Source organism: Leucopleurus acutus (assembly GCF_964270905.1).
Source record: "Leucopleurus acutus genome assembly, chromosome: 15".
NCBI classification, from domain to species: domain Eukaryota; kingdom Metazoa; phylum Chordata; class Mammalia; order Artiodactyla; family Delphinidae; genus Leucopleurus; species Leucopleurus acutus.
The window spans coordinates 76,483,226-76,627,404 of record NC_139157.1 but is presented as its reverse complement, the minus strand read 5'-3'; the positions used below and the strand labels follow the sequence as shown (position 1 = coordinate 76,627,404).

The following is a 144,179-nucleotide window of genomic DNA, read 5'->3' as shown; positions in this document are numbered from 1 at the left end:
AACAAAGTTAACAGATTAGGGACATGCTAAGAATAAACACATGCCGTGTCTATTACTGACAAAGAAACATTATCTGAAATATACCTGAGTGCCTACAAATCAACCAGAAAGAGAAACAAAATTCCATAATAAATCAACACAGTATGAATTTACAGGAGGTAGTTCAAATGCCTGACTGGTCTTCAAATTCATTAATGATTGAAACATAAAACCAAGATAGTAAGTTACCTATTTATACTCATGTTTGGCAAAAGTTAAGATGCCAGATGTTGTCATGTATTGGTAGAGATATAATGATATAAGATCTCCATCATTCCGGTTTTCCTTTTGAGAATATTCTAATAATTATTCACATTAAAATTATATATATTCTAGGGCCCAGTAATCCAACTGTTGAAAAATATTTCAGTCATATCTGTTAAGAGGATATATTTAAGAATATACATTGCAGCAGTCTTTGTGTTAACTCCAAGCTGAAGGTAAGACAGGAATCCATCAGAAAAATGCAGAGGAGCCATGCCGTGAACACTTGGAACTCTGAAAAGCAGCAGATTCAATATATGCAATACAGCGTGAATGTAAATTTTTTTAAATACAGTGCTTAGAGGAAAAAGGAAGGAACCTTTTAAATACGCGTGTTTTATCTTATATTTCGTTTGGAATGATAATATAAAGAAAAAAATGTCACAGATACCTGAGAATGTCACCTATGGATAAGGGGAGGAGAAGGGGACTGGGAAAATGATGATGGTTTACCTTAAACTAAAGAGTATTATTAGCACAATCCTTTGTATCTGAGTGTCAATAAGAAAAAAAAAATATTCTGTTAAAAGTAAAGAAATAAATGCAATCTACAATGGAAGAAAATAATAATTATAGTAAAATATGTAAAAGAAAAAGCTCTACAGAAGCATAGCTAAGAGAGACTACCTATAAGGAAGCCAAAATAAAGCTTTCTGAGGATAAAGGCTGTTAATTGGGTGTTGAAGGTTGAGTTCACTAGGATGAAATGTAGAGGGAGAACATTCAGGATGAGGGAAGAGAATATTAAAAGGCTCAAAATGTGAAAGAATGGTATATTTTTAATTAGCTGAGATGAAATAGCATATTTGTTACTTTTTTAATACATAACATTTTTCTCAGAATATTGTAAAGTAAAATTTAGATGAAGTTATTTTTCATTTATCTTAACAAATTTTGGCCAATATTTTATATAAGAAAATACATAGATTCATACATAATTAGTTTAATTCCAACATTCAATTCTAAAGTCATTATTCTTTGTAAAATAGAAATCAAATTATCACTCCACTAATTTTTCACAATGAAACTTTTCTTTCACATCTCAGTGATGCCATCTTACATAGCAGTTGCTTTCAAAGACTGAAAAATATCACCACCTGTGAATCACCATTTTCCACCTCATCCATTCACTTAACAAATTCAAACCACAAAGTTTTCAGATAAATAAAAGTGCCTTGCATTTGCTTCCCTGGCATATGAATCTCTTAATATTTCCCAACATGCTTGTTCCTGTTTTTTTTTTTTAACTTTATACCCTAACCCCTTATACTACTTCCCTAGACCCTTTCTTTGTACCTCTTCTGACTTTCAAATCCGTACATCCATCCAGAGCTCTCCTCTGACCCTCAGATCCCAGGTCTCCTCTGTGTATATTCACCTATCAAAGGTCTGAACCTCTCATTATAATTGCAAGGATTATATATTACTCCTCAACCTTCCCTAATTGTATTTTCTATTGCAGATAATTTTAACTGGTCCTCTAAGCCAAAAACCTTGGAGTCCTCTTTCATTCTTTTTGTCTCACACTTCTCAATCAGTCAACACCTCCTGTTTACTTCGGCTGCTAATTACTTCTTGATTCATTCCCTTTCGCTCAGTCTTTATTGCCCCTCTCTCCAGATCAAACCCTCATTATCTATCACTTGGAGAGAGGAACTAAGTGTTCACCCTGCTTTTCACGGTCTCCCTCAGACCTGTCCTCCAGTGAGTCTTCAGAATGAGCTCTCAGAGAAATGGTCTGACCTTATCATTCCCATACTTAAATCTCTTCGTCTCGTTTTCAACTCCTGAGAAATGCCATCCAAGGTCATTCAAATAATTCAAGTCTTTGAACTACAGAATAATACAGTTGATTAAAGCAATGATCTTCAAACTTTTATGTTACATAGCCCTAGTAGTAAATATTTTAAAATTTATTTATAATTATATGCACATAATTGCTAATATGTTATTCATATTACAGAATAGTCACCAAAATTTGAGATTAAAATGAACACAAATAGAAGCTCCAGTATTTTTCTGACGCTGGCCTTCATAGGTCATATTGTGTACTCCTGAGGAGTTTGTGAACCCACTTTGGTGATCTCTGGACTAAATAGTGTTGTTAATAAAGTCAGGGTCACAGTTTTGATAGTTCTTTCTGCCAGTTAATACCTTTTTATATATAGCAACAGACTATGCCCTTCATCTAAGTCAGGCATGTTCAAAATGTACAATTGAATCAGAATACCTTGGGATTTGAAAGGATTTTAATGGTCTAACCATATAACCTTCAAGATGTAGTATGGAATAGCACAGGATCAGTGTAAATTTATCTCCACAGGTGAAAAACAGATAAAGTACAGTGCCTCAGAAATGCATGCATTGTCTTCATACATGAATCATTACGCAGTGGTTCAAAGTTAACTTTAAGCCTTTATCTCTTACTTTAAAAACCCTCCCCTCTAGCTAGCTATTTGACTTACCTTTTACAAACATATCATAAGCTTTTTTTCTGGCTTCAAACTTCCCCTTGAGCCAATAACCTACCTGGAAATTTCCCCTCTTACTTTTCTGACTACAAGAGCACTGATATAGCATTAGAATTCTCACTCTTCCCTGATTACTTCATTAGTCCTCTTTCTTTCACTTTTCTTCTGAGTTTCAGTATTGTGTCTCCAGTTCTCTATTGGACAATGTCACCTCATCGTAGCTCAGGCTGCCATGAAAAATACCATCAACTGTGTAACTTAACAGCAGAAATTTATTTCCTCACAGTTCTAGAGGCTGGAAATACAAATCAGGGTTCCAGCAGAGTTGAACATGGCAATGGCTCTCTTTCCTGGTCAACTTTTCACTGTGTCCTCACATGACAGAGCGAAAGTGCTCAAGTTCTCTGGAGTCACTTCTTCTAATGGCACTAAGGCCAAATTGGGAGGCAGGGCTTCAACATGCAAATTTTGAGGAAACACAATTCAGTCCAAGGCATTCCACCTCTGGCTCACCAAAATTCATGTCTTTTTCACATGCAAGATACAATCATTTCTTCCCAACAGCCCCAAGAGTCTTAACTTGTCCCAGCGTTGTCCCAGCATTGTCCCATCTAAATAGGATATGGGTGAAACTCAAGGTATGATTTATCCTGAGGCAAAATTCTTCTCCAGCTATGAACCTGAGAAACCAGGCAAGTTATGTTCTTCCAAACTGCAAGGGTGGAACAGACACCAAAAGGGTGGAACAGACATCTTTCCCATTCCAAAGGGGAGAAATCATAAGGAAAAAGGGATGATGGGTCCTGAGAAAGCCCACAATTTAGCAAGACAAATTCCACTGGATCTTAGGACTCAAGAATAATCCTCTTTGCCTCCATGTCCCACGGGGGCATAAGTGTCACCCTCAAGTCTCTGCCTGGAAGTCCTGACCCCACAGCTCTGCAGGAAGGTCCCACATGTCTTCAATTAATTGAATGAGGCCCACCCACATTAGGGAGGGCAATCTGCTTTTCTCAGCTGACAAATTAAAATGTTAATCTCATCCCCAAACACCCTCACAGACGCACCTAGAATAAAGTTTGACCAAACGTCTAATGTCTAGGTACCCGATGACCCAGTCAAGTTGACACATAAATTTAACTATCACATACCTGATGTCCCAAGTGACTGCTGACTGGATACAGTTGCATGTTAGAAAGTCACAGTTTCTGTTGAAGATAGATGAGAAAATCCAGAACAGGAGGCTCTTAACGTCCTTCCCAATCCACCCTGGATTACAGTAATATCCTTCACTGAGCCGTATGACACTCATCATTAGTTCAAATTCTAACGTTTCTCATCGCATCATTCTCAACCTCATCCTTCAGAAGCTCAGCTTTGGCTTTGCCCCCCTCTCTGTTCCCCTGGCAGGCCTAGACCTGGCATCTGGTAAGATTCATGTTGGCCCTTCCTTGATAACACTTCTGCTTCTTAAGTACTGGCCCCTTGGTGGTCACACGATGACCTCACCTGCCCACCTGCAAGAAAGGTTGAAGAGTATTGCATTGTTAGAAGATTTAGCTGTTTAACTGATCTGTTACTTTTTCTTCCCAGGATTTTAGAGGTTATCATATTTTATGCATTTCCCCATCAACTATATTATAATGCTGTGGTCTACAAAATGCCAAATAGTCATGTCTGATTTTACATCCCAAGTATTTTTCAGTGTGTACCTTATTTGCCACCCTTTCCACCACTAATATAGCTCAGTCTTTTAATATCTGGGAAGCTGCCTCTGAAGGAACACCTCAGGTGGATCGTTATTTCCAAGCTTTCGCTCTCAGTTGTGAATGACCAGAAGTTCTGTTTTATCAAGGACTGAGAATCAATCAGTCTCTCTCAGATAAATTCAAGCTAAGCAAGCTCAAGGGACAGATGTACAAAATTGGAATTAAAATGTATTCATTTATAATTAAAGAAACCTCTTTCAAGTAGACTAAATGTCTACATTTCATAGTTAGCATGGTCTCTCCCTGTGGAACAGCTACATCGGTAGTCAAATTAAAATCTGAAGATGGCTGGATTATTACAATATCAGAACACCAGGAAACAGACCATCTAGCAGTGTCTTCAGCAAAGATAATTAGAGGTTTTCTCTCCTGCTCTGGTGATAGATCTTCCCTGGGGGGCAAATATTCATATTTTTGAGGGAGAATATTCTTTCCATGGATAATAACATGGCAGAATGACCAAATAGCCTCTCAGAAATTTCTTTCATTCTGTATATACTCTTTTGCTCACATATTTGATTTTTTAAGGTTAATACAATAAGTTTGACTGCAATATATTTTTAATTAATTGAATGAGACTTCATTTTATAGTAACCTTTTTATTGCCAAAGTTGAAATATCACTAGAAATAGAAGATCCGGTGTTTTAAGTGATAATGGTGAAAATCACAGTGAGACAAAAATCTCTGGACCATCTCTTGTTTTATAGGTGGGATTATATATAGTTTAGTTTGTTTTTAATTTATATACAAAACTTACTTTAACAGCTTGGGTTTATATTCTCTAGCAATATATAATTTTTGATTAACTATTAAAGGAAGGAAAATATACTTTAAAAACCAGATCAGAGAACAGTAAGTTTATATTCTTTTAAAAATTTTTTTGCTCACATGAGTGTCTCACTTGAAAGAATAGGCAGAAGTCTTCATAAAGAAGGCTGTAGATATCCCTACAGATAGAACCAGTACTTTCCTTTGACAACTGGTCTTCCTCTGCTCCAGGATATAAAGCATGAATGATTAAGCCCCCAAAGTTCTACAGACATAGAGTATGGAAGTATTGCTTTACTTTTAGAATATTTTCATATATATATATATATATATATATATATATATATATATATATGGCAGTTCAATGACATAAGTTAAACATTTCCCACAAAATAAGCAAGCTTAATAAATAGTTTCCCTGTGAGTATACCTGAAAAAATATCTGTCGTGAAATATGTTCCTCAATTATATTCGATACTCTAAACTAATTTAATTTTAGAAGACATCTCCCAAAATGATATTTTAAATGAGGTTGACCTTGAGCCATTCTTTCTGAAGTTAGAAAACAGGCCAAATTATCTATTGAACTGGCTCCCATGTTTGACAACCAGTGTAAACAACAGTAACCTATTTCTGTTTTCTAAGAGGTGGAGAGAAAAAGGTCAGAGAGTTGAGATTTGGGAAGGATGGAGGGAGAAGAGGCATCCACCCAAATCATATGCAAGAGGTTTCAGGCTTTTAAGAACCTGTTAAAAGGAAGAGGATCCAGAGCAAAATTCTATTCTCAGGACATGAAATAATCATCTGATCTGTCAAGGCTTTTTGACAAAGCTTGACTTTGAATTCATTTAGGAGGAATCTAACCCAAAGAGGTAACAAAGACAAACTAATTGCCTGGGAGTGAATCGTCCATGAAAAAACAGTGCTTACATTTTCATAATGGCAAAGAAACTTATATAGGAGATTAACTTAATTTGATTAATTTCGTTTAATTGAACTAAATTAAGTAGACCTTTCTGGGCAAAATACCAAAGGATTGCCAGACTAAAGTACACAAGATATTTAGTCTTCAATTATTACCTCTCATGTAAACAGAAATTCACTTGTAATAGACACTTTCCTCATCTTGAACATAAGGAAAGGGATATACAATTATTATTGATAGGAAATCACTTTTTATCCTGGCACAGAGGAAGTAAATTTTTTAACAAAAAGAAAAACTGAATATTGGTTAAATTAGGTACCATTTTTTATTTTATTTTATTTATTTATTCTTAACATCTTTATTGGGGTATAATTGCTTTACAATGGTGTGTTAGTTTCTGCTTTATAACAAAGTGAATCAGTTATGCATATACATATGTTCCCATATCTCTTCCCTCTTGCGTCTCCCTCCCTCCCACCCTCCCTATCCCACCCCTCCAGGCGGTCACAAAGTACTAAGCTGATCTCCCTGTGCTATGCGGCTGCTTCCCACTAGCTATCTACCTTACGTTTGGTAGTGTATACATGTCCATGCCTCTCTCTCACTTTGTCACAGCTTACCCTTCCCCCTCCCCATATCCTTAAGTCCATTCTCTAGTAGGTCTGTGTCTTTATTCCTGTCTTACCCCTAGGTTCTTCATGACATTTTTTTTTCTTAAATTCCATATATATGTGTTAGCATATGGTATTTGTCTTTCTCTTTCTGACTTACTTCACTCTGTATGACAGACTCTAGGTCTATCCACCTCATTACAAATAGCTCAATTTCGTTTCTTTTTATGGCTGAGTAATATTCCATTGTATATATGTGCCACATCTTCTTTATCCATTCAACTGATGATGGACACTTAGGTTGTTTCCATCTCCGGGCTATTGTAAATAGAGCTGCAATGAACAGTTTGGTACATGACTCTTTTTGAATTATGGTTTTCTCAGGGTATATGCCCAGTAGTGGGATTGCTGGGTCATATGGTAGTTCTGTTTGTAGTTTTTTAAGGAACCTCCATACTGTTCTCCATAGTGGCTGTATCAATTTACATTCCCACCAGCAGTGCAAGAGTGTTCCCTTTTCTCCACACCCTCTCCAGCATTTACTGTTTCTAGATTTTTTGATGATGGCCATTCTGACCGGTGTGAGATGGTATCTCATTGTAGTTTTGATTTGCATTTCTCTAATGATTAATGATGTTGAGGATCCTTTCATGTGTTTGTTGGCAGTCTGTATATCTTCTTTGGAGAAATGTCTATTTTTTAGCCACCTGCTGGGCTTACATATATTACTATGGCCCTTCACAGTGGGGTCACATTCACTAAACAAGGAAAGAACAAAGCTACAGCTTGCTATAACCCATTAATAGGAAATTACAGGAGAACTTCTCTCTTAAGGCATGTGAGGTGGAGTTTCACAAGCTCTTCATGCCACAGCATGTCATGAACAGAATCTTTAAATTGTTTCCTGTTCTTTAAACTATAGCTCACATATTTATTGTCATGAAGATCAAACTAGCTCTTTTTAAAGAATTTATCCCTCCTCTCCACCCTCCCTCTCCCCTGCCTCCACCAGTAATGTCTAAGAATTTCCCTCGTTACTGCATCACAGGTGCTGGAGACGAATATTTCGGCCCTTCTTCTCTGCTTTCATTCCTTGCCATTGCAGTGCTGGTACTGCTTCTCTGTCTACTGTCATGGCCACCACTGCCTCTATTGATGTCAACTCCTGATGTGCTACTCCTGCTTCCTCCTGAGCACCCCCCTGCCCCTGAGGCTGGAGTTCCTCATTGCCACCCCTAATTGAGCTGCTCAAGGAATTGGCTGCTTATTGGAATACTAGTGTTTGTCATTGCAGTTGCAAACCTTTGGAAAGTGGATGCTTGGGGAGGTGTGTGGTCTACACCTGCATTCTTCTGAAAAGGTACAACTCTTCCCTCTAATGACATCACCGCAGTCTCTGAGTCTCTGCCCACATCCCCCTAGTTCCCAAAGAGAAGGAAGCCCAACCTCATGCAACGCCAAATTTCCCATTGTTCCTGTCCCAGCATAAACTGCTTATCAGGACAGATACAATGGTTGCTTATGATACAATGGTTGCAATTAAAAATTCATAATGTGATGTAGTTACTACATTCTTTTTATGAAGCCTTGGCTATTCGAAGTGCATGCTCAGAGTTGTTCATATGTGAAGACCCACTGTGATGTTTTAAGATGGGAGTTAAGTATATTCTGCAGTAATTCATAAACTTTGTATTTCATGAATTAGCATGTAAATAGAGGGCCTCACAGAATACACTTATGTATATGCTGCCATGGGAGAATGGCACATTGAAAAGTATTTTTTGGTATATTTCAGCAACTTCAATCCCACCTTCATTGGCCCTTTGATCTTGATGTCCAAGAATACAGAGATAATCTTCTCCAACATGCGAAACTAAGAGTAAATAAATAATGAGTCTATTGAAGTTCAATTAAACAGATAATTAATCAAACAGTGTGTGTTTTGTTAAGAAGTATCCAACTTCTTAGGGAACCATATCAAGAATGCTTTGTTGTTGTAAGAATGTGATAGCAGTCCCCTGGAGGACTGCAGTCAGAGTGGTTAGCCTGATGCCAATATTTTTCTTATGCCGTAACTTATGGCATTATATTTGCTTTCATAATTGGAGGGCGGAAAAGCTTTAAGATCTTGAATTTAGGATGTTTTCAAATTTCATATCTTTTGGAATACATAAATTTAAAACCTAAGGAAAGCTCTCTCTTGTTCTAAGAGAATAAACTTACTATTGAGGCATTACTGATTACTCTGTAGTTTGGTGTTGGCAAAAAATGCAATTGCTAAGTGGCTCAACTTGATCAAATCTAGCTTAGTTGCATCAATATAAGTATGTAAGAATATATGAAGTTAATTGGTAATGATTTTGAGCCATCTACTGGATTTCTACACCCAGTCACCTGCAGGGCTCACCCTTGCACCTGCCAGATGTGACTCCCTCTGCATGGCTACAGAGAAGTTAAAGTTGGGCCATGACAGTAGCTTAAAGATCCAGTTGCTCATCCAGAGCAAACCATGATGAGAATCATTCCTTAAGTATCAGTTGAAGTGTGGTTATTCAAGATGGACAGGGGAGGAATGGTTTTAATTTTTAGATTGAGCTTCCAAAGGGTGGATATGTGGGGCTATAATAAGTGAAGTATTAGTTCAGTGAGGACTCATCATCGTCATGGCCTCAGCCCTACCATTCGATCAAGACATCCTTCAACAAATCTGATCTTCAGAAAGAAGCATCATTTACTGTGATGGAAGGATGAAAGGGAGAGGACATGAAGGGTAGAAGACAGTTTCCTAGTTGGGCGTATGTGATACACCCATATCTTTGTGGAATGCCATTTTCCTCTTTCAACCACCTCTCTTGCTTCTCCCCTGCACCCCACTATTTGTAGCGGTAAGAAACTAAGGCTGGACATTCCTTCGGTTTAGCAGACATTCATTATGCGCCTACTGTGTGTTATCTCAGATGGAAAATACATAGCAGTGCACTTAATGTTTCAGTTTTGCTTTACTGACACCTGCTCAATTCTTGGTGAAGAATTCAGGAGCCACAATATGGTTGTGTGTACATTTCTATCTTGAAGCAATTTATTGCTATGACTCTATATATTTTTAGTATTTCTTTTTAAAAAGAGCGAATAGACGTTAGAAGCAATTTGTAGGAAGGCTGCTTTCCATTTCACCTTGTATCCCTTAAAGAAACAAAGGCATGAAATCATTATTCTGTGATTTTCTTTAAATATGTTCTCTTTTAGGTTTTTAATTTTTCAGTTTTGATACGTGACACTTAGTCCCAACGTGATTGTGAATATGTCGCATGACAACAAGAAGTTTGCTTATTTATTCATTTACGTATGTTAAATAAGATCAAAAAATGAAGCTTGAATGACTTTATGGAAATTTCTAGGCCATGTATGAGTGTGTGTATGGAAGTAGGATAGGGAAAGCCTCATATCCTTTTCAAGGGCCTAAAAGTTTAGATTCTCTGTCGTTCTTTATGTTAAAAAAACATATTTTGTTTATTTCTTTGAAGCAAACTTGTATTGCTATGCTTAACTTATACATGCCTCATTACCTTAGCAGCACCTTATAAATTATAACAAACTATGAGAAGAGAGACCTACAGCCTGACCTGACCTCAACAGAAGATAATAACTATGGAACCCTTTGTATGGTTCCCACAGTTTGATTACACAACAGTGGGACGGTAGTCACTTTGGATTAAAAAATTTTTTCAAGTAAAACTCCCCCATTACAGAACTAATTGCAAAAATATTTTAAGTTGGTAATCTAGACAATTACACAACTTCTTAGCTTTAATTTGTAGTCGTGGCCTTGGCAAATTTACAAGATAAACAGAAAAACGTTAAAAATTTGGCATAACACGCTTATTAAAACTTACTTTTCCTTAACAGTAATATGCTGGGCCTCAATTTTCATTTATTCTTTGTCTTCAAAAAACTAGCACACAAAGACCTCATAAAGTGATAAGAACAAGGCAAAAAATAAAAGGTATAACTAATGGATAAGATTCTTAGCACATCCAATTTCCTCTCACTGCCTCTCTGCACTAGCCATCTGAGTACAAGAGTTGCTATATTTAATAATCACAGTTTGGGAAAGATGATGGTGGTTGTGCTGTCATTCTTTTAAAATCTTGAACCCATGAGTCATTCAAAAATTAAAGGATAATTTGAATACTTGAGGGAATTTAGGTAGTTGGGAAATGGATGATATTAAGCAGATTGATGAGGGGAAGTACATCATTTAAGTCATTGACTGAGATCATTTTAACTTTCTAAACTGAAAGCTGTATAGAAGAGCTCTGTACTTATCCACTCAGAAAGGTAACGTTGACATGAATACACCTAAAACAACCCACAGGGAACTAAACAGTAACTACATAAAAGCCTTAGTTAGCAGGTCCTTTTTACAGTAGTACATTTTTTTAAAACTTTTTATTTTATATTGGAATATAGCTGATTAACAATGTTGTGTTAGTTTCAGGAGTACAGCAGATTGATTCAGTTATACATATACATGTATCTCTTCTTTATCAAATTCTTTTCCCACTTAAGTTGTTACACAATATTGAGCAGAGTTTCCTGTGCTATACAGTAGGTCCTTGTTTGTTATCCATTTTAAATATAGAAGTGTGTACATGTCAATCCCAAACTCCCAATTTATCCCTTCCCCCCACCCTTCTCCCCTGGTAATCGTAAGTTTGTTCGCTAAGTCTTTGAGTCTGTTTCTGTAGTACTGTACAGTTCCTGGTGTTACTGGGAAACTATTTCTTTTTAAAAATAAGGAACTAGAGTTCATTCTACCCTACTGGCCCCAGTCAGTAAATCAATTGAGCTATCAACTGCTGGACTCCGTTCCAAGCTAAACTATATTTAAAAATTAAAACAGAATAAAAGAAGAGAAAGAAAATTGCCATTCTCACACTTCCAGAGCATATTAGAAAAATATATTACTCCATGATTCTCCAAATACTGTACTTCTTTGTGTATTATTTTGTGACAAGTAGTTCAGTTTGCCTTGGTCAGTTGGTGTTTAATGGGCACCGATGCCCCTTGTGGCACATTACTGTTTAGGGGTTGGAAGACCTAATTCAAAAGCCTCATCCACACTTCTCCTGAAATTACACTAAAATATTGTTACTGAAAACTGAGTCACCATAGAAATACACAAATATCAGAGAGAAGGAGAAAGGGAGAGAGAAATAGGAGAGGATTTAGAAACAAGACAATAAAGGCTATAATGTTGAGCCCACAGGCTATGTTTCCTAGGGAAGGGTGATGTTGCTGAAAAGCTGAATTTATGAAAAAAGGCACAGCTTAGTATTTCCCCTACACTCTCTTCCTTCTTTCTTGTAGGTTAAATACAAAGATAGATAAAAGACAGTCTATCTGAATTTTTGTTTGTTTTTTCTTTTGGTTTGTTTTGGTCAAACATGACAAATCCCTGCTTTTCTAAGCAGTATTCTATAGATTCTCCAACTTAAGTAGCAGGTACACAGTAGACACATGGAAATAAAGAAAGACAAATAATCCTCTGCAGTGACCAAGGAGTTCTCATGTCAAAGCATTAAAAAAATACATTCCCGACTAACATACTAGTCCCCCCTGCCATTGTTCGTAGACCAAATGAGACACTGGCCTAACACTATCCTAAACTAGTTAAGCCTTCAGACTCCCCAAGTTGGACATCTTGATAATAGTGCAATAAACCAGAAGCCTAAGTAGAAGCTGGAGATGGCAATTCTATCCCTTCGAACAGATCGTCGTGAAGGGCCCACACGGCATTGCTTAAGTCAGTGGTTCTCAAAGTGTGATCTCTGGACTGAGAGTATCAGTATCGGTTGGAACTTGTTAGACATGCAAATTCTCATGTCCCAACCCAGCTCTACTGAACCAGAACCTCTGAGTTTTAACAAGCCTCCATGTGGTTTTGATGCAGGTTCAAGTGTGAGAACCACTGGCCTAAATCACGCAAGGTTGATAATAAATGACTTGTTATTATACAAAAGACGGCTGTGCTTATGTGCTCAAAAACTGCCTTTGAATACAGTCTCAAAAGAGAAATGTTTTAAATGACGTGAGCAATGAGGAAATTGAGGACTAGGTGGTGGAGATTTAGTCTGATGTACAAATGTCAAAGAGAGGTCCTCAGAGGAGAAATGGGAGAAGTTAGATGGCAATGGAGAACGCTAACAGGGAGAAATGAAAAATAAGAAGGTAAAAATGAGTATTGATTTTCCTTCCTTCCTGATTAAATCCTTCAAGTGGAGAGTTTACCTGTGCCTGTGGACACTCTTCAGTTGGGAGACCTCACCTGAGACACATTTGAGGGTTTGCCTTTCTGCCTCTGAGGTGCTTTGTGTGTTATGTGGCCGGGCTAGCTAGTCCTACTATGGGTTAAGGCCTTGAAAAAAATTTTCAGAAGACATAAGCCATGTGCCCCAAATGAAAGGCAAGTGTATTCCATAGGCTTACTGGCCAGACCAAGCTGAATTGAGCACACTGGTTGCAAGTGAGGTGAAAAAGCTTTTGAACACGGCGGCCCCTAAGGAACAGTCATTGCCTATATGCAAGCCACAAAGTGCTGAATAAGTGTGTTTGATAGTATTCTCTTAACTAAACATTTTAACATGAAGCCAGGGTGAATAAGTCCCCCAAATATACAGTCTTTCTGGAAGAAGTTGTAAAAGAGAATACATGAACTTCACAAAATTATCCGAAAATCATCGCTTGTAGAAAAGTTATATAAAATATATAGGTGGTTAAAAATTTCGTAAAAATAAAAATAGTGTGACTACCTCAACATATACAATAGTTATTTGAACGTATGTGCTTTGGTATGTTCGTTGCATAGTTACTCCAATTCTTTACCTCTCTCTACAGGTTCTCTAGTTCGCAGACTCTTTTTTTCTGACAAATGAGCTTTTGTGCACTGATTTCTTTTTTTTTTTTTTTAACATCTTTATTGGGGTATAATTGCTTTACAATGGTGTGTTAGTTTCTGCTTTATAACAAAGTGAATCAGTCATACATAAACATATGTTCCCATATGTCTTCCCTGTTGCATCTCCCTCCCTCCCACCCTCCCTATCCCACCCCTCCGGGCTGTCACAAAGCACCGAGCCAATATCCCTGTGCCATGCGGCTGCTTCCCACTAGCTATCTACCTTACTACGTTTGTTAGTGTGTATATGCCCATGACTCTCTCTCGCCCAGTCACAGCTCACCCTTCCCCCTCCCCATAACCTCAAGTCCGTTCTCTAGGAGGTCTGCGTCTTTATTCCTGCTTTACCCCTAGGTTCTTCATGACATTTTTTTTCTTAAATTCCATATATATGTGTTAGCATACGGTATTTGTCTTTTTCTTTCTGACTTACTTCACTCTGTATGACAGACTCTAGGTCTATCCACCTCATTACAAATAGCTCAATTTCATTTCTTTTTATGGCTGAGTAATATTCCATTGTATATATGTGCCACATCTTCTTTATCCATTCATCCGATGACGGGCACTTAGGTTGTTTCCATCTCCGGGCTATTGTAAATAGAGCTGCAATGAACATTTTGGTACATGACTCTTTTTGAATTTTGGTTTTCTCAGGGTGTATGCCCAGTAGTGGGATTGCTGGGTCATATGGTAGTTCTATTTGTAGTTTTTTAAGGAACCTCCATACTGTTCTCCATAGTGGCTGAACCAATTCACATTCCCACCAGCAGTGCAAGAGTGTTCCCTTTTCTCCACACCCTCTCCAGCATTTATTGTTTCTAGATTTTTTGATGATGGCCATTCTGACTGGTGTGAGATGATATCTCATTGTAGTTTTGATTTGCATTTCTCTAATGATTAATGATGTTGAGCATTCTTTCATGTGTTTGTTGGCAGTCTGTATATCTTCTTTGGAGAAATGTCTATTTAGGTCTTCTGCCCATTTTTGGATTGGGTTGTTTGTTTTCTTGTTATTGAGCTGCATGAGCTGCTTGTAAATTTTGGAGATTAATCCTTTGTCGGTTGCTTCATTTGCAAATATTTTCTCCCATTCTGAGGGTTGTCTTTTGGTCCTGTTTATGGTTTCCTTTGCTGTGCAAAAGCTTTGAAGTTTCATTAGGTCCCATTTGTTTATTTTTGTTTTTATTTCCATTACTCTAGGAGGTGGGTCAGAAAGGATCTTGCTGTGATTTATGTCATAGAGTGTTCTGCCTATGTTTTCCTCTAAGAGTTTGATAGTTTCTGGCCTTACATTTAGGTCTTTAATCCATTTTGAGCTTATTTTTGTGTATGGTGTTAGGGAGTGATCTAATCTCATACTTTTACATGTACCTGTCCAGTTTTCCCAGCACCACTTATTGAAGAGGCTGTCCTTTCTCCATTGTACATTCCTGCCACCTTTATCAAAGATAAGGTGTCCATATGTGCATGGGTTTATCTCTGGGCTTTCTATCCTGTTCCATTGATCTATCTTTCTGTTTTTGTGCCAGTACCATACCGTCTTGATAACTGTAGCTTTGTAGTATAGTCTGAAGTCAGGGAGCCTGATTCCTCCAGTTCCTTCTTTCGTTCTCAAGATTGCTTTGGCTATTCGGGGTCTTTTGTGTTTCCATACAAATTGTGAAATTTTTTGTTCTAGTTCTGTGAAAAATGCCAGTGGTAGTTTGATAGGGATTGCATTGAATCTATAGATTGCTTTGGGTAGTAGAGTCATTTTCACAATGTTGATTCTTCCAATCCAAGAACATGGTATATCTCTCCATCTATTTGTATCATCTTTAATTTCTTTCATCAGTGTCTTATAATTTTCTGCATACAGGTCTTTTGTCTCCTTAGGTAGGTTTATTCCTAGATATTTTATTCTTTTTGTTGCAATGGTAAATGGGAGTGTTTTCTTGATTTCACTTTCAGATTTTTCATCATTAGTATATAGGAATGCCAGAGATTTCTGTGCATTAATTTTGTATCCTGCCACTTTACCAAATTCATTGATTAGCTCTAGTAGTTTTCTGGTAGCATCTTTAGGATTCTCTATGTATAGGATCATGTCATCTGCAAACAGTGACAGCTTTACTTCTTCTTTTCCGATTTGGATTCCTTTTATTTCCTTTTCTTCTCTGATTGCTGTGGCTAAAACTTCCAAAACAATGTTGAATAATAGTGGTGAGAGTGGGCAACCTTGTCTTGTTCCTGATCTTAGTGGAAATGCTTTCAGTTTTTCACCATTGAGGATGATGTTTGCTGTGGGCTTGTCATATATGGCCTTTATTATGCTGAGGAAAGTTCCCTCTATGCCTACTTTCTGCAGGGTTTTTATCATAAATGGGTGTTGAATTTTGTCAAAAGCTTTCTCTGCATCTATTGAGATGATCATATGGTTTTTCTCCTTCAATTTGTTAATATGGTTTATCACATTGATAGATTTGCGTATATTGAAGAATCCTTGCATTCCTGGAATAAACCCCACTTGATCATGGTGTATGATCCTTTTAATGTGCTGTTGGATTCTGTTTGCTAGTATTTTGTTGAGGATTTTTGCATCTATATTCATCAGTGATATTGGCCTGTAGTTTTCTTTCTTTGTGACATCCTTGTCTGGTTTTGGTATCAAGGTGATGGTGGCCTCGTAGAAGGAGTTTGGGAGTGTTCCTCCCTCTGCTATATTTTGGAAGAGTTTGAGAAGGATAGGTGTTAGCTCTTCTCTAAATGTTTGATAGAATTCGCCTGTAAAGCCATCTGGTCCTGGGCTTTTCTTTGTTGGAAGGTTTTTAATCACAGTTTCAATTTCAGTGCTTGTGATTGGTCTGTTCATATTTTCTATTTCTTCCTGATTCAGTCTTGGCAGGTTGTGCATTTCTAAGAATTTGTCCATTTCTTCCAGATTGTCCATTTTATTGGCATAGAGTTGCTTGTAGTAATCTCTCATGATCTCTTTTATCTCTGCAGTGTCAGTTGTTACCTCTCCTTTTTCCTTTCTAATTCTATTGATTTGAGTCTTCTCCCTTTTTTTCTTGATGAGTCTGGCTAGTGGTTTATCTATTTTGTTTATCTTCTCAAAGAACCAGCTTTTAGTTTTATTGATCTTTGCTATTGTTTCCTTCATTTCTATTTCATTTATTTCTGATCTGATCTTTATGATTTCTTTCCTTCTGCTAGCTTTGGGGTTTTTTTGTTCTTCTTTCTCTAATTGCTTGAGGTGCAAGGTTAGGTTGTTTATTCGAGATGTTTCCTGCTTCTTAAGGTGGGCTTGTATTGCTATAAACTTCCCCCTTAGAACTGCTTTTGCTGCATCCCACAGGTTTTGGGTCGTTGTGTCTCCATTGTCATTTGTTTCTAGGTATTTTTTGATTTCCTCTTTGATTTCTTCAGTGATATCTTCATTATTAAGTAGTGTATTGTTTAGCCTCCATGTGTTTGTATTTTTAAAGATCTTTTCCTGTAGTTGATATCTAGTCTCATGGCGTTGTGGTCAGAAAAGATACTTGATACAATTTCAATTTTCTTAAATTTACCAAGGCTTGATTTGTGACCTAAGATATGATCTATCCTGGAGAATGTTCCATGAGCACTTGAGAAAAATGTGTATTCTGTTGTTTTTGGATGGAGTGTCCTATAAATATCAATTAAGTCCATCTTGTTTAATGTATCATTTAAAGCTTGTGTTTCCTTATTTATTTTCATTTTGGATGATCTGTCCATGGGTGAAAGTGGGGTGTTTAAGTCCCCTACTATGAATGTGTTACTGTCTATTTCCCCTTTTATGGCTGTTAGTATTTGCCTTATGTATTGAGGTGCTCCTATGTTGGGTGCATAAATATTTACAATTGTTATATCTTCTTCTTGGATCGATCCCTTGATCATTATGTAGTGTCCTTCTTTGTCTCTTTTAATAGTCCTTATTTTAAAGTCTATTTTGTCTGATATGAGAATTGCTACTCCAGCTTTCTTTTGGTTTCCATTTGCATGGAATATCTTTTTCCATCCCCTTACTTTCAGTCTGTATGTGTCTCTAGGTCTGAAGTGGGTCTCTTGTAGACAGCATATATAAGGGTCTTGTTTTTGTATCCATTCAGCTAATCTGTGTCTTTTGGTGGGAGCATTTAGTCCATTTACATTTAAGGTAATTATCGATATGTATGTTCCTATTCCCATTTTCTAAATTGTTTTGGGTTCGTTATTATAGGTCTTTTCCTTCTCTTGTGTTTCTTGCCTAAAAAAGATCCTTTAGCATTTGTTGTAAAGCTGGTTTGGTGGTGCTGAACTCTCTCAGCTTTTGCTTGTCTGTAAAGGATTTAATTTCTCCATCAAATCTGAATGAGATCCTTGCTGGGTAGAGTAGTCTTGGCTGCATGTTTTTCTCCTTCATCACTTTCAGTATGTCCTGCCACTCCCTTCTGGCTTGTAGGGTTTCTGCTGAGAGATCAGCTGTTAACCTTATGGGGATTCCCTTATGTGTTATTTGTTGTTTTTCCCTTGCTGCTTTTAATATGCTTTCTTTGTATTTAATTTTTGACAGTTTGATTAATATGTGTCTTGGCGTATTTCTCCTTGTATTTATCTTGTATGGGACTCTCTGTGCTTCCTGGACTTGATTAACTATTTCTTTTCCCATGTTAGGGAAGTTTTCAACTATAATCTCTTCAAATATTTTCTCAGTCCCTTTCTTTTTCTCTTCTTCTTCTGGAACCCCTATAATTCGAATGTTGGTGCGTTTAATGTTGTCCCAGAGGTCTCTGAGACTGTCCTCAGTTCTTTTCATTCTTTTTTCTTTATTCTGCTCTGCAGTAGTTATTTCCACTATTTTATCTTCCAGGTCACTTATCCGTTCTTCTGCCTCAGTTATTCTGCTATTGATCCCATCTAGAGTACTTTTAATTTCATTTATTGTGTTGTTCATCGTTGCTTGTTTCATCTTTAGTTCTTCTAGGTCCTTGTTAACTGATTCTTGCATTTTGTCCAATCTATTGTCCATTCTATCTCCAAGATTTCGGATCAACCTTACTATCATTATTCTGAATTCTCTTTCAGGTAGACTGCCTATTTCCTCTTCATTTGTTAGGTCTGGTGCATTTTTATCTTGCTCCTTTATCTGCTGTGTGTTTTTCTGTCTTCTCATTTTGCTTATCTTACTGTGTTTGGGGTCTCCTTTTTGCAGGCTGCAGGTTCGTAGTTCCTCCTGTTTTTGATGTCTGTCTCCAGTGGCTAGGGTTGGTTCAGTGGGTTGTGTAGGCTTCCTGGTGGAGGGGACTAGTGCCTGTGTTGTGGTGGATGAGGCTGGATCTTGTCTCTCTAGTGGGCAGGTTCACGTCTGGTGGTGTGTTTGGGGGTGTCTGTGGCCTTATTATGATTTTAGGCAGCCTCTCTGCTAATGGGTGAGGTTGTGTTCCTGTTTTGCTAGTTGTTTGGCATAGGTTTTCCAGCACTGTGGCTTGCTGGTCGTTGAGTGAAGCTGGGTGCTGGTGTTAAGATGGAGGTCTCTGGGAGATTTTTGCCGTTTGATATTATGTGGAGCTGGGAGGTCTCTTGTTGATCAGTGTCCTGAAGTTGGCTCTCCTACCTCAGAGGCAGAGCCCTGCCTCCTGGCTGGAGCACCAAAAGCTTTTCATCCACACGGCTCAGGATAAAAGGGAGAAAAAGTAGAGGGAATTAGTAGAAGTATGAGGAAAGAAAGAAAGAAAGGAGGGTAGGAAGGAAGGAAGAAAGAAAGAAAGAAGCAAAGAAGGAAAGAAGGCAAGAAGGAAAGAAAGGAGGGAGGGAGGGAGGGAGGAAGGAAGGAAGGAGGGAAAGAAGGAAAAAAGACAGAAAGAAAGAAGATACAGTAAAAGTAAAATAAAGTATAATAAAGTTATTGAATTAAAAAATTCTTATTTAAAAAAAAAAAAAAAAGGGACGGAAAGAACCTTAGGACAAATGTTGGCAGCAAAGCTATACAGACAAAATCTTACACAGAAGCATACACATACACCCTCACTAAAAGAGGTAAATGGGGAAAAATCCTAAATCTTGCTGTCAGAGACCACCTCCTCAATTTGGGGTGATTTGTTGTCTAAAGGAGGGAAGGAAGGACGGAAAGAAAGAAAGAAAGAACGAAGGTAAAGTATAATATTGTTATTAAAATTAATTATTAAGAAAAAAAATTAAAAAAAAACATGGACGGATAGAACCCTAGGACAAATGGTGGAAGCAAGACTATACAGACAAGATCTCACACAGAAGCATACACATACACACTCACAAAAAGAGGAAAGGGGAAAAAATCATAGATCTTGCTCCTAAAGTCCACCTCCTTAATTTGGGATGATTGGTTGTCTATTCAGGTATTCCATAGATGCAGGGTATATCAAGTTGATTGTGGAGCTTTAATCCGCTGCTTCTGAGGCTGCTGGGAGAGATTTCCCTTTCTCTTCTTTGTTCTCACAGCTCCCAGGGCTAAGCTTTGGATTTGGCCCTGCCACTGCGTGTAGATCGCTGGAGGGCGTCTGTTTTTTGCTCAGACAGGATGGGGTTAAAAGAGCCGCTGATTGGGGGCTCTGGCGCACTCAGGCCTGGGGGAGGGAGGGGCACGGCGTGCGGGGCGGGCCTGCGGTGGCAAAGGCCGGCGTGACTTTGCACCAGCCTGAGGCGCGCTGTGCGCTGTCCCGGGGAAGTTGTCCCTGGATCCCGGGAACCTGGCAGTGGCGGGCTGCACAGGCTCCGCGGAAGAGGGGTGTGGAGAGTGACCTGTGCTCGCACACAGGCCCCTTGGTGGTGGCAGCAGCAGCCTTAGCGTCTCCCGCCCGTCTCTGGGGTTCGCGCTTTTAGCCGCGGCTCGCGCCCGTCTCTGGAGCTCCTTTAAGCAGCGTTCTTAAACCCCTCTCCTCACGCCCCAGGAAACAAAGGGGGAAGGAAAAGTCTCCTGCCTCTTCGGCAGGTGCAGGCTTTTCCCCGGACTCCCTCCCGGCTAGCTGTGGTGCACTAACCCCTTCAGGCTATGTTCAAGCCGCCAACCCCAGTCCTCTCCCTGCGCTCCGGCCTCAGCTCGCAGCCCCGCCCGCCCCGGCGGGTGAGCAGACAAGCCTCTCGGGCTGGTGAGTGCCGGTCGGCACCGATCCTCTGTGCGGGAATCTCCCCGCTTTGCCCTCCGCACCCGTTGCTGTGCAGTCCTCCGCAGCTTCGAAGCTCCCCCCTCCGCCTCCCGCAGTCTCCGCCCGCGAAGGGGCTTCCTAGTGTGTGGAAACTTTTCCTCCTTCACAGCTCCCTCCCACTGGTGCAGGTGCCGTCCCTATTCTTTTGTCTCTGTTTTTTCTTTTGCCCTACCCATGTACGTGGGGAGTTTCTTGCCTTTTGGGAGGTCTGAGGTCTTCTGCCAGCCTTCAGTAGGTGTTCTGTAGGAGTTGTTCCACGTGTATATGTATTTCTGGTGTATCTGTGGGGAGGAAGGTGATCTCCGCGTCTTACTCTTCCGCCATCTTCCGCCTTCCCCGGGTCACTTCTATCGTTTAGAATGGTGTGTAGACCTGGAGGATGGCCAGGGGCCTCCTCAGGGGCAGCTCAACATCCAGGACAGCTCTGTGAGTGTGGAGCCAGTGAAGGGGCATCTTACTAGGAATGGGAGAAAATGTGACCTCCCTGATTTCTTTTTTGAAAAATTCTCCTTTTACTCGAAAAGGAGAGAAGACTTCTGAAAATTAATGAGGTCCTGATTAAGAAAAATTTAAAAAAAATGAAAACGTTAACAAATAAAACAGGAACCAAAAACTATATGATGGATTTCCAATGCCCAAAGGTTAAAACGTTGCAGGTTTAAGAAAAACGGGCAAAAAAGATTACGCTAAGATTGGTACTTGGTTAATGAACTGTGAAGACTCCCTTAGCAGAGAAAATTGACGAACTAATGGTGTTAAAAGTGTTCCTAGGGCTTCCCTGGTGGCGCAGTGGTTGAGAGTCCGCCTGCCGATGCAGGGGACACGGGTTCGTGCCCCGGTCCGGGAAGATCCCACATGCCGCGGAGCGGCTGGGCCCGTGATCCATGGCCGCTGAGCCTGTGCGTCCAGAGCCTGTGCTCCGCAACGGGAGAGGCCACAACAGTGAGAGGCCCGCGTACCGCAAAACAAAAAAACAAAAACAAAAACAAAAGTGTTCCTAGAGGCCTGACAGGTGGGCTTCAAGCAGTGGTTAATTGCCAGGCTCCAGAGGGAAGTAAAACAGGCAGCTCAAGTGGCTGCTAGAAAGAAGAGCAGTTGGCTTCTTGCCTTCAGAAAATGTGAAGTTGGCAAAAAGCCCCACAAAAACAAAAACAAAAATATTTCACCTTTCCCTTGGAATTGTGTTGTACAGAGAGTCACTATCTTAGATATACAGGTCAGAATCTTTATACATCATAATAAAATCAGGACCAGGTAATGCATCAGAAGATCTTTGACTCCAATTCTTTATCAACCTCTTAGTGGTGGTTGTAGTCTGCTATCTAATCCAAGGCCCACTCCCAGATACATATGTACCTTCCTGTGCTAAGACATACAGGACCCAATGAGCCTCAGGTCCTGAAGTCACTCAGTCAGTGGAGATTTACTGAGTATCTAATGTGAGTTAGGCACTGGGCTAGGTCATGAGAGATCACAAATGAACACCAATATGTACTACAAATCTGGAAGAGACAATGACTGTCTTTGCTGGAGCTTGAGACTATAATGGTAACCAGGAAGGTTTCATGGAGGAAAGGAAGTATGTGGTGAGTCTCGAAGGATAGGTTTTCTTTGGGCAGAAGGGCAAACATTGGTAAAGTGGGGCAGTTTGGGGAGGAGCTTCCTACCTAAATTTCTCACACTGAATCCCATATAAATAGGATGACTATGCACCTTGGTTTGCCTAGGACAATCCAAGATTATCTCTATCCTAATGAGATTATAATTGTGTCCTTTAATCTCAAAAGGGCTTTATTTGAACAGGAAACTTTATGGTCACTTTTTCTGTCAAATATCAGGCCCCTTTTTGAGAGTGACACTCCTTTACACCAAAGTGTAAATGAGGACATAACGATCAACTGCTTACTGATAAATGTAACAATCAAATGCACGTACAAAGCACGTTTTTATTTATTTTTAAATTTTTTTATTGGAGTACAATTGCTTTACAATGTTGTATTAGTTTCTGCTGTAGAGCAAAGTGAATCAGCTATATGTATACATATATCCCCATATCCCCTCCCTCTTGCGTCTCCCTCCCTCTCCCCCCCACCCCACCCAGCTAAGTCATCACAGAGCACTGAGCTGATCTCCCTGTGCTATACAGCAGCTTCCCACTAGCTATCTATTTTACACATGGTAGTGTATATATGTCGATGCTACTCTCTCAGTTTGTCCCACCCTCCCCTCCCCCACTGTGTCCACAAGTCCATTCTCTCTGTCTGCATCTCTTTTCCTGCCCTGCAGATAAGCTCATCAGTACTATTTTTCTAGATTCCATATACATGCGTTAATATACAATATTTGTTTTTCTCTTTCTGACTTACTTCACTCTGTATGATAGTCTCTAGATCTATCCACGTCTCTACAAATGACCCAATTTCTTTCCTTTTTATGGCTGAGTAATATTCCATTGTGTGTGTGTGTGTGTATATATATATATATATATATATATATATATATATATATATATACCACATCTTCTTTATCCAGTCATCTGTAGATGGGCATTTAGGGTGCTTCCATGTCCTGCCTATTGTAAACAGTGCTGCAATGAACACTGGGGTACATGTATCTTTTTGAATTATGTTTTTCTCAGGGTATATGCCCAGTAGTGGGATTGCTGGATCATATGGTAACTCTATTTTTAGTTTTTGAAGGAACCTCCATACTGTGCTCCACAGTGGCTGTATCAATTTACATTCCCACCAACAGTGCAAGAGGGTTCCCTTTTCTCCACACTCTCTCCAGCATTTATTGTTTGTAGGTTTTTAATGATAGCCATTCTGATTGATGTGAGGTGATACCTTATTGTGGTTTTGATTTGCATTTCTCTAATAATTGGTGATGTTGAGCATCTTTTCATGTGTTTGTTGGCACAAAGCAGGTTTTTAGACTCCCATTCACATGGCAGAGGAAGTGACCTAGAACTAAATATGTGTGTGTGCATGCACTTACATGTTACATGTTGATGAGTACACATATCATGTCTTGCGGTGTTCAGTGTGATGAAAACAGTGAAAGAACCTGAAGAGGACACAGAATGACAGCTAAGGGAATGAGTGCTATTTTATATATGGTGGTCAGGGAAGGCCTTGCTCAAAAGGTACCATTTAACAAGAAACCTGGAAGACAGGGGAATGTCTAGGGGAGTCACTGTGAGTAAATCTGGGTGTACTTTTGAGAGATATGGGGATCCACTGGAGGACTTCTGAGCAGTGGGATGGCAAACTCTGACATGGATTTCAGAGGACGCACTCTAGCTGACTAAAGTGAGAGGGGGATGGGAACGCTTAGAATGCACAAGCATTTTGATTGTTTATTCACTCGGAAGTTCAGCTTAGAATCATTCTTCATTATTTTCTTTGATGGCATTGTTTTATTTCAATATACTCTTCATTAAAAAAGTGTTTGCTAATTCTAGTATAACTTATGTCCTGCCTCTCCAGGGGCATAAACTAGCAATAGAACTTCTACGTTTTCATATTCTAGCATCAGGGTGTCTGCACATAATAAGCTCTACCATGTCCTCATGGTAAGGAATTAAAACACATTAGATTATTAACTTAAGAAAATAAAAATGGGTCATCGTTTCATGCACCCTCCCTCCATCCCTTTCAGAGTAAACATTTCTGCTTCAAATTCTTACCCTTGAGTTTTCAATATCTCTCACTTTCTATACATTTTCTATATCCAGGGAAACCCATTGAGAACCTATCTCATTAGACTGCCCTATATTCCAAAACTTGCTTCACCTCCCATTACAGTGAGTCTCCTTTATGGCCTGACAAGACTGAGAAGGTCTGTGATATTATCCTTGCAAGCTAACAAGTTAGCCTGCCTCAGTTTCATGGATGTTGATAGAAAATATGAGACTACCGGGCCGGACAAAAAGACTTTATTACAGCACAGGCATAAGTTTAATGGTTACATCAGATTCTTTTGACCCTCAAGTCACATGGAGATGACACATGGCAGCCTGGGCGGATGCTGTGCACACGGTAGGGTTTTGTTGAGAAACTCCAAGCTGAAGAAACCTCAGTCTTTTCCAATTGGCTGCAAGTAAACTTACCTGACCTCTGCTCTGATGGAATACATCATCTTTATTATACTGGAGAGAAAGCAAGAAAGACCCATCTTCCAAGGCAGTTTACTATACAAACTTCCTTGAAAAGATTGTCCAGAACAAAAGCCAGTCAGTACCTTTAATTTCAAGACATGCAGAAATGTAAGAGACCTGTGGATGGTTATTTCTCAACCTGGCCTGAAGAGTCCAGCTAGATGAATGCAGTTAATGATATGGCCAATGTTAGGATGTTAATGGATAATTATTGGTTAGTACCAGGGACACCTATATCTTAACAAGGGGTTCCTAGACCTCTAATGGAATAGAATAAATCTCTGGTGCTGGGAATCCTGAATGAAAGTGGTAAGGGGAAAGAGAGAAAGAGGTTTTTTCAATGTACTTTGGAAAGATTTAAATGGTCATCTTGTTAGTCAAAAACTGCTAAGAAATGATGCCTTTTACTAAGAAGCTCATTATATGAAAATACCTCATTGATGTCCAGGAAGCAAAAGAGTTTTCCTAATGTTATTCATATTAGATGAATGATTATTATGGCAGTTAACTGGTATATAATCCAATAGCAGTTTTCCTCAAATTGTAAATACTTATATCGCACATTTTTAATGAAAATCACTTCCTAGTATATATTTATTTGAAAATGCTTAAATATTGGCTCTGTGTTGCTTACCTGCTGTAGTGTGTTTCATTTTACTTAATATTTACAAATAGTTCTTGTCTGACACACACATTTTTCTGGTTTATTTGTAGGTAACTCATTTTCATGTAATGGTTGTTTTAAAGAAAATCAAAGCTCAGTGGCAATAATTTATTGCTCTTAAAAAATCACTGGAATAAAAGATGCTATTCACAAGCTGATTGAGGTAAGTTCTGAGATATTCTCATTATACTGTGATTTTATAGGTGGTGCAGATCAGTAACTAGATATCAAAGAGATTGAAAGGAGTCTCTTAGGATTCCATTTATGGAGACTGGTTGGTATCACCATATTCTCTAAGTAATGACCTACCAAAAAAGCAAAATTTGGAAATATTCTGTTATTTAAAGTGTCAAGTTTCAAAAATTATCATTAATTAACACTTTTTTACTTCACTCTTCTGTCATATGCCATAAACTCTCAAAAATGCACATCAAGACATTAAAATGAAGAAAAAATTAAAATATCATATTATTTATTGTACTGTACATGCTTGCCATGTGCTATATTTATAAATAAAATTTTAATGCAGTATCTCATTTGATCTTTCAAATAAACCTGAAAAATTATCTAGATAATCAAAAAATTATCTATTTATGATTAAGGAAACTCACAGTCAGAAAGTTGCTGTTTCTTTCTCAAGGAAAAATGCAAGTAGTTAGTCAGAGAGCTTGGATCCAAACCTTTGCTTTTCTATATGATCAAGCTTGATAAGCTAACCGTCCTTCTAATTTATAAGGTCACAACAAAGGAAGCCAGGACTTATATTGCCCTACATTTCCTGGGATCTATTTGATAATCCTTACTTTCAAATCCCTGGTTTTCTCTTTCCTGTTAACAGGCAAAAAATGTAGGCATGCATTTGCATTAAGATATAAAAAGAGAAGAGAGAGGAGTTTTCTTTTCCTTCTTTTCTTCATTAAAATTCAGAGCAGAGCCTGGCACCTCAGATTAAAGATAGTCATCTCCTGTCAAGGTTAATTGGATACTCTGTATCTGGTTCTCAAAATACATCAATTAGAAACAATTAAGACAGCATTAACAGAGATTAGAAATAGTTACATATTTGGGGACAGTTCTATGTAAAAACGTCCTTTTAATTCCACAACAATGAAAGATAGATGGATATGTAATTGAGTGCAGTGGCACATCCAAGTTCAAAAAACCCATATGGATCTTAGATGGTTGGCAGAGTTAGAGGGCTTCTATTTTTAATATGAAGTAGTAAGCATAATGAGTTTTATGCCAAAAGAGGCTGGTCTATTATCAATGAAAACAAAACCACACAGACTTTGTCGTCATGAGGCCATATGGAGATAATAATACTGATAGTTAAACCTCCGCTGAAGGAGGTTAGTATAATCGTTCACTCCCTCTTTAACACAGAAATGAAAGGAGCAATAAAATTGTTTACAACCAAGGAGAGAATTAAAGCTTCTCTTAGCCAAACTTCAGAGGTTCTTTCAACTGGGACACCTCACATCACTTCAGGTGGATTGCAATAGCCCACGCATGTGACTGGAAATCCCATTTCTTAGTTCTCTCTTAGGACTAGACAATACACAGTGTTCATAGAAGTCTAAATTTGTTTTTCTCCATGTTGAGAGAGAGAGAGAAGGAGAGACAAAGACAGAGAGACAGAGAAAAAGAGACACAGAGACAGATAAACAGAGAGATAGACAGCTGGGGAGGGCAGGGGCCTTCTCTCATTAACACATTAAAGTAGATGAACTGACACAGTAAAAGTCAAAATGATCTGTGATGGGGAGAGTGTGGCACTCAGAATTGAGGTTTATGATGGCCACACTTCATTTTGTAGCATGTTCTCATCACTGGTCCATACACCATTCCTCAATGTATTTTATTTTCTCTCTCTTATTACCAAGCCCTCCTCTCTGTACCTGTAAGGAACCATCTAAAAGCTGGAAATTTCCTTAAGTATGCATATATCTTTATATAATAAGTAGCACTGTTTTGTTTTGAATGGTATTATACTACAAATCTCATTCTTTCCTTTTTCACTTATAACTAGAAATCTCATCATGCTGTTGTATGCACACTCAGTGTGTTGTTGATGTGTTGATTCTAACTACGGCAAAGCATACTATAGAATAGTGACTACATTTTACTTATCCCTTCCTCATGTGAAAGACACCTAGTTTGCCTCAACACCACCCTGAACATGAGCATTCTTGTTTATGTTCCTTACAACCTGTATGTGAATGAATTCGTTCATATAGCCAGAAGTGCTACCGTAGGGACCTGGATTACATACATTCTTAATTCTGCTAAATAGTGCCAGATTGATTTCCAAAAAATCATTTCCCCCCAAAAAAAGAATGTGATTTGTATCAGCTCACATTCTTACAAGTTGGGCATGCGAATTCTCTCTCCTAAAGTTCTTTGCCAATTGTCATCGTTCCCCTTCTATTTTTTATGATTCTGATAGGTGTGCACGTTATCTTATTTCAGTTTGAATTTCTCAAATTTACTACTGAGTTTTACAACTACATACGCTTTTTATGCGTAGGTTTCCCCATTCACAAATTGCCTCTATAATCTTCTTAACTTTTGACCATTTTTCTATTAGATAGCCTTCCTTATTTTTCCTTGTTTTTTGGAGAATTCTGTTATAAAATAAATATATAAATTCCATTGTGGTTTTGCAAATTGCAAATATCTTTTCCTAAATAATCACCTATTAATTTTGTCTATCCAGTCCTTCACTGACCTGAAAGCTTTCAACTTGATATTAACAAATCAGTTTATTACCTTATGATTTATGCTTTTTGAATCTTTAAAAAAAATCTCTCCCCACTCTTAAGTCATAAAGATACTCTCACAAATTTTCTTTCACTAGCTTTATACTTTTACTTATTACATTTAAAACTCTTATATATGATACAAGGTAAGGACCTCAACTTCATTTTCTTCATATCTGAGCCAATTTCCCAAACTTTGTTCAATTTTAGTGGTATTAGTTTTACCAACAATCAATTTCCTATATTTATGTAGTTCTCTTTCTGAGATCACTGTTCTGCTCTACTTTTCTATTTTTCTGTTCTTGCCTCAATCCATTCTGTGTTATTGTCATAGATTTTTGAGTACGTTATTTTATCTGGTTGGGCAATTCCTCATTCTTTGCTTTCTTTTTGTTAGTTGACTTATGTATTTGTTGTACATTATTCTTTCATATAAATTTTAGAATATGTTTGTCTAAATTATCTAGTTGGGATTTTGATTGAGATTCCTTTAGAGTTTTGAGTGAGAGTGGATATCCCTATATTAAGTGTGCTCATCAATAATAATGATACGTGTCTCTAGGTATTCTGATTTTAGGTCCTGTAGTGGTTTTTCATACTAGTATAAATGTTATCTTGCTTTCATTATATTGACTATTGATTTTCTCCTTGTATAGAGGAATAATACAACCAAGCCTCATTAAAATCCTGCTTTAGGATGAATCATTTGTCTCCTCTAACATATATTAACACCCATGTTGCCTTAGAGTACATAATTCTCAGAAAATATTTTACTATACTGAAATATTATATTGATTATCTTTACCTTTGTCTGTGTGAAGGAAGGATTAGAGAGGTAAAATTATTTAGAAGATTTAGAAGAGCAAACTAGTTTACTTATGAAGAAGTTTTACCAGGGAGTTCAGGCTTTAGAAGAAGTTGAAATGCAAATTTAAAAGGAAGAAAGTAAGGAAGGAAGGAAAGAAGGAAGGAAGGAAGGAAGAAGAAAGAAAAGGAAAGAAGGAAGGAAGAAAGAAAAAATTAAAGAAAAAGATCCCCATAAAATAACGAAGGTTACCTTACAGTTAGCCAACTGATGGTAGGAAATTAGCAGTTTTCTTCAAATATATATGCTATTTGCAAAGACTTTTCTATATTTTCACATCAGCAATGTGAAAGTCAGGGATAAAATTGTTTATTAAGAAGTCAGTAACTTTCAAGAAAGTCTCAAAGATTAATTTATTCTGGGGACTAGAACTACACAGAGTTAACTGTCTTTTCAGTTTATTTCAGTTTGAAAAGCTTCTTTTTCACCCTATAACTGTGTATGTGATGTGCACACTGACTTATAATAGAGGCAAGGGGCGATATCAGATTTGCTTTCATACAGAAAGGCACAAACTCAATGAATAGACAATCCATCTTAAACAAGTCATTCTTAATTACTGGTTTTTCTGAAACCTGACTAGTTCTTTTTTATTTCCAAAGTAGCAACAGTTTTATATTTTTCTGATTATAAAATGATGTATTTTTCAGAGCTTTCCTTAAGTACCTTGAAATAGATTACCTGATTTAAGTCAGGTGGACCTCTTCATTGAATCGCTCATGATATAAAGACCTATGATATTTAATTTCTTTGTTCACTTGGTATCCTCTAAGACTTCGTATGAGACCATATTGACATCTGAGAACAGACTGAGAAATTATGCTCAGAGAAAACACAAGTCTATATTTTGAAATAAATAGCCAGTATCTGTGTCATCCTATAATCATCAATCGTTATGTCTGTATAGGTCCTCCCAACTCCAAGGATTTCTCCCATTGATGGTTTGCTTCTCTGGCTAAAATCTTTCCTTATTCATAGACCCAATCAATCTGTACCTCAGGCTGTCCGCTTTCTATGCCTTCTCCACTGGTGAAATAGAATCAATCATGAAACCATAAATTCCCCCCACATTAACCAATGGGATTAACATGTTGTAGCAAAGCATAGGTCCACCAGTTCAGGAACAATTATTTTTTCTTTATTAGTGAAGTATAGTTGATTTACAGTATCATATTAGTTTCAGGTGTACAGCACAGTGATTCATATATATATATATATATATATATATATATATATATATATATATATATATACACCTTTTCAGATTCTTTGCCCTTATAGGTTATTATTGGGCACAATTATTGACATAGAAACTTATTTGATCTTAAGTCCCAAAGGCAATTGTACGCCTCTACGTAGACTAATAATGTCTTGTTACATTTCTCAATGACTAAATTCAGAGCAAAGGCCAGGTTCTTAACTTTTAACCTGTATAGATTGGTTACAGATATAGATTTAAAGCTGGCAATGCTCAGAAGTCTTCTAATTTTTCTTTCATTTGTGAGAAAGTAAAGCTTTATGTTGTATTTATGTTATTTTACTCAACTATACAGTTCTAACAACACTCACTAATTATTCTGTGGCTTTAAAAGATCTCCTCAACTGGGAACCAGTAACTCAATGCAGTTTGAAATATGGGGTAATAATAATGATTTCTGTTAATTGACTTGTGGTACAAGTTTTGAATAACTTTTCCATCTTAACCTCAAAAAAATGTTACCAGAGAGTAGGTTCTTGTCTTGTTGCAGAAAGAATTCAGAGACAAGACAGGGAGGTCAAGAAAGCAAAGTGAGGCTTTATTAAGTGATAGTATGCTCTCAAGGGGAGAGCAGGTAGACTCTGGTGAGTAGCTGCTCGGAGATTTTTTAGCAAGCTGGTTATATGGGGTGTAGAAATGAAGGGACAGAATATTCATTAGGGAGGTAAGGGTTTGCGGGTCATATTCCCTGATTTTCATCTCAGCTCCATCTTCCTTGGTAGAGGAGGAATTTTTGTCCTTATTTGGTCTTGATCAAAAGTGTCATGGCCCCATGGCATCAGTCCGTGATGGGACCTTCTCATCTGCAAGCCTAATTTTATTGTAATGAGAGCATAATGAGCAAAAGGTTACATTAGGACGCTGGCGATTCCCGCCCTTTCCCACCTTCCTTTGTCTGCTTCCAGGACACTTACGACCCCCAAATGTGGTTTCCTGGCAATTTGGAGGTTCCTGCTTTTCTTTGTCTGCCCAAGGACCCCCTGCTGTTTACAAGCTGTGTGGTTTCCTGCCATCTGGCCCGTGCCCCCCTTTCTCTGCTCATATTCAGTTATCTGCCTACTCTAACGTTCCCCCTCAAGGAGTCTGCACTCTTAAAAATCTTTTAAGGGGCAAAGGGTTGATGCTCTGTCTTCTGTAACTGCTTCAAGCTGAGCATGGTTGTTGCCCCTACCTGGGGGTCCAGATCTCCTTGTTGTCTGTCAGAGATAGGGGTCGTGGGGTTGTGTAGAGTGGCAGAGAAGGAGAGTGCGGAGTAGAAGGAAGCAACCTTGCCCAGCGGGTGTTGATGTTTCTCATCTTCAGGTGGGATGGGTTGAAATCTCTGGTGTAGCATCATCTGAAGCTGGAATGTTGTGTTCTAGAGAATAGAAATTTAACTAGGTAGATAAAAATACAAGGACCAAAAAGAAAGAGGAGAAATAGAGTGGCTCTGGAACCTAGAAATGGCAGAAGCCAAGTATATCCTGGAAACCAACCCTTCAGGGTCTCCGTCCATTCTTGCTTCCCTTGATTATATCTGTGGAGCCAGGAAGCCTGTTCATGGATTTTTTTCACATTTACTTCTGCTTCTCCCATGACATTAGTATATGTGCAGTGTGTTTTATTTATGACAGCAAAAATCCCTCCTTAGCTTGCTAGGAGATAGTCTAGGGCTTGGTGGTTGTCAAAGGCCTCCCCTGCCAGGGCATCTAGGGATTTTTGTAAGAGTGTGAGAATGTCTCCAGTTTTCTTTAGTGCGCTATCCAGGGAAGAGGTTGCCTCATGGTAGGCAAATCCTCCCCAAGGGGCAGCTGCAGCTAGAGTTCCCATAATTCCTCCTAGCACCAGACCAAAGTTCCTTTATTTGTCTCACATGGGTTACAATGAAGACGGTTATTTGGGTTGGGGCCACAGTACCCAAGGTGCAGTTTCCATAAGAAGTGTGTTGTCTGGACGTGAGAGAGCAATGGCTTTGGTCATTGTGAGGTAGTTCTCAGAGGTCCCACATAGCCATAATGATCCAGGTGGTGCTGGTAAAGCAGTATGATTGGTTTGGTTATACAGCTGCAGAAAAGTTCCGTGAGGTGGAATACAGTTGCGGTGGGGTCCCATCTATATTCTGGATTTGGTCTCTGGTTTAGAGTGTCAGGAGGGACGGCCTTCTTAAAGCCGAATCAGGTAAAATTAAATAAGTTGAGTATTTTTCCCAAGTTCATACAGGTAGCCTGTGTTTAAGTCAGAACCTGAAACGAAGTTCCTGATTTTAAACAGCATGATCTTGAACAAGACTTTGGAGATTTTACTGGCCCAAAAAGTATTTAGAATATAAATACTGTGTTAATTGCAGGTCACAATTCTTGACAAAAAGTTGCCATAATTAAATTCACGAAACTTTTGGGTAGGGGAAAATTAATGAATAACAGGAAAATTTCACATCTTCCAAAATTATAGGTCAGCCTATTATATAGTCTTTTAGAGTTCTGTGGCAGTTTTATGCTCAAGAAATTTTGGAATTTAGTTACCCAAGTTGATATCTAAGATGGAAAGTTGTGTATCAGTTATGATCACGTCACAGATCTGGTTGCCTATTTGTATCTAGTCTTTTATGAAACTTTCATCTATTTCTAATGACAGAAGATAGAACAATACCCACATTTTTAAGCAAATGCTCTAACTGACTTCTTATCATTTCCCCAAACCCTTGGGCCAGAAGAATAAGAGAGTGGGTCTCTGGTGGAGGGCATCTCTCACACTTTCATGCAGTAGTCAGTACACACAGGGGGGGAGGGGATGTAGCAGCTCATCCCAGCAGTCTGTGACTCCAATATGATGCTAAATCAGCACCTTCCATTCACCATTTCTGACCCAGCAGGGCTTGCATGGCTGAAAAATGGAAATCATTACAGAGAGCTGTAAAAAAAAAAGGAGTCTCAAGATGTCCATTCTTTTATGAGGTGGAAAACAACTGGGATTACTAGCAGTCACTCAGGTGCTACCATCTGCTCATTTAGTTCACATATCCAACTTAACCAAACAAACCACTCAACTCCGCCAATTCAGAATTTAGACCAACATTTACATCAACATAATAATGGATGAGGGAGGAAACTCCAAATGTTTCTACCAGTTTACTCAATGGTGTAATGATCAATTCTAGCAAGTCACAGAATAGGAGGATTAAATCTGAGGAAGCCAGAAGAGGATTCTCCCAGGGTTTCTTCCTTCTCGGGCCTCTACCACTGTACTAACCCGAAAACCACCTAAAGGCAGGTAATGAGTCCTTATATCTATATTCACCAAACTGCATCAATCACTGTGTTACTCTCATTGCCTTTACTCTGAAATATGCCGAAGGACATATATTCATGTAAGTTACACATCAACAAATAAAATCAACATGTAAATTTAAGAACACAAATGTACAAATACCACAAAAACACACTCTTTTCGAGCTCATAAAAGAGGGAGTAGAGACTGTGTCATCACGTCATTGGAGCCAGTTGATAAGAGGTGAGCCACATTGTACATATGGATTCCTCCACGGGCCACCAATGTGTCTTTAGGCTTTTATCAGAATTCCAGCTTTCACAAGACTGTGTTCACATTTTGCATAGTCATTTAGTTCTTGCTATAAGAGTTATATTCAAAACAAATGGAATGCTATTGATTTTAAAGTGACTTTTTAGAGCTACACCTGCACCAAAAGGCAGAAAATACAGAGTAATCGTTTATTCAACAAATTTTTACTGAGTGCATATTATCTAGGCACTGGAGACACAGAAATGTACAAGTTAGGTGTAGACTTTCTTTTAATGAAGCATACGGTCTGTTTGTGTGTGGGGTGGAGGGGCTTAAGTTTACAAAATAACTCACTAAATAAATAAGCAATATTATTTAGGATAATATGAAGAAGTGCTATGAGACGGTGTGCTAGGGAGTGCATAGGACCACTTTAGATGTGGAAAGAAAGCCTCTGTAAGAACTGATTGACCAGAGGAAATGTCCGTGGGAAGATCTAGAGGCAGACCTGAAGCAGATCATTCCAGGCAGAGAGAAAAGTCCTAGAAGATCCTGATGCAGGAAGGGAGTTGGTGTGATGTGTCAACAAAAGGCGGCCAGGTGGCTGGAGAAATGAGCTGTGGCGATCGGTTGAAATCAAGTCGGTGGGAAGGTCAACAATGACTGTGACGTGAGAGGAGATGAGAAATGATGATTTGAGTCTCCTGAACACATACCCAGGAGCTGGTAGCTCGCTTGCAGCGCTTTGTATCCGTGGGCACCGGCTTGCTCTGAGGCAGGGCTGCATCACTCCGCTTCTGCTGAACTGCCTAGCTGCAGAGCGTGCTGTTCTCTGAAAACATCACCTTCATTTCGACTGCACTGCGAGTAGGCGGCAGTGCCATTATGTCAGCCTTTATGAAAAGAAATTATCACCAAAAGGTACAGAGTGCAGGATCTGGGAAATTCCTGCTTTAACTGCCCAGCAGGACTGAAACAAGGAGCCCGGGCCATTTCTGCTTCCTGGTAAGGCTCAGATATGCTCTAAAGCCCAGCGCTCTAACCCCTTCCATTCTGGTGAGGCCCTGAGAATGCAGGAGTCCTGAAGAATCCAGATTCTTCTCAGTGGCAGACCAAGACACTAGCAACACAAATCTCTGTTCAGAAATGAGGCATCACAGCGCTCATGTTCAAGGTGCAAATAATCTGCCTTTTTAGCTGCAGAAGCCAAAATGTTTCTTTGGTTAGCATTTGGGGAAAGAGATGGGAACGAAATTGTGAGTGCAAACATTGAAGTGTTACAGAAAACGTCTTCCAAAACGGGATTTTTTTTCTCCTGCCCAAGTTCGTAAGACAGTGACAGAGGTAGAGGCAGACTTTTTCTGCATAAATGTTTCCCCTAACCAACGCCTCACGTGTATAGCACACAATACTCTTCAAACAGCATACACGGTAGAGTGAAGCCACAAGGAAAAAATATATTCTTTATTTCTACAGATGTCTTTTACTCTCTGTCACCTGATGTTTACATAAGAACTAAACAGTTTGAAGAGAATTATTTCTCATTTTGAAAAGAATATCACAGAACACATTTTGTGTGTTTGCCATCAGAAGTCTGATTTCCCCTTTTTAGTTTTTCTAATAAGGTAATCACACTGCTGGAATCAAATGATTGTGACTCAGGCTAGATCACACACACACAATACCCAAATTCAACAGAAGCAGGGAAGAGCTTTCAGATGTATCTCTTCCACTGCACAGATGCTGGGAGTCTACAATTCAAGAAGCTGAAGAGAGGATGACCCAAAGCAAAAGATATAAATATGCTCCATTACTGAAGGGACTTGGCTGAAAAACACAAAAGTTCTACCCCCACTGCAATCAGCTCACATCCTTTTTATACTTTCCTCCTCCGAGACCTCCTCAGCCTAATGCGCGGTTATTGAACTCATCACAGTGGAGCTCTCCATTAGTTTCCAGGGTAATTGTTCTTTATCTAAAATAAAACTTTACAAATTATAAAAAGCATACAGAGTTCACAGATATTATTCAGTATAACTTATGAGTTATAAAGTACTTTATAATTGCTTTTTTGTTAATTATGAGATTAACTTTTTCAAATAAAAGAACAAAGGCAAAATAGCCTGGATGACACTTGACAAATACCAAAAGTGTAAAGCTATTTAGAGGATTTTAACATTCAGGAGAAGGTAATTACCTAGAGATCTGTAATATTAAGGATCAAATATGATGGACATTTACCTTCTGACCAGCAAGAATCTTCAAGCTATTTACTTTTTATTCTGATTATAACATATTATAAATTTGGTTTCTTTAAATTGGAAATGCTGCAAAAGAGAAAGTCAAATCATAAATTTGATTTCTCTTTCTGCTACAGTAAATTCCCATTAATGTGCTACAATAAAGATAGCAAAATAAGTAATGTATTAGTGTACTATCTGGGGAAACAGAGGTAGACGCTGCATCGTCCTTTCATCTACCTGAACCCCTCAATAAAAACAGACAGAGAAACTAAACCAAAAAAGCCAGAAACCAAAGGACCATATCTATAGTGATACTAGGTTCAAGGGAAAAAAAGAAGCTATTAGTTTATTTTAATTTCGATCATCAAAGTGAACCAATAGATAATAACTGTAAAAGAACTAAGAGTATTTTAAGGGGACTGGACTACCATAAAAATAACCGTTGTAAAAAGAAATACAGCCCTTCTTTTAAAAAAGCAAAAACAATTGTAGAAAGCAAATAAAAATAGAAAACTTAGGGAAAGAGGAAAGACTGATAAGATAATATGTATCCAAGAAGTGATTAAAAATATGTATATTTCTGAATTATATACTAATATTAAAAATGAAAGGATAAACCATAACATGTTTTAATGGTTATCTGTAGAGGAATTCAGAGATTAGATTAGAAAAGACCTTGGTAGCAGCTACGCGTCATTATTTATTGTTATTTTTTTAAAAAAATTTACCTATAAACATGTATGGATACATATAAAACAAAATTAAAAAGACATCCCTAAAATTTTAAAATAAAACAAATCAACCCAAATATTTCTCTAGTTTATAGCATAACCACACAGAAATCACCTTTTCCAAGAGCCTTTATAACAAAGTAATTTGATGTCATCTCTAGAGAGACATATCCTAAAGACAAAAGAGGTAGTAAAAATTACCTGTTTTAATTATCATATGATTGCTGGTAACACTGGCGTTTTATTCTGAGAAAATCGTGTATGTAGTATGTGATAAAGTAAATGAGTATGTGATATTCAAATTTCCCAGAGTGGCTGTCAGGTTTCTTGTGGGAGAAAGGAGAAACAGATGTAAAATAGAAGGAACTAAGTAAAAATTCTATAGTGTCGTTTTAATTGTAGTTATCAATATTTATCCTTTAGTATTTTATCTTTAAAAATACAAACATTCAATTCCCTTCCTCTGTCCATCCACTGAAGAGGCCCAGAAATCGTTATGAACTAATAGCAATGAGCACCCCTGGTGTGTAGATTAGATTTTTTAAACATCATTTCCCACTGGAAGAAGCAAGGGTTCTTTGGAATAAGGGCTAATTTCATCACTGAGACATAAAATACACATGGGGAGGGGGGAAGGGTAAGCTGGAACGAAGTGAGAGAGTGGCATGGATATATATACACTACCAAATGTAAAATAGATAGTGGGAAGCAGCCGCATAACACAGGGAGACCAGCTCGGTGCTTTGTGACCACCTAGAGGGGTGAGATAGGGAGGGTGGGAGGGAGGGAGACACAGAGGGAGGAGATGTGGAGATATATGTATACGTATAGCTTATTCACTTTTTTATATAGCAGAAACTAACACACCATTGTAAAGCAATTATACTCCAATAAAGATGTTTTTTTTTTTTCAAAAAAAAGAAAGTATATTGAGAGATTGTGTTGAAACATTTTAGATGTTTAGTGTATGTTTTCTCTCATTATCACTTACAGTTAGAGCCATCAGCCTAGGGCAGAGAAACTCAAATTTGTCATGCATACTTAAGCATAGAAATTATAAGAAAACTGGAAAGATGAAAGTTCACATTACAGATTAGATATATTTACTGCATATGATTAAAATTGTTAAAGAATGACCATATCTAATTTCAAGTGTTGCCCATCATTCTGCAGTGCTAAAATTCCATCATTCATTCATTTATTGATTTATCCATGAACTGGTGAACATATATGTACTTTCCTATGTATCGAGAGAGTGATTTCAGTGTTAGAGTTTCAGTAATTAATAAGGCATACACTTTACTTTGAATACTGAACAAGAGAGTACTAACAAATAAGCAAATAATTTAAAACAATGTGGTAAATTTATGATAGAGATATGCAGTTTATCAGAAAATAATAGAAAAACATAAATATAACCACTCAGCAAGTGAAGGGAAAACTATGAGGTGTTCCAGGTTTAGAAATATAATCAAGAAAAGGTCTGGGGTGGACATTACGTAGGATAGGGAGAGGGACAGGGATAATGATATGACAACACACAACTCTTTTGTCATCAAAATCGAAATATAGTATAAGTAATTTTATTCAATCTGCTGGGTCATTGTATCAGGGTTGAAAATTTAGATCATTTTCACTAGTCTGTAAATTCTCCATGAGGATAAGTACTGCCTTGGCTTTGCTCATCATGATATGCCCAGCATCTAACACATTTTCCAGCCCATAATATGTGATCAATGAAAAGTTTTTGAATAGAGGTACGGCTGGAGAGAGAGATGAATGAATAAATGTCTAGTTATTTTCAGAAAGACTGCAGTCAGCATTTACAGGCATTAAAATTTGTCCTTCTCTTGGATTATTCCTTACCATAAGGCCCTGGAAGTGACATTTGTTCAGAGAGTTTAAATATTGGGCTGGCTTTTGAAACATTCACAGACATTTTAAGAAATAACCAAGGGGTATCAGCTGCAAACAAGCAGCTGAGGCTGAGGAGATGGGCTTCAGGAATCGTCAGCAAGGCCTGCCTCTGCAGAGCCCTGACCTTGTTAGCAGACAAACTCTCCAGGGAAACTTTGATACATGCGTTCATTCATTCATTCAACAAACGTCCACCCAGTGCCTACAATGTGCTGGCACCATATAAACACTGGAGATGCAGAAACAGACTTTCACACACACGTGCACGCATACACCTGCCCCTACAGAACATATATTCAAGTCAGAGGAGACAGATAATTAGTGAAACGTATAGTATTTCATCTAGTGATACGTGCTGTGGAGAAAAATAAAGGAGAGAAGAGGCAACTAGAGTAATGGTGAACTGTGGCCTCACTGTCTATGGAGGAAGACATAATCTGGGTGTCCAGTGCATCTTGAATACTGATATAACCGGGACATAAGGGCATGAGGTTAGACCTGTTGCCTCCAGAAAGTTAGTGATGGGGCTATGAGGGTTTGATCTGGGTGGAGGGAGGTAAGGGTGGAGAAAGGGGGTTGCTTGGACTGTGCATTGCTCACTCGTGCTGGGGTGAGAGGTAGTCTCATCTGGAGCACTGCCAGTTCCTGGGCCACCTCCTGACTCCTTCCAGGCCGATGTGGAGGGCTGGGCCAGCTGGTTATCTCCAGACACGTCCAATGAAGACGTTATATTTACCATAAAACTTAGAGATGTCAGAGAGTCTAAGGACTCATGTACCTCAAGTTAATTAACTATTAGGGCTTTCGGATAATAAAAATAAAATCAGGGCTGTAAGCGTTCAATCAACATAACTAATGCATTGGTCCTTAGATTGGTCTACTTAATAATTATAGCGCTCAATATTCTCATCACATCTCCATCCTCAAATCTGTTATATGACTTATCTATATATCCAAAGAAATACTGTTAGAAAGAACTGTGTTGAGATGCACTAACGTGGACCAGTCTCTTTCAGACCAATGAATTAATTTTATTGATTGAAAGCTTAATGCCCCAATTTTATTTTTATTACTCCAAAGCCCTAATAGTTAACTTGACATTCATGATTCCTGCTGATTCTCTAACATTCCTTTATGAGTTTTAGGATAAATATAACATCTTTATTGGAAGAAGACACAGACCTGTGATTCGCGCCTATGGTCAATGCAGGACCGAATGACTTGGCAGGTTTCCCAATGGTGCCAGGATTCCAGGAGACATCAGCTTTTCTATGGATACTGTGGAAACTCATTAAGCAACAAATCAGAGTGCGTGTCCAATCCTCCATGACCCTTTGCCACGTAGACAATAAAAATGGGGTTTATAAACAAAACTTGGACAAAATAGAGTAATAATCATCTGCTTCAAAAATAACAAATGCTAAGAAACTTCTTTTGTGTAAGGCAGAGTAGGGCCCAAATAACTACTTTCCAGATTGGAAGACAAAATTGCACTGTATGGCAAAGTTGGTAGCATCGCAAAACCATTTCAGACCTGCCCCCTTAATGTAGTACGTGATAGACAGGTGCGAAATGAGAAATACAGGCAACTCAGGTAACAGCTGACAAATGAAGAAGGGCCCAGCTGGGCTTGAGATTTTTAGAGTTGGTTTGGGAAGAGCTTAAATCTTTGAAAACTGGATAGATGGAGAGAAATGGAGAGGGAATTCCAAATAGGGTGAACATTGTGAGAAGAAACAGGGAGGTGGAAAAGTAAACTGCTTTTCCCAAATTTATTCGTTAAGGGATGGGCGGATTTCAGCAAGACGGCAGTGGGATGGGTGCATGGCATTAGATTCGTGTACAGACAACTACAGAACTCCATGACCTTAAAAAACATGGTAGGGAAACATTCCATCCCCAAAATAGGTTTGCTTCTTTCTTTCTTTTATTTTTTTTCTTTTTGCAACATAACCAAATCAAACTTTAGAGCAAGTAAGAGAAAGAACGTTCTCTGCAAGGTTTTGAAAACCCAATTCCCTTTGCGTTCCTTATATCTTTAAATAAAACCAGAGGGAACTGCCATTCTCTCGGATATTGCTAACAAGCCAGTTTAGAAGCTTTCTAAAAAATCTAGAAACAATAAATGCTGGAGAGGGTGTGGAGAAAAGGGAACACTTTTGCACTGCTGGTGGGAATGTGAATTGGTACAGCCACTATGGAGAACAGTATGGAGGTTCCTTAAAAAACTACAAATAGATCTACCATACGACCCAGCAATCCCACTACTGGGCATATACCCCGAGAAAACCATAATTCAAAAAGAGTCATGTACCAAAATGTTCATTGCAGCTCTATTTACAATAGCCCGGAGATGGAAACAACCTAAGTGCCCATCATCGCATGAATGGATAAAGAAGATGTGGCACATATATACAATGGAATATTACTCAGCCATAAAAAGAAATGAAATTGAGCTATTTGTAATGAGGTGGATAGACCTAGAGTCTGTCATACAGAGTGAAGTAAGTCAGAAAAAGAAAGACAAATACCGTATGCTAACACATATATATGGAATTTAAGAAAAAAAAATGTCTTGAAGAACCTAGGGGTAAGACAGGAATAAAGACACAGACCTACTAGAGAACGGACTTGAGGATATGGGGAGGGGGAAGGGTAAGCTGTGACAAAGCGAGAGAGAGGCATGGACATATATACACTACCAAACGTAAGGTAGATAGCTAGTGGGAAGCAGCCGCATAGCACAGGGAGATCAGCTCGTCTGCAGGGGTGGGATAGGGAGGTGGGAGGGAGGGAGATGCAGGAGGGAAGAGATGTGGCAGCATGTGTGTATGTGTAATTGATTCACTTTGTTGTAGAGCAGGAGCTCACACACCATTGTAAAGCAATTGTACTCCAATAAAGATGTGAAAAAATAAATAAATAAAAGCAAACAAAATGAAAAAAAAAAAAAAAGAAGCTTTCTAGACAGAATGTTTTCTTTGGGGAGCTTCAGAGCTGCCGCGCTTATGAAGTGTTCAAAACCACTTCCTCCCCCCAGCATTGTGCTTCTGAACGAGGGGCTCAGTATGACTCTCATGCTGGACTTGTTTTCCCCCTCCCAAGAGAGAAAGGAAGGTCTTACAGAACATTTAAACACGTAGAACTCAGTCATTCCTCCAGGAAAATGAGAAACTGCAAACAGTACTCTGACGTACGAAGAAATGTTTTGAAGACTGTAAATGTCTCTGAGGGGGAAGTTGATGAACGGGAACTCGGGTATTATTCACAGTTCTCCTTTGTTCAGGTTTTATGTAACAACTAAAAGCACCCACGAAATTGTAGACACATCTTGTGCAAGGTTTATTTTCAGTGAACATAATGAAAGTCATACTTGGGACTATTGGGAAATCAGAAAACTTCCACTTGTTTTGGTAATTAAAAGACGTGTATCAGAAATTGCAAGAATTGTGCCTGAGTGGGTGAGAGTTTACTGAGCAGGCAGTGGTTAGGCTAGTTCATAAAAGACAACAAAGCAACAACAATACTAATACGAGCACTTACTATGTACTAAGAGTTTGTATACACTATCCCACTTCAAGGTCATACCACCTACTCTTTGAAGGAAGGATTATTATAGGGAAGGTGAGGCTTAAAGAGGCTTAACCAACTTGCCCAAGGATATCAGGGCTAAACAGTGGCAGAGGCAGAATTCAAACCTAAGTGTCTTACTCCAGACTTGGCATGCTTCCGCACTAAGCCCCACCACCTCCCTGCCCACTGATAGTTCTGAAATGAGCAGGGAAGTTCCTAATTCCCTTAATTTCTTGTCTTTTTTGCTTTCTGCATTCTCTTGTCAAGTGACATTGATGTCTACATGCTTGAGATAACTGAATGGAGTCTAGAAATTGGTCACCATAAAAGGTCATGGAAGCAACCCCTGGAGGTAATGCAAGGAGTTCTTTCTGGAGATGTCAACATGTGGGGCTGGATAGCTTCTTCCTCAGGACCTGCCCAACACATGAGAGGGTACCCTCTGATGGCGTCCATGTGGCATCCAGTAGAGACCTTTAAAATATCAGGAAGATGTTTCTGAGGCTGCTCCAGGGTTAAATAACTTGGAAGCAGGGACCATAGGCAAGGCTCTCATAGAATTGATGGGCCTGAGCAGAGACTCAGAAACTTTCACTAATGCTTAGTAGAACAGCATTCATCCTGAACAAACAATTTTATCTCTCCCGCTGCCCAAATAGACCTTCAATAATAAAAAGGACACAGCGCTGTTCCCTGTTCTTGATACAGGAATCTTTAGAGATAATCTTCATGTAATCAGAAGAACTGAAAATACAACAGTGAAAAAATTTTAAGGGACTCTTAGAAGTACTTTTAATTATTTTTTTTACCATATTAATAATGTTAATATTCAGATATAAAACTAAATAGAGAAAAAATGGAGTGGTAGGAAAAGGTTGTTGATTCTTCAAGTCTATATTTATTGAGCACCTACTGGACGACGGCTGTTATAATCTGTATCATAGAAGATAGGAAAGCAGTATATCCATAGACTATTTTGACTTAAAAGAATTGAAGATGCATGTATAACATGATATTTTTCAAGGGAAATAGTTACATATTGTCCATACTCTCCACTTTGGCGATTTGGAAACCGCACAGAATCTGACATCCAAATAGCATAAGGACCATATTGCAATTTCTACCCCTTCTTCATAAACTTTTAGTTTCCTTCCTTTAGTGGGTTAATACCAGGCTAACTACACTGAAAGCAATGACTCACCTTGCCTTAGGTTACGCACTAGTGTTTATAAATCTCTGAAGGAGTTATATGTTTTAGATAATGGATTTCTGTTCCTTCTGCCTTGTTTTGTATGATCACTTCTGCTATCTCAGCATGATGAATCTTTCCATCTTGTTAGATTTATCAGACAGTGAAGAAACTGGACAGTCTGATGACTCTTTTCGTTCTCCTTTCTCAAGGTTCTCCCTTGAAATGTAATGAATCTGTAATTAAAGCAGCTGCATTTCATAAATAATCCTTTAAGGCTAAAACACAACCATTGTGAGTTGAGTAGTTACTATTGTCCAGAGAGACACTCTACGTAGCACTAAATATTTTAAATTAATATTAATAAATGTGTCTCAGCAATCACAAACTCAGTCCCAAGACTGGTCAAATATGCAGACTGAATAGGCAACTGCTTGCCCTGCAGTGACAGAGGGGCCGGCAAGTACCTGGTGGGTCCATCAAGACACCCATATTTGCTCTCCCTTATGTGAAAATCAAACAGGGAAAATTCTTTTTCTTTTTTCTTTTGTCTTGGGTTTATATGTTCATCCCTACCGAAAGTGTAAACATTGATGATGTGTATACATTTAATATAAGTTGGAAATGCTTTCTTCAAAGCATATTTTAGATTCAGGAACTATAAAGTGAAAATGAAAGGATGGACCATAAGGGAAATGGACACCTAATGTAAGTGGAAAGAGAATTCTTCAAGGGGCTCAACTGCATTGGAGGCCAGTGCAAGCTTTGGCTACTTCAGAGACATGCTCGGAGCTAACTGCAGTAAAACGAAAAGTAAAATAAATTCTGAATAATAATATCCTATCACAGGACTAGACTCTTCATCCGCATACTCTAGTGAATGACTTACGCCCCAATGCCCCATGACTTAATAGTTTCCCAAAATTTTACTCATTTATTCAAGAAACATTTAAGTGTCTAAAATGTATCTTCCAATAGTCTAAGTGCTAGGGTAACAGCTGTGAACAAGATGGACAAAATTCACTCAGGAGATTTACATCCAGCTTTAAAATACCTCCTTTAAATCGAATCTCATTACACCATTTCTTATCATCTAGATCTATCATAGATCTATCCAAAAGCCACAGGGCAGTTTTGCTTACAGATTACAAGTGATCCCTTTCTATGGGCTATTTTCACAAGTAGTGAAATAAATAAAATATTTTATCATTTACAAATATATCTTTGCTCTGAATGAATAAGTGAACTCATTTCTCTGTCCCAGGGCATCGACTTCTCTTGTTAAGAAAGAACAGTCCAATCTCTCTGCACAATTCTACCTCCCATAATAAACATTTAATGCCTTTAAGCAAAGAATGTTATTCTCATTCTGGACTCTAGAAATTAAACAGAAACATTAATGTTATTCCTCTCATTTTCTCTCTGATGTCCTGTGTTGTATCCAAAGCACATTAGTTTGTTGAAAGGGTCAGAACTGAGACACAGGTGTCAGTGTGAATGGGAGGTAAAGAAGAACCTGCAGAATAGCTCTTCATATCAGTTTGAGGTAGGAACCTTGGTTCCATCCACAGTTGTGAAAATGAAATGCTAGGCAGGCAGGCGTTCCTATTCAGGGTAGTTTATTAACAAGAAATAGAGGCTAAGGTCAAGTTCTGTATTTCTACCTGCTAGGCGTATGCCCTAGTGCAATTTGCTTAATATCTCTAAGCCTTAGTTTCCTCACCTGTAAAATGGACACAGTATGTATACTTACTTGTTACGGATTTCAGAAGAAGCATTGTTCTATCCTTATGTTACCAATTTTGCTTGGTCCCTGTAGCCCTAAGAGAAGGCAGTCTTGAATATTTCTACCTCTTCTCTAACACTTTTTCCTTTGCTAATCAATGTACAAAGAAGAATAACATGTCAGTTGAACATGGGGGAAACCTGATATATACTGTCATATCAACCCTGAGCAGTGTCATTGCATTAAAAGAAAAAAAGTAAGTGGTCCGGGCCTCACCTCCCTTCTGCTATCCTAATCACTAAGGAAGGCTTTTATCTTGTTGGCCCAGATAGCAAAACAGACCTTCTAAAGACCTAGCTGGAGGCTTACCTCGTTCTGTACCTTTCTTCCTTTCTCTCTGAAACTATCCATCCTTTAGGAGACTGTATATTTGATGAAGCCATGTGGATTCTTCATGTATAAAGGTCATCTCTGTATGCTCACTTTCTGGACAAATGCCTCAAGATCTAGCTTTGGGGAAAGAGGGAAGCCTCCTTTTTAATGAAACCATAGCCACAGTCTCCAAAGCAACTTTACGCAAAATAGAACCGATGCTGTACTTTGCTTTCATCTGGCACTATGCATCAACGTCTCACCTTGTTAAAGAACACAGAGGACAAAAGATTCGTAAATTTCCAAGGAAGAGTGTATAAAGTGTATGTATATGAGTTCAAATTCAAGAATCTAGTCCCTACAAGAACTGGTGAGAGTAGGTGGACCATCAAATTGCAAAGGCAGAAAGCCAGGAAGAGAAAGTCTTGTTACTTAAATGGAGCTGCAAGCTGTGGTCTTGGCACCAGAAACAATGCAAGATCCTAGTTCTTGGGACTTGGGATGGAAAGGAAGAGCAGAATTAGCTGTAAGATTGAGATGTTGGATGAGAGCCCATTTTGAGGAAAGATAACACTAGGCCCAGATACTGAAGAAGCACTGAAAGTCTTAGTGAGGGATTGTTTGACACTTGCTGTAGCCATTTAGAGGACAGGAAAAGACCATAAATTTGACAGGGAATTAATTAACACTGATCCAAATTGATTTCAATGTAAAATCCTTCTTACTCAATTAAAATAATCTAGAAAGATTTCATTCAGTGCAGTAGCTTCATTTAAGTAGCCATTAATATCCTATAAAAATATCCCCTTGGGTAGATCAGTGTTAGGATGTCACGTACCTCAAGGGGCCAACCATGAGATGCAATTGGACAAAAGCAGTCAGATGCAGGGAATCTAATAAAGAGCGTTGGGTGAAGAGAAGGGGAGAACTGTAGATCACAGAGCAGCTGCCAGTTGGACAGCAACAAGAGCCTCTTCAGGGTGTGGTTTCTCAAGAAGATCCAAAAACCCAGGTTCTGAGAGTTTTTTAAGTATGGCATTAAACAAGTGTTAATATTGGCAACTAAGTCTCATTTTATAAATTCATGTTAGTGGGAATATCAGTGGTTTCAGCGTGAAGCCGTGGGTTTGTTATAGGACTGAGGAACCATTTTTTTTAAATTCATGGTTCACTAGTGAGTTAGGGTGGAAATCAAATATACTTGGCTTGCCCTTTTCTATCTGACAGAATTTTACCTAAATGACTTCATTAGCTTGTTTTTTTTTTTTAATGCGTTACGCGGGCCTCTCACTGTTGTGGTCTCTCCCGTTGTGGAGCGCAGGCTCCGGACGCGCAGGCTCAGCAGCCATGGCTCACGGGCCCAGCCGCTCCGTGGCATGTGGGATCTTCCCGGACCGGGGCACGAACCCGCGTCCCCTGCATCGGCAGGCGGACTCTTAACCACTGTGCCACCAGGGAAGCCCTTCATTAGCTTTTTAATTAACAAGAATGGATATACCACTTAATCAAGGAATTTGAAATATGCTTTGTACCTTATATTATGATCTGTTATTAAAGTTATAACTAGTAAGAGGGAGAAGTTTGAGTGGGAGAGTGAGCAGAGGAAGCAGGTTTGAAGATAAATGAAAAAAGAAGAAAGAGAGAAGCAAGGAGAGAGTGAAAAGGCAGAGCAGACAAATGGTGCTGGAAAGAAACACATCCTGGAAGAGAGAAGCCATTCACACACTGGGAGAGCATATAGAGAGTAGTTAGAGAAATTCTGAATTGATAGCAATTGAGAATTTCACTTTGCTATGTACCTCATTTATTCACTCCCCCATTAATTCAAGTTAATAAAGATAATATTGACTCTCTTTGGATGCCAAACACGGTGTAGCTGAAACAGATGCAGCAGTGAAGAAAAGCAGGCCCACGAGTGCATGGAGTTTACATTTTCATGGGGAAACGGAAATGAGAAGATCAAGACATTAATATCTAATCTGTCAACTGGTAGGAAATGTTATAGAAGGAAAATACCAGGGAAGGACAGGGAGAACTCATAGTTAAGAGATTGCCTCTTTGGGTAGGTGGTCAAGGAAGGCCCCATTTTAGCAGACATCTTAAGGATGTAAAGGAGCTGCCCATGAAGTTAACACTACATACTTTAAGCCACCTCCATGAGGGCAGACACTGCATCTGCTTTGTTCACCTCTGACTTCTCATCACTCAGCACACAATGATTACTCTGGGAGGGATAGCCAAAATAGCCTTACGCGGTAGGTATTAGTCTCTGGACAGCCATAGCAGGAGATATAGCACATTCCCCCAAACCTGGAAGAGTTCAAGGTCATCATATTCGTCTGTTAGGCTGCTATAGCCACATACCTCAGACTGGGTGGCTTAAACAACAGAAATTTGTTTTCTCACAGTTCTGGAAGACAGAAGTCCAAGATCAAGGTGCTGTCAGGGTTGGTTTCTAGTGAGATCTCTCTTTCTGGCACGTAGACAGCCACCTTCTCACTGTGCCCTCACATGGCCTTCCCTCTATGTGTATTCAGAGAGAGGTCTCTGGTGTCTCTTCTTTTTTTTTTAAAATTTTATTTATTTATTTATTTATGGCTGTGTTGGGTCTTCGTTTCTGTGCGAGGGCTTTCTCTAGTTGTGGCACGCAGGGGCCACTCTTCATCGCGGTGCACGGGCCTCTCACTATCGCGGCCTCTCTTGTTGCAGAGCACAGGCTCCAGACGCGCAGGCTCAGTAGTTGTGGCTCACAGGCCCGGTTTCTCCGTGGCATGTGGGATCTTCCCAGACCAGGGCTTGAACCCGTGTCCCCTGCATTGGCAGGCAGACTCTCAACCACTGCGCCACCAGGGAAGCCCCTCTTCTTCTTATAAAGACATTGCTTCTATCAGATTATGACTCTATTCTTATGACCTCATTCAACCTCAAATGAGGTTTTCCCTCCCTAAAAAACCTACCTCCAAATACAGTCTCATTGGGGGTTAGGGCTTCAATATATTGACATTGGGGGACTACAATTCCGTTCATAATAGCCATTGTATCCAGGGAGTTTCATTAGGCTTCTTTAATCACAAGCAACAGGTAGTGACCGTGATTAATTTAGACAAAATGGAGTGTGCTGAGTGGATGTTAGGGACAAAGCTGCCTTTACTTCAGCCTGGTACCGCTGGTACCCAACTATAGTTGGGCAGTGAATAACCTGTACGATCATAATTCATGGCCTTATTCAAGAGCCTTGGAGAATTGAAGGAAATGAAAAACCAGACTTTGGAAGAACAAAAATCAGAGAATTTCCAGACTTCAAAAGCTGGAAGTAATAGAGTCTCTTCAGTGTGCCGTCTTGAATGACGCCAGTCATTTCAGTCTCTTTAGACCTCCCATCAAGATAAAAGTTTGGAGGCTCTCAAGTCATGCACATCTCTCTTCGTAAAGAGAGGTCAAGAAACTTGATAAACAGTTCTACTGAGGCTTTCTTCATTGGGTCTGGGATGGTGCCCAAAGATAAATCAAGAAACAGGAGGGGGCTTCCCTGGTGGCGCAGTGGTTGAGAGTCCGCCTGCCGATGCAGGGGACACGGGTTCGTGCCCCGGTCCGGGAGGATCCCACATGCCGCGGAGCGGCTGGGCCCGTGAGCCATGGCCGCTGAGCCTGCGCGTCCGGAGCCTGTGCTCCACAACGGGAGAGGCCACGGAGGTGAGAGGCCCATGTACCGCAAAAAAAAAAAAAAAAAAAAAAAAGAAACAGGAGGAATGGACTCTTGGCAGACAAAGTTGTGACAGCTAAAACTCCTATTCCAGAGGAAAATGAGCCCTGGCGCCAGTGTGTGGGGATTGGAGTTCAAACTCTGCCATGTTCACTGGCTCTGTGACTTTTGTCAAGTTACTTAACTGATCTGTGCCTCATATTCCTCATCTGTAGATGAAAGAAAATTCTAGAATTATCTCATAAAAATGTTGATTTAATTCATAAAAACTTAGAGCAGTGCCTGACAGTCTGTAAGTACTCAAAAAACATTAGCTAATATTATTTTATCTGAGACTTAATGTCCTTATTCATGATCTACTGTATATTCTGCTTTAGAAAGTAATTTCTAAATCATTTGATTACCTGATTATTATTAAACAAATTTGGATTTAAACTGACTGAATTTCTCTCTCTTTCTCTCTCTCTCTCTCTCTCTCTCTCTCTCACACACACACACACACACACACACACACACACACACACGTACGTGCGCATGCACATGCTCTGATGTACGTCTCCTAAGTTTCTTCCTAAATATATTATTGGGAAATATGCTTATGAAATTGCTCTTCATGAAATTATAGTTGTGAATATTCAAACTCACTCAAAGGCCAGAGATCAAAGCATATGATAAATGCAGTATTTAACAGGCTGTGAGGAGGCGGCCAGAGAGTGAAGGTGGGTGTTAGTAATGGTTGTGTAAAATTATTTCTATTCAACATCAGGCAGAGGGAATAAATACAAAGTTAATGAAATATTTACATGACACAAAATTGGGAGGCACTGCAGATGTTGGAAAAGCCTACGAACCAATAGCAATGTAGCCATAAAAAGGAAAATAAAACAAATGAAATTCAACTAAACAACAGTGGAATATTATGATGAAATGAAATTAAATTGAGACAGTAGACTCCTAAATTATAACACTTACTACACTTTGCAAAACTTTTTACATCGTCATCTCCACTGCTCAGCCCAAAGCACTAAGAGACATTAACTCATTTAATTAAAAAATTAGTGAGTATGGACTGTGTAGCAGATACAGTGTTGTTCAGGGAGATGCACCAATGAACAGGTCCACATCCTAGCTAGTGATTGCTCAGAGTCTATTTCACCCATCTTTGTACCCCCTAAGGCACAAACCCGGAGAATAGGAGAAGAAAGGAACCAGAGGCCATTTTTCAAGTGATACCTAACTAACAAAGGAATACTCAAAGTCAAAAGTATCTGAAAGGAAAACTAATAATAACACGTATTCATTCCAACCAGACCCTGCTTTCAGTCCTTGGGTTGCATTCTCACTTCATCCTCAAAGATGCTGGCACCTTGCCTTGCACTATAGTTAAGGAAGCTAAAGGTGAGTAACTCTTCCAAGAGTACCTAGATTGCTATAGTTAGCAGTGGTGCTGAGATTCAAACCAGGTCTGTCTGATTTGGTCCTTTTAAATCCTCATAGATCATTTTAATTTCTAGGAGGTAGGACACATCTAAGAGGAGCTTTATTTAAATCTGTGAATCTCATGCATTTTTACTGAGCACACAGAATTTTCATGCTTGAATTCTTGACTCTTTTAGTTGAAAAAACTGTAAAAAAATTTTCAACTGGCCATCAGCATTAGTGATTATTTCATTGTTAACATTTCTTATTAAGATTTGAGTTAGAATATATCAAACATGCTCACTGCTTCTTTATTCTGAGCTAAACTCTCCTTTGTGAAATATTTATATACATTATCTCAGTTGATGCTTACAGCAACTTTGTAAGGTAGGTAGTGGATAGGGAGGGAGAAGCATTTCCTTATCCTTCTTCTATACTGTTTGTAAACTAAGATTTAAGATTTATCCAAGGGCATATGAGGAAACTTTTTTTTTTTTTTTTGGAATCACCATCCCCACCCCAGCTTACCTGATACATTTTCCTAATCTTGTTTGAGCCCAAAATCACTCCTTCCAGAGAGGTTTGTTTTACCTTCCCGTAACTTGTTCATATCTATTTGTAAAAGACAAAGAACTACTTCAAAGACACTGTAAGGCTTTCCTGAAGGGTGTATATAAGAATTTGAAGCTAAGTTGTGAAGTACTCCATAAATGCTGAAAAGAACAAACAAGAATAGACCTCAGGAAAATAATCTGAAATCAATGAGCAGAATCGCTCTAGAAATCAATATCACCAAAGGAGACAAATGGCTGAAAACTGAGGACAAATTAGAATTGCACACACAGTGTAACACAGTACGCAAACAGGCAGTGATTCTCAAAGCTGTGTATAAAGAAACATTTGATCATATGTTAGGAAAGTAATAGCCTTTTTCTGCAAAGCTCTGGGGACACCGTATCTGATAGTAGTGTCTCAGGTAATATAACCCTAGCAAGAGTGCACTAGACAGGCAAAAGAAATGATTGGGGAGAAGAAATATTAATTTCCAAGTTAGGCTAAGGAGCTTAATGTGTGTAGGTTGGTGATGTAATGTCAAAGAGACCCATGATTCTGAGCAATAATATCACTTCTCCAAAGAAAAACAGATGTTATTTAGTCTAATTTATGTGGGCTCATGAAAACAAACCAGCGGACCGCTGAGGACTTAAAAGAAACTAAAGCCAGATCTGTGCCTCTAAAAAGAGTGTTCAAAATATTCAGAAAATGAAAGTGTATCTTAATTTTTAAATTGGCCTAGTGGCAAAGATTTTTGTTGATTCATTCTTTCAGTGAATTCTTACTGGATAATTGCTATGTGCTAGGCAGTGTATTAGGGGCTGAGGTAGGAAAATGAAGAAACTTTACCCTAAAGAGCTCATTTTTAATTCAAAATGCAATTGCATTAGAGGGTAAAAAAATTGTTGGTTGTAGACAAGGGCAGAAATCTAGAAATTCAGGGAGGCACCGGGTAAGAAATGAGGTTATGCTCAGCGTTGGTGCTGTCATAGCACCTGTCTCCACTCGGCAAAGTCACAGCTAAAGTCCAAATCTGTCAAAAATATGAAGTCAAGAATTTTCCCCATAGGATTCTGTTTCATTCTTTTACCTACTAGTTTCTTTTTATAAAACGTATCTAGAGAACTTGAGACAACATGTTCGTTAATGATAAGATGTAGTTCTTTCTGATAAGCTCAGCCCTGGCATATCCATTTATGAGAAACCAAAGTGACTTTTTCAACTTCGATTACTGTGAGATGACCACATCAAAGAAAAAAAAATGCAATTGCAAACAAATGCTTTATTAAAAGGTGTTATGTGTCTTAAAATGCACTTATCTGTATTGGGATGAGAACAGGCGCTTAGAGGAAGGGCAAATTTTTTAATGGGGTGGGAAAAAAAGAAATAACACTGTAAAACGAATTTCATGTTTTCTTTCATTTGGCTTTATAACATAAAGTTCCCATGTTATTATACGCTTTTCACGAACATTTTAATGGCTGCAGATCACGTCCTGGAGTGCAAGTGATCACACTCTCCCAGCAGAAAGGGTATGGAATAGACATCATGCCAGGCTGGTGCTGCAGTAAGCCAGGTCACTTTATGTGTGGGCGCCTCCAGAATGTCAACCCCACCAGTGAGCAAAGTCACACTTTCCATAGCCCAGATTTGAACTCTGCTCACCAAATCCACACTTTGACTTCCATTGGAAGAAAATCAAGACTTGTCTCTATGTCATGCACTAGGGGTACCTGGTAGCTTCTGTAGCCTGGCTTTGGGCCAGCGACTCATCTGTACTAAAGCTGAAGCAGGTACTCAGGAGGAGTGGCCATGGCAAGTGGGTACCATCCACACTGCGCTGGCACTAGTGGCATCATCCCACCATATCCTTCAGACCTGGAGGGGCAGTGTCTCCACTGTCTATAAGCCCTGTGGGTTGCCATAATCCTTGCCACACTCATCCTAAAAAGGATAACCATATCCATTATCTCTTTAATTGTAATAGTAAGTAACACATATGGCAGGCCCTGTTCTATCTTGCATGCACTAATTCACTTCAACCTTGGACTAACTTTAGGAGGGAAGTGTGATTGTTTCCCATTTTATAGGGAAGGAAACTTAAGGTTTAAGAATAGTTGAGATTTCTAGGAGAAGCTGCTCCAGGTCACTCAGCAGGGCTGTGAGAGAGCCAATATGGGAATCCAGGCAGTCTAGATATGGAGCCTACCTGCTTTACCATGGTGTTACCTGCACATCAGGGCTTCACCTGTTTAATTAATCCAGTGAGTGGCCAGATCTCCAGTAACAGAGTATATACGATATTGGAGCCCAAAGTCCTCTTTCAGTACCAGTTCATTGAACCAACAACCCGTGCTCTTATTAAGAAAGCTCTGACAAGGCCAACATAGCTTCAGATGAGAAACGGACAGAAGAAATGTTTGAAACAATAATGACTGAGAATTTTCTCACACTGAAGTCAGTCACCGGACCACAGTTCCAGAGAGCTGAGAGAACACCAAGACGAATGCCCAAAAACTACATCTAGGAGTATGGTCTTCAAAGTACAGAAATCCAAAGATAAACTCCTGAAAGAAGCCGGGAAAAAACAATTGTGTGTTGAGAAATAAACATAAGATTACATTCAGCTTCTCCTCAGAAACTATTCAATCAAGAAGACAGTGGAATAAAATATTTAAACTATTCAAAGACTGTAAGCATCTCTTACAACCAAGCTCCATGAAGCAAAGTGTAAACACCATATGTACTTATTGGTGTTTACACTTTTTTTCTCTTTTACTTATTGAGAACTGTCGGTTCTCAGTAAGTTCTCAGCAGACAAATAAAACTCTAAAAAGAACTAACTGGAAGTTTTAAAAAGAAAACATATTAGCTGAAATAGGAAATTCAATAAACAGGCTTAATAATAGAATGGTGGTGACAGGGAAAAAATCATTGATTTTGAAGGTAGAGCAATAGAAATTATCTAATTCAAGGAATAATAGTTAAAATGCTTTAAAACATCTCAAAGGCTTGAGACAAGTTCAGTAACAAAAGTCTTATCATTCATATTATTGGGATCCTAGAAGGAGAGGAGAAAAGATTGGTGTGGGAAAGAAATATTTAAATAATATCTGAAAACTTCCCACATTTGTTAAAAGGTACTAATTTAGAGATTTCAGAAGTTCATTAAACCTAAATAGGATAAACTCAAAGAATGCCATGCCCAGACACATCACAGTTAAGCCATGGAAATCATAGGCAATGAAAAAATTTAATTTACTACATGTGAAGGAAAACAGGATGTGACTGAGATAATTGTGACTTTCTTGCCACAGACAGTGGAGGCTAGAAGACGTTGGAACAGCATCTTTAAAACACTGAAGGAATAGAAACAGGTAACCCAGAATTCTTTATCCATCAAAATGTTTTCCAGCAATGAAGGTGAAATAAATACATTATAGATAAAGCAAAACTAAGAATTTGTTGTCAGCAGAACTGCTCTAAAAAATACGTTAAAGGAAGTTCTTCAAGATGAAGGGCAATTATACCAAAGGTAAACTTTTTGAGCTTTAGGAATGAAAAAAGGGCAAGTAATATAGTAAACACAAAGGAAAATATAAAGAAATATATTTAAAGAAATACATTTAAAATACAAAGAAAATATTTTCTTTCATTTTATTTAAAATATGTATTGTGGATGAAAGGAAAATTATATGACATAGATGTAATTTTCTATGTGTATAGATGAATACATATAAAAACTATAACATGAGAGTAAAGGAAGCTGAAAACAAGAGTGTGCTTTTTATAACCACAGTACTGTTACCAATTCAGAAAAATTAACTTCGATAAAATGCTTTTATCTAACTTACAGTCCACGTTCTAATTTTCATAATGATATATTTTATATCACTTTCCCTAGAGTACAAGATCAGTTTAAGATCACATGTTACGTTTAGTCACATCTCTTTAATCTCCTGTAATCCGGAAGAATTTATCTTTTCTTTGTATTTCATAACATTAAAGGTTTAAAGTATACAGTACAATTATTTTATAAAATGTGCTTTGATTTCACTCTATAGCTTCATGATCGAGATTTAAAGTACACATTCCCAGCTGCTGGAATACTACATAAATTATACTGGGACCTTTAGAGGATGCCCCATTTGAAGGCACCTGTTGTCTGTCTGCTCTTTATTGGGTATGTTAAATTTGATCATCTAATCAGAGCGTCCTCTAATTTTCCCACTGAATAGTTATTATTTCTGTTTTCTGATAAGCGATGTATAGGAAGACCTTTTGAGATCAGGCAGCTGTTCTGATCTTCATCAAACTTTGTCCCTGTTTTTTTAACGTTCAAGTGATTTATTGTAAACAGGATTACCCTAGCACTCCACCATACTGGCTGGCCCCCTAGACTTAATACTCATTCATGATTCTTGAAACCTTTGGAATTATAATTTCAAAATAATAACTTTCCAACTCTGCCACTTCCTCCACATTTACCCATCGGCATTCTATTGTAAAAAGAGACATTTGTCTAAACTAACCAGCTAACTAGTTTCTACTGCAGACTCGTAGATTTCTATTTTACTTTTTAAAAAATCTGCTTATTTTCTGGCATAACAAAAAATTCTAGGGTCATCTTGGACCTTCCCCACCCCAGGCCTGGAATTAGCCATTTCTTCAGGAATATCTGGTTCCCGAGGATGGGATATGGTACTTATAAATCAACATTCAGGTGCTAGATACACTCTTTGCTATTAGGGCATCATTATTTCTAGGTCATTTCAGTGGACAGAGGTAAGGTATATTTACAGGGATTTTGTTTTGCTTTGTTTCTCTAACCTGAGTTTATTTAGCCGAAGCATTGTGTTCAATAGTTACTTGAATTAGTTCCCCCCTCTACGCATTCAATGTGGCTATGTTACTCATTTATAATATAGTTGGATTTACTTGCCCCTGTTTGCATTCCATCTTAGAATTCCTTCTATCTTTCTAAATTTAATTTTGAATGTTTAGAATATGAACAATGATTCCCAAATTATTCAAAAATTATACTCAGAAAAGTGTTACTTCCTCTGTTTTCTCTTTCTTTTCTCCTTAACCTAATAACATAGGTAACAAATCTTGCAGGGTTCTAGTTATCCATTTTGTGCTATTTTTTACAAAAATAAGTAGATTCACTCTGTATGACAGACTCTAGGTCCATCCACAAGTAAAGAGAAAAACAAATACCATATGTTAACAAATACAGTATATACGCAATCTAAAATAAAAATGGTTTTGATGAACATAGGGGCAGGACAGGAATAAAGACACATAGAGAATGGCCTTGAGGACACGGGGAGGGGGAAGGGTAAGCTGGGACGAAGTGAGAGAGTGGCATGGACATATATACACTACCAAATGTAAAATAGATAGCCAGTGGGAAGCAGCTGCATAGCACAGGGAGATCAGCTCCGTGCTTTGCGACCACCTAGAGGGGTGTGATAAAAAGGGTAGGAGCGAGACGCAAGAGGGAAGCGATATGGGGATATATGTACGCATATAGTGATTCACTTTGTTAGACAGCAGAAACTAACACAACACTGTAAAGCAATTATACTCCAATAAAGATGTTAAAAAACAAAAAATGTAGATTCATGTATGTTATATTTCTCCCTCTTTTGTACACAAATGGAAAAATGCTATATATAAATGTGCACTTTACTTTTTTTAATATATTACATATTACAAAATGTATAAAGAACATAAAGAATAAACAATTTCCCTATAATTATGGTTATTACAATGTATTTTGTAAATCAGTTTTTACTCAATTTTTTTCACAGCTGAACAGAACCTTTTGTTCATTCAACAATTCCACTATATTTGGACATTTAAGTGGTTTATAATATTCTGCAGTCGCAAATAATGCTTTAATGAATAACCTTGAGCAAAGCCATTTTTGTTGGAGGTGTATCTTTAGAGTTAATTTCTAGAAAAGAGATTGCTGAGTCAAAAGGCAAATGCATACATTGACTTTTAGACATTCCCTTTCATAGTGGTTGTACATTCTTTGAGCAATATATGAGTGACTATTTCATAGAGTGACCACAGCTTCGCCAGCATTGCCAACAGGATATATTGTCAAGCTTTCAAATTTTGTTCAATATTTCACTTATAAGTAAAGATGAACATCTCTTCATGTATTTAAATATTTAAAGAATCCGTATGTATGTGTGTGTGTCTATATATGATTTCCCATTTTCTTTAGGTTTTTTCTCACGTTTATTAAAATTTCTTCATATACTGAGTATATTACTTTGTATCAGTGATGTATGCTGCAAATGTTCTTCCAGTCTGTCATTTGCCTTTAGATTTTCTTTCTGATGTGCATTTTTCCTATGCAAATTTTAATAAATCTGTTTATTATGAATATTTATATGAATTTACATATTTATATATATCATATGAACATGAATCTCTATAAAGTCTAAAATAATCTTATTTTATTGAATATTAATTTTTACATATATTTAGAAAGTTTCCCTACATTCATAAAGGAATTCATGAAGGTTATTTTTTTAATACTTGGACAGTTTTATATTTCACAGTTAGAACTATGATTCATTTAGAGTTTCCTCTGTGTATGTTTTGAGAAAATAGTCTGTTTTATTTTTCAAAATATCTATTAAACTATTCCAACACCATTTACTTAAAAGCCCATCTTTGCTGCGGTGATTTGAGATATTTCTTTGTTATTTGTACTTGGGTTTATATCTGAACTTTCTATTCTATTCCATACATCTATTTGTTTATTCATGGGCCAGTGACACAAACTCTAATCATAGAGGCTTTGTTGTATGTTTCACATAGTGTAAAAAACTACTTCCTCCTCCTAACTATTCCTTTTCAGTGGCGTCCTAGCCATCTTTACATGTTTATTTTTCCCATTAACTCAACTAGCTCCAGAGAAAACTCTATGATTCTTTTACTTTTATCACATTGTTTATAAATTAACTTAGGGAGAATTTATATCTTGATGCTGTTGAAATGTTCTAAAGAGCTACTTTTGTTCAATTCTACTTTTTGAAATTTCAGGGCTTTTTTTTCCCCCGTTTTTTTTTTTTTTGCGGTTCACGGGCCTCTCACTGTTTTGGCCTCTCCCGTTGCGGAGCACAGGCTCCAGACGCGCAGGCTCAGCGGCCATGGCTCACGGGCCCAGCCGCTCCGCGGCATGTGGGATCTTCCCAGACCGGGGCACGAACCCGTGTTCCCTGCATCGGCAGGCGGACTCTCAACCACTGAGCCACCAGGGAAGCCCCCAGGGCATTTTATATCTTTCACATATGTTCAGGGATTTTTTAAAAATAAATTTATTTTATTTTGGGCTGCGTTGGGTCTTTGTTGCTGCACATGGGCTTTCTTTAGTTGCAGTGAGCGGGGGCTACTCTTCGTTGCGGTGCGCTGGTTTCTCATTGCAGTGGCTTCTCGTTGCAGAGCACGAGCTCTAGGCGCAGGGGCTTCAGTGGTTGCAGCACACGGCCTCAGTAGTTGTGGCTTGTGGGCTCTAGAGCGCAGGCTCAGTAATTGTGGCGCACGGGCTTAGTTGCTCCGTAGCATGTGCGATTCTCCAGGACCAGGGCTCGAACCCATGCCCCCTGCATTGGAGGGCGGATTCTTAACCACTGTGCCGCCAGGGAAGCCCTGATCAGGTGTTTTATGTTAAATGTATTTCTAAGTATTTTTATTATCATAAAAGAGGCTTTCCCTTTTATTATATAGTCTCAGATTTTATTTGGTTTTGATGACTTTGAGGAGTATTGGTTGGATGTTTTTAGGATGCACCTCTATTAGAACGGGTTTAATGTTTTTCTCATATTTAGACTCAGATTGTTGGTTTTAGGGAGGAAGATTGAGAGATCAAGTATCTTTTTAATCTCTCCACACCATATCGTATCAACATGAATTACCATTGTAATTCATGATCTCCAGGCTGAGGTACTACAGGTCAGATTTTTCCACTGTCAGTTACTCTTTGGCCCCCTTTCTATAGAATTTTTTCCCTCTTCCCATAGCATACTCTTTGAAAGACAATTATTTAAGAAGCAGGGATTTACACTCCCCCTCCTTGAGCATAGAGTGTCAACATAGATTATTTAGAATTCTTCTGCACACAAGACATGTCTATTCCCTCCCAGTTATTTATTTACTCAATAATTTATACATATAAGTATGGGGTTATGGATATTTATTTTATACCTTGGGTTATTCTTTTGTTCAATTACCTTTTGCTCAAATTGTTCCACCATTGGGAGCTATTTCATTTGGCTCCTATGTACCTCTGACATACCCATTATTGTGGGTTTCATTTTTTAGCATTCTGTACTTTCTGGCAGTACAAGATGCTCCAGTCCCAGAATCATCCACTTTTCTAAGCCAATTTCCTGATTTTTTTTTTTTTTTTTTTTGGGGCAGGACACTGCTAGAAACCAGGATCTCTCCCTTAGAAACTAGGTGTGTTTATTGCTTTTGGGGTGTCATTGTTTCTTTGTCTGAGTTGACAGACTAAGGAAATCTATAGGCGTGATTCAATTTTTTATTAAGATTTTTTTAGAGCAGTTTAAGATTCACAGCAAAATTAAAAGTAAAGTACAGAGAGTTCCCATATAGCCCTCACCCCTACACATGCACAGCCTTACCCATGATCAACAACCCTCACCAAAGTGGTATTACGTTTGATGAATGTACATTACAATTGACCAGCCTATATTGACACATGATAATCACCTAAAAACCATAGTTTACATTAGGATTCACTCTTGGTGTTGTACATTCTGTCAGTTTAGAAAAATGTATAATGACATGTATGCATGGCTATGGTATCACACAGAGTATCTTCCCTGCCCTAAAAACCCTCTGTGCTCTGCCTACTCATCCCTGCCCACACCCCACCCCCTGGCAACCACTGACATTTTTACTGTCTCCACAGTTTTGTTTTCTCCAGAATGTCATATAGTTGTTATCATACAGTATGTAGACTTTTCAGATTGACTCTTTTCACTTAGTAATATTTATTTAAGATTCTTCTATGTGTTTTCTTGACTTGATAGCTCATTTCATAGTGTAGAATAATATTCCATTGTCTTAATGTACCACAGTTTATCTACACACTCACCTACTGAGGACATCTCAGGTGTTTTAAAGTTTTGGCAATTATGAATAAAGCTTCTATAAATATCCTAGTGCAGGTTTAGAGTGGCCATAAGTTTTCAATTCCTCTGGGTAAATACCAAGGTGTACAATTTCTGTTGTGTTGCATGGTAAGAGTATGATTAGCTCTGTAAGAAATCTCCAAACTCTTCCAAAATGGCTCTACCATTTCCCATTATCACCAGTGATGAATGAGAGTTCCTGTTATCTCACATCCTCGTCAGCACTTGGGGCTGTCTGTCTTCCGTTTAGGCCATTCTAATAGGTGTGTGGTGATATCCCATTGGTGTCTAATTTTGCATTGTTTCTGATGACATATGATGTGGAACATCTTTTTGTATGCTATTTGTCATTTGTATGTCTTCTTTGTGAGGTGTCAAAGTCTTTGGCCCATCTTTTGTTTTGTTTTGTTTTTCTTGAGAGGTGAGAGGCATGAAGTTTATTTTTTAATTGAGTAATTCCACCATATAATTAAACAACAAATTCTAGAGGGTTGGCCCATCTTTTAATTGAGTTATTTATTTCCTTATTATTAAGTTTTAAGAGTTCTTTGTATATTCTGGATAACAGTCCTCTTTAAGATGTGTTTTTTGCAAATATTTTCTCCCAGTCTGTGGCTTGTGTTCTAATTCTATTGACATTATCTTTTGCAGTGGAAATTTTTAATTTTAATAAAGTTCAACTTACCAATTATTTCTTTCATAGATTGTGCTTTTGGTGTTATATCTAAAAGGCATATCCAAGGTGATCTCATTTTTCTCCTATGTTATCTTTTAGACTTTTTTTTTTAAATTTTGTTTTACATTTAGATCTGTGATCCATCTTGAGTTAATATTTGTGAAGGGTGTAAGGTCTGTGTCTAGATTCATATTTTGGCATGTGGATGTCCAGTTGCTTCAGCACCATTTGTTGAAAAGACTGTCTTAGTCCCACTGTTTTGCTTTTGCTCCTTTATCAATCTGCAATTAAATTTTGAAAGAAAAATTTGATCTTAGGTCACTTTGTGTAAATAATACCCTGAGATAGTAAGGTATCCTATTTTAATTTTTTTTCCACTTGTGAAAATAAACCCTGGGTAAATCAGTATTTTCCTAATTTTATTCACCCCTCTTCCCCCAAAATGTAGAATGTAACTATGTAACTAATAAGATTCTGAAATTATCATCCATAACCATGCATTTTTAAATGGCTGGACTGATTAAATCATTCTTGCTGATACCACAATTTATCTAAAAGAAGTAATTCTCCTGAAATTGAACTTAGAAAATAAATGAATACAAATACCAATCCATTTATAACTTTTCATTAATTACACTTTGCAGAAGATTTTATTTGACGAAGGGTATGATAATAAAATGTTTGATAACACACATGATTAAAAAAATATCTTAAGCTATTTTGGACTCACAACAGATCTCTTTTAAAACTTTACATTGTTTATATCTCTTTTCTCCTGGGACACCACTGAACCTCTAAAGCTGTAATTACGGCAGATTTAACTGGTTAGATGTACTGCATATGAATGTGATCTAAACAATTTCCTTAATTTTTATGTGGAACTAAACCAGAATTCTTGTGAAATTTGAAATATATCATTTGTATTTTTTTTCTGTCATCTACTGGTCTTGTTACTCAATTTGATTGAATATTGAAGAAAAGTCCCCAATCTATACATTTTAGACAATAGTCTTGGAAGGAAACCAGTTTCTTAAAAACGGTTTCATAGTAGGAGATAAATATCAACAAATCTCTTTTTTTTTCCTTCTTAATATGAACTGGGACAAATTTTACTATTGTTTTTGCAAACAAGAATAATAATATTTCTGAAATAAAAAGGCACATCTTCCTGTTAACCTCTCTGGATAGGTACATTACTATATAGTAATCTACATTAGCAGGCTCAAGGTATGGAAGAATATGACTCCTTGGAAACACTTCATTCCGTGAAGATGTTCAGCATTTGGGTTCCTAACTTAACAGCATCCCTGAAGTGTAAAGGACAGCACAAAAAGGACCCTAGGAGATTTTTAAAACAAAGAAAAATTTTAGCCTGCCCCTATTTCATAGTCTTTGGGGAAACCTGGAATGGAGAAGAATCAGTGACAAAGTCAGAGCAAGGAAAAGTTGGACATGGTAAATTACAGACACTGACACCACTGAAACCGAGTCCCCCTAAAACTGAGTTCCTCTGCTGAGTTTATGATTAACCTCACTATCCAAAATTTTATTCTGTTTCTTTTCCTGAACGTGTCCCCACCAAGATTGAGAGGTATCAAAGGAAAGGGGGGATTGAAACCATATACCAGCCCCTGTGTCCCTGTCCTTTGAAGTAAAAGGCTTTTTCTGTAGTTGTCCAGGCATCTCTTGAGTCTCAAAAGGCTGACTCAACAGTTAATGATTAGGAAACCTGAAGATGTAGAAACAAAGAACAGCTCTTGGGCTGGGGAACTGGTAACAATTTAGACTATAAATCCACCACATAGCAGAATCACCTAACTCACAGTTCAATGAAAGAGATAGATAAAGGCCTGGCACACATTCCTAAGTTGTTTTTACAGGAAGCAGTCCCCACCAGATGAAAACAGCTGACCGCAAGAGCATAGACCCTAGACTGGTTGAAAGCAGAATGTTGATGATGCTTGAAATTTCACGTTGATGCCAACCAATCCAAGAATTGCGCACGAGCCAGTCATGCACCCTGCAGCCCCCTCCCTCACACTGCCTGTAAAACCCCTTCCCTGAAAGTCATCTGGGTGTTTGGGTCTTTTGAACATGAGCTACCCATTCTCCTTGCTTGGCAACTTGCTATAAATGCTGCACTTTCCTTCACCACAATCCCGTATCAGTATGTTGGCTTCACTGCGTGCAGGTGACTGGACACAAGTTTGGTTCGGTAACGCCAACACCAAAATTTTCCCCTCCAATGGAGATGTGTTTTCTTGGTTCTTCATCTTGCTTCATACTTCTATCTTTCTCCCTAAAAACCAACAGAAACCACCACTGTCTGTTGTCCCTGATATCTATCTTTCTCTTCTTCCTGTCTCTAAGAAATGAAGGAAAAATGGAAGTGACATCTCATTTTCCAGCAGAAGTAGACAGTCCTTCCAGACTGCTGCTTTGAAACAGAAAGCCCCTCAGATGTTATTTCTGCTTTCTAAGTGGCATTTGGAAAATGAAAGTGAGGATATGAATCGAGGTATTTTCAGACTCTCCTTAATGTGTTCAGGTTCCCAAAGGATTCTGACTCACCTGGATCCCGTGAGCATGTTTTTCTTGATTCAGGAGATGTGTAGCCACACTTATTAAAAAGCTTCCCCATTATCCTTGTCAAGTAGTTTTTCTCCTCTGCTATCAGTTTAGGGACATGGAATTTCTTGTCCCCAAAGACTATGTTTTAGGGACATCAAACATTTCCCTTTGTTTCTTACAATTACCCCTTTGATGAAGTGTCTTCAGCACAGCAAAAGCAGTCTTCTGGTTATGGTATTAGAGAAGGTTTACCTTTGATATGTGGAGATCTGTGTTTACAAACAATGACTAATAAGAAAATTAAACACATAATTCCCTAACTGAATGGATATCACATGTATTTACTTCCTACCAATAATATGCATAGTGATCTAGTCAGCTGTCACAGACCTCCATTTTTTTCCTTCTAACCCCAAAGCCATTTCAGGCTGTCTATACTCTGTAGAATTTTCTTCCCCCTTTTTCCTATTCTTTTTTCTCTTCCTCTTTATTATCCTGTTTCAGAGGAAGCAAGATCATATCTGGCCTGTTTCCCAAGTGTCACCTTCCTGATATGAAGCCAAATTTCCTTTTTGTCTTGTTCAGGAGGATATGAAATGTATAGAATGAATTAAAGTTTTGCCAAAAGCATATATATTATGTAAAATATCATATTTGTTAGCAGAAGATTCTCAGATTATATATAACTTTTTTTAAGTATAAAAATATTTTAAAATATAACTTTTAGATTATAAATAATGCAACTAAAATTAAAATATAGAGAGCTGATGAGAAAAAGGAGTGGAATTAATTATATTGCCCAAGTACTATATTGCCCAAGTACTAACCAAAAGTTAGTTGCATTGGGCAAAATATAATCAAAGGAAAAGCTATTTACAGAAACTCACAGACATATATTAATAAAAAAAAAGAAATGTGTGATATGAAATATGCACTCTATATTTTTTAGACCACAAAGGAAATCTTCACATTTTTTTGAAAATCAATATCATAGGTCCCATGTTCACTGACTAGAATTCACTGAAGTTAGAACTCAAAACAAAATGTTGATTAAAATATATTTGGAAGCTAAAAATTGAATTTAAAATAATATATAACCTAAGGTGGATATCAGAAAGAAATTTAAAAATATGTAGGCCTGAAATAAAAGTACAATATATCAAATCTCTTGAGTGTAACAAAATTATATATGGAAAAAATTAAATACTAAATGCTTTCAACGAACAAAGTTTTAAATTCTAGAAATTAGACCTATAATCAGCAATAAATTTTATCCATATCATCACAGTAAGGAAATAATTATGATTTAAATTAGTTATTAAAATATAAATAAATAAAAACAAGTTAGTTTACTCTCCCCCTGCAATTTTTCAGTGGGTTGAAAAATCTATTACTATAAAACTCCTGGCAAGTCTGATTAAGAAGAATCAATAGGGCTTCCCTGGTGGCGCAGTGGTTGAGTCCGCCTGCTGACGCAGGGGACTTGGGTTCGTGCCCCGGTCCGGGAAGATCCCACATGCCGCGGAGCGGCTGGGCCCGTGAGCCATGGCCGCTGAGCCTGCGCGTCTGGAACCTGTGCTCCGCAACGGGAGAGGCCACAACAGTGAGAGGCCCGTGTACCGCAAAAAAAAAAAAAAAAAAAAAGAAGAATCAATGCATTTGACTTTATAGAACCTACATTCTAAGGGAAGTAAATAAAGTATTTATGTAGTAAGCAAGTCCTTGGTTTACCTGTACTCCCCCTCACTCTAACTGTAGCCAGTGCCATTGGAGGAGCACAGGGAGAATAGAAGAGCAAAGCAATTGTCTTTGTTTCTTATCAGTTTAGTCTGAAGTTTATTGGACATTATTTTACAGCAAGTAATTCTGTTGAAAGATGATTGCATCTTTAATTCTTTCTATCTATATTTCAGAAGGCAGGGTTGGCACTCAGTGCTATGACACATTAAATCACTACTAACCCTGCAGTTCTTTACTGGAATAACTAATCTCTAGAAAGTGCCCAAATCATTCCACTCCCACCCTTCAAATAAAGGATACTGGGCCAGGTGTTTGGGCAGCACAACTCAATGTGTGTTGTGCAACTGTGCCCTCCAGGAAGCTCTTGTTACCGGGTTGCAACAAAGGAGGGAATGCTTAGAGCCATTCTTATAGTTATCTTACAGAGTAATTGTAGGTTGTGGAAACTCAAAATGTAACAGAGAACAAACCTGACTCCATATTGGATCTATTCCTTTAGCTCTAACCTCTGTGCTCTGTTGCCTGTGCTTAGCCATGCTGGCTCTGCACCTTTGTAAAGGAATGTTGCCTATCGCCTGGAATATACATGATCGCCCATTCTCAAGGCTCTGCCTCTCAGGCTTTACCTTTAAATGTATAGCACTTTTACATTCTTACAGAGATAAAGTTGCAGAACGGAAAATAACATCTGTCTTGTTGGAGGTTTGCAGGAACATCGTGACCAGACCTACACTGACAGCTGTAAGAACAGAGGATTATCACACACCTGCCGGGGTCTAGCTGGCAACAAGAAGTTTGCAACAAGGAGCACTTTTCCTTGCCCCAAAGCCTCATGTTTTGATTTACTGGCCTGTCGTGAAGCGAGAAGTACGAACTCGGATTCGGTAACAATAATTCTTCAAATGGCCTTGTATTTTGTGTGTCCTCTTTTGCCTTTTTCCTTGCTCTATTAATTCATTTTTACTATATTTTGCTAAAGCATTGGTCTGCAACTGAATGCGAATAAAAAACCAAACAAAACTGGTCGTTCACCACAGGTAGTTTGAGAAATACTGCTTCAGTACATCAGATGGCTTTTCTAGCCATGTTTGTAGCTACTTTTAAAAACCCAGAGGGAGCAGCTGCCTAGCAGCTACTAAGTGAAACATCAGCTTCAACTGCAGACACTGTGATGTCAGGTGTGTTTGGGGGCACCTGGAACTCCCTTTGCACTCTCAGTGACATTTCTCAGCCTTCATCCTGCATAAGTGCCTTTATTCAAACAACGAATCAGCTGCTGCAGGCATCACGCTGGTCACCAGAGTTCTGCGGTGAGCAAGGGCAGGTGTGGCCTTGACCTCAGAGACTTGACTTTAGTGGAGATATTATCCCTTTACCACCACTGCCCTTAGAGTTTCCTTCTCCACCTAGTTTGCAAAATTTCCTCTCAGAAAAGAAGCTGATACTGATCTTAGTGTTAAAAATAAGCAAAGTGTTACTCTCCTCAAGGGCAGCTCATGTGAATTATTACTTCTAACTATGGGATGAAAAGTTCAAGTGTTAGGTTAGTGAGGTTCAGGATGAGGTAGGGAGAGTGTTTTGCTCAAGGGAAATTACAGCACACATGCAACGCTGATTTATCTGGACTAAGCCCAGGGTCACTCCCTTCTCCCCTAAATTGTGTCTCTCGGCATTCACCTCAAACTCAAAGGACCACGGCCTTAACCCGGAATGGCTTTTCTCCATCAGTTAATAGTTAAGTAAGTATTTGCCCTTTCTGAGATCTATCAGGCCATGCCCTTAGAACACTTTAACTCGAAACTGCAGCTACAGTATCAAAAACAGCAATCACAAAATTTCTCATTCACTCCTTTTAATTGCAGAGGAAAAGTCATGTTTGTTCCCAATCATTGTCACTTTCTTCTTAACTAGCTAGGAAGACATTTTGCTAATAACATGCCAGGAAATGTACCTCCCAGGAGAGATGTGTTCTTTAGTGGCCACTGAAGGACCTCTCAGCAAAGAAAATAAAGTGGATGACTAAGTGCAAAACATTCATTAAAGTGTTCCCCAAACATGTTTTATATGAAAAGAAAAATGATTTGGCTACAGAGAATGATTGGTATGTCAAAAATTTCATTTCAGGCAACAATTTTGTTATTAGAACAAGCCTCAGTTGTCTACACCTTGGTTTTGTTCAGAAGATGTAACGCCAAGATAAGTTTAGAAAAAACTTCCAATGCTGTTATCTGCCCTGCGGTACTTCTATTGTAAGTACAGAAGATAACTGTTCTGATATTTTTTTTCATTTCCTTGGGTACCAAATCTCTCTCTCACTGCACACGATGCCCTTCACGCTGCAGCTGTCTGCTGTGGCAGCTGCTACTCCCGCTGCTAAGGAGACCCGAACAAATAATCAAGGGGTTTGTCTCTTGGGAGGAGGAAATATACTCTTATCTTTAAACTCTTGTATGTCTTACAAGGAGCAACTGAAATGATTCTTATAGTCTAAGGTACCTCAAGAATGAAAGTCACTAAATATAGAGGCATTTTACACTGTGACCAATTCCCTGAATAGGTGATTACTTTATAAGAAGTGGGTTTATAGGAGTAGCTAAATCCATACATGCACCCAGCACACTGCTGTCCCCTGCTAGAGAGGCCAGAGCTTGACTTCATACGATGCTCCTACAGCCCCGTAAGGTAAGTGTCACTTCTGCCTTCAGATTATTCCTGTTTCACAGAAGGATTTCTTGTTCTCCTTGCATTAATGGTTGCCAAGTATCACTTTAAAATATGTCCCAGCATTTGAAATACAGAATATCCATGATAAAGGAGACTTACCATGTGGCCGCATGATGTTGTAAAAATGTGTCCAATTCAAAGGTGAGAAGACCAGAATGTTGGCTATCACTTTGCTTGGGTCTCTCAGGTTTCTTAACTATAAAGCAGGTTTAGAAACTGCCCCCCCAGAAGTGTTATAAAGATACAAGGAGCGGATATGGGGAAGTGCACCTTGAAAAGCATGGAGTGCTCTACCTCAGTGGTTCTCAAACTTTAGCATCAGGATTTGTTACAACACCTACTGCAGGCTCCTCTCCCTGGTGTCTGACTCAGCTCCTACCGGGTGGGGCTGGAGAACGTGAGGCTGATGCTGCAAGTCTGCATAGCACACTTTGAGAATAACTAACTGAGAAAAATCAATTTATTTGAAACTACATTCAAGGCTTCAGTCTCACCCTTTTTCCTTGTCTATCTCTGCTTTCAACAGAGCAGTTGGGCATGTTTTATTTTTATTTTTTGAATTTAGTGTATAAATACTCCAGTTCTGTTCTCTTTTTTTTTTTTTTTTTTGGCAGTATTGGGTCTTCGTTTCTGTGCGAGGGCTTTCTCTAGTTGTGGCGAGCGGGGGACACTCTTCATCGCGGTGCGCGGGCCTCTCACTATCACGGCCTCTCTTGTTGCGGAGCACAGGCTCCAGATGCGCAGGCTCAGTAATTGTGGCTCATGGGCCTAGTTGCCCCATGGCATGTGGGATCTTCCCAGACCAGGGCTCGAACCCGTGTCCCCTGCATCGGCAGGCAGATTCTTAACCACTGCGCCACAAGGGAAGCCCCCATGTTTTATTTTTATATCTTTGCCAGTATTTTCAACTTTTGGAAAGCAATTTTTTTCAGCTTTATGAGATATAATTGACAAAACTGTAAGATATTTAGGGTCCAATGTGATGATTTGATACCTGCGTACATTGTAAAATTGTTTCCCCTCATCATTAATTAATGCATCTATCACTGCACATATTTACTTTTTCCTTTTTTCTTTTTGGTTAGAACACTTAAATTCCACTCTCTTAGCAAATTGCAATTTTACAATGCAGTGGTATCAACTATAGTCACCATGCTATACATTAGATCATCATACCTTATTCACTTTATAGTTTAATACAGTATTACCAGCCTCTCCCTATTTCCAGCCCCTGGCAACCACTTTTCTACTATTACTATAAGTTTGACTTTTTTTAATTCCACATATAAATGATATCATGCAGTATTTGGCTTTTTCTGTCTGGCTTATTTCACTTAGCATAAAGCCCTCCAAGTTTGTGGAAGGCAAATATTGTCACAAATGACAGGATTTTTTTCTTTTTTTAAGGCTAAATAACATGCCAGTCTATATATAACCACATTTTCTTTATTCATTCATTCATCGATGGGCACTTAAGATTGTTTCCATACTATGGCTATTTTGAATAATACTTCAATGAACATGAGAGTGCAGATATCTCTTCAAGATAATGCTTTCATTCCATTTGGATATATACCCAAAAGTGGGATTGTCAGATCGTATGGTGGTTCATTTTTAAATTTCTTCAGGAAACTCCATACTGTTTTCCATAGTGGCTGTACTAATTTACATTCCCACCAACAGTGCACAAGGGTTCCTTTTCCTTCACATTCTCACCAGCATTTATCTCTTGACTTTTTAGTAATAGGCATTCTAACAGATTTGAGATGACATCTCATTATGGTTTCGATCTGCATTTCCCTGATAATGAGTGATGATGTGCATTTTTTCATGTACCTCTTGTTCATTTGTATGTCTTTTTGGGAAATTTCGGAACCCCTGCCCAGTTTTTAATCAATTGTTTGAGGTTTTCTTGCTATTGAGTTGTGTGAGTTCTTATATATTTTGATTTGCAAATATTTTCTCCTATGCGGTAGGTTGCTTTCCATTTCATTGATAGTTTTCTTTGCTGTGCAGAAGCTTTTAAGTTTGAGGTAGTCTCACTTGTTTATTTCTACTTTTGCTCTATTTGCTTTTGGTGTCAAATCCCAAGAAATCATTGCAAAGACCGATGCTGATGAGCTTATTCCTTTTTTTTTCCTTCTAGGAGTTTAATGGTTTAAGATCTTATGTCCAAGCTTTAATCCATTTTGAGTTGACTTTTGTGTATAGTGTAAGTGTGGGTCCAATTTTACTCTTTTGCCTATGGTTATCCAGTTTTTCCGACACCATTTATTTATGAGACTATTCATTTCCCATTGTATATTCACAACTCCTTTGTCAAAAATTAGCTGACCATATAAGCATGGGTTTATTTCTGATCTCTTAATTCTGTTCCACTGGTCTATGTGTCTGCTTTTATGCCAATATTATACTATTTTTATTACAATAGCTTTGTAGTATGTACAATATATTATAGTTTAAAATAAGAAAGTATGGTACCTCCAGCTTTATTTTTTTTTCTCAAGAATACTTTGCCTATCCAGGCTCTTTTGTGGTTCCATACAAATTTTAGGATTGTTTTTTCTATTGCTGTGAAAAATACCATTGGAATTTTTACAGGATTTGCATTGAATTCATAGTTTGCTTTGGGTAGTATGGGCACTTTAACAATATTAATTATGCCAATTTATGAACATAGAATATCTCTTCAGTTATTTCTGTCATCTTCAATTTCCTTTATTAATGTCTTATATTTTTCAGTATATCAGATTTTCTCCTCCTTGTTAAATTTATTCTTAAGTATTTTACTGTTTTTGATGCTACTGTAAATGGAATTGTGTTCTTAATTTCTCTTTCTGATAGTTCATGTTAGTGTATAGAAATAAAGTTAGTTTTGTATGCTGATTTTTTATCCTGCCACTTTACTGAATACATTTATTAGCTCTAACAGTTTTTTTAGTGGAATCTTTAGAATTTTCTATATTTATTAAGTCATCCACAAACAGAAACAACTTTACTTCTTCCTTTCTGGTTTTGATGCCTTTTATTTCTTTTTCTTGTCTAATTACTCTAGCTAGGACTTCCAGTAGTATATTGAATAAAATTGGCAAGAGTGGTCATCCTTGTCTTGTTCCTGATTTAGAGTCACTGAGTGTAATTCTGGATGTGGGTTTATCACATTATGGTCTTTGTAAGGTTGAGATATGTTTCCATTCTAATTATCAGCATATAAATGAAGTTGAAATTTTCTACTTTCATCTATTGGAATTTCCCTTTGTGTAAATAGTCTGCTTTTTCCCATTTGTTTATTGAGATTGCAGTTTTCTCATTTATTCATAAAAGCTTTATGTATATGAATAAACTTAACCCATTTTCAGTCACATGCATTTGTACTTATTGCTTTGCAAACTGTTCTTTGGTATTAATTTTTGTTGTATTTTAATTTATAGAATGTGTGTGTATTAAATTGATCTATATTTCTTATTAAAATTTTTCCATTGCTCTTATAACTACTCTTTTCTTGTGCAATTTTTAAATCTTATCATTCAGTTTTTCAGTAATTCTGCAGTCAGTATAAAAAAGAAATAAAATAAATGCAGGCAAAATCATCTCCATGGAAAAGTAACAATAACAACAACTTATTAGGTCCCTTAGAGGTGCCAAACATTATTCTAGAGCTGGGGTTGTAGAACAGAATCTGATATAATCTGTCCCCAGGCAACTTAAATTCTAAAGGACAAAAGAACAAAGAACATCATATTACCAAAGTGAGTTAAGTTCATTACTAACTTTAGTACAGTTTTGTTGAATCTTCAGTTGAATATTTTTATATTACACTTTCAAACATGTTATTTAATAAGATCCATTTTTGTACACAAATGATTCCCATTATTCATTCAGTAGTTATATTGTATAAATTCACCACAAACACTGAATTAGCAAATACTGAATAATTGCTCCCAGGGGAAATACAGGGTAAGGTTCCTGAAAGTCTCTGGTCACGACATTTTTGTCAACCATCAACACTTAGCCTTGTTTTATTTGTCTCTGTTTAAAGACACTTTATTTAACATATATTATTGATTCACTAATATTGAATTCACAGCTAATAGCACTAATAACTCATGCCTGAATAAAGCTTATCTAGCATATGTATTTTCTCCATAAGACACTTCACAGTCTTCTTGTACTTAAGAACATTAGGCAACAGCTCTGCATTATGCTTCAGAATAATTTTAAACAGTGAAAAGACAGTTAATCAAAGAAAAGTACAAAAATGCCCCAAAAATGACACTAAATAGATGACAAAAAGGACACATTTACAGTTTGAGAACTGAAACAAAAAGGCAGAGTATCAGCTTGTTGAACCTCAGCTGGGAATGTGCATGTTGGATGACTCAAATTTTTTGCCACTCTTTGCATATCCACGAATGACCACAAAAACATGGCATTTACTGATTTGAGATTACAAAAAAAAATCTTATGGAGTAGATGAATTCACAAATGCTGAAACCATGAATAATGAAAACCAATTGTTCACTTTTTACCCAGTCATTTTATTGAATACTCATATTAATTAATCACCAACATTTTCCAACTGATAATCTGATTTTCTATGTACATTGTCATGTATAGTAGAAATAATGATAATTTTTTCTCATTCTTCCCATTGACATTTGAAATGAAGTTTCATTCCTTATTTAAGGAAATAAATTTCATCACTATTATTTCACTCTTGTCAACTATATATTTTTAACTCTATTATCTTTTTTAGACAACCTCAATAAGAGTCTGCGTTTCTCTGTTATTGACTTATTGCTTTAACTGATAGGCTCCTAACCAAATAATACAATCTACTCCAAGTGCACAAAAGCCCATTTCATACATACCAAAGCTGCTACCCTATGCCTATGTTTGGAGATTCATCATCTGAACATTCTTCTTTCATTCACTTTCTCACTTGATAAGCAAAATCTAATATACGGAATAACAGGCCTGATTTAAGTAATGAAATAAAAACAAAATAAAATTTTATTTATTAATTCTTTATCAGTTATTGCCAGAGATAATACAAAACACATTGCCCACCCCCAGTTTCAGTTATCAATATCTATTATTGTAGCTGACCTATATTTAAGCTATTGGGAGACTTTAAACTTCATTTCAGATTAAACTGTTCACAGAATAGTAAAAGCATGGCATATATGTTTAATCTCCACCACCAACCTGATTTGCTTTCCACCGCATTTCACCTTATCTTTTTGTTGTTTAATTCTGTATTATTACTGCACTAGTATAAGGCCCAGTGTTTTCAGTGGCTCAACACAGTGAACGCTGCAGATATTTATTAGATAGCAAATCTTTTAAAATTGAAAAGTAGAGGCCCTGTAATAAAAGGCATGCTAGCTACTGTACAATGACTTATGGATGATGTGGACATAATGAGAAAATAGGGATAATTTCAGATTTAGGGTAAGGAGAGCTACTCTTTTCCCAGGCTTAGCTGAGTCTATAGTGTAATCTTTGCCAACCTAAGACAGGCACACTTCATAACCCATAGCAAAATATTCTTAAATTCTATTCACTGTGTATTAACTGTGTTCTGTTTTAACTTCAAATTCAAAGGGTATGTTCAGGTATTAAAGAAAAAAAATGCAAAGAAAAGAATTGATCAGTTTTAATAAGAAAAAATTTTAAATTCTGAGTAGTCAAAAAAAATTGAGCAACTTATATAAATGGACAATTAAATCAGGCAATTTCAGACAAAAAATAGTAGAAAGTATATTAAAATATAATTAAAATACCCAAATTCCTAAATAATCAGAGAAATGTAAATTGATATAAGAACATAAAACACAAAAGTGGAGGGATTCCCTGGTGGCGCAGTGGTTGAGAGTCCGCCTGCTGATGCAGGGGACATGGGTTCGTGCCCCAGTCCGGGAAGATCCCACATGCCGCGGAGCGGCTGGGCCTGTGAGCCATGGCCACTGAGCCTGTACGTCCGGAGCCTGTGCTCCGCAACGGAAGAGATCACAACAGTGAGAGGCTCACATACCGCAAAAAAAAAAAAAAAAAAAAAAAAATAATAATAATAATACACAAAAGTGGAAATGAAGAAAACACTTTATCCAATGCTGGTAAGGATGCAAGAAATCAGTCTCTTGATGACTAGAAGGAGTACAAGCAGTTATAAACAAACTTAAGAGCAATTTGGCAATTTTAAAAAATAGACTGAAAATGTAGATTTTTGGCTTATAAATCTTATTTACAGTAAATTATCTTGAGGAAATAATCAATGTGAACATATTTAGTTAGCTTCAAAGATGTTCATGATGGTTCTCGTTAGAATAGTGAAAAATGTCCCAAGAGAGCTGAATGGTTTAATGAACAATATAAATTTATACAATATAATGATACATAGTCATTAAATATGTTGTTGTAGGAGATTATGTGGTGACATGGAAATCTTCAGGATATATTTTTAAGTGAAAAATACACATTATAGAGCTCCAAACGAAAAGAGCTTAAAAGTTACCACTCCTGTCCTTACAGCAAGAAAATGCTGAACAACTGAAAATCAATGATTTTTGTTCGTACCCATCAGGGAACTGTGGTCATAAGACACACTGGTAACTTAAATTTGGAGATTTGGGTGCATATAGAGAGATACAGCACTGGAGATCTGGAAAAGAAGCTTCTGGGACCACAAACTGTTTAGAATTACATGATAATTTTTATTAATTTCTGGATGTTGAATGTTGATTATGTTTGAGAGTGAGAAACTCCTAGGGCCACTGTCTTAGGGGACCCCACCACACTTTTGTGAATTTTCCTTCAAGAACTCCACCAGGTCCTCACAGTGAGAATATGATAAGATCTTCTCTTGGCTCTGACATAGGAAGAGTGGAAAATAACCATTGTGAAATAAGCCAAGAGTCTTTTCAATAATGAAGGCTCACTCTCCACAGTAAAGGACTTTGTCAAAGCTCAATTCTGAAACTCTATCCCATCAGGAAGAGGGAATCCCTCTCCATTCCAACCCCTCACCTAAGAGAGGAACAAAAAAATAGTCAACAGGGATCAGGGCTTCAAGGAAATAGATTGAGAACATTGCAACTAGGGAAGGGGATAGGAGGAAGGGGAGATAAAATCTACATTACTAGACTTATGAAGGTCCCAACAGATGGGCCCCCTAAAAGCCTGAAATTTAATCAGAAGATTATAGAACACTACCTCTTCCATATACCCTACCACCATACCAACAGGATTCCAAGATAACAACAGTGTTTTACAGCCAAAGAAGTTATAAAACATAGACTTTCTGAGTAGGAGTACCTAGGGAAGCCAAAAGCCAAGAGGGGACCCAATAACAAAGACAATTGAGGAATATAAGCCAATGATACCTGTAGCTACATTAAACATTAAACACAGCCCAACTCCTAGCCAGATTAACATCAATCCTCACACAATGCCTATTACCCCAGTTCCTACTACCCGAAACAACAGGTCCAGCCAAGACATGTCAAAAGGCAAGAAAAAACACTTCGAGGAGAAAATGCAATCATCAGACCTAGACTCAGATATGACACAGATGGTGGAATAATCAGAGAATTTAAAGTGATATTCTAATGGAAAAAGTAGATAATATGAAAAAACCTGATGAATAATATGAGTAAAGAGGTACAAACTCTAAGTCAAAAGGAGATAATAGAAATCAAAACTCAGTAACAGGAATGAGGAATGCTGTCAATGGGCTCATCAGGAGACTCGACATGGCTGAGGAAAGGATCAATGAACTTAAAGACAGGTCAATAGAAAGTTCTCAAACTGAAACGCAAAAAGAAAAGAAAGAAAAAGAAAAATGCACGTTAATCATGAGCCACGGTGTGATTCTAGATTGGTGTGTGTCAATGAGTTAACAATAATTATTTCTAAATTGGCAGTGGTATTATTTGTGATTTTTCTATCTTCATGCCTATCTGCAGCTTCTTCAAGGAACATAACTGCCTTTGACAATAATAAATATACAAATTGTTATAGATAGAATTTCATTATAGTTGCTCATTGGTAATTGGATTCAGTGTTATGACATTTAATATTATTTTTGTTAAAAGATACTAATTTGGCTACAGAAGCTGAGTGTATAGACAGACACACACACACACACACACACACACACACACACACGCACACACTGATATGTAGAGAAGTTTTTGTCTGAGAAGGAGAGGGAGAAAGGTTTTGTGGAAGAGAATCTACAAAGAGAGAAGATGAGGAGAATGGAGTATCTGATCTTCCTATGGCCTCTGGGACTGTGTTTGATCTCCTATGAGTAAGGAATAAGGGGGGAGAAGACATCAAAACTGTTCACTTTGTGAAACTGTATATATGCTTGCTACTTTTAGGGTTTATGACACAAAATGCAGCAGCATGAGCTGGAGAGGAGGCCTCTCAGTCATGGAACATAACCCAGGTTTGGCTGAGAACTGGAAACTTGGCAAGCACTTGTAGTCTGCAGCCCGTAAAAGGGAGCGTCACAGCTATTTCAAGCTACTCCTTTTGCCATATATGTGAATATGCAGCACATGGAACTGTATAAGCACATGTTTGCTGTGGAGTTTCAGGAACAGAATCAGCTCTAGGGGCAGCCTACCTGGGTTGAAAAATGGCTAAGAAACCTGGGATCCCATAGTGCTTCAGATTTCTCACCTGTCAAATGAGGGAGTTAATAGTACCCATGGTATGTGGTTGTTGTGAGGATACAATTAAATTACCATACTAAGCATGGCATAACTCCTCACACATAATAACTGCTCAACAGATTATCATCTACAGTGGCTAGCTGACAAAATGGCCTTGAATACAGAAGTTCTAGCCCTTTCGGAGCATCATAAAGTAGCTGCAGGAGGGTGAGGCTGAGGTCCTGCTTTTTGTAATCAGCAACTGCAAACCGGTAGATATTTTATCTACTGGGTTATCTTTTAAGAGGAAAAAATTCGTTAACCACAAAAATCTCAAGGTTGAGTAATTCAAAAAAGTTGTCTAAATTTTTAGTTCAAAGATCTTGTTAAATCTCAATGTTTTCACTTCTTTTTCCCCATAATGTTTATCCTTCAAAATGGTATGTACAGAATAAGAGTGAAGATTAGCTATAAATCTGGATGATGTAAACAGAAGGAGCTCCAGAATGGAAGTCAGGAAGTGTAGATTCTAGTCTTCATTCTGTAGTCATCCTTGGGGTAAGTCATTTTACAACTCTAAGGCTCAGTTATTTTAGCTGAAGAATAAGAATACTGGAATATATCTTCTTGTATAATGAAGACTGTTATATGGTGAAAACCTCTGGCCTGGCTTTCAGAAGGAGCCAGTCTGAATCTTAGGTTTATACTTTCTGGCTCCATGATCTTGAGGAGGTCACGTCACTTCTTGATCATTTCACTCCATGGATGCACTTCACCTCTCTGCCTGCAGACTGTCAGAATATTGAGAATATCTGAAGTAGAATGCCTTCATATTTTTTGATGACAAAGTAAAACATGGTATAAACAGAGGTAATCAAACAGTCATGAAGCAGAATTTTTATCTTTGACTGAATTTACCATGTTGAATAAAGCTACTTTAACTCTTTGCTTCAGTTCCTATATTGCAGATGAGAAAGTTTTAAGAGATTATCTTCATCAAACCTACTATTTTACATATAAGAAAACTAACCTCAGAAGGTGAGGTCGAGTTTGGGGGAATTGTATTCTTTTTCATCTCAGTTGTATCTAATATGGTTAAGTTCATCTCTTCAAGACCAATCTATGCTATGTAGCATAAATTAATTCTTCAAAAGAACTGTTACTAATTTGAAAAAGATACTCAAATTTACGTTTCACATATTCTTTACTCTTTATTCTTATAACTCAGAGAAAGTCTTACCCATTTTCAGAAACCTCAATAAGTCAGTGTGAAAGGACACATTTTCCTTTTTATAGGTCAAAAAATGTAGAAGTAAATACCTGTACCTATATTGCAAGATTAAGTCAGTAAGAGAAGTATTTTCACAGAATCTAACACAGGTATAAAGAAAAAAACAAAATTGTTCTTAAATAATTACATATGATTCTAAGAGTTGGAGGCTTCTTAAACGAGTCAGCCTACCACCAAAAAGGTTTCTTTTGTTGTTGTTGCGGTACACGGGCCTCTCACTGTTGTGGCCTCTCCCCTTGCGGAGCACAGGCTCCGGACGCGCAGGCTCAGCGGCCATGGCTCACGGGTCCAGCCGCTCCGCGGCATGTGGGATCCTCCCGGACCAGGGCATGAACCCGTGTCCCCTGCATCGGCAGGCGGACCCTCAACCACTGCGCCACCAGGGAAGCCCAAAAAGTTTTAAATTAGCACAGGACTCTCACCAGTCTTTCCTATCTTCACAAGTCAGGACTTGAATATATCTGATGATCAAATGATCAGGACAACCCTTTGATAAATAAAAAATACTATACAAGATTTTACAACCTTATCATATTTTATATGAGAAGTATGGCTAAGATAGCAAAGTTAGCATAATTTCCCCTAAATGTGGTGAGTTTCTGTTGGGTGTGAGAATTATCTACATTTTTAAAGTGATGAAGCTGCTGAGTTTATAATGACTTATTTCTCATTTCAAAAGTACATCCCCCCAATTCTGAGGTTTATGTAGCCTTGCTCTCCTAACCTTTTAATCATCTCTCTGTTCCACCATTATCTTTATATAGGAGCAGCAGGCCTACATTTCTGAGTGTGTAGGAACTGGAGGCCCACATCAAGCTGTGTGACATGCCTGAATGACAAAATAATGGAATGATCCTGGGACTCTGGAGTCATGGCAGAGATATTTTATTGCTTAGCAACCCAGACTGATATCAAGAGTTTTGCTAAATGCAGGTGGTGAGTAGGACTGTTGAAAATCAAAATTGCTTTGCCATAATTTTTTAAAATAGTTCTCAGCAAGAAATATTAATTAACTTACCCATTTATTTGTTTGATTGATTGCTATAACAGCTTTCTGGCCAAGCACTAAAGTGGCAATTACAGTTAGCTAAAGGGCTGTAGAAACAAAAAACAGGAGATAAAAACACCTGCAACTTCTTCTGGAGGATAAACATCTGCTTTTCTGAATTGATACTCAAGTGCATTTCTCTCATCATTGTTGCTATTCAGTCTAGGAAAGTGAAATGGTCTTTGAAAGCACATTAAAAATAATGGTATATTACTTAAAAGCTGTATTTATCAAGAGTATACTTTCAGTCCAGACATCATAGTTATTCCATGCTTGGGCCTCTGTTTGCAGGAAAAGTGAATAAATGATTGTGCTAAGTAGAGTTTCACAGGTTCTTGAATTAATTTCAAATATGCCATGGGGAGCCAAGTATAAAATATTAATCATTTGTTTAAATCAGAAGTATATGTCCAGTTTATGTCACAATAAAAATCACACCTGCTGCTACAAGGAATGACTACTGTGAAGACATACTTTATCAGTTTTCATATACCTGTAAACCACTGTAAAAACTGAAAAGAAGAGCTTATTGTTGATATCTTGGATATCACATTTTAAGGATAAGCTACCTTAAAATGAAAGACTCCAGTATGAGGGTGGTATTCTTTTCCCAGTCATAAACCTGGGCATGTTTTCTATTTTCCAGTTAGCAGATGACATTAGGAAAACAATAGACAGTGCTTTGAGTAGTTATCAATATGGTGCAGGCCAGCAATAAAGGGAGACGTTTTATCTCAAAAATTAGCTGGACACAAACAAACCAGAATACTCAGTTAACAAAGATGACCTCTTTAAAAAGTTGGACACAACAAGTTTAGGAAAATAAGCAAATGAACAGAAAAGAAGACCACATTTTCCGTGTATTTTTTCTGCCTTTCTTTTTCTTTCTTCCTTTTTCCTTTCTTTTTCTTTCTTTCTTTCTCTTTCTTTCTTTTTTCTTTTTCTTTCTCTCTTTCTTTTCTTTCTTTCTTCCTTCTTTTATTTCCTTTCAGTTTGTTTAATCATGATTTCAATTTCTTCTTCAGTCAGTTTCAGTTCTTTGAGTGTCTTTCTAGGAATTTGTTCCTTTAATTTATCTAATTGGTTAACATACGATTATTCTAATATTCCTTTATAATCTTTGTTTTTTAATGTCTGTAATACCAGTAGTAATATTCCCTCTTTTCATTTCTGGTTTTACTAATTTGAGTCCTTTCTCTTATTCTTGGTCATTCTAGCTAAAGGTTTGTTAATTTAATTGATCTTTCAAAGAACCAACTCATGGTTTCATTGATTTTCTCTATTGTTTATTTATTTCATTTATTTTCACACTAGTATTCATTTTTCCTTCTTTCTGTATGTTTTAGGCTCAGTTTTCTTTTTCTAATGTCTGATGGTAGAAGGTTGTGGAATTAACATCTTTTTTCTTTTATAATTTAAGCATTTGTAGCTACAAATTTCCCTACAAGCACTATTTTATCTGCACTCCACAAATTTCAATATGTTGTATTTACATTTCCATTTATCTCAGAGTATTCTCTAACTTCCCTTGTGATTTCTTCTCTGACCTATTATTTAGGAGTATGTTGTTTAATTTTCGCATATTTGTGGATTTCTGAATTTCCTTCTGTTACTGAGTTCCAATTTCATTCCATCATATCAGTGAAAATACTTTGTATTACTTCAATCCTTTTACATTTATTGAGATATGGTCTATTCTGGAGAATATTCTATGTGCACTTGAGAAGAATGTGTATTCTGTTGTTGGATAGAATGTTCCATAGATATCTGCTAGGTCTAGTTCATGTACAGTGTTGTTCAGGACTTCTATTTCTTTGTTGGCCTTTTGTCTAGTTGTTTTATCCCTTATTGAAAATGGGGTATTAGAGTCTCCAATTATTATTGTTGAATGGTCCAGTTCCCTCTTCAATTCTGTCAGTTTTGCTTCATATACCTCAGGCTCTGATGTTATATGTTTTAGTTGTTTTCCTTCTTGATGGGTTGCCATTTCGCCATTATAAAAATGTTCTTCTTTGTCGCTAGTAACAATTTTTGTCTTAGAGTGTAATTTGTCTGCTATTAGTATAGCCATTCCAGCTCCTTTTTGGTTAATGTTTGTGGAGTATGTATATTTTCATTCTTATTTTTACATATTTGTGTCTGAATCTAAAATGGTGTCTCTTGTACACAACATAACGTTGGATGATTTTTTAAAATATCTACTATGCCAGTCTCTTCTTCTCAGTTGTAATATTTAATCCATTTTCACTTCATGTAATTACAAATAAGATAGGATTTAACTCTGCCATTTTGTTATTTATTTCTTTACTGTTTTTCTATTCCTCCAATACCACCTTTTTTTAGGGTTAAGTGGGTATTTTCTAGTGTACAATTTTTTTTCCTTGTTTTTTCTTTTACTATATATTTGTAATCATTTTCTTAGTGGTTGTCCTGGGAATTAAAATTAACATTTTAACTTATAAAAATCTAGTTCAGATTAATGCCAACTTAATTACAATATTATACAAAGACTTCACTTCTATACAATCCATTTGCTTCCCCCTCCTTTGTGCTCATATACAAATTACATCTTTATATATTACTATCAATACAGATTTACAATTTTTGCTCTATGCAGTTTTATTTTAAATTGGTTATGAAAGAAAAATCCCAACAAAAATACATTCACACTTTTTACAAATATTTACCTATGTAGTTACCCCTACCAGTTCTCTTTATTTCATCATTTGGATTTGAATTACTATCTAGTGTCCTTTCATTTGATACTGAAGGATTCCCTTTATGGTCTCTTATGGGGAGGTCTGCTAGCAATGAATACTCTCAGTATGGTTTATCTACGAATGTCTTAATTTCTCCTCTATCTTTGAAGGATAGTTTTGCTAGAAATAGAATTATTGTTTAACAGTCTTTTTCTTTCAGCACCTTGAATATATTCTCATATTGCCTGTGGCATCCATTGTTTCTGATGAAAAATTGGTTATTAATCTTATTAGGAATCTCTTGCACCTGATGAGTTGCTTCTCTCTTGATATTCTCTGTGTTCTCTCTTAGTCTTTGGCTTTTGACAGTTTGATCATGATGTGTCTAGGTATGGATCTCTTTGAGCTTCTTGGATGTGTCAATGAATCTTTTTCATCAAATTTGAAAAGTTTTTATCCACAATTTCTTCAAATATTCTTTCTGCCCTTTTCTCTCTGCTACATCTAGGAATGCCATTATACATATGTTAATGTGCTTGATGGTGTCCCACAAGTCTGAGGCTCTTTTTATTTTACTTCATTCTTTTGCTTTTCTGTTCCTAAGACTGGATAATCTCAATTGGTTTACTTTCAAATTTGCTGATTGTTTCTTCTGCTGGCTCAAATCTGCTGTTGAGCTTCTCTAGTGAATTTTTTTATTTCATCTATTGTACATTTCAATTCCAGATGTTCTATTTTATTCTTTCTTAAAATAAGTTCTACCTTCTTACTGATATTCTCTACTGAGACATCATTCTCAAACTTTTCATTAATTCTTTAGAAAAGCTTTCTTTAGTTATTTAAGCATTTTTTTTAAAGCTGATTTAAAGTTTTTGTCTAGTGAGTTAAACATCTATGCTTCCACAAGGACCACTCTATTGAATTTTTTCCAGTGTATGGGCCATAGTTTCATATTTCTTTGCATATCTCATAGCATTTGTTTTGAAACCTGGACATTTTAAACAATATATTATGCAACTCAGGAGATCAGATTCTCCTCTGTCCCTGATCTTTGCTGTTGTGTCTATTTGTTGTGGTTGTTTATTATTGACTTTTTGGAACTAGTCTGTAAAGTGTGTGTTCTTTGTCATGTCACTGAAGTTTCTGCTCAGTTATCTTAGTAGTCAGCTACTAATTGAGCAGAGATTTCCTTAAATGCATGGAAATATTAAGTTTCCCAATCTTTGCTGAAGGGCTATGTGTATTTGGTGCTAAGAGGCTATGTGTGTATTCAACACTCAAAAGGTAACTGACAATTCTATCCTTGCCTTTACTTCCTGCTCACAGAGAACCTATGGTCTAAAGGTTTGTGTATCCCCCAAATTTACATGTTGAAATCCTAACCTCCCAAGTGATGTTATTAAGATGTGAGGCTTTGGGGAGGTGATTAGGTCATGAGGACAGAGCCCTTGTGAATGGTATTAGTGCCCTTATAAAGAAGGCCTAAAAGAGATCCCTTGCCCCTTCCACCATGTGAGGACATGGCAAGAAGGTGTCATCTATGAGGAAGTAGGCCTTCATCAGAAAAATCTGATGCCATGATCTTGGACTTCCAAGCTTCTAGAACTGTGAGAAATAAATGTTTGTTGTTTATAAGCCATTCAGTTTATGGTATTTTTGTTATAATAGCCCAAACGAACTGATATAAGGGTTTAGATCCTTCTCAGGTTTTTTCTTAACATGTATACAGCCCTGGGCATATGAAAAACCCTATGTATTCATGCAGCCTTCTAGATCCTCAGAAATATGTCAGCCTTAGGGTCAGCTCATTCCCCAGATTTTCCTAAATGTTTTGGTTAGCTTGTTGTTTGCTCCAACCTTTAACCACCGTCTCAGGCAAACAGAATATTTAACAATTGCCTCTGACTGTTTTTGGATGCCCCCAGAGAAAAGGCTATTCTCACTAGATGAACTCCAAGTCAGGTCAAGTAAAAACAGCCCTGCCAGCAAGAACCATCAGACAAACCAATGACAGTCCTCTGAGGATGGGTCTTCGGAGCTGCTCCAGCACCACTGTGCACTTCCAAATGCTGCCACGCTTCTGGTTTTCACCATGATTATGGGCTATTTGTTTTTAAAGCTACCACTGAGCTTGGCAGGAGGGCATGGGAATAGGGAAAGTTAAAATGCCACAACACTTACTTCTTTTACTGAAATTCAGCTGTTTTTACAGATTCTGTAAAGCTTTTGGTTAATTTATAGAGTTCTGAAAAAAAATCTGACAATTTTTGCATTGTTCATTTTTATGGAGGGGAGAATATTCAGAGGTCCTCATTCTACTATGTTTGCTAACATTTTTTATTTAGTTTAGATTTGTTTTGTTTTATAACGTTTTTATGCACAACATCAAATTACACAAACTTCAGCTTACTCTGTTGCTGGGATCTACTCCACAACTAAAAACTAAGAACAATAGTAATTACCACAATAGCTAATATTTATCAAGGTCTTAGTATGTACCATTCATAGTTGTAAACATTTTTATATATAAGGAGTCTTTTTAAAAAAATTTTATTGGATTACAATTGATTTATAATGTTGTGTTAGTTTCAGGTGTACAGCAAAGTGAATCAGTTATACATATATATAATGAGTCTTTTAAAAGAGCGATTCAACAGGTTAAGTTATTCTCAGTATCCTTTTTTACAAATGTAGAAACCAAAACATAGGTAACTTGCCCATCACCACACAATCAGTGGTAGTCAGGAATTGAACCCAAGAAAGCCTTTACTCTCAAGTACAAATTCTTATGCATGCCACACTAAAACTAAAAATTGAAACTTGGTAAAAAAAAATATATCTAAATAAAGTTATCTGGCTTCCTTATATAGAATAACTTCCTAGAATATAAAGGGAAAAGGGAGAGGAGATAATTATTTTTGATGTAGAAGTTGATTTGGACAGCTACTCTCAAATATATCTATAAAAGGAGATTTCCAGACTACCTTTAAGGAAATAATGCATTAGTAGGACAGGCTGAGCATTGAGTTAGGGCCTCTTTTGTTACCAGGGCAGTGTGTCCCACCACTTTGTCTGCTAATGCACCAATATTTGGAAGTAGCTACAGAAGAAGGCAAATAAAACCACTCACTTTGGATGCTGCTTACTGTTTACTCTTAGATTTTTAATTTGATTCTTTGAACAACCTATGAGATATTATCTATTCTTTCAGGTAATGAAACAGAAACTCTAAGAGGTTAGGTAAATTCTTGAATATAAAGCATTTTGTTTTTACTGTGTGACAGGCAATGTTCTATGTACCTTACATTCATTGACATTTTTCCCTTCACAACAATCCTGTGAGATAGGGATTATTAGTGTCATTCCCATTTTACAGATGAGCAAACTGAGGCAGAGAGAAGTTAAATAACTCGTCCAAGGTCAAGTGGTAGAGCTGAGATTTGAACCCTAGAGAATCTAGCTATAGAGACTGAATTTTTACCACTACAATAAACTGTATAGGATTGCAAGGCCACTTCTGTGGGACCACAAAATGCCACATTAAAAATGTCAAGATATTAAACTATAAAATAAAAATTTCAATCCAATAAAATTAGTTTTATGTCAGTATAACTCTTAATCCTGTCTTGATTGAATGATACACTTTATACTGAAAATTTTAAAATACTATATAAAGACTTCAAAGCCCTCTCAAATCCTCCATTATCCTGGGATTATTTCTACAAAGGACATGAGTTTTGGTCATTTTCTATAATTCAGGAACAAAATTTTCTATGCGTCAGAGAGAAGAAACTCAGGCCTGAAGAGGGTAGGGGACCTTCCCAAGGTCACCTGGAAAACCTGGGAATAGATCTGAATTGCACGATAAGTTCTCCACCTAGTTCCTCCCACACATTACTGCCATAGTAACTCACTTCATAAACAGTTCCAATGGGCAGAGTACTGCCACCACTGAGCTGACTTATGCTGAATGCTAGAGCTTTCTCACAGTAGTAAGAAATGCAAGCCAAATGCATGCCACTGATGAAATCATCTAAAATTAAGCACAGATTTCCCAAAACAAAAGAATGAATGATTCATTTTCAGTTAACCAGAATGTAGAAGACTGCTCTTCTCTTCCTGGTAACCCCATTTCCTTAAATACAGACTTCTTGTAAGTTTCACTTCCGTTAACTGTTTTGGCTTTAAAATTAGGGCAGTTTCCCACTCCCCAGACTGATTATATATTTGAAACATCCTATTCCCTTTCTGTGGCCATTTTGACCTTTCCTTGAAATTATGAACTATTTCAAGCTCACCTGAAGTTTTGATATCCTTTTGGTCTTTTGGAAACCCTGCGTTTAGAAGACTTTCATCATTATATCATTATTTAATCATTACTATATTATATCATTATATATCATTGTATCATCATTACTTTCATCATTATATCATTATATCTACCAAACTCTCACCTCCATTTAACCCTTAAGTTCTGGGTTAACTAAACAATATTATTTCTAGGCTGACTTCATCAGTGATTTTAATCATTTTATTAAGTTTCTTCTGAATTGTATTTTGATTCCCTAATGCCTTTGCATATTGACTTCTTTGAATAGAATGTTCTTCTAACAGTTGTTCTACACAGTAAATCAGTCAACCTCTGACTTTCAACAGAGAAGATGCTCCCTCTGTGGATACATTCTTGACCTTCCAGCCTCTGGACATCACTGAACTTTGCATGCCGCATCATAATTGCATTTATTGCACTGCTACTTAGCTGTATCTCCCAATCCACATGAGAACTCCTCTGAAGGAAAGGACTGAGATCCACTAGGCAGATATGCACAGCATCTGGTGAACACGAAGAGCCCAATATCTACTTTAGAATTAATGAAATCAATTTAAAAACTCATCGATTTGGAATAATGGAGTTATTGCCAAGTTTGACTTTGTAAAAATTCTTTGTTATAGAATATTTTATAAAACAGCAACCACACTTAAGTAAATAGTCCTATTAGTGCCAAATACAGTAAATAAGATAAAACTAAAAGCTAATTAACCAGTAATATGTGGGCAAATTAATTTCTAACAAGTCACAGTTCATATACATTGTAAACCAGATCATTAATGCAAAATCTGTTTTATATACAAAAATAATGTTGCTGATCTTTAATGGGAGATACACAGGGATAAAATCCCTGATTTCCTGGGCATGTGGCTTAAAAAACTGTTTATTTCACTTGCATTCCAAAACCTTAATGATTGTTGAGGAAGTAACTATTTAATTTTCAATCGGTGTTATTATTTTGACAAAAAGAATCATATATATCCCAAAAGAAAAGTTCCATGTAAAAGGAATTCTCTTACAATTATTTTTCATTATTTCATGTTCCAATGCTGTGTTCTGTACGAGAGCACTTATAAAACGAGAGAAAAGCAAAAGTTAGATAGACATAAGCACATTTGACCCCATAAAGAATTTCTGAATTTTTTAGTGTCGACTACAGATCTGTTTGAAGTGTCTAGGTCTTTAAGACAATACCAGTAAGTGATTAAAGAAAAAGATAAAAAGAAGGAAAGCAAAGGCAAAATGTATGAGAATCTATTGCTGTCATTAATTTAAGGCTCGTCAAGTCACTGGCGAAGTTGTCCAAGCATGTGAAGAGTTTCAACCTCACAAGTAAACCTATGTCGTTCTGAAATAAACTGTCATCCCATATGCACTTAATTTGTTCTCTTAAGGTGTCTGAATATTGTTATTCAGGGCACTGAGAGAATAAACATACTTAAAGCTGCTTGGAAGAGATAATTTACCTCACCTACGTGAATATTTTATTTCAAACAATAGTTTTTTCATCGTTTCACTAAAAAAACAATTTAGTTACTATATCTGCTGCTTTACTTTTTTTTTTAGTAGGTGATTATCAACACATGAAAAAGATATGGTATTATCACATTCTATTTATATGCTCAAAATAACCTATTGGAATACCTCTAAGTATATTTTTAAAAGAAAAATACAAAATCACCTGTACAGGGAGAAAGAGCTTAGGTTTTTCTTCCTTGGGAAGAGTAAAAGCTTAAGTAATATGCTTTAAAAATTATATACGATCAGCCACCAACCAATCTGGTTTTCTTAGTACCTTTGGGCATTTAGCTCTTTTTTTTTTTGCGGTACGCGGGGCTCTCACTGTTGTGGCCTCTCCCGTTGTGGAGCACAGGCTCCAGACGCACAGGCTCAGCGGCCATGGCTCACGGGCCCAGCCACTCCGTGGCATGTAGTATCCTCCCGGACCGGGGCACGAACCTGCGTTCCCTTCATGGGCAGGCGGACCCTCAACCACTGCACCACCTGGGAAGCCCTAGCATATTTTTGTCTTCTCATATTTGTTGTGCCTCATTGCATTTATACTTTAATCTATAATTATAATTAGTGTTTTTTACTTTTATATTATTTATGTGCCTACAAGATGTTGCAATAGGTATATATTAAGAAGTCAGATGAATAAATAAAATATAACTCTTACTTCTGCTGCTTTTACTGAACTTACTCCCTGCAATCACAACTGCTGTTATTACTACTAATAATAATTGCTTTCTCCCTCACTACAAAAAAGCAATAATAATATGAATGCTGTATCATATTTTCAAAAATCCAGAAACAGAGTTGAAATAAGTGAACAATTCAAATATTATTCTGATGAATCTTTCCTCAATGTCTAGAAGCTCTTTGGAAATAAGAATGAGTTATGTGTCAATTATGAAACAATCATTTTCAGTTTTTTCCTTATTCTCCAGAATTTTTGGATATAAATCCAAATCCTTCTCTTTGTTTGCTGTTCTGAAGATATAATTATCTTCACACACAAGGAACATGGCAATAGTATGCTATATTTGTAACTCATTGCACATTATTAAACTCTGCTCCAATTCCACCCTTCACATGGAATCTTTCCATTTTAAAACCTCATTGCTCATTTATATAACTCTAGCAATTTATTTGTATAATACTAGTAATAGTTTAGCCTATATATGCTTATATGCATATGCTTATATTACTTATGCTTATATTGCGTATGCTTATATTGCATATGCTTAGATTTTATTAGAACTTGGTGTTAAGGGCATGAAGAATCTTTCATACCTCTGATATTTATATCTTTCTTAAAAATAGCTCCCATGAATTCTATTTATGTATTTATGATTTCTTAACATAGAGCCATAGATTCTTTACAAATAATTAGAACACTTCTAGGACTTTAACTTTTTTTGTTCTTCCTCTGACTCACCTAGAAGGCAGAAACAATACCTAACGTTTCCTTAATAACTAAGCATCTCCCTAACCCTACCTGGGAGCTGATTAATCTGAGCTGCCTACCTGGAGATGTTTATCTGACTTGATAGGAGAGTTTCCATAGCAGAGCAGCTTCACTGCTGTTGCATCAGAAATGCTGCCATTTGGGCAGGTGGGAGTGACGAGCAGTGGAACCACTGAAATGGTTGGTGACAAATATCAGCTGCTGCTGGTGAAGGAGCCGTAAGGTAAATACTCAGGTGCCTTCAGCCAGACAACAGCTGAAGGGGAGAGCGGTTATGACAACCGATTCTCCCCAATGCCAGTCATTATTTTTTCAGCTTCCCTCAAAACATGTATAAAATAATCCCTATTTTCAAATCTGTATTTCAAACCATATAAAAAAATCAGTTATATCACTACTCCCTCACAATTCAAATACTTCTGTAATGTAAACATTAGTTTAAATATCCATGTGCATAATAATAATCTTAGTAAAGTTCTGCAGCATAGTAAGCCGTATTTAACAGTATGTTCTTTCTTAATTTCCATCCTTAAAAATGGTAATTGTTGGGCTTCCCTGGTGGCGCAGTGGTTGAGAGTCCACCTGCCGATGCAGGGGACACGGGTTCGTGCCCCGGTCCGGGAAGATCCCACATGCCGCGGAGCAGCTGGGCCCGTGAGCCATGGCTGCTGAGCCTGCGCGTCCGGAGCCTGTGCTCTGCAACGGGAGAGGCCACAACAGTGAGAGGCCCGCGTACCGCAAAAAAAAAAAAAAAAAAAAAAAAAAAATGGTAATTGTTCAATTGATGTTGAAGACAACCGCTGTACGCTTCAGACCGCAGAAGTTCTCAGAGGCCAGCCACATGTACAGTGGATGGCAGCTTTGAGAAGTCACATTGCAAAGGAGATTTGTCACAAGTCAATATTTAAGGTGACCATACAGAGACATAGAACAGTGGCATCCAAACATTTACCCCCTAGGAAGGATGAATCTGAGGCATGTTCTCTGGAATTTTTAAACTGCAGGTGGTCACAGTGTAATAGAAAGTGGCTTAGGACTGAAAATAGGAATTGACAGCCTATAAATCTGTCAAACACTCAAGACTTCCTCACGTATCTCACAAGCAGAATTCTAACAACCAGGAGTTAAGGACTTAGCCAGAATATCAGATGTTTCCCCGTTGGAGAAAGGAAATAAGAACAGTGAAAAGATCTCCATGTATCTGGTCATGTCTATGTAAATGAAATCTTGTCACAGGGCTTCACCCAGGTGCCTGATCCCTTTCTTAGTGTCTCACATTTAAACATAAGAAACAGTAAGAGTAACCCTTTTTTGAGAGATCCTGAAAAACATTTTTCAGCAAATTCATGAATAAATCAAGAAAGGGAAAGATGGGATTTTAACTCAAGAAAATGTCTAAAATAATGAAAGAACAAATAAAAGTAAAGGAGGGAACAAAAGAAAACTGCTATTAGTATCCTCAGAGAAGGGTGAGAAAGATATTCCATCCACAAAACAAGAACAAGTTGTTACGTTTCTATTGTTGTGTAATAAATTACATGATTTATTGTGCTTAAAGCACCACAAATTTATTATTTCACAGCATCTCTGTTCAGAGTCTTATATGACTGCAGTCACCCTCATCTGAGGCTCAAGGTCCTCTTTCAAGCCAACTTGTTTTGGTGAAAGAGTTCAATTCTTTCTTGGTTAGAGGACTGAGATCCTACTTTTTGCTAGCTGTAACCCAGTACTCTCGTTTCCTAGAGACCACCTATCAGTTCCTTGCCAGAGTGGCCCCCAGAAGCATGAATGTTACTTGCCTGCAGCAAAGAGTACAACTCTCTGACTTCTTCTATCACTGTCCATTGAGCCCCCATTTGAAGAGCTCAACTAATTTATCTCAAGACCACCCACTATAATCCCCCTTTCAATTAACTCAAAGTCTACTGATTAGTGACCTTAATCACATTCGCAAAATCCTTTCTTTTACATGATGTGATATAGTCAAGGAAACAATATACCATCATATTTATAGTTTCCTCCCACACTCAAGAAAAGGTGTGTATATGAGAGGCCAAGAAGCTTGGAAACCATCTTAGAAACCTGCCTACCACCCACTGGAAAAGAAAAAAAAATCAGAAAACAGGAAATAATTATTTATAACATAAAATATAATTGCTGAACAAATTACAATAGAAGTTTTGAAAGATAATGATATGGAAATAGAATCTGCAGAGAGAGAAAGAAACAGAGATGAGAGAAAGAGAGAGAGCAAACAAAACCATGAGTAAAAAATCAAGAAACTTGGGGAAATTGTCTAGAAAATTCAGCATTCAACAAATTGGAGTTCTATAAGGAATAGAAAAAATTCAGAGGAAGAAAGTTAAAGAAAGTAAACGAGAATTTTCCTGAAATAAAGTATATACATTTCTAATAGAATAGGTGTACAGTACCCAGCCAAAGAACAAAAACAGATCTACAGCAGAGCACATCATTGTACGATTTTAGTAGAGGAAATAGAGAGAAAATCCTAAAGTCTCTAGAGATTTAAAAGAAACAAGTCATGAATAAAGAAACAAGACCGATATTTCTCACCAGCAGCACCAACTGTTAAAAGCCATTGGAGTAAGTACTTTAAAAGTCTGAGGGAAAATGCTTTTCAAACTAAAACTTCACCCAGCTAAACCATCATCGCATGTCAGGCTAGAAAAGCATCAAGGAATTTCCATGTCTGACAGGGTTCTGAACACTTACCTCCCATGACATTATTTTGAGAGGTCCTGAAAAACATTCTTCAGCAAATTCATGAATAAATCAAGAAAGGGAAAGATGGGATTCAGGGAATATGGGATCAAATCAAGAAGTCTAGATTATAGAAAGCTAATGGAGAGATACAAAGCTAAATGTATAAATTAAAAATATTGAGACAGAAAATTGGGCATGTGAAAAGTGGGGCAGTTATTTACAATACAAAACCCACACATTGTGCATTACTTTGGCTCTGGAAGAAGTATTTGCATAAATGTAATGAGGAAGGCAATGATCATTGATTTTTTTTTTTTTTTTTTTGGCTGTGTTGGGTCTTCGTTGCTGCGCATGGGCTTTCTCCAGTTGTGGTGAGCGGGGGGTACTCCTCGTTGTGGTGCACGGGCTTCTCATTGTGGTGTCTTCTCTTGTTATGGAGCATGGGCTCTAGGTGCGTGGGCTTCAGTAGTTGTGGCACATGGACTCAGTAGTTGTGGTTCACGGGCTCTAGAGCGCCAGCTCAGCAGTTGTGGTGCACGGGCTTAGTTGCTCCGTGGCATGTGGGAGCTTCCTGGACCAGGGCTCAAACCCATGTCCCCTGCATTGGCAGGTGGATTCTCAACCACTGCGCCACTAGGGAAGCTCCAATGATCATTGATTTAATTCCAATGTTTGGAGGGATAAATTTGGGAGAAATGGGGGTGTGGTGGGGAGATTTCAAAGAGCTAACTCTTCATCTTTACTATAGAAAGTCAAAAGGTAGAATCTAAAAATCATCAACTGAGAAATATTCTTAGAAAAAAATTATTTGGAAAAATAGCAAAGAAACAGCTGAGTCAAAACTTTGCTTGAGGAATGAGACTAGAATGGGAACAGCTCTTTCTCATTATTAACTTTCTGTTACTATTGGATTTATTTTAATAGTGTGCTTATATTTTTTTTCACCATATAGAATATTTCCTGCATCTGTTGGCTTCATCATAACTGAATTTCAGATAATCTTTTGGGAAAAAAACACTGTTGCAATGTTTTGTTAAACACAGAAAGCTAAGCTTTTAACATGTAGAATGTTAGTTTACCCCACCATCAACCTAACAAATTGAAACGTCTTGATTCCCACTTTTTTCTAGTGCTAATTATGGTTGGTATATATTTTTATTTATTATATTAAGGAAAACCTACATTTGTAGCACTTTGGAAGTATTAAAGCATTTCAACTTATCTGATGTTAGTTATCCTTCAACAACTGTAATGAAGGCAGAATATTCATTAAATATACACATTAATTATTAATATTAAATATTCATTCTATTGTAAAGATTAAGAAATTGAGGTTCATGAATTAAGTAAATACTCAGAATTACGTTTTTCTTAGAACCAATCTTCTAACATTAGCATAGTGCACTTCTTTTCACACCATGCTTTCTCCTGGATATAATATTTTATTTTATTTGGAATGTCTAGATCAAGTCCCATTTTGACAGTCAAGGTATTGTGTTTTATTATCTGACATTTTTAAAATTTCAAATATAACACCGTGTACTCAATATATCCATTGATGTCACTGTGAAAGGCAATTTCCTTGTTATATAATTGTATGTAGGAAATATGTATATATTTTATATATATATATACTATTTATGCATTTATAATTTTACTTCTACTTTGTTGAGAAAAAGTGCATGAATATATATTTACTCTAGAGAGTTCTTCAATGTATTAGAATGTACCATGCATCTTAAAAAAAAATGCAAACACCGAAAGGATCCACGTGTGAAAATCAAGAAAATAGGAGGCAAACATTAGCCAACTGACCTTTCCTTCAGCCCTTCCGCGCTTCACTTCAGAAGACTCCCACACCTTTCACCCTATCCTCAGCGTATACTAAGACACTGGCACTCAGAGTTTTTGGTTCTACCTTTAGGGAGCTGCCAGATTTGAGATTTCCTTTGGACTCATTTTATCTTCTCAGAAGAACTCAGCCAGAATTTAAGAAAGGAGAGAGATGAGAAGTAGACTTCAGTAGTGGAAGATGATGACTTCAACAGAAAGGAAAAGTAGTTCATTCCTTTTCAGGCAAAATCAGTGTGAATTTGGGGTGGTCATAAAGGCATCCTAGCATCACCTAAGGCAAGCAAACAGCAAGCATATAGTGATTCCAAGATGGATCCCAGAAGGACAATTCAATTTATCACATGACAACATTAGGGAGGCAGAAAATTGGGAAAATCTGTAAAGGAAGCTCCCCCACATCCTCAGGTTTTTTGAACTATTTTTTAGATCCAAAATACATATATATCCAAAAACTGGCACCATAAAGGAAGTGGGCTTGCCAACTTCATAAAGAACAGATGAATTAATGTAGTTTTACTTTAATTAAATGTATGCAATGTAACTGTGGCAATAATTCCTGTCCAGTGCCTCAGCTCTCTCCATAAGTGTTGAGAAAAGTGAAATATGCCAAAACAGCCATACTCTATGAAGTGAATTACTTGGAAAATAGTTGCAAATAACAACAAATTGCAATGACACAAATGGTATCTAAAAAACTTTGTTCGTCTGCCTTTTTGACAACTATTTACTGAATAGCTAGAAAATAACAGGCAGGCATAATTCCTGCTCTCAAGAAGTTATCTAGTAAAGTTGGAAGGATCATAAATTTTTTAAAAATACATTGTATAAAGCATAAAAGAGGGTGGGACTTGGTGCTGGCTCAACTGAGCAGAACATGTTTTAGGGTAAGAACATGGAAGTCATCTTAGTGGAAGTAGCCCTGAGCAGAATTTTGAAGATGAAGTAAAATACAGCTTGATTCTAAATTGTGTGGGAGAGGACAGAATGGATAACTGTTAGGACTGTGTTTAGTGAGCAACACAGAAAGTCAACTAGCACAGCTTAAATCGATAGGAATATTTTTCCATAATAAATACTCCTTGAGTAGGAAACTTAAGGTTGGTGCAACTGCTCAAGCAGTTGGTGAAGGATTCAGGCTCCTTTTAGCTTCTTTCTTTGCCAATCATACTGAGTAGCTTTGGTTCTCTTGGGCATAAGATGACTGTTCTAACTTCAGGTATCATGTCTGCATTTTAGTCAGAAAGAAAGGGAGAAAGATGAAGGGAAAAAAAAGTGCCTCTCCATCTGTCCATTTTTACTAGAACAATAGCACTTCTAGAAGTCCTATACAGTAGACTTCAGCTGTTCTATTATGGACCAAAACTTGATCACATGGCCACCCTCAAAGGCAAGGAAGGTGAATATTTTAAATTTGGCACATTGCCTCCCCAAATAAAAATGAGTCATGCTAGTAAAGAGAAAATAGATATTGTGTAGGAAACTACCTCCAGGATTTCTACTTCTGAGAAGACACAGTAGTTGTATTTTGTCCAATTCCACCTACTAAGTATTACTAAAGACCTTGGACATTATATATAAGACAAACACAAGAAGATTCTGAAAGGTGAAGAGAAGAAAGATTGTCTAGGGACCTTTGAGGAACAGTAAGGTGGTGACTTCTCTAGGTTTGATTTTTGCCTCACATATCACAACTTTGGAGCTGAAGAAAACTGCAAACCAGACATACCAACAAGTAAAGACAAAAAGGGCACCAACAAAAACCTTTAATCAAGGAACAGGGAAAGAAGCAGCCTAGCAAGTCAGAAAAACTTTTAGACCATAATCACTCTACTTAGCCAAACATCACAAAAGAAATGTAAGAAATGTGGCCCCACCTGCATACATAAAAACAAAGGCTGAGTAATGATCCTAGACTACCACCCTTGTGAATCGGTGAGGATGTACTAAAACTTTTCCACTGAGTTATGTAGAGAAGGCCATGTAGGAAGGTGGAACTTATATTCCTCACCTTCTCATCCTTCCCTGACCACCTATCAGTAAAGGCCACATGGGAGGCCTGGTTTTCAGCATCATGTGATAGCTCCTCTCTGCTGGGCTAGTGTCTGAGAAGACATAGTGGAAAACGGACTTGCAACATCACCCAATGTTAAAAAGACCACCTACCATGGTGTCAATGGAGAACAATCGATAAGCCAGAACTCCCATTCCTACCTGGCAATAAAGAGGAGCATCCTCTTTCTTCTGGGTGTCAATTGAGGCCACTAGGAAACCTAAACTTTAACCTCCATCTGCTAATAATGAGGTAGTACTGCTCTCCCTTTCCCCTGCTGGAGTGGTACCAAAGAAAGCTAGCTAAAACAAAAAGTTTTAAATAAGTTCCAGTGTCTCATAATATGAAAATGTCCAGGTTTCAGTAAAGAAAAAAAAAAATCATTCATCATGCCAAGAAACAGAAAGTACTTAAACTGAATTTAAAAATAATAAAAAGGCGCCAAGAGCAAGATGACAAAAATGATGCTTGAAACAAGTGAAAGAAAAAGAAAGAAGGAAAGAAAGAAAGAATGAAAGAAAGAAAGAAAGGAAAGAAAGAAAGAGAAAGAAAGAAAAGAATGAAAGGAGGGAGGGAGGGAGGGAAGGAAGGAAGGAAGAGAGAGAGAAAGAAAGAGCAAGTTTTGGCAAGAAAGAGTCTTGAAATAAATAGAAGATATAAAGAGAACAAAATGAAAATGTTAAAACCAAAAATACAACTGAAATAAAAAGTTCAGTGTATGGGCTCAAAAGCACGAATTGCAAGGCAGAGATTGACAGAGTAGTTTGGAGTAGTAGTTTGGACTCCTTTATTTTTTCTGTGTGTGTAGAAAAATAATTTTTATATATATATATATATATATATATATATATATATATATATAAATTTTAAGTTGATGATCTCAAGTTCAAACCCATTTTAATGATCCCACATTTTACTCCCTCCTCAGGTTTACTGTTTTTTGACACTATATTTTACATCTTTTGTTCTGTGTATACCTTAACTACTTACTGTGTATGTAAATGATTTTACTACTTTTGTCATTTAACCTTCTTACTAGCTATATATACGGTTGATTTTCTACATTTACTGTATATTTGCCCTTACCAAGGAGCTTTTTCCTTTCATAATTTTCATGTTATTAGTTGTAGTCTTTTTGTTTTTGCTTAGAGAAGTCCCTTTAACATTTCTTGTAAAGCTGGTTTGGTGGTGCTGAACTCTTTTAGCTTTTGCTTATCTGTAAAACTTTTGATCTCTCCATCAAATCTGAATGACAGCCCTACTGGGTAGAGTATTCGTGGTTGTTGGTTTTTCACTTTCTTCTACTGTTGATTTTTTTCTAGTGTATTTTTATTTTAGTTATTGTATCCTACACCTCTGTTTAGTTTTTCTTTATATTTTCTCTTTGTTAGAAACTTCTAACTTCTCAGTCTGTTTATCCATTCTTCTCCTGAGTTCTTTGAACATCTTTACAGTTCATTACCTTGAACTCTTTATTGGGTAAATTGCCTGTATCCATTTCACTTAGTTCCTCTTCTGGGATTTTATCCTGTTCCTTCGTTTGGAACATTTTCCTCTCTGTCCCCTCACTTTGCCTAATATGCTGTTTTTATTTCTATGTGTTTGATTGGTAGGTTATGTTTCATGACCTTGGAGAAGTGGCCTTTTATAGGAGATGTCCTATACATCCCAACAGCACAATTCTCTCTGGTCACCAGAGCTATATACTCTAGGGGTGTCCCATATTTGTGCTACATTGGTCCTTCTGTTGTGACAGAAGGTCCTTCTGTTGTGGGTGATCTTGTGGGCCCTACCTTGTGTGGAGACTGCCAGCCACTGGTGTGTGGGACCAGGTCATGACTCTACTAGCTGCAGGGGTTGGGGATCCCAGAACTAGTGTCAGCCTACTGGTGGTCAGGTCCAGTTCCTAACATGGCTGGCTTTGGGGTCTGGGGTGTCCTAAAGCTGTTTTCTGCCCATTGGTGGGTGTGGTTGGATCCCAGCGTGATTGGCTGAGGGCCCCAAGGTGTCTCAAAGCTAATGTTGGGCTGCTGGTGGGCAGGACTCAAGCTCAAGGGGTCTCAGCCTTGGGGCTGTCCTTCTTGTGGGTGGGATTGGAGTCCAGGATGTTCCAGGGCTGAAGCGTGCCTGTTGGTGGGTAAAGCCAAGGTCTAGGGTTCTTAGAGCTTTCTTCAGCCCCTGGTGGTGGGTCCAAGGCCCAGGGCCATCCTGAGGCTAGTTCTAGCTCACTGTTGGGTAGAACCAGGTCCCTGGGTCTCTGGTTGCAGGGTCTGGGGGTTCCATAGTTAATGTTCTGGCCAGCTAGTGGGAAGGTCCAGGAGGCAGGAGTCCTGGAACTGATGCCTACTCACTGGTGAGTGAGGCTGGTCCTGGGCTTAGGGCCAACCCACTTGTGGGTGGAGCTGGGTCCCAGGGTCTCTTGGCTGCAGGACTCTGGGGGTCTCAAGGCTAGTGCAGGCTAACTGGTGGGAAGAACTGGGTCCCAGTGTCTCTGGCTGTACATTCCTGGGGGTCCCAGAGTTGGTATGTCTGCCCTCTGGTGTATGGGGCCAGGGCCAGGGGTCCTGGGGCTATTGCTGACCTGCTGGTAGGTGGGCTTGGTCCTGACATGGCAGACTGTGGGGCTCTGGTGGTCCTGGGGCTGGTGTCCACATGCTGGTGGGTAGGGCTGGGGCCCAGGGGATCTCAGGGCTTGTGTCCACCCACTGGTGGGTAAAGCCAGGTCCTGGGTTTAGTTTCTGCCCCCGTGGGTGGAGCCAGGTCCTGTGTTCTCTGGCTGCCTGGCCCAGATATCCCAGAACTGGTGCCGGCAGGCTGGTGGGTGGGCAATGTGCAGGAGGTCCTGGTGCTGGTGTGTTCTCACTGGTGCATGAGGGCTAGCTGTCTTTAAATACTTGAAGGGCAGTAATGTAAATGAAGGGGAAAATACTAGAGGAGTTGAACTTATAATGACATGGTAGAGAAACACTGTTAGGTTCAATATCAGGAAGGATTCTTAAAGGCTATAGCCTCTCAATAACTGGACATACTTCCTGTGAGAAGGGACCACCCCATTATGAAAGAGTTGATGAGGACCTTGGTGAGCATTAGCCAAGAGTGTTAAAGAGGAAATGCCTTAAGGTCTGTGAGATTGAGTTAGATGACTTCCAATTCTTTTCTATAATTCTATGAGTTTATGGCAAAAATTACTGGTATATTTTCACCCATTTGACCCTATGATTTTACTCAATCCTATTTGCAGATGATAAATTATATTTGGCCTGAATTAAGACCAAAACCTGTAATATTTAAATTTAAAAGTATTAATTGAGTCACCCAAGATTCAAATATATTGCTTAGATTTCATAAAACAGTGTTCCAAGTAGCTCAACTAAAAAATCTCATCTTTAAATGGGGCCTTATTTATTACCCAAGACATATTGGTAACTAAGGCTCTGGTACATAATTCCTGACAACTGTGGCCTATTTATATTTAGGAAGATATAATTTTCTTTGATATTGTGTTTTACACAGAAAACTATTCAGAGATGCATGGTTGTTTCTACAAAGACAGCTCACTTTTAAAAACATAAAAATGGTAATATTGTCTCAATGTGCAAACAGAATGTGTGTCTCTCCAAACAATTCTTAAAAGAAATTTATATGATAAATTATAAAAGACAACTCCATTTTTATATGGCTTACATTCTATAGCCAAAATGTATTTGCCTTCATTTTAAAAATTAGGTATTTTGAGAAAAGTAATTATACCTATAATTATGAATAGCCATATAGCCTGAAGTATTAACAACTACGCCAACGACAAAAAATGTGAGTCTGGAACATTCAGGACTCAATATCTGGCACCATACAGAGCAACAATAAATGCTATATAAACACTAGTAAAGTGAGTGACATGAAATCTCACACTCACGAATTGTGTGACAACGTAGAGTTCCAGTTGTCACACCATTAAATCTGATTTCCACATATGGATGCTGGAACAACCAAGTTAAAAGTCCAGAGCCCTTGGGTGAACATTACAATTTATGCCTTTATAATAAAGAAATATTAAATCACGTCTCAAGATGCACAATATGAAGAGATAAGTGGCTTTAGAAGTGATGTCTTAACATTTTTAAGAGGGAAATAGTCAAGAAAAAAAGACTGAAATAGGAGGCGTTTAACTTTAAAACAAATCGTGATTCTTGACATATTATTATCAAGAGACTCCGAAATTTTGTCTAACCATTCTCTGGTAAAGAAGTTATATTCCTTCATAAAGCCCTAGAGATACATTCTCTAAGGTTTGTGAGATATTTGGTGAAGTCCTTCGGGAAATATATGAGTAAACCAATACTTTCCTCTTAAATCTTTGAAGCGTAAGGAAGAAATATACCTATTTAGTATAAGCAGAAGATTTAAGAAATATGTGAGAAAAATATGTGCTCATGAAATTGTTTTATAAAGAAAGGATCTCCTGAGAAGCATGTGACTGCAGAATTTCTTCCATCCACTTTCTTGAAAAAATTGCTTCATGCACGGCTGATAAATCGATTATATAAAGATGGAAGGAGACAAAAATAAATGCCTTATTACTTTTTAAACAACACACTAAAATAACTGAATTCAGAGACAAGGGACTTTAAAACTCAAGGCAATCCTGATTGATGAGAAAGGCCTAGTTCGGAGGGGAAGAAATATGGTACTAACCACCTGGGTGATTTGCGGTGAAGACACAATATCTGTGTCACCAGGACTACTTTGTTACAAGTCATAGCATAAGGATTACTACTACTGAGTGTCCTTCCTTTGTTGGATGCTTCACTCAGCTACCTTTTCTAGTTTGGTTAACCTGGGTGTATTATTTAACACCAATCTTCAATTTCCTCACTGAAGCAAGGTCAATGATAGCTGTGTAGTTGTGAAGATTAAATGGGATAAGGTACTCAGCACCTAGCATAGGGCCTGGCATCTAATAACCATTTCATAAATGTTTTCTTAGTGTTATTAACTCTTGAGTCATACCCTAGAGGTAGGTATTTTTAAAGTATGGGGATCACAGTGAGGTAATGGAATAAGTTAGAAAACAAAGTCATGACACACTTACATACATTTTTTAAACAGGCTGACATGTTTCTTTTGGCAGACAGTACAGTATTTGGCCCACAGAATGTTTTTCTTTTCATATTTGGAATTATTTTTCAATGTATAGATTTCACAAACCAATTTCAATTTCCCGCTTTTATTGAAAATGTGAAGTATCTAGTGATATTAGACCTACCAACCCAAATGGCAACCATCAGGGTAAAGTTGGAGCTGTTCTTTTGAGTAGAGGTTCTCAAGTTTGCCATGGTTTCCACTTTTACTATTATCTCCACAACAACAAAAACACAATAAGTACAAATTATGATTATGCTTACAAAAGTGTCCACAAATATTACTATTGTTCTTAGATTTTTTCCATAGGAATTGCAAATCTGGTGGTGCCCTCCATTTGACTGAAGTACACAGACTCCTCCATGTGTCTGAACTACCCAAGTAAGTAAAGTAAGTAGCTCTATTTTTAATTGTTTTAGGAACCGCCATACTGTTTTCCAAAGTGAATAAACCAATTTACATTCCCACCAACAGTGCACAAATTTCCCTTCTCTCCACATCCTCACCAACACTTGTTATTTCTTGTTTTTGGGGGTACTAGCCATTCTAGTAGATGTGACATGATAGCTCATTGTGGTCTTGGTTTGTATTTCCCTGGTAATTAGTGCTGTTGAGCACCTTTCATGTACCTGTTGGTCATTTGGAAGTCTTCTTTTGAAAAATGATTATTCAGTTCCTCTGTCCATTTTTCCCTTGGACTGTTTGTTTTCATTGTTGAATTATATGAGTTCCTTATGTATTTTATATATTAACACTTTTTCAGATATATAGCTTGCAAATGTTTTCTCCCATTATATAGGTTTCTTCTATTTTTTTTATTGGCTGTGCAGAAGCTTTTTCTTTGATATAGTCCCACTTTTTGATTTTTGCTTTCATTGCTTGTGCTTTTGGTGTCATATTAAAAAAATCATGGACAAGACTAATATCATGAGCATTTTCCTTACATTTTTTTCCTAGGGTTTTTTATGATTTTAAATCTTATATTTAAGTCTTTAATTCACTTTGAATTGATTTTTGTGAGTGGTATAGGAGTCTAGTTTCACTTTTCTGCATATGGTAATCCAATTTTCTCAACACTGTTTATTGAAGAGATTATTCTTTCTCCACTGAATATTTTTGTCTCCTTTGTCAAATAATAGGTGACCATATATGCAAGGGTTTATATCTGGGCTCTCAATTCTGTTCTATTGGTATGTGTCTATTTTTATGCCAGTACCATACTGTTATGACTACTATAGCTTTGTAATATAACTTGAAATCAGGATGTGTGATGACTCCAGATTTGTTCTTTTTCTTTTTTTTTGATTGCTTTTGGCTATTTAGGGTCTTTTGGATTCCATACAAACTTTAGGACTTTTTTTCTATTTATGTGAAAGATGCCATTTGAATTTTTATAAAGATTGTATTGAATCTGTTCATGGCTTTGGGTAGTATGGATATTTTAGCAATATAAATTCTTCTGATCCACAAACACATCATATCTTCCCATTTGTCTGTCTTATCCAGTTTCTTTCATCAAAGTCTTGTACTTTTCAATGTTCAGATTTCTCACTTCCTTGGTTAAATTTATTCCTAAATATTATATTGACTTTGATGCTCTTATGAATGGTATTGTTCTTTTTATTTTTTCAGATATATTGTTGCTAATGTATGCAAATGTAACTGATTTTGGTATGTTGATCTTATATCTTGCAATTTTACTAAATTCATTGATTAGTTTCAATAGTGTTTTTTTGGTGAAGTCTTTAGGATTTTTTTATATAAGATCACATCATCTGTAAAGATAATTTTACATATTCCTTTCTGATTTCTCCTTTTATTTCTTTGTCTTGCCTGATTACTCTGGTTAGGAATTCCAGGACTATGTTGAATACAAGTTTTGAGAGTAGGCAACCTTGCCTTGTTCCTGATCTTAGAGGAAGAGCTTTAAAACTTTCACATTGAGTGATGTTCGCTGTGGGTTTTTCATATGGCCTTTATTATGTTGAGGTATGTTCCTTCTGTACCAATTTGTTGAGGATTTTTATTATAAAAGGATGCTGTATTTTGTCAAATGTTTTTTCTGTACCTATTGATGATCAATGATTTTTATTTTATTAATGTGATGTATCACATTTATTGATTTTGGTTTGGCAATATTTCATTGAGAGATTTTGAATTTGGTTTGGCAATATTTTGCTCTTGAATTTGGTTTGGCAATATTTCATTGAGAGATTTTGCATCTATATTTATCAGAAATTTAAGTCTGTAGTTTACTTTTCTTGTAGTGTCCTTATCTGGCTTTGGTATCCTGGTAATATGAGCCTTGTAAAATGAGTTTAGGGGTGTTCCCTCTTCTTCAATTTTTTGGAAGGGTTTGGGAAGAATTGGCATTAATACTTCAAAATTTGGTAAAATTCCCTGGTTCTGGACTTTTCTTTTGGCGTGGTTATGATACTGATTAAATCTGCTTACTAGTCATTTGTCTATTCAGATTTTTCTATTTCTTCTTGATTCAGTCTTGGTAAGTTGTGTTTCTAGGTATTTATCTATTTCTTCTAGATTATCCAACTTTTTGGCATTTAAGTATTCAGGGTAGAAGCTTATGATCCAATATACTTATGTAGTATCAGTTGTAATGGCTCATCTTTAATTTCTGATTTTATTGAGACTTCTCTTTTCTTAGGCTAGCTAAATGATTGTCAATTTTGTGTATCTTTTCACAAAATCTTGCTCTGTTTCATTGATCTTTTCTACTTATCTTTTTTATTGTCTTGCTTCTCTTTTTCTGGTTCCTCGCATAGTAAATTGTGGTTGTTTATTTAAGATCTTTCTATTTTCTTAATATATGCATTTATCACTTGTAAACTTTCATCTAAGAACTACTTTTGTAGAATCTCATAGGTTTTTACAGGTTGTGTTTGCATCTTCATTTATTTCCAGGTATTATTTCCTTTTTTATTTCTTCTTTGACCAATTTATGGTTCAGGAGCATGTTGTTTAATCCCCACATATTTGTAAGTTTTCCAGCTTTTCTCTTGTTGATTTCTAGTTTCATACCATTGTGGTCAGAAAAAATACTTTAGTGTAAGTTTAATCTTATTAAATTTACTAAGACTTGTTTTGTGGCCCATAATATGATCTATCCTAGAGAATGTTCTTTGTGGACTTGAGGAGATATGTATTCTGCTGCTAGTGCATGGAATGTTCTATATATGTCTGTTAGGTCCATTTGCCCTGAAGTGTGGTTCAAGTCCAATCTTACTGTGTTTTTGTTTATATCTCCTTTCAGATATGTTAGTATTTGCTTAATATATTTAGATGATCTGACGTTAGGTGCTTATGTATTTGGAATTGTTATATCTTCTTAATGAGTTGATCCCTTTTTCGTTATATAATGACCTTGTCACTTGTTACCTTTTTCAGCTTAAAGTCTACTTTGTTTGATATAAGTGTAGCTATTCCACTTTTTTTTGGTTTCCAATTGCTTGGAATATGTTTTTCCATCACTTCACTTTGAACCTATGTGTGTCCTTAAAGCTGGAGTGAGTCTCTTGTAACTAGAATATATTTGGGTCTTGCTTTTTTATTCCACCCAGCCATTCTGTGTCTTTTGATTGAAGACTTCAATCCATTTACATCTCAAGTAATTATTGATATGTAAAAACTTAATAATGTCAACTATTAATTGCTTTCTGGTTGTTTTATAGTTCCATTGTTCCTTTTTTTCTCTCCTGCTGCCTACATTTGTGGAGGGGTGATTTTCTGTGGTAGTATACTCTGCTTCCTTTATCGTTTGTGAATGTATTATAGGTTTTTGCCTTATGGTTACCATGAGACATACATAAATTTTTTTTAGATACTGTTATATCTATATATATAGATATATAGAAATGTATTTTATTTATTTATATCTATATCTATTTTATGCTTATAGAATCTTAACTTTCATCATATACAAAAGCTCAGCCCTATTACAACCGCTTTCATATTTTTAATGACACAGTTTACCTCTTTTTATATTGTGTATTTATTAGCAAATTATAAGAGCTCTAGTTAACTTTAGTACTCTTTTCCTTTAATCTTTATGCTATAGTTAAGAGGTTAACACATCATCATATTACAGATTAGAGTTTTCTGTGTCATACTGTATATTTACCTTTACCAGTGTATTGTATAGTTTCATATGTTTTAATGTTACTAATTAGTATCTTTTTATATCAGCTCAGAGAACTTCTTTTACAATTTCTCATAAGACAGGTCTAGTGATAAAGAATTCCCTCGGCTTTTATTTGTTTAGGAAAGTCTTTATTTCTCCTTTATATCTGAAGGATAATTTTGCCAGATAGCGTATCCTTGGCTGGCTTTTTGTTTTTTCTTTTTCCTGCGATTTGAATATACCATCCCATTCTCTCAACCAGTAAGGTTTCTGCCGAGAAATCTGCTGATACCTTAATGGGGGTTCCTTTGTGGCTTACAAACTTATTCTTTTGCTGCTTTTAGGATTCTTTTTTTTTTTTTTTTTTTTTTTTTTTGCAGTACACGGGCCTCTCACTGTTGTGGCCTCTCCCGTTGCGGAGCACAGGCTCCGGATGCACAGGCTCAGCGGTCATGGCTCACGGGCCTGGCTGCTCCACGGCATGTGGGACCTTCCCAGACCGGGGCATGAAGCCATGTCCCCTGCATCGGCAGGTGGACTCTCAACCACTGTGCCACCAGGAAAAGTCCAAGGATTCTCACTTGGTCTTTGAATTTTGACACTTTCATTACAATGTGTCTTGGAGAAGATTATTTTGGTTTGAAATAATGAGATAATCCATTACCTTCATGAACTTAAACATTCTGCTATTGATGCTCTCTGCTGTATTCTTTATTTCATTCACTGAAGTCTTCAGCTCCAGAATTTCTATTTGGTTATTTTTTATCTTTTCTATCTCTTTATTAAATTTCTCATTTTGTTCTTGTACTGTTTTCCTGATTTTGCTGAGTTGTCTTTCTGTGTTTTCTTGTATAATTGAGTTTCCACAAAACAGCTATTTTTAATTCTTTATTGGGTAAATTACAGATCTCCATGTCATTGGGTTTGTTTAAGAGGAATATTATGATCTTTTGGTGATGTCATATTTCCTTGACTTTTCATGTTCCTTGGAGTCTTGCATTGATGTTGTCACATTTGAAGTAGCAATCACCTCCTCCAATCTTTACCAGCTACCTTCAGGTAAGAGTTACTTTTCATTAGTCCTGCTATATAAGCTGTGACTTTCTTCTTCAGCCTTGTATACTGCTCCATGTACCTGCTACATGTACCTCCAGATGTACCTGCTCCATGCCTCTTTCTCCCTCTTGTGGCATAAATCTTAAACTTGTATGTTTCCTCTTGATCTTACAATGCACCAGGCTGGCTGGCTGGCTGCTGGAAACTTCTATTTTGTTTTCCCAAAGGTGGCACTACAGCTCAAGATTGTGGGCAAGTTCCTCCCTTGCCCACAGACCTTGGACTGTTTTCTGTACATGTTCCCTGTCTACTTGAGCTCACTCCCACTGCTACTCTCAGGAGTACACACAAGGAGCTGATCCTTCCTGTCATTTCCATTTTCATAAAATATCTTTTTCCATCCTCCCACTTTCAGTCGTTGTGTGTCTTCAGCTCCGAAGTGAGTCTTCTTATAAGCAGCATATAGATTTTCTTTTTAATCCAATCAGCCACCATGTGTCTTTTCTTTCTTGTTTTTTTTTTTTTGGCTGCGTTGGGTCTTTGTTGCTGTGCATGAGCATCCTCTAGTTGCAACGAGTGAGGGCTACTCTTCATTGCGATTGCAGTGCACAGGCTTCTCATTGTGGTGGCTTCTCTTGTCGCAGAGCACAGGCTCTAGGTGTGTGGGCTTCAGTAGTTGTGGCACACAGGCTTAGTTGCTCTGAGGCATGTGGGATCTTCCTGGACCAGAGCTTGAACCCGTGTTCCCTGCACTGGCAGGCGGATTCTTAACCACTGCACCACCAAGGAAGTCCCAGCCACCCTGTGTCTTTTGATTTGAGCACTTATTCCATTGACATTTAAAGTGATTATTAATAGGTATTTACTTATTGCCATTTTTTTTACTTGTTTTCTGGTTGTTTTTGTAACTGTTCTCTGTTCTTTCTTTTAGTTTCTTCTTTGTGGTTTGATGATTTTCTTTTGTGGTATGCTTGTGTTCCTTTCTCTCTAGGTCTTGTGTACCTGCTGCAGATTTTTGATTTGTGGTTAGCATGGAATTCATATACGTTGACCTATAACTATATCTACTTGTTTTAAACTGGTAGTCATTTAACTTCAAGCACATTCTAAAAGATCTATATTTTTTTAACTCTCGTCCCCCACATTTTGTGTTTTGATGTCATATTTTGTACCTTCATATTTATCCCTTCACTGTTTATTGTAGTTATAATTGATTTTACAATTTTTTGCCTTTTAATCTTTGTACTAGCTTATTTAATTGTTTGTTCCTCAGCCTTCAGTACATATTTATCTTCCCTAGAGGGATTTTTCCTTTCCTATAGATTTTTACTTCTTTTTATAGCTTTTTCTTTTCCATTTAGAGAAGAGCCTTTAACATTTCTTTTATGGTAGGTTTAGTATTGATGAACTCTTAGTTTTTGCTTGTCTGAGAAGTTTGTTATCTCTCCTTCAATTCTAAATGATAATTTTGTTGGGTAGAGTATCCTGGGATGCAGGTTTTTCTGTTTCATCACTTTAATTATATAATGCCACCCCCTTCAGGCCTGCAAAGTTTCTGCAGAAAAATCACCTGATAACTTTATGGGGTTTCTTTGGATATGACTTTCTCTTTTCCTCTTGCTGCCTTCAGAAGTCTCTCCTTATCTTTAACTTTTGCCATTTTAATTATATGTCTTGGTCTGCTGATACCCTGATTTTGGACTCTCCAACCCCCATAATTTTTTATGTGAGAAATAAATTTCTGTTGTTTAAGCCACCCAGTCTATGGTATTCTGTTATAGCAACCTGATCTGACTAAGAGACTTGTACTATAGAGAGAGAGATGTGTGATTATATCATAACTATATTAATTTATTCTACTTTCCATCTTTACTTGATTAACATATTCTCTCTTCATATGAATCTTACACACTTTTCCTGGTCCCCACGGCAGAAAACATGGTTTTGTACATTTCTTGAGTGTTGTTGCTTTACTACTTGACTCTTACTTTCAAGTTCAAAATAAGAAGAGATTCATTGTCCCAATTGGTGCCCACCTTCTGAATGAATCAAGAGTGACCAGAAGTTGGGTCAGTTGATAATATGGTTGCAACATCTGCAATAATATGTATAAAGTTTTTGCCAGAGGGAGAAAGGAGTGGGGGACAGATTATCTGAAAGGAAGGGAAGGATCATTTCCAAAGGAGAAAGTTCAGACACAGAAAGCAATAGATCTTCGATGCATTAGTATTTACAAGCACTTTTCAAAGAGACCAACACATGAAAGTATACAGTAAATACTGGTTTTCTTCATTCTCTGCTTAGCGATTTTTAGTGGCTTCAAATTATCTTAGCAGCCTTCCATTTTTTTTAGTCTTTGTGTAAGTTTGTCAATTAAGGAAAGACCTCTTAATTCCTTAAACAAATCTAACATTTATTGTCCCTTATGTCCTTTTCCTCCCTTTCTCATCTCCAACTAAGAAACTGTAGGTGGTTTCTTTGGCATAAGTTACACAGGGATTTTTCTCTAAGAGTCTGTAGAGTGTGTTGGAACTGAGTGTAATGTCTGAAGTCCATAGGATTTGTAATTAAGTTCTATTAATTTTATAATCGGGTAAGTCGGGTTTCTCTACAGTTCAGTAGTATCTATTTCACAGCGTTGTTTCAGATATCAAGTAAGACGACTGTGAAAGAACATTGTATATGGTCAAGTGGTATTCAAATATTTTCAAGAGGCAGCAGGTCCCTAAAGTGAAATACAACATGGCAGGAAAACCTTCAAAAGTTTGGAAAGTGTACTACAGAAGAAAAGGACAAAGAATTCTAGTCTTAGAATGTATGCAGTGCAAAACTTTCTTCTGGGTAATAAATGGGATTTCAAGAATAAATATAACTTCTCCTTTCTTTTCACTCAATGTAAGAAATATGAAAAAAGGCCAAAATTGCTTTAAGAAGACCAAAGGGTTGAAATAAAATTATGCCAACTCATCAGCTTCCTTCCCATTTGACTTAACAAGAATGAGAGTCTCGATCAGTGGGGAAACTACTAGTTCTATTATTCTGAAGTTTTATTATGAGTTATCCCATAGAGAAATCACAGTACTAATAGCTGGAGAATTCAGGGCAGTCACTATTCTCCTGGGGTCTTATTTAGTCACTAGCCACTGCAGCCGCTGACTTTCAACACACTTTGATGGGAGTTCAGGGTGGAGATCAGGAATGACATACTCTGTGTTCTGGGAAAAACTGACAGAACAGGTCTTTGGATAGCTCGATACTTTCAGGAATTTTTATGAGCCCACATTTTTGCATCTTCTCATACCTAGAAAAGCACTAAAATTATTAACGGAAACATCTGCTCCTCTTCACTAGCAGAAACCTTCTGCCAAATATATGTGCTTGATTGCATGTATCCCCCTTCACCAGTCACATATACACTGACTTCTCCTGTTACCTCTTCAGAACAGTTCCTCAGAGCTCTCTGAGATGCTGTCTCCTGGGCTATAGTCCTCATTTTGCCCCACATAAAACTTAACTCACAGCTCTCACGTTGTGCATTTTTTTTTCAGTCAACAAAGTAAAAGCAGGAAATCAACATCTATACTATGGCAGTAACATCTGTAGTGTGCATAGTAGACAACTGAAGTTTAAAGTGATTTAACATCAGAGTTGGGATAAAATTTTCTGGGCTTCCCTGGTGGCGCAGTGGTTGAGAGTCCGCCTGCCGATGCAGGGGACACGGGTTCGAGACCCAGTCCGGGAGGATCTCGCGTGCCGCGGAGCAGTTGGGCCCGTGAGCCATGGCCGCTGAGCCTGCGTGTCCAGAGCCTGTTGCTCCGCGGCGGGATAGGCCACAACAGTGAGAGGCTTGCGTACCGCAAAAACAAAACAAAACAAAAACAAAATTTTCTATTTGAATATTCAATGTTATTCCAAAAAAAAACCCCAAGTGTTTTCTTTCAGCAAAGCAAGGGATACTTTATTTTATTTTTGTCTGTGTTGGGTCTCCGTTGCTGCAGCCAGGTTTTTCTCTAGTTGTGGCCAGTGGGGGCTGCTCTTCATTGCTGTGTGCAGGTTTCTCATTGCGGTGGCTTCTCTTGTTGTGGAGCACAGGCTCTAGGCACGCAGGCTTCAGTAGTTGCGGCACACAGGCCCAGTAGTTGTGGCTCGCGGGCTTAGTTGCTCCACGGCATGTGGGATCTTCCCAGACTAGGGCTTGAACCCTTGTCCCCTGCATTGGCAGGCAGATTCTTAACCACTGTACCAGCAGGGAAGCCCACAAAGGATACTTTAAAGATATATAATGTAAAATGTATCACTAGACTTCAAAAGTTAATTTTCAAAAATAAGTATATAATTTGAATTTAACTTATATGTGTAAATTACTAAATTCCACTTTGAATTAGAATTATTTTCAAAATTCCTTTTCTGGAATTATCGTTTAATGAGTCTTTATAAGCAAGACATTTTCATTTTAATTACCATGTTTTCTTTCTACATGATAAATGAGATTTTTACAGAAGAAAAGTGACACTTTCCTAAAACACTTTCGAAAATATACTCTTGCAAAAACCAAGCATCATTGTCATAATGATTCATAGCTCAAATCTATCCATAGAATTAAGGTTCTCATGTTTTCATGTTTTGATACTTACTTATGGGTTCTAAGTAGAGATATATTTTAATTTTGAAGAGAAATCATGTGATCTGTGAATTTTTTTAAGTCATAGCAAAGTGAAAATACACACCATTTGACATGAAAGAAGGTTGTTCTCTGAAGTTAATAAAGTATTGTAGCTGGACGTTTTTTCCAGTTATTTGTGAGAAACTACACAGAGTTCCTTCAGAAAAACCACATTATCTTTCAAATGCCTTTTTATAATTAAAATATAAATGAGACATGTAGAAGAGACTTGTGTGTCCTAAAAGTAAATAAAAATGTTTGCTTCACGCTGCACTGGATTATCAGTAGACAGGCAATGTATGTATTTAGAGCACAAGGAAAACAAGAACAGTACTCTTTGTATGTATATGAATTTAATATTTCAAAAATGGGAAAATGCACCTCTATTGTCCTTTCTCACATCTATGTTAGTGTACAGTATTGAATATATGTGTATATGCGTGTGGTGAAAAGGGAAATGAGACAGAAATATATTCTGTGCAAGCTTCCAGGAAACTGCTGACCTTATTATCAACCATCCTTCCTTTAAACATTCTTGTTTCTTGTCTCATTCATTTCCTTTCATTCCTTCCTTGAAATATGAAAACTACAGTTTCATAAAATAAACTGTCAGAAAATTTTCTATATTATACTTTACATTCTCAGAAGCCATTGAGCACTACATAAATAGAATACATAGTTAGAATCATCTAGAAGCATCAGAAAATTTTCTCAGCAATCTGTGGAGATGACTTGTATTTTTCACAAATAAAAGAAGGGAAGAAGATAGTGATATATTTTTTTTACCTGATCTCATGTTTATAGAACTCTTAAGTGAAGGCAGTGCAATCCCAATCATGTTTTTGAAGGCACCTAGGCAATCTATTTTTTTAATCATAAATTTGCATTTTGGTGTGATTTTTGACACAAGAATAAACTTCCGTTTCATGCCTATGTTTCCCTTAAAAATCAGACTTTCTACTTTTCCAAAGATTATAACAATTTACATACTGATCATGTATTGATCTCCCCCCTTACCAAGAGGCACAACTGTTTAAGATATTAAAGTGAATTACTTAGATGAATTTAGTTTTTTTTTTAAAAAAAAGACTTTTTATGGACTTCCCTGGCAGTCCAGTGGTTAAGACTCCACGCTTCCAACGTAGGGAATGCAGGTTCGATCCCTGGTCAGGGAACTAAGATCCCACATGCTGTGCAGCCAATAAACAAACAAATAAATACATCGTTTTAAAAAAAGGTTTTTTATACTACTTAAGCACCTGCTAAAAAGTTCAGTAGGGTCCTTGAAAGCAGGGGAACACTAATAAATGTTGAACATCTGAGAGGGCAAATGTTGGGCACAGCTTTCCTCATGTAGTCTTTACAACTATCCTATAAAATGGTTATTATTATCCATATTTTATATCTGAGGAAGCTGTGGCTCAGTAATAATAAATTGCTCAACACAGTAAGTTGCACAAACAGTAAGTAGGAAAGCAAGATTGTAATTCAGATTTCTGTATCTCCAAAATTTGTATTTATTCACAGTGTTACTGGTTCTCCAGTCTTTACATTTCTATTACTCAAGTTTCAAAAGAGAGAGAGAGAGAGAATTAGAAATATAAGATTGCTAAATTTTTCCTTTACTGAGTGTGGACATTAAAAATCAAATGAGCAATTTTCTTCTCTGCTTATGCCGAAAAATTATAGAAAAGCAGCAGGGAGGAAAAAGTACAAAAACCCAAACTTCATTTTCTGCAAAATAAAGAGATAAGTGTAATCTATAATCTGCAGATGCCAAATTAAATATAAATGCTGATGTTAAGCAGAAAGTGAAAAGAAGAATAGAAACACATGAGGATGAAGTACCAAGAAAACTCAGAAACACCAGCAAAAATTCACTTCCTGTAGGTGAGAGGCTCACCCTGAAATAATTACATTGCCTACTTAACAGCAGATATAGGAATTGGGGTTACCAGAACTGTTTGCAGAAACCTTTCTCCACACTAATTAATTCAGAGAAACAAAAATTGGGGAGATGCATAAAAATTGCATAGTTTGGCCAGAGCCATATTTTCAGGGCCATGTTTGTTGTCTCTGTTATAACAAAAAATGTATTCTCTAGAGTGTAAAATCTTAAAACGTGCTCTAACCCTCCCCTTCCCTTTAATACTACAAAATGTTTACTTTTCACTATCCAATCTCTGATTATTCCAGTGTCTTTTTATAGTATTTCTTTATACTAAAATTCTCCTGTTTTAATTACTGTGTGGTTTCTGTTGCCTGATTGGGCCCTGGGAAAGAATGAATGTTGCTATAAATGGGACCAGATTGGTCATGAACAGATAGTTGCTGGGACTGGTTAAATAGATGGGGGGGGTTTATTATATTCTCCTACTTTTGTGTATATGCAGAATTCTCCATAGTAAGAAGACAGCTAAACCAGCTTTAAAAAATATGTCTGCAGTGGAACACATGACTATTCATTCTACATCATAGAAAAAAAGACTGTAAAGAGTTTTGCTCAGGGGCCCGTGAGCCATGGCCACTGAGCCTGCGCGTCCGGAGCCTGTGCTCCGCAGCGGGAGAGGCCACAGCGGTGAGGCCCATGTACCGCAAAAATAAATAAATAAATAAAGTGAGTCACACAAATCTTTAAAAAAAAAAAAAAAGAGTTTTGCTCAGATTTTGCCAAGAAGAAAATTTGTAACAAATTTACCCCACCCCCCAAAATTTACTTTTTAGAATGTTTTATATATCAGAATTGCTGATAAGACATGGTGGATCTAAATACACATATGTAACAGCTGAATTATTCAGGTACTCAGCATGAAGCAAGCTTCACACTCAAATTAGGGTCTTTCAAGGAAGGCTTATAAAGAGAATATTTTCAAAGGTGTGGGCACTGTGACGATATTAACAGCAGAGCTGTTACCACCCTAGGACGCAAAAATATGACCATAAGGAGCAGGTGTTAGAACCTGAAGGAGAAAGTTCTATAAAGAAGGCTACCTTGAAAGATCAAAGAGCACAGCAGTCTGAGGTAACCTCTCAGAAGGTCCCTGACTTCATTCTCCTCCCTCCTTCGGGTCTCCTGAACCTAACTGGAGACCACGTGGCAAAGGACCTACCTGTTGGTCCGTACCTGTCAGTAGCCTCTGGGACATAGATCAGGGTGGAATTAGATGGAAAGTACGTATGGGGAGGTCAAGGAAAAGTTATGATGCAGAGGTACAAAGACATACTCAAAAAATACTTACGGTGAATAACACTGGGGTATAGAGGAAAAGAAAGGGTGAGGGAAGAGGAAGAATAAGACACATGAGATAGATCACGGTACAGAGTAGCAAATTTATAGATCTGTGTACAAAGTACACAGTACAAGGTGAGGACAATTCTGTAAACTTATAATCACTAAAACAAGAGCAAAATCCTTGTCAAAGATCAGAAATACACACTGCCAAGCAAGAAATAGTATGGCCAAATGGTCTTTCACAGGTGTTGCAGCCACCTAGACACCTACCGGCAATATATTAGGACCTATTTTCCCACAGCCTTACAGAATTATAAAACTTTTGAAATTTGCTGAGCTGAAAAGTAAAAAATGGTATCCTAATGTAGCTGACCCCATTTTCTCTTCAGTAATTTAAGATACAAGGTATATCATATACCAAATTTCTACATGTTGCTGTATCTATTATTGAACTTCCTATTTCATTTCATTGTTTTGTCTATTCATTTGCCAACATCATCTTATTATAATTACACAGGACATTTACTATGTTTTCATGTCTGGTAGAACTAGTCTTCTCAGACTCTTTATATTTTGGAGAATTTTCCAAAAATTCATTTGTTTATTTTTCCATATTAACTTCAGTTTGTCCAGTTAAAAAACATGCTTCGTGGGGACTTTATAGCCATTGTGTTAAGTTACAAAATAACTTAGAAAAAACAACATATTCTGAAAGCTCTGTCTTCAGAATATTGTTGCAAATGTATATAAACTTTGAACTGCTAAGAATTTATCCTACAGATGTGGTGCACATGTATGAAATGCTTTAAGTACATGACTATTCCTTGTGACATTGTTTGTTATACCATGCCGAACACATCATAATCAAAGTCAAAAGGCAAATGACACAACGGGAAAAGTGTTGACTCCTGGCACGGAGTAAGGGTTGACCTCCCTTACATATAGTGAGATGTCTGTAAATTGTCAAGAAAAATCCCCATAACACAATAGGAAAATGGATAAAAACATGAAATGGCAGCCCATCTCCACACCAACCCAAAGCAAACAAATAAACACCAACAGCCCCTAAGCAAATGAAAGCTTGCTTAAACTGACTCACATGTAAGATAAAATTAAATTAAAACTTACTGTGTAAAAGTGTCAGAAAGTTTGCCCTCAAACTCTGTTGAGGAGGCTGTGTGGAAACGGTTGCTCTCATACACTGTTGGTAGGAGTACAAACAGGCAGAGTGTCTGTGGAAGGCAATAGTCAAACACCAAAATTACAAAGCACATCCTCTCTGATTTGACCATCTCACTCCTGGGGATGTGTCATGCAGATACACATAAATTTACCACAAATATGTATAATTATTTTTAATATAGCCATAAATTAGAAATGATCCAAGTATCCATCTGTAGACCATTACTTAATTAAAGTATGGTACTTCATAATGCCATATAATGAAACTATAAAAAGAAATGCGGAATCTCTCGATAAACTGTGACATTTTTAATGATATCTTACTAAGATAAAAGAAAAAAAGTGTGTGCAATACTCACTCAAAAGAAAATGAAATACTTAGGTGTAAAGCTAACAAAACATACAGAATTTATATGTTATAACTTACAAAATGCTGGTGAGAGAAAGAGGATCTAAATAAATTAAGAGACATACCGTGTTTATGGTTTGGAGATTCAACATAGTTAACATACAATTCTCCCCACATTGATCTGTAGATTTAACGCAATTGCTATCAAAATTGGAAGGTATTTCATAGACATACACAAGCTTATTCTAAAATTTATGTGGAAAAGCCAGGAACCTAAACAAGCTAAGACTATTTTGATAAAGCAGAATAAAGTGGGAGAAATTACTATACCTAAAGTTAAGTCTTACTATAAAGCTACAGTATTCAATTTTTACTATAAAGTATTCAGTATTCAAGGCTTACCATAAAGGTACAGAACTATAAAGCTACAGTATTCCAGCTACAGTAGTGGCAAAGGTGTTAATACATATATCAACAAACAGACTAGAGAACCCAGATAGAAATAGAGTCAACGGATTTTTAATAAAGGTACACAGTGCACAGCAAAGGAAACCATAAACAAGACCAAAAGACAACCCTCAGAATGGGAGAAAATATTTGCAAATGAAGCAACTGACAAAGGATTTATCTCCAAAATTTACAAGCAGCTCATGCAGCTCAATAACAAAAAAACAAACAACCCAATCCAAAAATGGGCAGAAGACCTAAATAGACATTTCTCCAAAGAAGATATACAGACTGCCAACAAACACATGAAAGAATGCTCAACATCATTAATCATTAGAGAAATGCAAATCAAAACTACAATGAGATATCATCTCACACCAGTCAGAATGGCCATCATCAAAAAATCTAGAAACAATAAATGCTGGAGAGGGTGTGGAGAAAAGGGAACACTCTTGCACTGCTGGTGGGAATGTGAATTGGTTCAGCCACTATGGAGAACAGTATGGAGGTTCCTTAAACAACTTCAAATAGAACTACCATATGACCCAGCAATCCCAGTACTGGGCATATACCCTGAGAAAACCATAATTCAAAAAGAGTCATGTACCAAAATGTTCATTGCAGCTCTATTTACAATAGCTCAGAGATGGAAACAACCTAAGTGCCCATCATCGGATGAATGGATAAAGAAGATGTGGCACATATATACAATGGAATATTACTCAGCCATAAAAAGAAACGAAATTGAGCTATTTGTAATGAGGTGGATAGACCTAGAGTCTGTCATACAGAGTGAAGTAAGTCAGAAAGAGAAAACCAAATACCATATGCTAACACATATATATGGAATTTAAGAAAAAAAATGTTATGAAGAACCTAGGGGTAAGACAGGAATAAAGACACAGACCTACCAGAGAACGGACTTGAGGATATGGGGAGGGGGAAGGGTGAGCTGTGACAAAGCGAGAGAGAGGCATGGACATATATACACTACCAAACGTAAGGTAGATAGCTAGTGGGAAGCAGCCGCATAGCACAGGGAGATCAGCTCGGTGCTTTGTGACCACCTAGAGGGGTGGGATAGGGAGGGTGGGAGGGAGACGCAAGAGGGAGGAGATATGGGAACATATGTATATGTATAACTGATTCACTTTGTTATAAAGCAGAAACTAACACACCATTGTAAAGCAATTATACCCCAATAAAGATGTTAAAAAAAAAAGTACACAGTGATTCAATGGAGGAAAGATAGTATTTTCAACTAATGGTGTTTGAACAATTTAGGCACCCATAGACAAAAAAAAAAAGAATCTCAACCTAAAACTCACACTTTAAGCAAAAATTAACTCAGTTTGGGACGTGGGATTAAATATGAAACAATATAAAACTTTTAGAAAAAAAATGATCAGAAGAAAATATTTAAGATCTAGCAATAAAAGAGATTTTAGCCTTGACACAAAAACCCAATCCATGAAAGAAAAAATTGATAAATTAGATCTAATCAGAATTTAAAACTTTTTGAAAGCCCATATGAAGAGGGTCAAAAGACCCAACGCAGATTGGGAGAAAATATTTGCAAGCTATATATATCAGACAGATGTCTTATATCTAGAACATGTAAAAACTTCTTAATATTCGATAGTAAACTCCCCAAGTCCAAATATTAAATGGGCAAAGACATGAACAGACATGTCTTTGGAAATAACATACACATGGCAAATAATTACATGCTAACATCACTAGCCATAAAGAAAATTCAAATTAAAACCACAATGAGATATTACTACCCATCTATCAGAGTAGCTAAAAGACACAGTGGCAACACCAAATGCTCGCACTCGTATGCTGTGGTGGGGATGTGAAATGGTACATCCACTCTGGAAAAGAGTTTGGCAGTTCCTCATAAACCTAAACATGCCTATGTCACTTCACCTAGCACTTTTACTCTTGGGTATTATCCCAGAGAAATGAAAACTTACGTTCACATAAATGTTCATAATGTTCATAAATGTTCATAGCAGCTTTACATTTGTAATAGCCAAGAGTTAGAAGCAACCCAATGTCCTTCAATAGAAGAATGGTTAAACAAACCAAGGGACATCTTTATGGTGAAAACTAGAGCAGTCAGAAGGAACTAACTGTTGATACATGCAGCCACTTGGATGAATCTGAAGGTGATAATGCTGAGTGAAAAAGCCTGTCTCAAAAGGTATATATGTAAGTTTCTACGTATATAACATTTTCAAAATGAAATTTTAAAGATGGAGAACAGATTAATGATTGCCAGATTTCACTAATTTTACACAAATACATGTAAAACTGGTGAAATCTAAATATGCCCTGGAGATTGTACCAATGTCAATTTCCTGGCTTCAATATTGTGTTAAAGCTGTGCAACATGTACCACTGGGTAAACTGGATGAATGGTACAAGGGACCATCCTATACATTTTTTACTACTTTCAGTGCATCGGTAATCATTTATATATTTTTATATGAATACAAATACATTTCATATATTATTTTATATATATTTATCAAAATCGTTTCAAAATGGCAATGTGAAGAATTATGTGTATAATATGCTATTGTTTTGTGGAAAAGGGGAGAGGGGAAATAACATATATTTGTTTTTGCTTACGTATCCATAAAGGAACTCCAAAAGTATACTAATGACAGTGATCACCTGAATGTTTGTAGGTTGGGGGAACTGTATCAAATAGGAGACAGATGTAGAAAGACATATATATATATATATTTTTTTTTTTTTTACATTTTGAACCATGTTAATCTATTTCTTTTCTTTTCTTTTTTTTTTTTTTTGTGGTACGCGGGCCTCTCACTGTTGTGGCCTCTCCCGTTGCGGAGCACAGGCTCTAGACGCACAGGCTCAGCGGCCATGGCTCACGGGCCCAGCCGCTCCGCAGCATGTGGGATCTTCCCGGACCGGGGCACGAACCCGTGTCCCCTGCATCGGTAGTAAGACTCTCAACGACTGTGCCACCAGGGAAGCCATATTTCTTATTTTAAAAAGTAAAAAATTATTATTCTAGGCATAAAAATAATTATAATGACCATCATTCATAAAAGAACACACCACCAAAATATTTGAATGACGTAACCTTGGATTTAGGTCAGGTATTCAAATTTAATTACTATTACTTTATTAAAATTTTACTTCATTATTATTACTCTTATTTCTGTGGATTTAAGGAAACTTGACCACTGGTCAGGGCTGGTCTTGAAAATAACACTCAGAAAACACTGCATTCATTCACACCAATGTTACCCAGGTGCCAAAATGAATCTCTTTTTGATTTGCAGTACTGTGCTTTCAGCATATGCAAAGCATTGTTCTTTTGGACTTTAGAAACAGGAAAAACAAAGAGATCCTTTAAATAACCTCCACAAATTGAAATAGAATATGCCTCTCTGTGCTTTAGTGTTCCTTGGGAAATAGACTTATGTGGTACTAGTTGTACATTTCCCAAAAAAGAAAACAAAGAACAAGAGAAGAGCAAATTTCAAAACTCAAAAGAATTTTTGGAAACAGTCAAGAGCAAATGAGGGGCCTCAATAAAAAATGCACAGGCAGCCTCTAAGCACAATTTATTAATGCAGCATATAAAAGTAAAATGCCAGCCACCTCAGATACTAATGGAAATCAATAAATGTCAATGTGCATAGTGCTGCTATGATGGAAATCTCTGCTTTTTTATTTATCTGCTACAACAGAGAAAAGTGAAAGTTGGTAACTTAGGCCAATAAAATATTAAAGATACTCTGAGGTTATTCACATTCAAAACTGCAATTACCTGCTAAGTTAAAGGGCCATTTTTCTAGGTATCGAAGCTTTATGTATCAAAGCTAATTTTATTTATTTAGCCACACCACAGGGCTTGTGGGGTCTTAGCTCCCCGACGAGGGATTGAACCCACGCCCTCCGCAGTGAAAGCGCAGCGTCTTAACCACTGGACCGCCAGGGAGTTCCCAAAGCTAATTTTAATATTAGCTGTCTATGCATTTACTTTTCTCATTGCTTCTTTCAATATACGTACAAAGCAGTGATCAGTTTAGCCAATATTTACAGGAGAAAGGAACAGACTTTAAGAAACTATGAAAGCAAATTTAAGAGCTCTAAATTCATGTTGTTGTTTTTTTTAAGTACACATGGGAACACACAAATGTATTAGCAATTGGACAATCTATCATTATTGGGGAAAGGCAAATGTCTTGAATTTCAATGGCAGCAACCCAGTGAGGCCAGAGGGTCCACAGGAAGGGTGCTCTGAAGAGGGAACATGTCTGGGAACAGAGTCTCCCTCTGTACACACTTTCTTCCATTGAGACCACTGTCATCACTAGCATGTCTTCCAAGTTTGGGGACATTCAAAGCAAGTATTCGAAGAATGATAACAGCTGACCCCTCTGGCCTGGTCAATTTTCACCCATACCAGTTTGGCCCACGCTCTCACTCCTCTACCCTTTCTGCTCAAATGTCCCCTTATTAAAGAGGCCTCCCTTGGTACTCCTCACTAAAAGAGCACACCACTGTGTATCACTCACAGTTTTCTTCCCAGCACTATCACCACTGCCTATTTTATATTTACTTGGTTATTGTCTCAGTCCCCCTCAGGAATGTCAGCTCCATAAGGACAGGGATTGGACAGTTTGATTCAATTCTATGTACCCAGTATCTGGAAAAGCAATAACTCAGTAAGTCCTTCTACTTAAACCTCACAATGATTCTGTAAGTAAACGGATGCTAAAAATAACTGGGTTCCCCAAAGTTACCCATTTGATCAGGGGGAAATTTTATGACTCAAAGTCATATCTCTGAGTTCTAAATTCTATGTTTTTTCCAGCATATCACGCAGCTTCTCATTTTGATACTGTGAATTACTTTAAATCTGGAAATTCTCATCAAGTCTTTGTGGAAATGGGGCATTGTGAAGAGTAAGTGTCCACCTAAAAAGAGCACGTACTTTTTAAATTAGTTTGTTATATAATTCCTCCTTCATGTGCACAAGCAAAAACCTTTTTTTCCAGAAACACAGAAAAATATTCAAGTATACTTATAATTAAGAATAATATGGAAACAAAAAAAAAGTGTCACTTTTCAGGATAAATTTAGATGCTAATGCAAGAACATTAATAAATCAATGAAACTAACTGCAACTGTTTAACAATTTACTAAACATTTATAGAGTATCTTTTATAGGTCAGAACCTCTGCTAAGGCCATGGAGTTATAAAGATAAATAAATAATAATCCACGTCCTTAAAAGTGTTAAATCCACTTCAAGATATAGACATATAAGTAAAAATACAATATAATGGAATCAGAGGCTTTTGTAAGTTGTTAGGAGAGCAAAGGGAATCAGTAACCAGTTCTGCCTAGGAGCATCAAACAGAAGAACTGCAGTTTGAGCTGCATCTTGGAAGATAAGTAGACATTCCCAGGTCCAACAGCAAGAGGGAGTAGCAAATATATGAAGCTGGGAAATGATATGTGTATTTCAAGGACTAGGATATTTAATATGTCTGGGCGTCAGGTACATTGAGAAGGTACAGCTGGAGATGGGACTGTCAAAGAGCATAGCAATACCACCTAAATATCCTTAAGAAGATTCAGTGAGATGATGCATGTAAAACCATCAGCATAGTGCCTCACTGTGCACTGAATAATTGCTGGCACTTGGAATGGAATGGAGGAATCGAGATTTTTATATATCCACAATTCCAAAAGAAAAAATGTCTCTTGGTATAAAAATAAATCCACTGTTTATCAAATAAAATTCTTTATTGGGGTCCCCATGTGTTTAGAAATGGCAAGCATATTATTTACACAGAGCAGTATTCAAAACCAGGGAATCCAGATAGCAATCTTATCTGATGTTTTCAGCAAGAACCGATATACGTGACAGGGAGTTTAAGAAGTAATGAAGCAATCCTGTATTTAGAACCAGCCGTGATATGGACTTCACTTGCTTGAATAACAGGCTGATTTTACAGAGAAGAGGGTGTGAGTTTGATTTCTTTTTTCATTACTCATGACTTCAATCCTTAGGGAAATGACAAGATAATTTAATTCCCAAACACTCATTTGGGAGTGTCAATGATAAATGATTGGAAATATTGCTGCTCCCATCACACGGCTTTTCTTATTGGTTCTTGCCTCTGTACTTCTTTCTTCTCTTCACTCAGCCCCAAGAAGCGAACTTGATATTGGAGCGATAAAGCTTGTCACAATAAACGTAATCTTCTGTCACAATCTTTCTCTTTTTCCCCTTTTCTATTGTTTCCCCCTAAAAAAATCTTCAGTTTGATCCTTGCATGGCAACTTCATACTTCTGTGTGACTGAGGGACAACAGGAATTAATTCCACTGTTTGTGCCAGTCAGCACAAGAAAGTTGTAATTTTCCTTGTCACTGCATCTTACAATCTCCTAATGAGCAGCTCTAATGCTGGGCTATTGAATTACACAATAAACAAAAGTTTTCCATCATTTAACATTTGTTCAAAAACTCTGCTGCAGGTCCACGAGAGGAGAAAGAAGAGAAATGTGCACTTATCCAGTGAATTCAATCAATGCAAACTGCAAATTTAGTTATTCAGGCTATCAAAATCTGTTGTTGTTATTGTTATTGTATTAACGCCTAAATTATTTGAAAAAAATTATCCTAACCTTACATGAAAGCTTGGCCTTTGTTGACATAAATGTGCCTAACAACAAAAAAAATGATTTTGTATTCTAATTGAAGAACTGTTTATTTTGCAAATGAGTAAAGGGAGATACTTGGGCTAGTTATGTTTGTCTGAAAGGATGTAAGGGCTTTATTACATAGAACAGGGATCAGAAACCTTTATCTTTTGGGCCAGACTGAGGTCTTATGCCCATAAAAGTCTACTGTCTCTACCTCTGGACCTATGAACTGCCAACCCACATGGCTGCACCAGGCTCTTCCTCACCACAATTCCCACTGAATAGCAGGGACTCAGTGGGAAGGACACAAGAGCCAGAACAATGCCTTCCTTCTGGGGGGCATGGCCTTCCCACCCTAGCTCCTGCCAAGCTTCCCTCCTGCTTAAGGCTTCCCTCCATAAGACTCATTTAGTTCATCATAACCTCATCCCTTCAGAAAAATCTTCCTTCACCATCCTGTGCAAAAGTACACTAGGCATTTCTAGAAGGAAAATGTGATCCCATGAAGGACCAGTGTATGGAAATTTGTATTTAAAACATTAATGACAATGGAAGTACAATTGTGCAGAAAGCATAGAAAATGAGGTTGCCCATTTAACTTTGCTTTCTGGTGCTGAGAGGTATTTGGCTCTTCAAGTACCATGACCTTTAATTGTGAACTTTCCTGTTGAAAATCTTCTTAGAATGTATTAGTGCACTTTTCATCCTGAGTAAGTAATATCACTTAGCCTTTTCTGATGATTCAGCATCTTGCAGTAGTTTGTTAAGAACAGATAGGCAGTTTCTCTTTTAAGGTAACACATTTTTCTTTCACTTGTACGCTTTTAACTAAAAGACTTCTACAAAACTATGTGGTTGAAAAATATTTTACTAAGCATTATCCTGCAAGGTGAAACATTCATTCATTCATTCTTCATGCATTCATTTACTGAGCACTTAAGTAGTTCCTACAAAGTGCAAAGCACTGTGCCAGGCTCTGGAATGCAATGGTGAAGAACACTAAAACCTCTAAGAAAGGAAGAATGTGCGGGCCAAGTTCACCTTATATTCTCTTAAGATACTGTTGAACACTCCCGAAAACCCATCTGTACACCTGCAGCATTACCATCCACACAGCATGTGGTAGAAAGACTGCAAACACAGCATAAATGCAAGACAAATACCTCCATCTGAAAGAATCCGAAAAGATTCTCAAAGGTGACCGGGACTTAAAGAATGAGGAAGAGGAGGGGTTTAGCATTTCAACCACATTTTTCAATAACCCTACATTTTCTTGCTCTCTGTTAACAATTATTCTTAACTTTCTGGGAAGCCCCGTAAAGAATCTAATAAAAAATGTTAATATATTTGTATATCCATATACCTATACACGCACACACACACGCACACACACAGCCTCTTCTTTATCAATGGACACAGGTTGCTTCCATATCTTGACTGTTGTAAATAATGCTGCAATGAACATAATGGTGAATATATCTTCTCAAATTAGTGTTTTTGTTTTCTTCAGAAAGATACCCAAAAGTGGAATTGCTGGATTGTATGGTAGTTTTACTTTTACTTTTTTCAGTAACCTCCATACTGTTTTCCATTGTGTCTGTACCAATTTACATTTTGATTAACGGTGCACAAGGGTACTCTTTTCTCCACACCTTTACCAATACTTGTTATTTCTTATCTTTTTGTTGTTAATCATCTGATGTCTTTTTGTGAGGTTGTAGTTCATTGTGACTTTGATTTGCATTTCCCTGATGATAAGTAATGTTGAACATCATTTCACGTGCCTGCTGGCCATCTGTATGTCTTCTTAGTAAGAATGTCTCTTCGGGTCCTCAACATTTTTTTTTTTCCATCTTTATTGGAGTACAGTTGCTTTACAGTGGTGTGTCAGTTTCTGCTTTATAACAAAGTGAATCAGTTATACATATACATATGTTCCCCTATCTCTTCCCTCTTGCATCTCAGCCTGTTTTTTAACGGGGTTGTTTGATTTTTTTTTTTTTTTTCGGTATGCGGGCCTCTCACTGTTGTGGCCTCTCCTGTTGTGGAGCACAGGCTCCGGACGCGCAGGCTCAGAAGCCATGGCTCACGGGCCCAGCCACTCCACGGCATGTGCGATCTTCCCGGACCGGGACACGAACCTGTGTCCCCTGCATCGGCAGGTGGACTCTCAACCACTGCGCCACCAGGGAAGCCCCTGATTTTTTGATATAGAGTTGTAAGTGTTCTTTGTATATTTTGGATATTAATCCCTTATCAGATATATCACTTGTTAATATCTTCTTCCATTCAGTCAGTGGCCTTGTTATTTTGTTGATAATTTCCTTTGCTGTGCAAATGTTTTTTAGTTTGGTGAAAACTATTTATGTATTTTTGTTTTTGTTTCCCTTACCAGAAGAGACATATCCAAAAAACTATTGCTAAGATAAATATCAAAGAGCATACTGCCAATGTTTTCTTCTAGGAGTTTTATGGATTTAGGTCTTACATTTTAGTTGTTAGTCCATTTATAGTTTATTTTTGCATATAGTGTGAGAAAGTAGTCCAGTTTGATTCATTTGCATGTAGCTGCCTAGTTTTCCCAACACCATTTATATAAGAGCCTGTCTTTTCCCCATTGTGTATTCTTGCATTCTTTGCCATAGATTAATTGCCCATATATGTGTGGGTTTATTTCTGGTCTCTTTAATATGTTCCATTAATTTATGTGTTTGTTTTGTGCCAGCACCATACTGTTTTAATTACTGTAGCTTTGGAGTATAGTTTGAAATCAGGGAGCAGGGTACCTCTAGTTTTGTTCTTCTTTCGCAAGATTGTTTTGGCCATTCAGGATCTTTTGTGTTCCCATACAAATTTTAGAATTATTTGTTCTAGTTCTTTGAAAAAAGTCATTGGTATTATGATAGGGATTGTATTGAATCTGTAGATTGCCAATGCCCCTTTTTAATAATATTAATTCTTCCAATTCATGAGCATGGTATATGTTTCCATATGTTTGTGTCAATTTCAACTTGTTTTTACATCTTATGGTTTTCAAAGCACAAGTCTCTCACCTCCTTGGTTAAATTTACTCTTAGGTATTTTATTCTTTTGATGCAATTATAAATGGGATTGTTTTCTTAATTTCTCTTTCTGCTAATTCATTGTTACTGTAAAGAAATATAACCAAAATATATATATATATGTAAAATCAATTTCTGTATATTAATTTTGTATCCTGAAACTTTACTGAAATATTGATTGTTTCTAATAGTTTTTTGTTGGTGCCTTTAAGATTTCTATATATAGTATCATGTCATCTGCAAACAGTGACATTTTATGTAGTCCTTTCCAATTTGGATTTCTTACATTTTTTTTTCTTGTTTGATTACTGTGGCTAGAATATCCAGTACTATGTTGAAAACAAGTGGTGAGAATGGGCAGCCTTTTCTTATTCCTGATCTTAGAGAAAATGCTTTCAGCTTTTCACCATTGAGCAAGATGTTGGCTGTGGGTTAGTCATATGTGGCCTTTACTATATTGAGGTATGTTCCCTTAGTACCCACTTTTTTGAGATTTTTATTATAAATGGATGTTGAATTCTGCCAAAAGCTTTTTCTGCATCTATTGAGATGATCATACGATTTTTATCCTTCCTTTTGTTAATGTGGTGTACTGAATTGATTGATTTGTGGATATTGAATTATCCTTGGATCTCTGAGATAAATCCCACTTGATCATGAGCTTTTTCATGTGTTGTTAAATTTGGTTTGCTAATATTTTGTTGAGGATTTTTGCATTTATATTCATCAATGATATTGGCCTGTATTTTTTTGTGTGTGTGGTATCTTTATCTGGTTTCATTATCAGGGTGATGCTGGCCTTATAGAATGAGTTTGGAGGTGATTCTTCCTCTTCAATTTTCTGGAAAAGTTTGATAAGGATAAGTGTTAACTCTTCTTTAAATGTTTGATAGAATTTACCTGTGAAGCCCTCTGTTCCTGGACTTTTGTTTGTTAGGAGTTTTTTGATTATTGATTCAATGTCACTACTGGTAATCATTCTATTCATATTCTTTATTTCTTCTTAATTCAGTCTTGGGAGATTGTATGTTTCCAGGAATTCATCCATTTTTCTAGTTGTTCCAATTTGTAGGCATAGAATTGTTCGTAGTAGTATCTTTGATCCTTTGCATTTCTGTGGTGTCAGTTGTAACTTCTCTCTCATTTCTGACTTTATTTATTTGGGTCCTCTTTTTTTAATTAGTTGGTCTAAAGTTTTATTAACTTTGTTCATCTTTTCAAAGAACCACCTCTTAGTTTCATTGATCCTTTCTCCTGTTTATTTAGTCTCTTTATTTCTACTCTGATCAATATAATTTCCTTCCTTCTACTAACTTTGGGGTTTTTTTGTTCTTCCTTTTCTTGTTTTTTTAGGTGTAAGGTTAAGTCACTTATTTAAGATTTTTCTTATTTCCTAAGGTAGGCTTGTTTTGCTCTAATTTTCCTCTTTGAACTGCTTTTGCTAAATCCCATACATTTTGGAATGTTGTGTTTCCATTTTTATTTAACTCAAGGTATTTCTTTATTTTCTCTTTGACTTTTCAATGACCCCACTGGTTGCTTAGTAGCAGATTGTTTTGATTCCACATGCTTGTTTTTTCCACTTTTTTTTGTAGTTGATATCTGGTCTTATGCACTTACAGTCAGAAAGGATGCTTGCTATGATTTCAGTCTTCTTAAATTTACTGAGATATGTTTTGTGGCCTATCATGTGATCTATCCCAGAGAATGCCCTATGTGCATTTGAAAAGAATGTGTATTCTGCTGCTTGGGAACGGAATGTTATATATGTATATATATATATATATATATATATATATATATACATTCTATATATATTCCGTCTGATCTAATGTGTCATTTAAGGCCAATATATCCTTATTGTATTTTTATCTGGATGATCTGTCCATTGATGTATGTGAGAGTTAAAGTCTCTTACAATTATTCTGTTACTTTCAATTTCTCCCTTTATGTTTGTTAATATTTGCTTTATGTATTTATGTGCTTCTATGTTGGGTGCATATATATTTACAATTGTTATATTTTCTTGTTGGATTGATCCCTTTATCATTATGTGATGTCCTTCTTTGTCTCTTGTTACAGACTTTGTTTTAAAGTCTATTCTGGCCTTTTTGTTGTGCTGCCCACACTCATGGGCCACTCTCCAGTGGTGTCTGATCCCCATGTACTCCTCTCCTTCACACTGGCACTGACATGATGCTGTCCTGCAGCCTAGCCAGCACCTGCTTCTGCTGAGCACCATCGCCTTTGACATCATCGTGATGGCCAGCCACAGCTGGCTTAAGTCGAGTGACAATATCCACACGTTCTCACTGTGATGGCGATATTTTCACAAGGGTGGCTACAGCAGGTCTTACAAGGATGGCTGCCAGATCGTCATGATGTACGTGTGGGGAAGGGGAGCTTCCACCAAGCCCTTCTGCAGCTTTATCATCCTGGTGATCTGTTTCATCCTCTCCTTCTTTGCCCTCTGTGGATCCCAAATGCTTGTCCTTCTGAGACTGAATGGTGGCTTCCTGGCCCTGGCTGCTGTGTTCCAGATCATCTCCCTTGTAATTTACCATGTGAAGTACACCTAGACTTTCAACCTCATACCAACCCTCCTGTCACTACATCTATAACTGGGCCTAAGTCTTCAGATGGGCAGCCACAATCATCCTGATGGCTGTGCTTTCTTCTGTTTCCTTCCCAACTATGAAGATGGCCTTCAGGGAAATGCCAAGCCCAGGTATTTGTACACATCCACCTAAGTTGGGAAATGAGCAGAAGAAAATCACTGCTACTGAGATGGACTACAAAGAAACTGTTTTCCTCAGAATAATTTGAACTTATTTTTATGGCAATGTTCATAGAGTTAAACTAGGCAAAGTGCTAAAATAATTTGGGAGAAAATGTTTCTTAAATGGTGTTATAGTTTTATATTCATATTTTACATGTGTCTTGTAGAGTTAAACAAGACTTACTCTTTCAACTAATTATCTATAAGATGCCAATATTTTCTTATAACTATCTATACCATTTATACTGCATTTGTAAAAGAATGTGAATATTAGACATACCACTTTATAAGGTAAAAATAAGAAGGCTTCAGCAATTTGAGTAACCTAATCAAGTTTTTGTTTTTCCCGGATGGAATGGTCTATTAAGCACTAAGGAAAAGAGGGAGATATTAGTAAAAATTGTTACTGACCCAATATTCTAAAAGAAGTACAATAAATAAATATTTTTCAAGCCTCCAGCTATTTAAAGCAAAAATATTTCTTAAATATGTATTATTTGTGAGAATTTCTAATTAATAACCTTAACAAGTGACTTCTTTCTAAGCTTCATGTTAACTTGATATGGCATTGAGGAAAGTATTTTTTCATGGCCATAGCCTGTTGCAGTAGCAAGGCCTCCTTAAGTAGTAAAATTTTAAGATAAAATTTTCTCATTTAAAGTGGTTTATAGGGTTGGAGTGTGGGAAAATGCTATACTAATAAATCTGTACTGTTTTGTGTGTGTGTGTATGTGTGTATTTAGTGCCAGAATAGATAAGACTGAAAGATGGACTGGTCATGACTGATGGATAGGATTAGGCTGTTCAGTAAAGCATCAGCGGTTGGTTCCTATAACAAAAGTAACATTAAAAAAGGCTAAAGAGAAGAAATGGCTTGAGTTTTTTATCTTAGTTTTGACTGGGCTCTAATCATATAGACACAGCTTCTAACAGATTGCAACTATAAGCAAAAACTTAATCTAGTTAAAAACCTGGTTTTCCTTGACAAAGAGATTTTTAAAATCTGATGCAAAACATACAACAGGAGAATTCAGGGATGTGAGATTTATCTGAATGGCAAATATATGATACACCATATGGATTTTTTTTACCCTTTGTACTTACATAATGAAAACAATTCATTTTATATATCAAATTATTATTTTATAAGTTGTAAGAGTGAGCAATTGTAGTTTTCAATATGAACTTTTCCCAATAAAACAAGTGTTCTAATCTTGAAAATAAATAAATAAAGTCTATTTTATTTGATATAAGTATCACTACCCCAGATTTCTTTTCATTTCTATTTGCATGGAATACCTTTTCCATACTCTCACTTTCAGTCTGTGTGTGTCTTTAGATCTGCAGTGAGCCTCTTGTAGGCAGCATATATATCAGTCTTGATTTTTTATCCACTCAGCCACTCCATGTCTTTTGCTTGGAGCATTAGTTCATTTACATTTAAGGTAATTATTGATAGGTATGTACTTATTGTCATTTTGTTCATTGTTTTCTGCTTGATTTTGGAGTTATTCTTTGTTCCTTTCTTCTTCTGCTGCTCCCTCCCCTGCTCGCTCCCCTTGTCATTTGATGACTATAGTTAGTCTTATGTTTGGATTCCTTTCTTTTTGTTGTGTTGTTGTTATACAGTTTTGTTATATAGCTTTGGTTGGTGGTTACCATGAGGTTCATATATAATAACCTGTGTATATATATAATTATTTTAAGTTAATGGTCCCTTAAGTTCAAAAACATTCTAACTACCCTTCATACTTACTCTTCCCATGTTCAATGTTTTCAGCATCATATTTTACATTTTTTGTTTGGTGTATCCCTTTACTTATTGTGAATACATAGATGATTTTACTATTTTTGTCTTATAACCTCCGTATTAGCTTTATGAGTTGTTGATCTACTACATTTACTGTATCTTTGCCTTTACCTATGAGATCTTTTTTTTGTAATTTTTGTATTTCTAGTTATGGTCTTTTCTTTTCAGCTTAGAGAAATTCTTTGAACATTTCTTATAATGCCAGCTTAGTGGTGCTGAACTCTTGTATATTTTGCTTGTGTGCAAAATTATTTATCTGTATTTCCAATCTGAATGACAGCCTTGCTGGATAGAATATCCTTGTTTGTAGGGGTTTTTGTCTTTTACCACTTTCAATATTTTGTGCCACACCATTCTGGCATGCAGAATTTCTCCTTAAGAGTTTGCTGTCTTATGGGAATTCCCTTGTACTTAACTAGCTGCTTTTCTCTCAATCCTTTGAGAATTCTCCCTTTATCTTTAATTTTTGCCGTTTTATTTATAATGTATCTTGGTGTGGACTCTTTGGGTTCATCTTGCTTGGGACTCTCTATTCTTCTCAGGCCTGGATGTCTGTTTCTTTTCTCAGATTATGGATGTTTTCAACTATTATTTCTTCCAATAAGTTCTCCACCTCTTTCTCTCTCTCTTCTACTGGGACATCTAGAATGTGAATGTTAGTACACTTGATATTGTCCCCAAAGTCTCTAAAGTTATCTTCATTTTTTAAAAAAGTCTTTTTTCTTTTCTGCTTGGGTGGTTTCCACTACTCTGTCTTCTAGCTTACTGACCCATTCCTCTGCATCATCTAATTTACTGTTGATGCCTTCTAGTGTATTTTTTTATTTCAGCTACGGTATTCCTCAGCTCTGTATGGTTCTTCTCTATAGTTTCTAAATCTCTGTTAAACTTTTCACTGTGTTCATCGATTCTCCCCTGAGTTCATGGTGCATCTTTATGATCACTACCTTGAACTCTTTATTGGATGGATTGCTTATCTCCACTTTGCTTAGTTCTTCTGAAGTTCTGTCTTGTTCTTTTGTTTGGAACATATTCTTCTCCCACCTCATTTTCTGTAATTCTCTGTGTTTATTTCTATGTATTTGGTAGATAGGTTACATTTCCTAATCTTGGAGAAGTGACCTTATGTAGGAGATGTCCTATGGGCCCAGCAGCTCACTTCCCTCTGGCCACTAGAGTTATATGCTCTAGGGGTTCCCCCTATGTGGACTGTATGCACCTTTCTATAGTGGCAGAGCCAACCACTATGCATGTGCGGGTAGGTGGGGCTGGGCCTTGGCTAGTTGGCTGCCAGGCCCTGCCTCATTCAGTGGCTGCTGACCCACTAGTAGGTGGGCCTGTGTCCTGGCATGGCTGGTAAAGGGCCTGGGGGTGGAGGGCGAGGGCTGGGGCTGCTGTCAGCCCACTGGCAGGCAGGATTGTGTCCTGAGGCAGCTTCCTGGGGGACTGGTGGGTCCTGGAGCTGATGCCAGCCTGCCGGAGGATGGGTCCAGGTTCTGGCATGATTGGCTGCTTGGCCCAGGTTTCCCAGGACTCTTGTTGGCTTGCTGGTAGGAAGGTAACCCCCTGGTACTAACCAGCTAGAGAAAGGACACTGAAATGGAGTGTCCTTGTGGTAGAATGAGTACCCTAAAAATTGCTGCTGTCAGCATCTATGTCTCCAGGGGGTATCCCAGTGGCTTCCTTCCTGTCCAAGATCAACAGATGTATCTGACCCAGGCTTCTTTCAAATTGCTGCCCCTGCACTGGAACTCAGAACATGTGAGATTTTGTGTTTGCCCTTTAAAGTGGAGTCTCTGTGTCCTACAGACTTCTGGATCTCCCATATGCAAGCCCTGCTGGCTTTCAAAGCCAGACATTCTGGGGTTTTGTCCTCCTGGTACAGGACCCCTGGGCTGGGGACCCTGATGTGGGGCTCATACCCCTCACTCTTTGGGGAGAATCTCTGTAATTGTGATTATCCTCTTGTTTGTGGAAGTGTGAATCTTGGTTATACCTTGGTCTTTGCCCCTCCTACCTGTCTTGTTTTGGTTCCTTCTTTTGATCTAAAATAGGTCATAGGTATCATTTCTTAAAGGTAGGGGAGGGAACTCCTTCGTGAATGAAAATAATCTGGCCAGTCCATCCGCCCTGCTGTGTTAGACTGCGGCAGTTGCTATAGCAAATATCTGTGTTTTATGAACATCACCAAGTAACACTAGGAGTCAAAGATGAAAACAGACTTGATTAAATGCAGACTAAGTGACCTTTAAAATTATTTCATTGCTTCTGGACAGTAGTTTGGGGTATTGTGGACAAACAGCTACTCAGTAGATACTTGTGGTACTTGGGGCTGCATCTACATGAGGCCAGGAAAGCCCCCTCCATGTGTCTGCCAGAGTCTTTCCCCTTAGAAATACACACCAGCCAGCCACCTTTAATATGGAGAAACCCACAGTGAACATTAAGAAGCACAGCAAGACAGCTTATATGTGCTCAGTTCTGTTTTTCTAGCTGAATACAGTGATATATTTACCATCCCAAATTATCTTTTCTTCCGGCAAACTTGAATGCTCATGGTATCTAAAATAATCAAAAATCTTACAGAAATATACAGTACAAAATGCAACCATACTGTTAACTAAAACTATAAAGAAGGTAAGTTTTGTTTTCAATAATCTCTTAAATTTCACTCTTCCCCTGGGGCCCTCACATGACTGCTTGTGACATGCTGCTACTCTTTCTCGTCTATCTAGAAGTATTTGAGTTATAGCTCAAAACTAGTCCTTTCTTATCCCCTAATATTCAAAAATCAGATTATTTTAGGGCTCCCCTGGTGGCGCAGTGGTTGAGAGTCCACCTGCCGATGCAGGGGACACGGGTTCGTGCCCCGGTCCGGGAAGATCCCACATGCCGCGGAGCGGCTGGGCCCATGAGCCATGGCCGCTGAGCCCGCGCGTCCGGAGCCTGTGCTCTGCAATGGGAGAGGCCACAACAGTGAGAGACACGCGTACCAAAAAAAAAAAAAAAATATATATATATATATATATATATATATATGGCATGTGGTTGAACGTTCTCCATGAATGCTCTTGGGATATGATAGCTTTAGGTATGCAATGGTTAGGAGCACAAGAGAATTCTGATTCTAATGTGTATTTGATCTAACTTTGAACAGATTACTCTCTCTCAACCTATTATTCCTATATAAAAACCTATAAAACCTATATATAAAACCTATATAAATATAAAAAATATATATATATAAAATATATAATAAAATATATAAAATATATAAATACATAAAATATATAAAAAAATAAAATAAAAAAATAAATATATAAATATATATGTATATATATATTTATATAATATATATAAATATATAAATATATAAAAAAATAAATATAAAAAAATAGGTTATATAAAACCTATATAAATTCCTATTATTTAGATTGAGATTACACCTCCTCCTAGGATTGTTTTGAGGATTAAATGATATAATATATAGACACTAAGCACTGTGCATAATGCAACATAAAAGCTTAATAAGTTGCAGTGTATTTTTACCGATATTATTTTCTGCTACTCTGTTGCCATGTTATCCTGTAAGTTTTACTTTACTGCAAAAAAAAAAAATCAGATTATTTTAATGTTCTGGGCTCCGACAATCTACAGCACTCAGAAACTCATTCACATTAAGGTGTAAAGGACCGATGGCTAATGGGATGTAATAAAACTTCAAAAAGTATTTATATTTTAAAACAAAGGAAATGAATCCTTAATTAATAAACATCAGGCAGGAAACAGGGTAAGTTTTCTAGAATCTCTTAAATCCCAGCATATGATTGATTTGCGATAGGATCAATAAAGCTGGTTCCAAATCATAAGTCTGTACAGTTCTCACTTTCGACAATAAAAGGGATCACAATGATGAATGGTCCAAAACATTCACTGTTTCCAGCAGAACTACAGATGTTGGCAACTTCCTTCCTTGGATGTCTGAGTGATCCGAGATCTTACATGTAACTTATACGTGCTGTTGTACGTCTAGTGTCTATGAGATTGATTGCATCAGGCTTAAACAGTCTTCCATTTGAAGAACTTGTAATAAAATATTTTTTCCTCTTCAGGAAAAAGAAAAACAATAAAAGGGATGTTACTAACACGGAAGCATAGCATATAATATCAGACCCTTGCTCCTAAAGACAGGAAAGGAAGCTGACAGAATAGAATACTAAGTTCTACTGAGCAATCGCATTGCTCCAAGAACTGTCTCAGGTGTCTGCACTTATTACATAATGCAATCTTAAAGTCTTTTCAAGAGGGACATAGTAGCCCTATTTTAGGTATAGGAAAACTGACATTTACAGGGATTAAATAGCATGTTCCAAATTGCATACTAATAAGGAGAAAAAACAGAAGTTTAAACAGTTTTTCTGACTCAAAATTCCATGGTCTCTGGATAGACACCTGGCTTATTCTGTCTGAACAGAGGGAATCCAATCAACAGCTACCATGTTTTAAGCACTCTCTGGACTGAGCACTGCCACATGGCAGCTTGCTTAATCCTCATCACAAATCTGTGGATAAGACACTATTTGGTCCACATTAACACCTGAAGAAACGGATGCTCAGTGTGGTAAAGGTCACAGAACTGGCAAGTGGTAAATCTGGAATCTGGAATTGGAGCCAAGGTCGGCCTAGGTGTAGATTCTAATTCCAAATTTACCAAAGTTTCTATGCTGTGTATTTTTTGTTTCAACTAAAAATGGGTGATGATACTCAAAGACACAGGGCAAAAAGTATTGGGGGCAGAATTGTCTCCAATTTATATATCTCTTTTATCCAAAACAGAGGAGATTCCACAGCCCATACTCACTATTGTAATGTTTGCTCCTTGATGGAAGCAAATTTTTTCTTTTATGTCTAGTCTAAGTGTTTTGGTTTTATGTCACTTTAGTGAATACTGATAAGTTTTTGTCTCCAAGATTTACTGGTTTTGTTGTTAGTGGTAGTGTTTTAGAATTCTGGGGAAAGATACAGAGGGGAGAGGAAAATAACGAAAGGGAAAGCTCTTGGCAAAGAGGGGCTGTGATAATAATACACACAATTTAAAAAGAGAAAAAATAGCATTAATTTAGAAGTTTTTATCTATATAATGAGAAAACAACCCTAACACCTGAAAATATCCTGTTACTTGCCTGAATTTACTTTTCACTCAGAAATTTGACTCCATGTAAAAATAGGCATATGTCTCAAGTACCCAAGTTTTTGACATATGTATATCGCTCAGTAACTTTCCATAAAAGGGAAATACCTCCTGCCATGCATTACTCATCACAGCCAAAGCATTTATATTTAATACTGCCAAATCCAGCAGTTTAAATGTACCTTTTTATCCATACCAACTCCCTTGGAAGAGGTCAGGGGCCATGATGTGTTCCCTGGATGGTCAAGGTTGTAGTCAGACAGAGAGGGACAAGAGTTTGGGAGGAGACCAAGAAGGAAACCTGTGTTCCCTAGACACAACACTGAACTTATAGATAAACCCTTAAAGTTCTATTCTACTTTACTGTTTCAGATTAGCATTTAGAAAATGCTCTTCTCAAAGACTAACTGAAACAGACCTGATAATACATCTCCTTTCCAAGTATAATGATACAAATTATTCAACTGGGGCTGCTGCCATAATTCTCTAAATCACAGAACTGGATGAAATTGTTGTAATACCTTGTTCATGATAATGACTGTGATGATGATAACATAAAAAAATAATACCCAATTCACGATAGTGTCATAAGGTCTAATGGAGGGGGGCGGTTATTTAAAGTATGTGGCACAGAGTAAGTCCTCAATAATGCCACTTCCTCCCCAATCTCTTTTAAAGTGAAGCAGTTAAATTCCCAGCAACATGTCTGGAATCCAACTCTAAGCATCAGGATTACACATGGAAGAGATGAAAGACTGTGAACTATGTTCTGTAATGTAGAATGAAAACCTAGTTGGATACTGACACTATTCGTTTCATTTTAAACACTCAAGAAATAAATAAATAAATAAATAAATAAACAAAAGACAGGATCCTTTGTGGAGTATCCTTTGATTCTTGTTCCCAACCTAGGCTTAGGAAACTCAACAGTGTCTCCAGTTGAATGGGTGGGTACCAAGAAATTGACAAACATTTCTCACAAATAGTTTAAATTACTGCCACTGAAAACAAAAAAAAAAAATCACAAAGTATTTTGGGAATAAAACATGGGGAAGGGTTTTCTCTGGAATCAAAAGGCTGCTAGATCGCTGCTCTAGGATATTAAGTCTCTAAACTATAATAAGAATAAAATATAATAGATGGAAAGCACAGAGCTTTCACCTTTGATTATATAGTTACTTGTGTTTACAAAAGATGAACTCTACATAATATGTAAGTGTGTACGTGTCTGTGTGTGTTAACAGACGGAATCCAACCGGGCTTACTAAGTGAAATAGATTACAAGGAAATCATGCCATTTGCCATATGCTCACAATTGTTATTTCTTTTATTTATTGTTTCATCATTTGTTTTGTATTTTTAATTAATTCTTTTTTTTTTTTTTTAAACAGAAGACAAAGCCCTTATTTGGAAGTGATGTAGAAACAAGGGACTGAATCTGAGAGTCACGCTTTGCTGACCAAGATCCAGAAGTAAGCTGTTTGTTTTAGGGTAGACAGGATTTGAAGCATCTGGGGAAAAGCATGTAAGGGGAAGCATTCAACATCTTCTGAAGCTGAGCCATGAATACCATGTAAACAAGTCAGGAAAACAATGTATTGTACATTAAAAAGCACATTTTCTCATCTGCAAGTTTTATGTTGCTTTTGTTTTGGAGATATATATATCTATATCTCCTTAGGAAATGACAGATGCTCTATAACTAAGCTGTTATACTCAGAGTGTTGTCCATGGGTGAGCATCATTGGTGTTTCCTGAGAGCCTGTCAGAAATGCATAATCTCAGGCCCCATCCTAGACCTACTGAATCAGAATCTGCATTTTAACCCAGGTGACTCAGGCTCATTAAATTTCAAGAAGCACGACTGTGAAAAAACAATTGCACTTGACTTTCTATAGCATTCAGGGACCCCTTTCACACCCAAGGATCCTGCATGTGCCAAGCATTGTTCTAAGAGTTTCATATAATTATTCTCAGTGTATCTCACCCTGGTCACACATTAGAATTACCCAGACAGAATTTTTTAAACAAGATTATCAGGCCCTACTCCAGATAACATAATTTAATTAGTCTGAGACAGGGTCTGAGCAAAGGTCTTTTTAAGCTCTCCTGATGGATCAAATATGCAGTCAAGGTTGGAACCAATTGCATTATCCCATTTAATTTTTACCTGCAAACATAAAGGTGCATATGATTACATTTGCAGAGGAGCTTGCTCATGGTTGCAAAACATGCATTTAAACTCGTCTTTCTGATTTCGAACGCTCACGCTTGCAGTTTAAACCTACCAAAGTGTTGGGGACCTTCGTGCCATCCGATTGCAAGCTCCCCATGTGTGATTATCCCAACATGCTATACTCTGTTGGAAAGTCTCTGAGAGAGAGGAGAAAAGAGAGTGGACTCTGGGACCTTAAGGTGGGGCAAGGCTAGGATAGAAAGATGAAGAACCATACAACTGCTTCTCCACAAAAACAGACCGGCCCGGTGCTGAACCCACTGAGAGTATTCAACAGACCAAGAATGGGCTGGTGAATCACAGGGGGAGGTGTGCATCTACACACACGATCCCAAATTCGATCAGCACATGAGTTTACAAGAGACAACCAGGTGTGTTTACAAAAGTACCCTGGCAAACACATGAAAGGATGCTCAACATCATTAATCATTAGAGAAATGCAAATCAAAACTACAATGAGATATCATCTCACACCAGACAGAATAGCCATCATCAAAAAATCTACAAACAATAAATGCTGGAGAGGGTGTGGAGAAAAGGGAACCCTCCTGCACTGCTGGTGGGAATGTGAATTGATACAGACACTATGGAGAACAGTATGGAGGTTCCTCAAAAAACTAAAAATAAAACTACCTTATGACCCAGCAATCCCACTACTGGGTATATACCCTAAGAAAACCATAATTCGAAAAGAGTCACGTACCACAATGTTCATTGCAGCTCTATTTACAATAGCCAGGACATGGAAGCAACCTAAGTGTCCATCAACAGATGAATGGATAAAGAAGATGTGGCACATATATACAATGGAATATTACTCAGCCGTAAAAAGAAACAAAATTGAGTTATTTGTAGTGAGGTGGATGGACCTAGAGTCTGTCATACAGAGTGAAGTAAGTCAGAAAGAGAAAAACAAATACAGTATACTAACACATATATATGGAATCTAAAAAAAAAAAAAGGTCATGAAGAACCTTATTTTATAAAGGAATAAAGACGCAGACCTACTAGAGAACGGACTTGAGGACACGTGGAGGGGGAAGGGTAAGCTGGGACAAAGTGAGAGAGTGGCATGGACATATATACACTATCAAATGTAAAACAGATAGCTAGTAGGAAGAAGCCACATAGCACAGGGAGATCAGCTCGGTACTTTGTGACCACCTAGAGGGGTGGGATAGGGAGGGTAGGAGGGAGGGAGTCGCAAGAGGGAGGAGATATGGGGATATACGTATAGCTGATTCACTTTGTTATAAAGCAGAAACTAACACACCATTGTAAAGCAATTATACTCCAATAAAGATGTTTAAAAAAAAAAAAGTACCCTGGGCACAGCCTCTGGACCAAGTAACCTACCCTTTGTGGGCTGCTCTATCACTGCAGTCCCATCAACACACTTGCGAGCAAAAGATAGCCTGAAATTTCAACTGATTATACCAACATGGGATGACCAGTCAGAGGCTAATGTGTGGAATGTTCCTACAGAGTCAGGGAGGATGTGAGTCATGACTTCACGCATCATTTAAACAAGCCATGTGTAGATTCTTTTAAGCATTTGCCATAAATGGCTCCTTATATCACCATCTGTTCACTTTAGGTACAAGAAATATTATAAGATCATTCTTGTTACACAGATTTCCAGTTTGCAGTTTTGAAAAGCGTTTCTCCTATCTTTTGAAAAATGTGCAAATAAGTAAGAAGAAATGGGCATTTTCTTTTACAAACTATACTTGCAATGGTGTTAAGACAATCTCTCTGTCAGCTGGCCCAACTCCAGGGACTGGGTCTCTCTCAGGGAGCACTGAAAATCCTAGTATAATCCTAAAATGTGGATGTTGACTTTGAAAGTCTAATTTAACTGACAGGTGTGTGAAATGGCACATAGAAAACTCCCCATTGGGGACAGTAAAAATGCTAGGGAGTAACAGTTAAGGAGAATGGCAATGATATAACCTCACTTATTTTCTCATTATATATGATCCTTTTCTAACACAGAAATTTATTTTTGTGATACATAAGATTGTACTCACATTTATAAACACCTGTTTTTAAAGTAAATGTCAAAATTACACAGACTGGAAAGTCTGCCTTCTGGGAAAAACTGACATATAACACACATTACTTCTGTGGCGGGGGGGGGGGGGGGGGGAAGCAACCCTCTCTTTAAATGGTAGATGGCAGTGTTCTACCTTTGAACTATGGATATATTAACTTCAAGCCAATGAAATTCTGAAAAGAAAACACAGTGATGAGAAAAATCATAATGATGAAAGAGTTTAATAATTTGTTCTATTTTGCATATAAATTCTGTGTATTCTAATGTCTGACTTCACCCAATGTCACATTAATCAAAGGTCACAATGTTTTAAGGCACTAAGATTTTAGCATTACTTCAGGATAAGAGAAGAATAAGAAAATAACTAAGTTTGCAAATATGAAGAAAAACTTTAGTTTTATTTTAGGGATCCTCTGCCTGAATGTGCAGTTCTGAAAAAGCTGCTGTTTTAAATAAATGATAAACCCCTTATCTCTTGGCTCATGGAGCTTCATGTTCACTGAGTCTAGAGAAGTTGATACCATTTGCAGGGTCCAGGAAGAGGGAGTCAGATTATGAGCGGTGAGCACCTGCGTCCTCTGCGCAATTCAGAGGCGCTCTGCCCCCTGGTGGACTGTTCAAGCATAGGCTTTGAGAAAGGGTTTGGAAGCCTCATTTGCCACCCCCTTCTCCTACTGGCCTCTTCTCATCTGAAAACTCCAGTAGAAGCCCCAAGTTGAAAGCTTTTGCCCATTCGTTTCGGTCAAAAATTTCCTTTGATATAATACAAAAACCCTCGGCTACCTAATCAGCCCTGCACGGCTAAAATAAGAACCATATGAGATCAACGCGTTATCGTTGGTTATCATGGCTTTCCATAGGTAAGAAAAAAGCAGAGAAGTGGAAAATGAGACACTGGGGAGAGACGTGGAAGCGGTGAGGGCCTTTGGAGTCTGGGAAACAACTGGAAATCTCTGGACAATAAAGAGAAAAGAGAGTTTTTAAATGACTGAGAGGGGCTTCCCTGGTGGCGCAGTAGTTGAGAATCCGCCTGCTAATGCAAGGGACACGGGTTCGAGCTCTGGTCTGGGAAGATCCCACATGCCACGGAGCCACTAGGCCCATGCGCCACAACTACTGAGCCTGCACGTCTGGAGCCTGTGCTCCGCAACAACAGGGGCCGCGATAGTGACAGGGCCGCGCACCGCGATGAAGAGTGGCCCCCGCTCGCCGCAACTAGAGAAAGCCCTCGCACAGAAACGAAGACCCAACACAGCCAAAAATAAATAAATAAATAAATAAGCCAAGCATTTGAAGCCCTTTAAAAAAAAAAAAAAATGACAGAGAGGGTGCGCCAGGAAATGAGGTGCGCCAGGAAATGAAATGTTCGGCAGTTCCCTCTGGGCCACCAGAACCACAGCAAACCGTCTCTTCTGCTCCCTTTCGGCCTCTTGGCTGTGTGTCGCCAGCCCAGGGGGTAAGTCTGAAAGGCTCCAAGCCTCAGTTGCTTCTAGCTTAGCCATGTTTCTCCCATTTGGGCTGGTTTGGTCTTCCCCAGTGCAAGCTTTCTCAAATAGCCCTCAAGGTTTTCTCAGCTACAGGTGCCCTGCACCCACAAAGAAGGCCGTGACAAAATCATGGCTAAAGAGGAAGCATCATCTGCTGAGAGCTTAGAAATCTCGATAAGCGCTTTACGTGCATAGGCTCTAAGCCTTTGCAACAAATCGTAAACCACACAGCGATAACAAGCTCTACGTGCAGCTCAAACCTAGAACTTTCCGATTCCAAAAGCTATGTTTTCTGTCTCCTTCTCCAGTGCTCAGATAGGTTGGTCTCCTCCTCTTAGGTCTCCCCCAGGCCTGCTTCTAACTCAGGTCCTCCCTTTCCTTTTTCTGTATTTCAAGCACCATGTAGTGCCTTGGAATCTAATTCCCCAGCCTAGAGACTAAACATTCCTTCTGAGAATGCTGATCTGGAAAACCCCTGGGATAGTGGAACTGACTTGCCCTCTTTGCAGACTGTGTCTAATTCCTTTTAAATTCTTCCTCCAGATATAAACTAAATCCCTCAAATTGTGGCAGTACTTGTACCAGAGTATCATTTGTCATCAGCTTTTCTCTCTTGAAGGTTCAAACTCCTAATTGCAACCCAGAATCCAGTGAACCAGTCTTTCCATAATAATAGAATTACCACCCAATTCTTTTTAGGACACAAAAAAGGACTTTTATTTCATTATTTTCCTAAACTTCATTTTGAATTACACATGTTTTGAAAGGTGGAAAAGGCAATCGGCAGTCACATTAACTCCATCAAATACACATAATCTGAGTTTTTGCTGCTTCAGTGAATTACAGTCCACTCAGGGTTTCCTGATGCAAGAAGATAATACTAAGATAATAGAGAGGAAGAATGAAGAAGATTGGTCTGTAGAAAATGTGTTGAAGTCAATAACTGTTCATTCATAGGTGCAGTGTCCATTCTTAGAAAGGAAACTCTAAAATTCCTAGAAACACAAGACAATATTGGTATTTGGGGATGAATACACATTCATATATTTGTGGGAAATTTTGTGCAGTTCAACAGTATAGAAAATGTTATTTGTTACCACAGCCAATGAAAATATGCTTTCATTTCTATGACGGTTAAATATTTCCATCTCCCATATAATGTTCTGCAAAAAAGCCATACTATGCTATAGGCAGCAGTAACTGAAGAAGCGCTTAATAGTCTTAACTACATACCCCTAGGATGAAAAATACACTTTGCATAATCATGTGCAATGATGGATGAGAAGTCTGGATCTCTTATAACTACAAGGGTTTACAAGCTTCTACTTCATACAGTATGACCCCAATCCAGCCAAATAGTCAAGCAAAAATTTAGGTAGGTCATCTATAAGTGGCAAACAACCCATTTGACTAAATTGACCATGTTTTGTTAATAGGAGGACACAATCATTGCAGGTGCCCTATACAGAAATTACTTGTAAATGGCTATCGGTTTCAATTAATTTTGCCCTCTTAGGCTCCTAGAAGTTGGCTTAATTGCTTCTTAGGCCCAAGAAAAAGCCTTAACAAAAAGACAAACATATTAATAACATAAAAATAAATATCACGCTCTGTGCACAGTCTTCTCGGTAGTAAACTAGATTTCTCCATGGGAGAAATGTCACAAAAAATGAACAGACAGACGTGGAGATACAGCAGAAATTTAGGATTATCTAATGCCTACAGTTTTCTCTTACTCCAGTGACAGGTGTCAATGTTGATCAAAATTTTCTTTTGTACTTAGTTTACGTGTGAATCTTTGAATAGGATATTTTCAAGAGTCATTACGCCAGAGTAAAGGGCTGCACAGCAGGGAAGCAGTGTACTTCAGCTCAATACATCTATTGTCTGACAGTCTGGACTGGGGAGCTTCAAGCAGGGAGTGAATCCATTTTACAAAGACAACTTGTTTCTGCAGACAAAAGGTATCACCTGCAGAAAGCTCTCTAAAGAACGGAGTGTGAATCTTCTTTGGCATAATAAATGTTCCACAGACATTCATTTTTCATGCAGGTAATCCTTAGGGGCTACTCCATTTTATTCAGATCATGCATATTTCATCTATTAGTGTGTGATCTTGCCCTGTGTCGGGGAGTCCTCAGAGTGAATTTGAGATAACAACTAAGTATTTTTAGAATTTGAAAAAAAAAAGAGATAAATTTAAAGTATTACTGATAGTATGTATTTTCATTGAAGTGTCAGGTCAATGACAAATTTCCAAGGTTCAAAAGCTTGTTAGTTCCCTGGTTGCCCAGTAAGTCTGAGGTTTGGTTCCGTGAGTTACAGGAAAACAGGCTCAATGTTAGCTTCTCTAAGCTTTTTGAAAGTCCTTGCATGTCATTTTCTAATAATCTTTGTTCCTACTCAAACTTCAATAGCAAGGGAAAAGAAACAGGTTTTTATCTTTAACATGGTTTTTAGAGGTTTTACTATTTTGAAGATTTTTGGAGAAAGGAGCTAGTTCTATTGGTTACTTTGTATG

The 144,179-nt window shown here is 37.4% G+C and overlaps 1 pseudogene across 1 annotated transcript; it reads left to right on the top strand.

The window, feature by feature from the left end:
* The first annotated feature begins 68,096 nt into the window (after window positions 1-68,096).
* Window positions 68,097-128,849, top strand: LOC309972321 (p53 apoptosis effector related to PMP-22-like; annotated as a pseudogene). The gene is made up of 2 exons: window positions 68,097-68,174; window positions 128,310-128,849. The product of its transcript is annotated as a p53 apoptosis effector related to PMP-22-like (transcript).
* The last annotated feature ends 15,330 nt before the right edge of the window (window positions 128,850-144,179 follow it).